The sequence below is a fragment of the Ciconia boyciana genome, chromosome 6 (genome assembly GCF_034638445.1).
Source record: "Ciconia boyciana chromosome 6, ASM3463844v1, whole genome shotgun sequence".
Taxonomy (NCBI): Eukaryota; Metazoa; Chordata; class Aves; order Ciconiiformes; family Ciconiidae; genus Ciconia; species Ciconia boyciana.
The window spans coordinates 45,667,687-45,803,757 of record NC_132939.1 but is presented as its reverse complement, the minus strand read 5'-3'; the positions used below and the strand labels follow the sequence as shown (position 1 = coordinate 45,803,757).

Sequence of the window (136,071 nt, the reverse complement as noted above, 5' to 3'; positions counted from 1 at the left end):
GAGCGGAGGGGATAGCCAAGGACTGCCGCAGCTCACGGCCCGCACCGCTCCCTGGGAAAGGACCCGTGGGGACCAGCACTGCCTCTCGCAAGCTCAGCACCAGTCCGTGGGCTAGCCCATCTTGGGGCAGGCGTCAGCCACCCAGCCACCCCAGGTCCCTGTGCTGCTGGGGGTCCTTGCCCTGGCCAGCATTATCCCCCATGCTGGCTGCCGAAGCAGTGGGGCGAGCATGGTCTCTTCAGCAGCCCCAGGCTGCGGGCAAGGAGGTCCCCCCTCAGCATTGCCCGGAGGAGGGATGTGCCAGCAAATTAGCAAAGCCACGACCCTGCCACCCCTGCCAGCAGCCAAGCGGCGGGCCAAACCTCTGCAGCCACGTCCCCAGCAGGGCCTGGGTTGATGCACTGGTGCCGAGCATGGGCAAGAGCCTCCAACACAGTTTCAAGTCCCAGACATTTGCCAGGCACATTTCAGAAAACCCCTGCTTAGCCCTTCTGCTGTCTGCAAACTGCCCCAGGGTTCCTCTAGCCAAACTGCCCACCCCAAAAGAAGCGTCTGGAAATCAGGGAGGGGGGCCCGCTTCACCAAAGCTCAAAATATTTTTGTGGCGCCCATGCAACTGTCTGTTGCCATCTCCGCTGGCGACAGAGCGTGCTCTGTTTGTACCAAACGGAAAGTGCACGGACGCTGCAGATTTCTAACACGTGGAGGCAAGGAAACAGAGAAAGCGAAAACACATGACGTGGGTTTGTTTTTTGCTCCAAACGCGGGGCACACATGTTTTACCGCAGCATGTGTGAGAAAAAAAAAAAGGAAGCAAGCGGTATCGCAGGGACAAAACAAAGTCAGAGCACAAACTCTCCTGCCCGGGTGACGGGGTTGCCCTCGCCAGCATGCCACCAGATCCTGACGAAGGCTCCTTGCCCCCTTCACCAGCCAGGAACGGGCAGAGGCGTTCAGCCCTTCCAAAACAGCATGATCTGAGGAACGGACCATGAGTCCATCAAGCACTACAACATTATTAAACCTGTACAACCAGGGCCAGCAGGGTTTTGCTGGGCTCCGGCAGTGCTCGGCTGGGCCTCAGCTGTAGGGATGCACCACTACAGTGGGACTGGGATTCTCCCCAGCCCAGGGGTAGGGGTCCCCCATCCCAGCATGACCCTTTCCCCCTGCTCCAGACAAGCCCACAGCACGGATAGGCCCTGTGCTGGTGAGGAGGAGGTGGCTGCTGACCACCACTGGCAGGGAGATGGCTCTTCCCAGATGCCTGGCCATGGCCATGGCCACTGCACTGCTTGGGCATTCCAACAGTGCTGGCAGGGCAGGAGAGCACCCATCCAACGAGGATCTTTTCCTGGGTACCAACGGGACCCCTCTACCTGCCTGGCCCTCGCTTTTCCTCCTGCCAAGCAGGGAGGTGGGAAAGCTTGCAGCTGCTGGGCTTACAAGGGAGCAGCAAGCTCCCTGGCCCCAGAGCACAGTATGGGAACTTGGCCCTGCTTTCACACCCCTCCTTCAGCTGAGCTTGCGACTGAGCCTGGGCTTGGAAAGCCACAGCAGAGAAGCGCCTGAGGTGTGTGGGCCGGTGCAACCCACACAGCCAAAACCCACTTCGGGGGCAGGAGATGGCTGTGCCTAAATTTGGCTGCTCACCAGGGGAAAGCTCGTGCCAGCAGCCTGGCCCTTTGGCAGCCACGTGACAGCCCCGACTCACCCTCTGTCAGCAGCACCAACTGCAGCATGGTTCCACATTCTCTCTCTGGGCACACACTGTGACAGACGTCTGCCTCCAGCTAACCAGGGGCTGCTAGGGTGGGTGGGAAGGAGACCTGGGGGCCAGAGTCCAGCAGCAGGGCTGGCATGCAGGGGACACTGCTGTGGGCACCAAAAAATAGCTCCTCACTGTAAAATACCCCTCTGCACTGAGAAGCCATCACTGCCTGGCCAAGTGTCCTGCCCATACCATCAGAGGATCCATGCAATAGCCTGAACACCCGTTGCGGTACAGACTTCATAGGCAGGCTCCAGGGGCATTAGTGCAATTCCCCCTGCACACACCTGCATACCCGCTGTTCCCAGTGTCCCCCGCCGCATGCATTCCCAGAACAGCATGAGGGACCCCCTCTGTCCACCTGGCCCCAGGGAGGCTTGTGGAGCTGGGCAGGGGCTGCAGGGCTCAGGAGCTAACGGGATGGAAAAGCAGGAAAGGGGGCTGATAAACCAGTGGTGGGGGCCTGCCCCCTCTCTTGATGTGGCTGGGGAGCAAGGGATGGAGGAAGGGCCCTTAGTACGATATCCAGGGGGCCTGAGTCCCCCCAAGACATGCTGCAGCTATCACCCTCCCACCTAGCCTGGGAGCCTCCAGGAGAGCAGGGTTCCCACCTCTGCTGGTCTTTAAAATGCAGCGCATACCCAAAGCAAAGTATAAACAGTAATTAATAATCACAGCAGCTGGGTGTGTGACAGGGACATCCTAAAGAATAAACACTATGAGCGGAGACATCCCGGCATCTCGTGGTCGCACTGCCACATGCCACGGGCCGCCAATTACTGTGGATGATGCCGTCGAGCCCTCCCACCTGTTCTCACCACTCTGCCTGCTGCTTTCGCCTGCACCATGGTGGATGCTGGCTCACCAGGCACAGCTGGACCTGGCTCCACACACTGACAAAACCGCGCACCACTCACAGCCGGCAGGTCCAAAAGGCAGCTTCGCCCATCGCAGCGCTTCCTCCGCACCCCATTGCCCCGGGGCCGGGCTGGCTACTGTTGCCCCACGAGTGAGGGTTCATAGCCCAGAGCAATTCAAGCGCAAAGTTCTCCAGCCGCAGCTCCTGCTGCTGCCGGCGTCATCCCTTCAAGCACCGCAGCCGGGCTGGCCTCTTATCTCCCCAATGGCTCCAGTGCCATAGGCCCGTCCCAGGGCATTGTGCATGCTCATGGTTATAATCCCAGGGCACCAACCAGCTGGGAGGAGAGGAGAGGAAAAAACCTGAAACAAAATGACCTGGACATTTGTAAAACTTCTTGATATTTAGAAGTGAAATCCCAGAAATGAAAGGCAATAAGCTCGTACTCGGTGAGAGGCAGCACGTTCAAACCCAGTGACAGACAGGCTGATGCAGGTCTTTTCTGCTAATCAAACAAGATCCAAACGAGGCAAGCACAGCTACACTTTCCTCGCTGGAACCCCGCAAGGAGTCTGTAATAAAACCCCACACAATCCAGAGAAAGCCTGGGCTTCTCGTTGTGCCCAAGAGCTTTCTGGAAGTGGCAGCTGGAGGGTCCCGTCGCACAAGCTGCCTCTTCCCCCATGGGGCCAGGCAGCCGCAGCAATGCTTATGCCATGTGCTGGGGTCTGCATAAAGGGGCTGGGGTCTGGGTAAAGGGATCTTGCTCCTCTGTCGGTGCAGTGGCTCTTGAAGAAAATGGGCCAAGGGTAGCAAAGGAGGAAGTGCTGAGATGAAGGAGGGAAAGGCCACTGTGCTTAGCTAAGGAGATTTTGTTGCGGGCGGAGAACAAAGCAGCCGAAGTGAAGGGAAGGGACAGGATGTTGAAGATTGTTTGGCTCAGGACAGAAAGAAACCCTGTAATTGTTGTGACTGGGGAGTGCGCTGGGGAAAGGCTCAAGGGGACTCAGGACAAACAAAGGATCACAAAGCTGAAGATAGCCTGGGAGGGAGGGGGACAGCCTGAGGCTTTGCCACTGCCTGGAGAAACAGCCTGCTTCACTGGAGGTAGTCCCCAAATCACCTTCCTCCTGTGCCATTTGGTGTCAGAGACCAGCACCCAGGCAGGCTGCCCTGGAGGACAGCCCCTAACACAAGCAAGGTCTCTATTTTTGAGTCCTCGGCTCTCATAGTGATGGAGCTGTTGCAGGGACTCACAGAGACTCAGCCTGCCCTGGTCTGGGGGGAGTCACATTCAGTCGCTGCTGCTGAAACGAAATGGCAAGGTTTGAAAGCAAGGTGTTTGCTGCCTGTTCTGGCTGAGCTGTACCTTGGGCTGGACAGTCAGGCTGCACACGAGGCAGAGGCGAAGGAAGCCCGTCGGCTCTGTGGAAAGACGCTGCCACTGCAGGAACAGAGAACCCAGTAACACAACAAGAGAATAAACGATGAGGCATGGCTACACAGAGAGTTGGCCTTCTCTGCCCTAGGAACAAACATTGGGAATACCCCAGGAAACTGAGGTTCCTTAGATGGTATTTAAGAAATGTAATAAATACGAAATTCAATGTTATTAAATGGTCTGGGGTTAACAGTGCCATGAATACACACATATGTAAACAGCATGGAGCGCTGCCAGCCTAGCCCCGAGGCTTTGATCCTCCCCAAGGATCCAGATCTGCCAAGCAATTTGGTTTGGCTGGGGGGAACTGCTGGGAGGGGGAAACATCTTTTGTGTTAACTCATCCCTAAGTATCTGCGCAACTGCAACAAGAGCTAAGCATATGCTTCCGCAGAGAGACCTGGGAGGAGTATGAGATTTGCAGATCATCTGGGGTGCTCTGCTCCATCTCTGCACGGTGAACAGGGTCTGGAGGAGAGCCTCTGTTGCTAACTGCTACCAGCCTGCAGCTCGTTCGAAGTTGAGGAAAGCACTTGCCATTATCCAGGCCCATACCAGCACCTGAAGAGACTGGCCATTTCCTTCCCTGTCAAGGTCAGATGGAAAACATGTAGACAATAAACAGGCAAGAGAGTACAGGCCTGGAAACTCAAGTACCTGCCCAAACAGAAGAGGCACAGCGATCCGCTTTGGGGCCGAGTTTGACTGGTGATGGCACATGGGTGGCCCGTCCTTCTCTGTACTCCCCTCCCTGGCTGCCAGGGGCACCACCGCCAAGCCAGCAGGGACAGGTCAACTTGCTTTCTCCCTGCTTGCTTTAGGATCTCAACGGGGCTCAGCGGGCTGTGAAAGTGGCACCTCTCTCCTGTGTGAGATACCCCTCGACCATGCTGGCCTCCCCGGGCACCGAGAGCGCCAGCGTGGGTGTGGGCAGGCACCGGCGCGGAGAAAAGCCGCCCTGTGCTGCAGCACAAAGCCCCAGTCAGCCGGCCTGGAGAGCTGCCCGCCACCACCCACCCCCGGTTCCTGTAAACAGGGATTCCCTCCTGCCTTCCCCAGCCAAACCCTGCCCCTCCAGGGGGCTGGAGGCAGCCTGGGGAGAGCGGCCCGGCCCTGGTGAGGAAGCGGAGGATGGACGCAAAGCGCGGGGCACAGGGGGAGCGATGCTCGGCCTCCCACGGCATGGGCAGCCCTCTCGGGGCCTGCCGCCTCCCTCCAGCCCACGCACGCTGGCCACTGGAGTTCTGGGGTGCTCGCTGAGGCCAATACCCCGGCCAGCCTCCGACACCCCTCGCCTCGGCTGCCTCCTCGGGCCCGGGGTGGGGGGCAGAGGGGGCCGTGGGGCCTGGCGACCACCCAGGGACGTAGCCCCCGCGGCTGGGCGCTCCGCGGAGCCGCCGCACCCCGTGCCCGAGGCCCGTGCACCTCACGCACCGGCACCCCTCGCACGGGCTCCCCGGAGGGGACGGGGGCGACCCCGGGGCTGGGGCGGGCCCGCGCCCGCGCCCCCGACCCTGCCGCGCGGGGGGGAGGGGCCGGCGGCCGCGGGCCCCGCCCCCCGGCCAATCCCGGCGCTGTTGCTGGGGCCGGGCCGACCGCCTGACGTTGCCCGGGAGACGGCGGAACGTTGAAAACACACAAACCTGTTGACGTCGGTGCGTGGTTTCCGTAGAAACGGGCCGGAACGTCATCGCCCTCCCCCTCCCTCCTCTCCCCGCCGGAGCTCGCGGGCGACGCAGGCGGCGGCGTCAGTCGCGGCGGGAGGGGTGGAGCCTCGTCGCCATGGCAGCGGCGGAGGGTGGGGCTCGGTCGCCACGGCAGCGGGAGCGGCTGTTGTTTGTTTAGGAGGCGGCGGCGGAAGAGGCCGGGCGGCAGTCTGCGCCGGCCCCGGCCCCGGCCCCGGCCCCGGCCCCGGCCCCGGCCCCGGCCCGCGCGGCTGCCGGCGCCCGGCCTGGCCCCGCCGGCGGGGCACCCCCACCCGGCCTGCCCCTCCGCCGCTGCCCCTGCTGCCCGCCCGGCCCGGGCAGCCCCTCAGCCCGCGGGGGAGCCGCTCAGCCCGGGTGTCCGGCCGCGTGGGAGCCCCCACGGGCAGAAGGCAGCAGTCTGGGGCGTGGGTTAGTAGAGATCCCATCAGCCGGCAGTCCCAGCTGAAGCGGCTGCCCCTCAGACCGCTGGTGGCTGCTGGGCAGCCCTGCCCGGCGCACCGGGAGGGCGGGTGTTTGGTAACCTGAGGGGGGAAACGGGCCCAGGGTTAAAAATAATCCCGCTGAAAAGGAGCATTTATTTTTACCCCGGATCAGCTGTGCGGCCTGCTGTGCTGGGGAGCCCGACGGGTGGTGGTAGCAGCCTGGCTGGAGGAAGAGCCTGGGGCTGGGACGGACGGATAGACGGACGGACAGATGGCCGCCGAAGGCCGCGCTGCAGGCACCGCTCTGAGAGGAGCGGGCATGAGCTGTTGCCCCGCTGCAGGCGCAGGCTGAGCACCCGCAGCACATGTGCGGGTCTGCTGTGCTCGTCACCTGGGGTGCCGAGTGGGGGCTGTGTGTGATGTGGACACGTGGGCAAACCTCAGAATTGTGGCCTAGAAGCAGAAAGAAACCAAAAAGTGAACCACAGATGTTGCAGCGTTTTCCGGTCTGTCTCTTGAAGAGCGGCCGGGTCTGTCCCTCCCCCCCGCCCCCGGCGGCATCCTCTGCAAAGCCTGCTCTGCCAAAACCGACGGGCAGACTTTGCCCGGTGCCTGCGCGTGGCATCGGTCCCGCGACCGGCGGCGGCGGTGCCTGGCAGAGGCCAGACAGACCAAACACTCCTCCCTGCGCCGGGGCGGCATGGGCCGCTCTGGAGAGCCCCGCTCCTGGCACGCTGCCTCCTCCGTGGCTGCCAGCCTTTGGGTGTGCTTCGGGTGTCTTTCCCTCTGACATCAGCTTCCTCCCCTACAAGGCCAGGCGGCCAAAGCCCTCCCGGGTGAGACGCCCGGCGAGCAGAGCTGGCTGGCGGGGGGACCCACTCACCCGCATTTCCCCCCCCCCATGTCGGGGCCAGGTGGGTGGGTCACACCTGCAGCGGGGGGCTCCCCTGAAACCCCAAACACTGTCATCGCACTGGGGGTTGCACAAGCGCCGCCGGCAGACGGGAGAGGAGGGAACCTCAGGGCCGCCCCGGCCTCAGCCACCGCGTCGGGTGCCTGCGGGGTGGGAACTCCCAGCCCTTCTTCCCACCGCCATCTGCTGAGGCCAGCAAACTGGAAACCAGCTGCTTGCCCAACCCTCGCCAGCAGCCAGGCTGTTGTCATTGCTGTTTGCGTTACATCAGCTCTGTTTGGTTTGGCAGGCTGAGGGCAGCAGGTTCAGTCCGGGTGATTTTACGAGGCCTGGTTCCTGTCCCACACCCCTCGTCAGTGAACACGGCGTGCGTTGAGGATACCCTCGCCCCGCAGCCCCAGGGCAGGAAAGGGTGTGGCTGAAAGGAGTGTTTGCTTCTCAAGGGCAAGCCTGAAGTGCCGGTGTTTGGGAAGGTAATCACCGGGCCTAAGAGAAGGCCTTCTGCATGGTCACGGCAGCCCCCCGCGTGCCGTGGGTGCCCGGTCACCCGCACCCAAGGACCGCTGGCCATGTGGGGAAGTGTCGGTAGATCGCCAAAGGCAGGGATCACGCCTGGGGTCTGGCTGTCTGCAACGCAGAGCATGTCCAAAGTCACCTGCCAGGGCGCCTGAGGCCAGCAGAGGGATGTCCCCCTGGGATGGGTGCCCTCCCACAGCCCCCACCCCAGGCAGCGCCTGCTGCTGACACCCGGCACATGGGGGGTGCTCCATTTCCATCTGAGCTGTGCCTTGTCCAGACAGCTGGTACCCGTGGTGAGGGGGGTGGTTTCTCCTCCACGTTTCACACTGAAGTGAGAAAGGAAAAACGCCAGTAGTTACCCCCGCTGCTCCCCTTTTCCCAGGACAGGCTGTCTGCCCTCTGTCCCCATCCCATCACAAGGCGCAGGCAACGGGGCTGCTGCATGGGCGCTCACAGCTCCTGGGCTGCAGGGAGCCACAGAGGCCAATTAGCTCAGTGTCCTCCTCCTCGATAGCTCCTGCCTCATCTCAGTCAACTGGGCAGCCCCGGTGCCCCATCCTGCTGGTCAGTGACCCCGCCAGGGCTGGGGTGCTCCCCTTGTTTGCTGCAGGACCTCACCTGTGGGGAAGGAGCAGTGGGGCGAAGGACGGAGTTTAACGTGTGGCAGCAGTTCAAGTCACCTCTGCCCAGCCCTGCCCTGGCTGCTCCTTCCCAAACCCCCCTTGCCCTGCAGCATGCCAGCCCAGCTGAGCAGTGACATGGGGTGAGAGCAAGCGGCTGGAGATTTGGTGGGGGGCAGCCATGCAGCCCTGTGTCGCTCCGGGTGCCCTCCTGCCTGAGCCATGTATTTCTTTCCCTTGTGCTGGCCATAGGGGCATGCAGCCATGTGGCAAGCCAGTTCAGAGAGCTGATCTGGCTGGAAATGGAGCACTTTATTTTAGCAGGTGGGAAGCAGCACTTGCTGCTCAGGCTTGCCGTGGGCTGAGCTGCTGCCAGGGTCCCCTCCCCACTGGGGGACCCCACTCCCGCTCCTTGCCAGGTCCAGCTCTCGGCCGTGGGGTGAGGAGCTGCCCTCTTTGCTGCCTTTTGTCAATCAGTCCTCCACCAGTTTAGCAAGGTGAAATGGCTGGGAGCAAAGTCAGGAGTCAGCAACCGGTGCAGGGAGAAAGCTGGGTCCCATGCCAGGAGGAGTGGGAAAGGCCAGCCTATGGCAGCTCGGCTCGGACTGCTGCGGAGCTGCAACCTGGGCAGCCAGGTACTCGGCTGTGCAGGCATGATGCAGGGTGCGGTGCTGGCCGCTGCCCAACTCCCTCTAAATCAGCTGACCCGAATCTGGGAGGAACAGCTGGCACCTCCAGAGCCGAGCTGGAGTGCATGGCGCTGCTCTGGAACCTTGCGGTGAGCTGCGCTGGCAGACGACTAACCCCTGGAAAACAGAGGATGATGATTTCTCTGCCAGATCAACTCCTGGTTCTGGTTTGCCCAGCAGCTGCGTATAGTGTTGCGCTGGCACAACAGAGAGGATGCGAGCGAGTGGCGAGGAGTTGGGATTGCTTAGGCCACTTCGAACAGCCCTGGCACCAAAAAAGTGTAACCATGGCCACACAGATGACCCGAGCTAATAGGACTCCAGTCATCTACAGAGCCTTTGTGAGTCCAAGCCTGGGACAAGTCTTTACTGAATTGCCTCACTAGGACAGGCTTTAGTGAGTGCTGGATCTGAGCTCTAGCAGGAGGGCTTGCGGGGGGGGGGGTTCACCTGCCCTTTTGCATAATATTTGAATGCATGCGCATGTCCCTGCAGAACTGAGGGGTGGGTGGTTGGCTGTTCTCCTGTTCCAGTTTATCACAAGTCCATAACATTTTCACTCCCTGAAGCATTTTCGTTTCTTTGTGTGTTTCTTGGTTGCTCTGGTGCCACTGCTGGCAGTTTTAGTGGCCTCTGCCCCCTGGGCGGCATTCACAGCGAGGTGCATCCACAGCAGCGTTGCAGGGGGCTGCATAATAGCACCACTCTTCTCGCTTCATCCCAAGCGTGCGCTGCCTGGCCAGCACTACAGGGGCTTACAGAGCTGCTGCACTCTCCGTGCAAATCCTCTCCCTCCACACATGCTGAATCCATCCACGTCATCTTCAGGATATTCCCTGTATCCCAGGCTGGGCTGCACTCATTTTCTTGGTGCTGATTGTCCTCTCCCTCCCCAGCAAGCAGGATCACTCTGGAGTGAGCTGCTCGCCGTGATCGTGACTGTTGTGAAACAGTTTAACTTCCTACGGGAGCAGCAGCCCTTGCCTGTCAGCCTGTGCCTGGCGCTCACAACGCCTCCAGCACTCACAGCCCTGCTTCCTTCTCCCTGACGTGTGCACATGCACGCTCCTGCACGCACACCCGTCCCTCCTCTGGCATGCCTTCTGCGCCCGCTGGTTTCCCAGGGGCCAGGACCTGCGGCCAGGACCTGCCCCCGGGAGCGTGCCAGCAGAAGGGACATGGTGGTGTGCCAGGGGGACCGTGGCTCCCAGCGCTGATGGGGGATGCATGAGGAAGATGGATACGGGTCCTGCCGGGAGGTCCCTGAGGAGGAAGCTCCACCACCTCAGCAGCAGCTCCTTGGGTGGGTGGGTGGTGGTTATATGTGGACCACAGCCCGCTCGCCCTGCGGGTTATCCCGCACCCAGCAGTGCCTCCTTGGGAGCGTCTGGGTGGCCGGCATGGGCTTTCAGGCAGGCACACACCCGAGCGGGGGGGACGTCGGATGCCGTGGCCGCCGTGGAGGCTTGGCGGTGTTCCCAGGAGGTGACTCTTTAGGAAGTGGGTGCGTCCCGCCAGTGCTGCCGCGGGAGGCCCAGTGGGAAGTGCGCGGGAGCGAGGAGAGCCACAGGGCGGGCTGGGCCCTGGCCTGACCCCCCGGTCATTAGGGAGAAGGCGGCTTTGACATGAGTCAGCAGCAGAGCTGGGTGCAGGGGAAGCAGGGCCTGGTGAGCGGAGGAACAGGGAGGTGCCAGTCGGCATCGTGACACGTCTTAATTACTTTAGCTTCCAAATCCACGTTGAGCTATTAAACTTGCTTGCTTGCACAAGAAACAAAAGCAAGAGGCATTCCCCAAAACTCCCTCCAGGCAGTGGGCTCCAGCACCTAACCCAGATGTTGGCAGACCCTGCCTGTGCAAGATAGAGGAGAAGGGAGTCCTGGTCACACCACCTCCTGCCAAAAATTCCCAAACCGGCAAGCCCAAGGCTTGCTCCCCTGCCTCGCCAGCCTGGGACCAGGCACCGGAGCATTGCTGATGAAGCCACCGCCCAGGAGGGCCAGGTGCGGAGGAGCCGCAGCCCCCATGGGCAAGGATCCCTGCGTAATGCCTCCGCTCCCCACAGTTGGGAAATAGCTATTGCGTGGAGACCGGGCGCTGCGGTCAGCTAGCACGGGACAGGATTGCCAACGGCCGCTTACTGCGTCGTGTCTTACGTGTGGGAGGTCAGCCCAGGGAGCAGCCCCTGGGGTTGCACAGGGGCTTGGCCACAGTGTCAGACCGTGGTACCCCAGAGCGCTAGGAAGCACAGGCAGCGAGGGCAGGAGCCCCCCACATCCCCTCTGCCCCATGGGGTCCCCCAGCACGCTGCCTGGCTCTGAGCGCTGGGTGCTGGGCTAGCCCTGCCAGGCTCCTCCGTGGTCCCACTGGCCTCCCACGCATCCGCAGAGGTCCCACGGGGAGAGCAGCCTCCTGCTGCTGCCGCTGCTCCTGCTGCTGCTGCTCCTGCTGTGGCTGCTGCCGCTGCGGCTGCTGCTGCTGCCACCTAACGGAGCTGCTCCTCCAGCCCGGGTGAGATGAAAGCAGCAGTGCTCTGCACCGGCAGACCAAAGCTTGCACACCCCGGGCAGCCTGCTGCCTGACTGTGCCTGTGCCCACGCTGGGAGGGAGCACGTGTGACACGCAGGTGCTGGAATGGGTGAAACCCTTGAGTGCATGTCACACCACACGGCAAGGAGGAGACCTGGTCTCCCCTGATAGATGGTCGCCCTCGAATCTTGCTGACACGTTCTCTCTCCGTATGCACGCATGTACGGCACACCTGGCCCATGCAGCCACCGCGCGCGTGGAGGTCTCGGCTGCCGGGAGCGAGCATCTGAGCCACCGGTTCGTGGTGGCTGAGACAGAGAAAGCGAAGCAGTTCCCAAGCGATACAGGTCATGGCAGGATGCTTTATATAACCCACAGCCACAGAGAAAACCAAAATAGCTGCCTCCCTGCTGCTCAGTTCGTCTCTTCCATCAAACACGAATAAAATTAGAGCAGGCGGTGACGTGCACCTACGTCTGCGCAGGGACTCCAGGGAGACGGAGGGAGTCGGCTCAGGGCTCTGCCATTAGCGGCACAGCCTGCCAGAGCTTTCAAGTAAAATCCGTCAGCGAGGCTGGTGTGCGGCCGCAGGGGATACATCTGTGGAAGAGGAGGCGGCGGAGGGGGGCACGGCTACCGAAGGCGCTCGGGGACCACTCCACACCTCGTCACTGCCTTTTGGGAACGTGGGCAGAGCACTCACATCCAAGCTGGGGTTCGCCGCTGCGCTGACCCTCGCCTTCCCGGTGCGGACACCGTGGGGGTCAGAGCAGGGCTGCTGCGAAGGCTGAGCTCTGGACTGACGCGTATCAGTGGGCCGAGCCCCCGAGTAAGGGAGTGCCGGAGCAGAAATACTTCTGCTAGAGCTTTTGAGCAAACATGCCTCCGTGGGCTGGGACCCAGAGCTGCCGGTGTCCCCTGGGAGGTGACCTGCAGAGCTGGCCAGCCCCACTCCGTCTCTGCTGACTTTGCAACCTGGTGGAGCCCCAGGCTATGTAGTACTGGAGGGTGGTGAAAAGCTGATTCAGAAAACACTGCATGGAGACTCAGACCCCTTTAAGAAAAAAATGAACAGGAAAAAAGAGCCAGGACAAAAGCCTAGGCTAGAAGCTGGCAAACAGTCACCTACATCCCTGTATAGACACCCAGATAAGGTCTGAGCCTTTCACTAATGATATGAGAAACTGCGATTGCTCAAAGCCTCTGAATACCAGGTAAAAAAAATAGTGCCATTGTCCAAAGCACATGCAGATGGAGGTGTCTAACTTCAGCTCTCTCTTTTGGATGCGGTGGCTTTGATTTTTATTGTCTGGTTTACTGGTCTGAACAGAGGAGAGGGAGCCAGGAATGTGGTTGTCTGCGATGCTGTGACATTGCCCCGGTCTGTGACCGTGGGCACATCTTTCCCAGATGACCATGTGTCTGCATGGGTGCTTTGGTGTCCCATCCTCTTCTCTGGGGCTATCGCTCTCCATTCTCATTCAGCTGACAGGGTAAGAGTTCAGGAAGGTGAGCGAGTTAATATTTGTCAAACACTGAAGATTACAAGAGCCCTAGAGAAAATATCTATGTTAATCTTTATTTATGGAAAAGCAACCAAAAAAAGAAAAAAAGGACAAATGGTTTAAAATGGCTTTCCTGGTGTGAGAGACATGTGCCCACTCATGAAGGTAATTTATGCCCCATCCTCTGGAGCTCTGCCACCTTCCCCCTCCACCTCTGTCGCACAACAGTGCTGGTACCTCTGCTCTTGGAGAGGTGGCTCAGATCCCAGCCAGTTCCTGGAGGCAGGAATCGCAGATATATATAGCAGCACGGCACGAGGCAAGCTAGGCAGCTCCTCACGCTGGACTCGAAAAAAAAACCCAAAACCATGCAGAGCAAATGAAATCTCTTCATCTCCCCCACAAGTTCCTGGAGTTGAATAGCTCAACAGGGGAGAAGTGGCCAGACCAGAGGAGGGGTGCCTGTGTCACGCCGCAAGGTCCCTCCCCACTCAATCCTGCCCTCAGCCTGCCAAGGCCACCTGGAAGTTGCTCGCATTTCCGTGGGGACATTGTTTGCTGAGTATCCATCACTGCCTGTTATCTTATCTCACCAATTTCTGAAGAATTGCCCTGCAATCCAAATGTCAACCACACGGTGCAGAACAACCGGCGTGTCCCTGCGTCCTCTGTTATCTTCTTCTCCTTTGGCCCACGACAAGGCCGAGGGACGTGTGTGCATGCACAGCACACCGGAGCGCCCAAAGTGGCACAGGTTGGTTTTGCATATTCAGTGAGGCAGTTCAGAAAGGGTGTTTGGGAACCAAAGGGCTTCATGTGACCGTACAGCAAAATCCAGCTCCTCTGGGTTAGTACTGAAGTTCGTGTGACTCCTCCTGGCCACAAACAGCTGCATCGGCATCCCCACGACCCAGCACAGCTTCGCACCCCTGCGATGCTGCTCCAAGCAGGCTCCTGCCCGGTGCTGCCCACGCCCCCGACTCTGCGTGCGGGCAGGGGTCCTGGTGCTGCCTGCCAGCTGGGCAGGGGGCATTCATCCCGTGGTTGCCCAGGTTACCAGGTTCCTTCCTTTCACTGAAATTGCTGGTTTATTAGTAGCAGAAAACCTCTGAGAGAGCAGAGAAGACAGAGGTGGAAGGGACCAGCAGGGATGGGACAGGCCAGAAGGGCCCACAAAACATGTCCTTTCCCCACAAGCCACAAATCACCCCTGCTCGGACCATGCTGGCTGTTGCTGAATACTTACGGGACACCAAAGGCAGGTGAGGCAGCCATGGACCAGCTGCAGGGAAAGCGGAGAGAGGGTCGTGCAGCTCAACGGCACAGAATATGGGAAGCCTTTGGTGCTTCCGCTGCACTCACACCTCGCCCGTGCCCTCTCCTGCACACCAGCTCTTGAGGGATGGAAAAAGTAACACATGAACATCTAATACCAGGCTCATTTGTTGCAGGCAAGGGCAGGAGAGCACTATGACACAGTCTAGGATTCCCCTGGGGCTGTTGGAGTACTGTTTTTTACTAGCGGGATCTCTGCTGGGATGAGATGAATGGGGAGCAGGATTAATTTGCAATCCCTCTTACGTCACTTGACGGAAGATTTAATGACTGGGATTTCCCTCCAGTTATCCTGGGGGAATTGGAGCTCATTTTACAAGCTCTCACCCGGCGTCAGGCAAGGAGCCATTCTCAGGCTGTTTGAGTCTCTTCAGAAGACGTCAGGAATAAAAATGGTTTCCCGTGAGCAGTAGTAAGGAGCAGCCTGGCACAACTGTGGTCTGAAAAGGATACTTACAACAGGAGCATCTTTTTCCTCAAACCCTCAGCACGTTGCTCTTTCATAACTGTTCTGTAGCCCAAAATAACCTGTCCTGGCAGCTGGTGTTACTTGCATAAAGAGGAAGCTGAGGCCCTCAGTGAGGTCAAAGGGAAGAGCACCCTGTCTAGACTAACATTCCTGGGGATTTCAGCCCCAGCCTCCTGGAAACCCCCCTCATCCAGAATTGCCCTGGTGAGTCAGAGCCACTTGCACAAAGCTGGCACCGAGACAAACTCCAGAGCTATCCCACCACTCTGACACCTCTCCTGTGACCTGCTCCTCTTGGGAAGGCTTCTGGAAGTTTCCACGTTCCTCTTACCACTTGATCTTCCCAGTCGTGCTGCAGGACAGATGAGAACCTGCGATTGCACATCCTATCCATCTTCGTGGCCTGGTTTTCCCTTCCCTCCAGCTGGAAGGGCTTTCTTGTGCTGCTCGCTAAAAGGCCTCTCTGTTACCACTCTCCATATCAGGCATTGCATGCAATGGCCAGCCACGTCTTTGGTACTCACTAATCCCGGTGCACCGACAAGGCTTGCAAGGCCCACCGGTCTTTGGTACGATGGTTAGGAGTGACTTCCTGCCTGTGGCCAGCAGTGAGAAAACCAGCATCCCTAAGATACCTCTTCCCTGGGCTTTGGGGTGCCTCCAGCAGCCCCACGCAGCCCGGCAGCTCAGTCTGCCCTTGCAGAAGGAACTCTGCAATGCAGAAGTTGCCCATCTGCACCGAGTGGCCACGGAGGCTGTGGTTTGGGTGAGCCATCCTGCCCTGCAGAAGTCTTGCTGTAAAGGAGTTATTAATATTCCTGTTGCCCACGTGCCATGCTGACTAGCTTCCAGGGATAAGTGCTCTCCTCACGTGCCTGTGGAGAGAGGGGACTTCCCAGGCCTAATTCAGTGCTTCCCATTCCTGCTTTCTTACACACCAATCTCTGCCGAGGCTATGAATATGTCCTGCTGAATCAGTGTTCATCCAGCCAACTTCCCCTATTCACAAGGGGAAATATTTATAATCTAACACTCAAGCCACCACACAGTGCAGCTGGTGGAAGACATCCAACAAACATCCCATCTAACTGCTGCCTTTGCTGCCAAGCCTCTTCCCAAGAGTTGGTGGCTTGAGTAGCATTCAACTGTGCTGCTGTTGATATATATGAGGTAATATTCATTAAGCCGTTCATTAGATGCTGACCACTCTGATGAGTTGGTTGAAGGAATGTTCTTCATGTAAATCTTCAAATAATCAGCAAGGGTGTTCTGAGCTGAAAAAAATCACGTCAGTGTGGAAGAATTCATTAAGAGTTATCTTCAGTGGAGAACCTGGCTTGGTACTCTCCATTGCATCTAGCATGAAGATATCTTTGAAATATGTAGGGTCCCTGGGCGTAAATGTCCTCTGTTTATTATTACCAGGTGATATGAGGATAATATCATTCAGAAATAGTGGCTTCATAGCTACAGCTGAGATTAATTTTGTGTTTAAAATAGGGATTTGAGCTCTCTCCTGTCCTGGTGTTCCCTTTCCAGTGTTCTTGCACTTACTTGCCACGTATAAGAAGGAAAGATCTGAGAACAGACAGATACAAATGTTAAATAGCTGAGAACTTAAAAATAATTAAAATTAGTCCTTGAAGAAATACAGCCTCTAGTAAGAAACCTTTTTGACGTTTAATCATCACCATAGTAGAATAATAAAAATAATTCAGGCTTCCTACACAGTAAAAGCTTCCTGCTATCGCGTGCAAAGCCTACACAATAATATTTATTTTTTAATTCCTGGGTATTGTGCACATTACTTTTGGCATGTGAAAGTTTCTCTGGATGGTTACATTAAGAATTCAGTTCAGAATTTTTATTTTAAAAACACAGCTGAAGTCACAACTCATCTTAACTGGGGAGCATTTGGAAGAGTTGCTTTTTAAACACAGTCATACACAAGCCTTTCCGCGTACCTGCTCATGTATTTCTCTGTCACTGTCTCTCCTCCAGCTTCCTGGAGAGCTGACTTGGCTACGTTCCCATCAGGAACAACTGGAGGACGAGTTTTGTGGCAGATAAGTTTTCAGTTACGAAAAACTGAAATTGATTTAAGGAAATACTTTTACAGACATTGGACAATGAGACTGGAAGGCATTTAAGTAAAGAATTCAGCAATATGAAAAAGCATTGAAAGGTATGTGGCTGGTAAGAACATCCAGATTTTTAAAAGTCAATGTATGTTTTAAAAAGGATAGTGAGTCTTCTTCTGAGGTCATCTGGCTAGCTCTAACTAGTAAAGATTTGATGCTGGAGTAAATATGTCGTGTCTCTCACTAGCCGTTATCAGAGAGGGGACAGTGGAGGAGCTGGTCTGGGGGTCTGGGAGCTGGTCTGGGTGTCCCCAGAGTTGACAGGGATGAGGTGAGTGAGGACTGCACCTGATCTGCAGGGAGGCGGACCTAGCATGGCCAACCACCTCTTATTTAAGGTGCTGTTCATTATAAATTAGCTTGCTTTCTTTGTTTCACTCATTTGTTTCATGGATGAGGAGACTGCTCAGTCAGACTTGTGCAGAGCAGCAATACACAATGTAACTGCTGATTAGATCTCGTTTTCAGTATAAATTGAGTTTGAAGAAACGTGGGGTGGGATTTACCTCACCAGATTTAGATGTCTGGTTCAGGATGAGATGACCTTCTCTCTAGAATAACCTTTCTCTCCATCGCTTGGAAAGAGGATGCAGCCCCCGTACCCCAGCAGATGCAGAGCTGGGCGTTTGATCAGGTGGATCTCAGCTCTAGTATTTTAAGAAAAAAGTAACCATAAAGTTATGCCCCCACCCTTGAAATGTACTCTCTTTTGTGTTGTCCTGAGCCTGCACTGAGTTTCACAACTGAAAGAAAAATAATGGTATGACTTAACATTGGAGAGTTTGCCTGTTAGGACACGACAGTACCCCAAGCCTCTATTTTTTTTAGAGTTGTGGCTTAGGTAATAAAATTGCATGCAATGTTTTGTAGAGCTTCTTGAAAGTCTAGGTAAACAGCAATTTCTTACCCTCCCTGAGCAGAGGCACGTTTATCGCAGAGACCAGAGGAGGACAGGACAGGGACTGGGGGGTTGAGAGGAGGTAACAGGCCAGCTGCTTCTTGCAGAGAGTGGAGGTTTCTGGGTGGACTCTTTATTGGTGTTTGCTGGGAAAGTTCATCCCGACGCAGCTGCTGGTGAGCAGGAGAGGCCAGCGGGCCTCTGCCGGCTGGGGAGCTTGCGTGATGCACGCTGCTGGGACCGTGGGAGAAGCAGGGCTTCGGCTGGAGCCACCGTTGGGAATGGAAAGGGGAACTGGCTCCCCTTGAGCTCCAGAAGGACAGTAGGTGAAAGCTGCTGGGAAGTGAAGCAGGAGATTTCCTCAAAAAGCTAGGAGGGAGCCTTGCGAGCCTGCCAGGCTATTGCTTGGAAGCCAGAAACCTGCCTGGCAGCAGGCAAAGCGCTGGGGAGAGACGAGAGAAGTATCGTGAACGCTCGCTTCCTCAAAGTGGTTTGTGTGTGATTGAACCTGGGCTATCTTTGATGAAGGACGTTTTGTTTCCATAAATGAACTCATGTTTTAGATCAAGCCCCATACACTTGATTTCAAGCAAAACCAATTCACATTTATGCAGGATTTTTAATTACTTTACGTAGAAATAACCTCAGTCACTGGGTGAAATGGAAACAGATATGTATAAATATATTGTAACGATAGTTTGTCTCCTCAAAGGAATTACCTTACATGCTTCTTGATGTCTAAAGGCTATTTTGTTCCATGCCTCTTATCCAAACACTATATATTTTAGCAATATGGCCAGCACACAGTACCTGGGGCCTCTGGGACAGATTAGAGGGGAGGCAGAGCAGCGCGATGCTGTTTTACGGCTGTTTAGCCACTGATTTATTTTTAGTTGATTGAATAACGTCCCTATCTGGATTGTGATCACGATGGTGACAGTGATGGTTATATCCCAGCAATGAGTTCAAATATAGCCCCTTAAAAGAAGAGGCCTTGCACTTTCCAGAAGAAGTGGATGAATAATTTTGCATGGTTAGTGAAAACAGCGATTAGCATCGTAAAGCATATGTAGTTTTTATAGAAGTTTCTCAGTAGCTTGTAGTGGATTGCCAGGTGCAAGGCAGAATGCAAAAGGATTAGCACACAAAAGTAAGTCTAGAATAGTTTTTAAGAAAATTGTTTCAACTTTTTATTGTCTAAAAGAAGAAAATGCAGAAATGCCACAGCAGCTGACGCAGAAACAGTAAAAAAAAGTCTAATTACATCATTCACACACATTCATACACATTGTTTCATGGAGACAGCAAATTAGTGTTGTTTTCTGCCATTTACTGTAGATAAAAGATACATTTTGGTATGGCAAAAATTAACTACTGCCAACACTCTGTGAACTTCTTTGCCAGCTGGGAAAAAATTAGAAATTTGGTGGGAAAGGGCATATTTTTCTCAGTGGCCATCGCTGCCTCAAACTAGAGAGATGCCCAAAGGTGTCCAGTGCTCCTTTGTTAACACAGGGCTGAAAGCTGAATAATTCATTGCTCTCTTCATTATTTTCAAGACAGCAATGAAACTGCATTAGGGATATTTGGAAATATAAAAAGTCTAGCTGACCAAAATGGTTTAAATGTTGGCTATGTATCGTGATTGGCAGATGCCAAGGTAATATGTACTTTGGGGATACACCCATCTGTCCACAGGTTGGTGGCAGTGAACGAGTACCTGCTTCCCAGGTAATTGCCCTGTTCCCACAAGGCGTTACATAGCAGATTAGGCTGAAATAGGTCATCGCTTCATCTCGATAGTTGTGTAACAAGTTACCAGTCTCTCCTCCTCTGTTAAGTGTTTCAGAATTACAGGAAGCATTTCATTTTGCCAGCCTTCACTATGTGGAAGCGTTAAGGCATGTCCCTGCAAGACTGTTATTTCTAAACCTGCAGCTGAAGGGATCTTAAAATGCTTTCCCTCTGCTAGAATTTACTTTGCACACTCAAGGAAGGTTGCCCCATTGCATGTTTAAGTGCTTTAAAAAGTGAAAAGCTGGGGATTGTGAAGAGACTGGCAGCAGCTCAGTACTACTCTCTTTCACCACACACTAAAGCACTAAAGCGTTTCTGATGGGGTTTTATAATTAGATCTGAACTTGCCTGCGCGGCAGTTTCTAGCATAACACATCCACATGAGAGAAGGCTACAACAGAAATTGGGGGATAAATTTGTCAGTCATAAATGTACTAAAAATGTACTGTGACAAAACAGCCACAATAGGAAGGGATTGTAGTCAGTTATATATTTGCTCTTCAATGGTTGACTTCACACTTTGATTTTAGAAAATGAGGCTACCTTAACATGAATGAGCCCCTTTCTCTGATATTTGCCCCAGAAAATAAGGCATTATTGAATGTTTTAAATGTGCTAGAAGGCTGGGTACATATCATTGCTATGAGGAATGTTCTGCACGGAGAGATTTGTCGTGCTGTGCGTGTTTCATCAGGAATTTTGTGGTACAACATTACAACATTTCATATCTTCAGATTCTAGGAATCTAGGTTTCTTAAAGCTTGTGAAATAGTATCTATTTCTGCCTTAAGTGCTGCAATGGAAATAATGTTTTCATTGTGCAAATATACTTTGACATATTGCAGAAAGAGCTACATATTTATTTTGTTAAGGTTAAGCTTCCAAATAATTTAATTGTTCAAGTAAAGAAAGGTTTGTGAACCGATTAGAAAAATAAAGATGTATTGAAATGTGCAACAAGTGACCATAAATCCAATTTCAAACAATAAACTGGAGCTTAAAGTGAAGTAACGGACTTAATATTTGAGCACAGTCGACCTTCACTTGAAAGATACATGCTCTGCTAAGGAAGATTGTGTTTCCCCAAAATGCCATTTAAATGAAGGGCAAAGGTCTAGTGTTGGGAGTTTTTTTGGTGAGGGTTCTCTTTATTTCCGTCCAAGCAAGGAGGTCACTCCATCACTGTACAGTTGGGCTTAGTTTCTGTTCCTTCGTGTGCCAGGCTTCACCGTATTGTCTCTGTAAATACGAGCACAAGGATGTGAAGGCACAAAGCTGTTCTTTGAACTGCTCTGGCCATAGCATGGCCTGTCTTGATCTCCACATGAACATCCAGGCATTAAGTTTGCTGGTTTAAGCCTCTCAAGATTGAAGTTTGTACCGATTCCTGATTCCTGCTTGTCATTAAAGACATGTTTTGCCAATGAGAGAGGACCGGGGATGTTTGAGAAATAAAAGTGAAACAATGGTGTAATTTTTTTTTTTTAACTCAAGCTAATAGAAATAAAGGAGCTTTTTTACTTTCTAGCAATGTTATTGTGCATTTCTTTCTCCCTACCTTTCCTTATGTCTCAACACACCCAAGCAAGTTGCTTCTCCCACTCGTGCACATTCTCGCCAGCAGTGCCGCTCCCTGCGGTCCCTGGGCAGGGCCAGCACCGCAGGCCGGGGGAGGCAGCTGAGAAGGGAGGGAAGCCGGTGGTGTGGTGCCAGGGGAAGCAGTGGTTCAAGGCTGGTTGGTGGGTTATTTAATGCTACTTTCCTAACGAGGAAAATAAAGCAAGAGGAAAAAAAGAAAGAGTAGATCTGAGCATATGCTGGAAAGGAAGAGAAAAACATAATCCTCCGAGTACCTTTGAAAATCATCATAATTGTATTTGCTGTCAAAACCACTTGCGTACCTCTGCTGCTATCGTATGCGCAGGATGCTGATCCAAAGAAGTGAGACATCCGATAAAACTAAATTGTCTTGGCTGAAGAAGACAGGAGGGAAAATACTCAGAAGTTTGAAAAAATAATAACTCAACAGCAAGTGCATCCCCCAGAGAAGGGCCTGGGAGGCACCCCGCGCTGCGGAAGGCTCCAGGGCATTCAGACTGCTTGTCTGTCCTCAGTACGCTCCTCCGCACTGGAGCACGGTTCGAGTTTTTTTAATTTTTCATTTCTTTAATGGATGAAATCATTATCAATCATTAGCATTCCGACTAATTAATTCACTCCGTTGATCGTTTATTTAAGGCCTAAATAGCCCACCCGAAGGGACAAGCTTCGGTCCCTAAGTCCAGCACATCTGCACCTCGAGGAGGAGGCGGCCGGGAGGACACCGAGCCCCCATTCCGCGTGGGACCCGGGGGGCGACGCCCCCACGCGCGCGGCAGCACGACCCACGGCAACACAACCCACGGCAGCGCCCCGCGCCGCCGGGCGCCTCGCGCAGCCCCGCCCCGGCCCCGGCCCCGCCCCTGCCGTGACGCAGGCGGCGGCGTTGGTCACGTGTGGCGGAGGCGGAGGCCCGGCCCGCCGCACCCGGAGCCGCCGCCATGCCGCTGCCGCTGCCCGGCCGCCCCCGCCTCGGGCAGGCCCCGCTCCTGGCGCTGCTGCTGCTGCTGGTGGTGGGCCCGGCGCGGCCCATCTCCTTCCAGCTGCCGGGCAAGGCGCGGAAGTGCCTGCGGGAGGAGATCCACCGCGACACGCTGGTCACGGGCGAGTACGAGATCACCGCCCCGCCGGGCTCCTCCACCGGACCCTCCGCCAACCTCAAGGTGCGGCCGCGGCGGCGGCGCCCGGGCAGGCGGAGGGGGGGCAGTGGGGGTAGGCCGGGGCGGGCGGCGTGGCCCCGCCCCCCGACCGCGCGGGGGCGGGGCGCGGGGATGGGTGACGTTTTCCACGCGTGACACCAGCCCGCGCGTGGGCTCCCGCCTGTGGCGCGCCGGGGGAGGGATGGGGCAGCACTCGCCTTGTGCCAGGGGCCGCCGGCTCGCCCAGGGCCTTTGCCATCTGGGTATTGGGTGGCACGGGGGCGGGGCAGGATTTTGGCTTGAGCCAAATACAAGCTTTTTCCCCTCGAAGATCTCGTCGCAGCGGCCCGTCCCGCCGGCCGCCGTACGATCCGCACGCCGAAGGCCTCCGAAGGCAGCGGCGGGATGGGCCGCTGCGGTAAGGCCGGCCTAGGGCCGCCGGCACCGTGTGAGGGCGGAAGAGTTCCGGTGACGTGGCTTTCCGAGGGCTCCCTCCCCGCGCACGGCCCGGCCCGGCCCGGCCCGGCCCGGCGGGATGGAGCAGCAGGCCGCAGGGAGAGGGCGAGGGCGAGGTGGGGGCTTAGAAACCAGGTTTTGGTGCACAACATGGCTGTTCCCATCTTACTGTGTCATGCCTCGCGCGGAGTCTGAGGCGGCAGGTGTTTGCTATGGGGAGAAAAGGATCCTGAAGGGTCTTTAGGGAGTATAGGGGAAGGGTCAGCAGAATATACGTAACACACCTATGTGACAAGCAGCTGTTGAAACTTCAACAGTTTCACTTTAATTCTGCCCACAACCGGCCTTCCCCAGGCTTTCTTCAAATTTCCCACCTAGCTGAGTAAGGTCCGTTGCTACGTAGTCAGTTCCTCACAGCTTTCTGCCTGTTTTGTATTTCTGTCTCAGCTCCCAAAGGCTTCAAAAGTAAGCATGCAAACAGGCAGAGACAGGGTGCTCTGCTCAGGAGTCTCTGAACTCAGTGTTACTGAGTGAGTATTTGAGATCTCCTGAAATCAAGTTGCCCTTCCAGCATCTGCCTACAGACGCCCAAAGGCCTTGGTTTGTTGGCAGCTGTGCTTGGTTATGGCTAGACAAGGCTGTTCCTGGAGTCTTGCTTTTTTAAAAATCTTGTTCTGCTGTTCTTACATCATTTGTAAGAGGAAACTTGCCTGTGTATAGGCAGAGCCAAGCAGCTTTAATGCTTTAAAATGTTGCTGTAGTATTTGCCTGGTAAGGTGCATGTATTTCAGATCGAGTGCCTGTTCCCATCTGTCTCTTACTGCTTGGTGGTCAAGCCTACTGGTTCCGTGGTTGCCCACTCTTAGGTCAGCTGACCCCACAGTCTCTTCCAAAACTCACTTTTATGACAGAGGACTTGTCTAGGGAGGTGGGGAAGCAATTAATCCCACGCTTTAGTCTTAGTCTGGCTTTGCTGCTGAAGCTGGTGTCCAGGTAGGACTGCTCATGGAAGTTCTAATTTTTTCTAACTGCAAAATAAAAATTAAAAAAAAAAAAAGTCCTGTACGTTTGAAAAGCTACAAAGGAGAAATCATAATTTATGCAATTCTTGCTTTCCTTCTTACTGTTCAGGTATGCTGTGGCCTCCCACCATGCTGGGCCTATTGTGAGTGCTGTAACCCCTCTGCTAGGTGCATACTTTCTCTTTGTGCCTTTGTGGGAAGGGTTAGTTCAGGACATCATGTCTGCAGGTGGTCTCTCTCCTTCTGGACTGGTGGTCTGCTTCAGTCCCCTGGATCGGGCCACCGAATGTAGGAGGTTGGTAGTTAATCCTGGCCAGACTCAGTTCGGTTCCTGCCGGTGAGCTAAGTTTTCTGTGTGTGATACCCCAGTGCTAACAGTGGCACCCTCTGTTTTGGAGGAATCCGCAGGCTCTGCCAGCTGGCTGCCAAGGGGCGGCGTTGGGGCGGCTGAGGTCTCGCTTGGGCCCGGCCACGTGCCTGTGCCCCATTGTCGAGGCTGGCGGTTTGGGGAACCGTCAGGCTGTTTGTCAAGGGCGAACAATGCCCTGTCTGTAGGGCATTGCGTTACCGTAAATAACGTTAGAATAGCATGAAAAATCCCTTTCAGGTCAACTCCCCCACAAACGTTCTGGCTGGGCTATTAGCAGCTTCTCCCGCCCCCGCATGCCCGGCTGAATGGGCAGTGTATTTGGCTGATTTGGGTAATGCTATTCAGTTTTGATGAAAGCGGATAGCAGAGCTTTTACTGTCCAGAGTCCTGTTCATGAGCAGGCTATTGCTAGAGCTGCAAAGGGCAAAAATGGATCGAGCTGCGTAATATCCTCTAGCTAAAGATTAGCTCCGGTGTCTACAAAGCCCTAAGGGAATAGTGCTCAAAATAATAGGGACATTTGAGAGCTTTCTTTACTGTGTTCTTGTCACCACTTCTTGGGATGGAGAACCCGGTGTGCCAATTATATGATATCATCCTGATGAGGCTAGCGTCTTGGTTAATCAGGACTGCTCCATTGAATAGTGTGCACCATATGGTGGCCAAAACACATGCTTTTACACCATGTCTGCGTGGTCAGATGCAGACGGTCCAGCACTCCAGCAGGGCCTGCTGACTTGAGCTGGGTGCTTCCGATAGTCTGGTGGCCTCCAGACAGGAGGTGGCTTGTGGCAGGGGGATGGTGACGCAGCTGCCTGTGCCTGACTGCGCAGGCGTGCTTTCGTCTGCTTGCCGCTTGAATACAGGTAGAGCTCTGAGCAGGAACTGCAGCACAGGAAGAGAGCGGTGCTCCTCATTGTTCTCGGATGCTGACAAATACCATATGGTGCAGGGGAAGCTACAACAAATCCCATAACAGACAACTACGGGGTAATCTGTATGTAGAGGAAGCTTGTTCCTAAAGTCTCGCCTGCTGTGGTTTATACCCTGAGGCATGGGGATCTATATACTTTATTTTTCCTGCCTTATGCAGCAACTCTCATTATCCTTGTGAAGGTCCGCACCTGTTCCGAGTCCAGCAGGCTGCTGGCATCAGTGGTATCCTGTGGCAGGGAGTTAATTAGGTCTTCTAATAAGAAGAAAGAAGAGTGTTTCCTTAGAATAATTTTGGGTACATAGCCCTTTTGTATGGCCTTTGTACAGGGAAATGAGGCTGTTTTTCTGTTGTAAGATGGAGTAAAGGAGAATGTCTGACTTACCTTCTCCATACCACAAATTATTTTGTGTACTTCTGTCTTGCATACCTTTAAAATTATTCCCGAGCTTTTTAGTCTCTTCACCTCTAAGACTTTCAAAGACCCCTAGTAACTTTAGCACCCATGCTTTTTCAGACATACCTGTTGAAGGACAGAGTTCAGGGAAACTGGGAAGCATTCCAGTGGAACACACACTGTTGATTTTCACGCATTATTGTAACGGCTGCAGTTTTTTCACCCCTCTCCATGGTCAGAGTATTTCAACTGGACAGAGCCTTTAATTGAGCACAATGATTCTCAAGTCTGCGTCATGAAATGTGTGTCCTTTTTTTTTGCTCTTTGTTGAAGCATTTTTGTAGACCTTCTACAGTTTTTGCCTATTCTTAGTAATTTCGTAGACTTAGCGCAAAGCAGTCATTATTCTGTCTGTGTAGTCTGAATTGTCCTCTGAAGTGGCTGCTTTTACAGATCTTGGCACCCACACCTTGTATAACTCGGGGCCATGCTGATGGTTCACTTCTAGAGGAATAGATGGGCTCTTCTCCATTTCATCTTCTGGGGATTGAGTCTTTTTTGTCCCATAATGCTTCTCCGTATCTCTGTTGCTATGGGAATTTATGAATTTTACTTGCAAAAAGAAGGCAATAAATAACAGTTTGTCTCAGCTAGAGTTCCCAAATGTAGTCTCTGTTCAGAGGTTATAGGAGGAAGAGGAATTGGTGTGGTTTTGGGGTTGGTTGGTTGTTTTTTGGTGGGGTTCTTTTTTCTTTAATCTAAGAGTCAATAATTACCTTAGGGACACTCTGACTTTGTCAGCTCCTGGAGTGGGGATGAGGAAGAGAGGAATTGATATAGTTGTGACAAAGGAGGGAAACTGTTGAAAGGAGAATGCAGCAGCTCCAAAGGGGATGCTATGAGAACTCTTCCTGCGTAGCACAGGCAGTGTGAGCCCATGGCAGCGAAGCACGGTGTTCCTCACCCTCGTTGTCTCTTTTACAGATAACTGACTCAGCTGGGCACATCCTGTATGCCAAGGAGGATGCCACTAAGGGCAAGTTTGCCTTCACCACTGAAGACTATGATATGTTTGAGGCCTGTTTTGAGAGTAAGCTTCCTGTGGGTAAGTGAAGTGAAAGGTCTGTTGGCTGCTTCTAGCTTCTGAACAAGTTCATCTAGATGTGTGGATTAGGGGTATGGGTAAAGTGATCCTGAGTGTGGTCCACAGAACACTGTTGACTTTTAAAGTTGATCTTCAGGAGACTGTGGGCAGTCTCACTGCAGAATATCTGCTGTCGGTGTTGCATTTGAAGTTAAGTAATCCTCTGTGGCTGTCGTATAGAGCGCTTGGGTTTCCTCTGAAAGGGGAATCGTGTGTTCCTCTCGCAGAGGTCACCGCAGCTGCAATGAGTGGCAGTACTGAGGAGGAAACCACAGCTCTTTTGCCCTTTTCATGCTTCTCCCCATCTTGCAGTTGAGCCAGGACAGAGCAGGATGCCATCATTTCCAGGACCCTGTCTTTCTCCCCAGCCAACCATCTCTCCCCATTTGGTGGAACGTGGTCTCTCCACAATGTGTACTTGGCAGCAATCCTGTATTAGGTTAGCAACCATTTTCTGGGGTTGGGGGGTGTGTGTGTATAGAGAACGTGGCCTTGGTTTGCACCCGCAATTGTTCTCTAAGTGGTCAATAAAGGGAAGGGGAAATGAGCAGGACGTCAGCCTTGCATTTGTGCTGCAGGGATGGTTGCCTAACGAGTGCTGAGGCTTGTTTCCCGTGAGTGTGACGTGTGTGCTGCTTTGAGTGGCTGGGCTCAACTTCAGGACAAATGTGCTGAAAACAGCTAACACATGGGCTCCAGTCTCATTTGCGGTGGTGTGAGCGCGTGCAAGTTCGTAGGTGCTCACGTCTTTTCACGGTCGCTGTCAGAGTTCTGCTCCCTGGACCCAGTTCTTCTTGAGTCTTACCCTAAAAGATCCCAGAGCATTTCACAGAGCAGTCACTAGCAGCATTCCTCATACCTGTTGAAAGGCAGCCTCTGTTTTGCTGTTCTGCTCCACGTATAAGATGCAAATAGTTGGCAAGTTGAAGAGAACTTTCCAGAAAGAGAAGGCTATCTTCTTTGCTGGGACTGGGAGGGATCTGGCTTGTAACACCTCTTCTACAGTATTTTACAGATAAGACAGTGACCCCAAACGCTCAGGATTTTGCTTTTATTTCACTCCAAAGGTAGGGCTTCCAAATGCTCCTTAACGCATCGAGACAGGCAGGCAATAGTGACTCATACTGTCCAACACCTGGGTATTTGGGAAGTCTCCAGACAGTCCCACAAATCCTTTCATAGCTGCCATGTGATCACACACTGAAGTGCGAAAGGCTTCTTTCTTTAGTTGTGTCTAGACTCTTATTTCAGTGCTTGTGACCAAATGTTTCTTGCCTAGACTGAGCTCCTTATAGCTCTTTTGATTGTAGCAAATGTTTGTTCCCTGGCTCCTTTGTATCGTTGCAAGTTTGTTTTAAAGCTTTTAGTACTGATGAGGACAAAATATTTCTAAATGCATCTTCTACCTGATGACCAGTGGGGCGTTGAGGTGCCAAAATCTAGAGCTGTTCAATTGAGCAGCTGGATCCTCTTCTGGAGGCTGTCTCTTTAGAGGCTTCCAAGCTGTCAGTTTCTTTTTGGACCCAGATGCCCCAAATTCCTTGCTAAAGAGAGATGCTGCATGGTGAGTATCTCCAGATTTCCCATGCCTGTGCTGGAAATCAAGGAAGTATTCAAGTAAAGGAGGTGTCACTGTGAGGCTTGATCATCTGCAGGACTTGATTAAGGTTCTGTGGAAGAAGTAACCACGTCACAAGGAAGTGCCTTGTTTCCTCTATAAGGTCAGCATGGGACTGGGGGAACTGACCAAGTGCTGTTGTATCCCCATGTTTCTCTTTAAAAGTTTTTTTTTTTCCACAGTTTCATCAAGTGAGGGGTCAGGACTTGTAACGTGGCAGCCAGGGGGGATGTTGGTGGAGTACTGGAAGAGAAAAACTGTTGGCAGAGGAAGCCCAGAGCCGTTAGGACCTGAGGGGCCTAAGCAACTGGGATTTCTCAATCCTTAACCACAGAAATGAGGAAGAGGAAGTGAGAAGGAGATCCTATTTAGAAGGTCCACCTTATCACAGTGGAGGAGTTCTTAGGGTGCTTCTTGGAGCTGTAGGTGTTTGCATGACAGGCTTTTTTCCCTCTTCTGGGGTGGAAGGGTCTTGTCTTCCTGACCAGTGCTCTGTTCCCAGGCACACTTACTCTTGCCACCATATGCTCATCTCTGAGATGAACAGCCTGGCCTGCACTACATGCTCCCCTGTAGGGCTCTTCCTGTGTGCTAATCTTTACCTCTTTGCTCCTTCTGTAATCTTTTTCCCGAACTTTCTTAAGAGTGTTATGGCTCATTTTTTCTGGAATTCCTGTGGGAAAATTTTTTGACATACAGTTCAACCATCCTGGTTTTTTTGACTTTGCAAATTAGGAGCTCCCCTAATCTCCCAGGAAACAGTTCTGTGCTCATATGAGATGACTTCTTGAAGACCTCCTGGGGGATGTAGGTATCAGTTTAGTTCAAGATCTCTGAGACTTAACTGGTTTTCTCTTTGCTGATGATCAGTCTGCTCTGGTGAACCCTGGCTGCAGGAGGAGCAGGGAGTTACTGAGGATCTGATGAGTGTGAAGAGAGCTGCCTAGTGCCTTGGGCTCAGTAAACTTGTAGAAGAGCAGCTTGAGTTTTTCCAGATCAGTCCCTGACAATGTTAACCTCTTGCAGAATGTCTGCTTTCCATCCCTTTGCACCCAGCAGCTCTAAGGTTTCTGCTTGCTTACTGCCTCTTGGCAGCTCTCCCTTCCAGCCTGACAAATTAATCCTTCCAGTTCTGTTCTCCTGTTCACTGGCCTTTTCATCATTCTCATCTCTTCCTGGAAGCTCCAGCTCTCCACCCAAGTTGCTGTAATTTAAACAACATTAAAAAAACCTCTCACTGAACTGTGTGCTTTGAATTTTCTTCTGCAGCTACTGTTGGCTGTCCTACCTGCCAGTCTCCAGGCATGCTGGTATATGTATGGTGTAAGTGGTCAAAACTTGTGGTTGGAGAAAGGAGCACTGGGTGGCTGTATACAACCTGTCTGTTAAAGAACAGTGCTGGGATTTTAGTTTGTTTTTACAGTAACTGGTCTTTTTATAAGAAAACCAAAAAATTCCATCCTAATCCTAATTTATCCATTGGGCTCTTACATAGCTGGGTTTGAATTTTGAGCTCCTGTATCCCTCAGGAAATTTAAGAAACCATTTGTAGTTGATATGGACCATTGCGTCAGTAGGTTATTCCATGTTCTGCTAACAGTAGAAGGTGGAGGTGATTCTACTCTGGTGTTGAAGTGCTGTTCAGTGGGTAGAGAGAAAATTTGGGGATGTTGTATTGAACATCTGGAGTATCTTCCTAGCTCTGACTGGAGTAACCCAGTGTAACCTGGACATTGAATTTGTTTGTGGACTGAAGGAATGTCCACCTGGCAGCCTCCTAAGGCAAAGTGTGAGTATTGGACATGCTCCTGGATAAAGACTCTGAAATTCATAGTACAAGTGAATTCAGACCTTGTGTTTTGCTGGCAGCCAGCTGAGGACAACTGGTATGCCCCAACGTGCTGGGATTTGGGAATGTGTTATGTACAGACATTTCCTTGGTGGGTGGTGTGGTGGAATATGATACTCGGGTCAGCTGATGTGCTACATTCTTTAGGGTATCTTATATGCCTATGCTATATATATATTTTTTTTTCCTCTTGTGAATGTTCTCAGATGTGACAGTTTGTAGCAGTTAAAAGAAGCTATGAGCCATAGGTGTCCTTAGCTTGAGGGCTACAGCCTTAAAAGATACCTACTGTGCTGTTGACCGCAGCCTTATCCTACTTGCTGTTTGTGTGGCTCCGGCTGGCAGTTCTCTGAAGTGGTGTCTTCCCGGCTTCAGAAGCCTCTTGCCATCTTGGGGTTTGCATTAGCAGTGTAGGTCTTGGACATCTGAGCTGTTCTTTCCCTGAAAAGATACGTTGGTAAAGGGATTGCCTTCATTTCTGCAGATACTGCAGCATGCAAGGGTCAGTAGTCCCCATATGCTGTATTCCTCAATTAGAGCAGTTTACCTTCTGCTCTTTTGAATGTAAAATCATTCACAACCCCAGTAACCTTGACAAGTTGCCGGTGCGCTTCCTGCTAGGAGGAACGTGGGCTTCCCAGTTGAATATTTGTCCCTCTGGTAACTTGTCTTTTGCCAGGCTGTCTCATAGCAGCTGGTATTCATCTTCTAATCCTCTGCAGTTTTTACAGTGATTTGCATCCTACACACACTTAGCGCTTTTAGTTACAGCTTGTTCTCATTATCTTTGGGAGGCTCTCCTTCAGCCAGGATTTATTGTGAAGTCTCTGTATTTTTAGGCTGGACTGTGCTGCCTCCGCAGTTAGCTGCAGACATGGAGGGAGGGGAGGGTTGTTGTGAGTTCTTCCTCAGTGGTGGGGAGAGCTGGTGATTTCCTGGCAGGCTGAATGTTTTGCACAATGAATCCTTTCATTATGGTTCCAGGAACAGGGAGGATGCCGGACCAGCTTGTGATTCTGGATATGAAACATGGAGTTGAAGCAAAGAACTACGAGGAGGTATGTCCCCTGGCTGCCTGTGCTGCAGGCTCCCCTTTCCCAGCACTCATGTGATGCCATTTGTAGATCTGGGGCTCACGATGGGAAGCTCTTTTCCCAGCGGTGATGAAAGCCTGTATGCAACCTACAATTCCAGTGAAGCTCTGTGTGTTAGGGGAGGAAAAAAAAAGAAAAACATCAACCAAAATTAATTCTGTACTCTGGGAACTGGAGCCTAGTGTGTGAGTTTCTTCGCTAGGACAGCATGACCCAGCTTCTGAGCATAGGTATTAGAGGCAACAGGAGACTGAGAAGTGAAGTTTCCCCAGCCCCAGCAATGGAGGGCATTTTAGGTTAATATCAGATCCTCCTAAAGGTCAAGTTGTGTTGTTAGTGTTCTTACCTTCCTGACTGTAAGATGTGCTGGCTCAACAGCCCTGAAATGGTGCTTGTGCATTTCTAAGAACTAGCAGTGTATCAATGTAAAGGTGTTTGGCAGAGTAGTAGCTGGTGTGAAATGGGTATTTGGTTTGAAGGCGTGACATTGCGAACAGGCATAAAGCCTAAACGTTTCCATCTTAGGAGGACATAGCTTGCTTAGACCCAAGAGCCAGCTGTGTGGAATAGCAGTTGCCTTGTGGCTGGGACAGTCCTGGCTGGTTTGGATGCTGAATTTTGATGGCTGGTACTATGCATTTGGCTCATGAGAATTTGGGGTCAACCAGCCCCCAGCACAGAACCTGTGCCTGAGAAAATGGAAGTTGTTGGCAGAGAAAAGTTCCTGCAAATGATTGCTGTGTCCACTGTGCACAACAGTGTGGGAGATGCCTTAGGGAGGAGAGTAGGTGGCAGAGGAGGCTGTGTGTGGTGCCATTTAGAAGACGAACAAATTTCTGAGACGAGCATGCTGGAGTTTTTATATCCTTTTGAGCTTCGGGCTAGCTGGTCCTGTGTGGCTTAAGTCAGTCTAAAGCACGTCCTACGTGGAGAATAAAAAAGTGCTTGGGGTCAGAGAAGAGCAGAGCAATCACTGGGCCAGCTCTCTGGCAGCCAGCTGCTGAAGGATTACAAGATGTTGAAATCTTATGGGATGACCCCTGAGAGCATAACTGGGAGGATTATGGTGACTACATTTGCAGAATTTCTTTAAATACAATCCCACAGCATACTCTGAGTTACATTACTGTAGTGCTACTTAGAAACATTGTCCCTATGCAGAAAGGTTCTCCTATGCCCATATATCTATGTACTCACTGGTTGTACTGATAAAACTGTCTTGGAATAAAAGTAAGTATCCATTATGCTCGTCAGTGTAGTTAGATTGATGGAAAAGGTCCATGGACAAACACGGGAAAAGAAGAATTTAGACTTGCAGTCCCACCTGATACCAAATGCAGATCTTGGCAGTGCTGGCAAGCATCCTTGACTTGTGAGGACCTCTCAAGAGTGGCAGACTGTATTGAGCCTTGTTGAGCAGTGTGTCTGCAAAGGACTCAAACTGGTTTACTGTTTGTACAGCTGCTACGGATATTTAGCCACACTGCTTTGCAGTGTGTTTTCTTTTTTTCATCCTCTCTCCACAGGTTGCTGTAGTATTTCTGGGTTTTGACTTGACAGGTTGCTATAAGGCGTTGGAGGGGAGGACTGTTGCTCAGGTTTCTCTCCTGGAATTGCTGCCTTTTTGAGCCTTTTGCTTGTGGTGTTCATCTGCTGTAAGGTACCAGTGACCTGTCTCTCCCCCACCTCAGTTCTTCTTGTTGAACTGCTGCAAGGAGACTTGATGCAGGGAGTTGAAGGAGGGTCACTGATACTGTCTTGCTTGTGCACGGATATATACAGTGAGAGGAGGGGTGATGTCCAAGTCTGGCTTCATAAGCTTTCATAGATCCAGACATCCTTGGAGCAAAGCAACTGGGAGAGTGAGCTGCGTTAGAAAACCTAACTGCATGGCAATGTCATACCTTAGTTCTCTGGGGTAGGGAGGAATAACTTTTTCCATTCAATAAGTAGAAATGAAGGTAGGGAAAAGTGAAAAGACTTTTCAGAGGGCACCAAGAAGGCTTGGTGATCTAGGTTCCTTTCCAGATCAGCTACTCCTCACCAGTTCTTGGCTATAGCGTGTCTCCTCCTATGCTAGGAAGAGAGTTAGGCTTTGATGAATCTTTGAGTGGCCCTGAGAAGTTCAGTGGAGTTGTTGCCTCAGTTGTTCTGGTGGTCCAGATGTTCCTTCTAGGATGATGGTGTTCCACCATCACAGATGCTTTGTTCCTTTTAGGATGATGGTGTTCCACCATCACAGATGCTTGGTGGGCTTTTTCCAAAATGTCTTGGAGCAGCTGTGCATATTGATTTCACTAAGAATGAAAGAGGTTCCAGGATGTGTGTCTTGGAGTACATGCAGGACTGAAAGTAGCTATCAGATATTTCTACCTACACCTATTAAGAGCAGCTGAAGGGATGCAGGATGGAGAAGACAAGCCTTGGTTTTTCTCAGTGGAACCTTTGTAGCCCTCTGTGAATGAGGAATAGTGCCCTCCAGGAAGATAATGGAGCTGGTCAATGCAAGGTTAGCTTGTCAGTAGAGCTGCCTGAGACCTTGTTTGTTTTGCAGACCTGCTGCTCTAGCTGTCAGCAGAGTCTGGGGCATAGGCACGCTTACACTGGTGCCAGTTTTTCAGCAAAGCTCTGCTGGCAGATATGTGTCCAGGCTACAGGGTTTTATCAGTACAGCCTATTGGCTAGAAAGTGGGAGGGGTTTAACCTCCTGTTTTCTACCCCTCCTCACAAACGCACTCCAAATTGACACTGCTGTGCTGGCAGAGCTGTAATATACAGCTCGCCTCAGCATAAAAATCCTCATATGACTCCTTGAGGGCCTGCTGCTTGCCAGGATGTGCGTGTCATGAGAAGACCCTTCAGTGAAATGGCTGATTAGCTAGCACTGGCCTAGTCACGAGCATCTCTTCAGATGGGCTCTGACACCCAGGCAGCTGCCTCTGGAAGCGGTGTTTTGGGGAAGCTGGAAGCTGTTTGGGGAAGCTGTTTCTGGAAGCTGCACACCTGGGTGCCCCTTTCTAATTGAATTTCCTGTGGATTTTTCTTTTTGGATACAAGTCTGTGACTTGTAGGACTGTGGGTTGCATGTTCTGCACAAAAATGATGTCCTATAAAACCAGCTTTGATAAGGGAAGTGTATTTTTCTTTTTCTTTCAAACTGGCTCAAAGGCAGCCCATCCCATAAGTATTCCAGCAGCGTCATCTGGTGGCTTGAGGCAGATAGAGCTCTTTGTAGCTGCGTGGTCCCTACCAAGAGCATATACTGCCCTTGAGGTTATCAGTCTAAGTGATAAAAGCCCTGAGCTCTTGTGGGTGTAATCAAACCACTACTACTGGGAATCAGGCTGCCCAGGCTTTCTGGGGCGCGTGGCAACAGTTAGGAAAGTGAGTCTCGCTGCTAATATCCTGTGTGCCTATAGAACAATATCGTATGCGTATGCAAGTTAGTCACCTGTATCTCAGTCTGTGACTTCTATTCACTGGAGGTTTAGTCATGTGGCAGGCTCTTCTACCCACTCCTCAGAAGCCAACTGTGAATAAGCTAACATTAGGCCGAATAAGGAAGAAATGTGCTTGTATGCATACTGTGCTCCTCCGTTGTGTAGGAGGGGTAGTAGGAAAGTGTGTTTCAGAGAACAGGTGGGAGAAGTGATAGTGTTTTATGCAACGGTAGTTTCTGGCTTGTAGAGGTGTTTCCCTAGGGGAAGGATGCCCCAGATCTGTAGTATGTGAGGAGGAGTGGTTCAAACTGTCAGTAAAAGCCCATGTGGGAGCTTTTGGTTTTGGCTCAGTGATTGCCTGACTCTTCTGTTTTCTAGATTGCTAAAGTGGAGAAGTTGAAGCCTCTGGAAGTAGAATTGAGGCGCCTGGAAGATCTTTCAGAGTCCATTGTTAACGACTTTGCCTATATGAAGAAACGAGAAGAGGAGATGAGGGACACAAATGGTAAGAGACTGTGTGCTCCTTCAGAGGGATGGAGCTCTAAGACCCCTTACTTCTGCTGAATGTGTTATTAGAACAGCATTTGGAGATCAAGCAATTATAGTGGTCTCTGCCTGTTCCCTTCCTAGTAAGGGAAGCTTGCTGGTATTTCTCTCCTTCTGAAGCAGTCACTGAGTCTTGTGTGTCCCATCTCTAGAAATCATTTCCTTCTGTCTCCATTCCTAATGTGAATTACTCTGTACTATTTAACGTTGCCCATTAACCACAGTTTTGCCTTGTTCCCTCTCATCCTTCTCGTTATTCCCTCTGCTTTTATTGAGTGTTCCCACTGCTGGTGCTTGGGTGCCCTTGCCTTCCTGCTGTATGATATCTTGCCTTTGAAGTTTCGCACGGGTGGGGAGAGAAAATCCTGGGAACTTAGCCCTCTTGAGCCACATCCTGTGATGTCAGACTCCCGTGCAATGGTTTGTTGTCTGTTTCAGAGTCGACAAACACCCGGGTTCTGTACTTCAGCATTTTCTCCATGTGCTGTCTCATCGGACTGGCCACCTGGCAGGTTTTCTACCTGCGTCGCTTCTTCAAGGCCAAGAAACTGATTGAGTAAAGGAGCAAGTCCTCCTCCCCCTCCTCTCAGACCCAGCTGGACACCGCTGGGACCCAGCCATGGCCCCCTGGAGCCATCTCACAGATGATACCCACTGACTGGAGCTTTTTTGCAGATACTTGGACCCTAAAGGGGGAGGGGAGCCTAAACATTGGAGGCAACGGGGGACTTCTGAAATCCTGTTGGATGTTGAGGGTGGGGGAGGTTGTGATGGGTTTGGGGATTCCTGGGGCAGCGATTAAATAAAAAAAAAAGATGTTTCCATGACAGCTGCAGCAAGTTTTTGCGCTGTCTCTTCTCCTTTTATAATCTTGGCTTGATGATGTCTCCCATCTGTCTGTGACTGTAGCGTTACTCTGAGCCACTTGACCCTGCTGAGCTCTTTAGGTGCCATGCAGCTAGCACTGGGGCAGAGCGGGGGATTCCCTGTTCTCACCAGCTGGGATCTAAGCCTCGTGCAAACGGAGGTGAGTGTAAAGCAATAGGATTCATCATTCCAGCAGGGCCTGAGGATAGAGGGAGGTCCAAGGTTTGGTCCCTGTCGTGGACCTCTGTGTTTCTCCCTGTGGGAGCTGGTGTCTTTATGCTGACAGGTCAGGGCACTTGAGCATATGGTGGTTCAGCCTGGAGGAAGGGGAGCCTTGGAAGGAGGGCTTGGGAATGTGTTTGAGCTTGGAAAGGAGAAGCCTGCTTTGCTCAAATAAGCTGTCCAGCCTTGGTCCTGCCCTTGCTCCACGTTTTTTTCTTGGATTTGCCTCTCTTGTTCTGAAATGATGCAGCAGCTGTCCTGAAAGCCTTGGTCAGGGACGGCCTTTTGTGCAGACAGGAGGCCTCAGTCAGATACAGTCACAGAGCAAATAGGAGCAGGTTATGCTAGGGAACTTGGTCTTACATTGAGCAGGAGACTTTTCTCATCTAACAGGGTAGCATTTATCCAGTAGGCAGCTGGCTGAATCTCATTTTCTGAGACCTTAAAGCAAGGTGGGCTGCTGCTCATGTGAAGCATGAGGGCCTGTACCGTGCATTGAGGTCTGAGGGTGCAAGGGTGCTTTGCAGGTTGGCAGAGGAGTTGGAAGAATGTGGATGAACTCAAAAAAGCAGTACAGGGTAGTAATAGGCTAATCCTGTGTCTGGGGCGTGTCTGAACTGTGCCCTCAACAGAATTGTTGTTCTCCTACGCGGTACTACAGAGAAAGCAAGCAGCTTCTCATCATTTCTCAGCCGTCCAGATGGCATGATGTTAAATAAGCCGGGCTGGGAAAAAACAGGCAGGTTAACTTCCTGGACTTACCTGCTGCAGTTTTTAAAACTGCAGTGATTAAAATTCTTTCACCTTCTCTGCATTCCTTCAGAGCAAATGGTTCAGCAGCACAGCATTCTGGTATCATGTGCCTAGACACTGCTGACTAGGGAAGGGGTTGTCATGGCCCTGGGCCTGGGCTACCATTTTGAAAAAAGCATGGTTTTACAATTTCTGACCTGAATCTGATCTGTTGCTGGGAAGGAAACGGTTGTTCAGGGTGAGGCAATGGGAAAGAGGATGAAAAGATGATCTCCTGTCATCTAAATACATTAGTACTTTGCTTCCCCTTTGCCATTGCCAAGTTCCTGGAGTTGTTAGTTCCACTGGCAAGTGCTTAGATTGCTTTTAATTTGTTTCTTTTTTGATAAAGCCATATTGAGAACCCAAGTCCACTCCTCTGCCCTTGCATCCATTTTATCCTTGTATGTTTTTGAAAGCTGTTACAGTGGAGAACAGCAGAGATGCCACAGGACTGAATTACAGAAGTCATTTGAAGGTAATTTTAGGTCCTACAGTTTGAAGCCTGTAGATCTGTAAAGGTTTTGCTTTTGTTTTTATATAACTTGAAAAGACAGTACAAGAAAGGGTCTTTTCCAGTCTTGTCTGTTTTGATATCCTCTCCCTCTCCTTATCGGAGTACAAAGGTATCTTTATCTTAAAAATGGTGGCGAGGCCTTAAGTTCCCCAGGTGACTGTTACACTATCATCGTTCTGGTGTTGCATTTTGATCTTCCTTGTACTGGTATGGTTACTGGGGAGCAGGTGTGGGGGACTGGTGTGGATTTACCTGTAATGACTGGTTGGGGGATTTTTGTCAACTTTCTCAAATAAAATTTCTTTGGGGAAAAACAACCCGCCTCAGTTGTCCGTGTGAGTCTTGTCCTCTTTGTGCACATTCCTACCGAATGCTGTTTCCTGCAAGCTGACCTGTCGCAGGAAGCAGCAAGTACACAGCCCCCCTGCAAGCCTTTGGGTTTCTCTAGCAACAGTTAATTTCTAAGGAATTTGAGAGTTCCAGACTTGGGAAAGATAACGGCTGCACAGGCTTCTCTGTGGAGTGGGACCAGCACGGCAAGCGAGGTGTCTCTAATACAGGTTACTGTTTGTTGCCTTTCTTCCCCCCCTTCCTAATTATATCCCTCTATGTGGAGGAATTTGGGGGGGCTGATAGTGAAACAGGGCTGGTGCTCTATAGAGTACAAGATCCAGTTTTTCACTGTTGGCTCCCATGTAAAGCTCAGTTCATTAAGACAAATGGAATTGCTTTCTGTTTTGTGCTTTAGAGGAAACAGAAATTGTTGCAAAGATGAGTCGGTCCTATGTGAGTGGCAGATGCTTGCTGAAGAGAGTGGCTAGGTATTTACTGAACTGCTGTCAGACCTCTGCTGAGCCTGTGAGCCTTTTGTCGCGTAGTAGCCAAGTGAGATATGCCATGTAACAGGACTGGGGGCATGTAAGTGCTACATAACTAGTTAGTATTATCAGGGAGAATTTCAAGAAGGGAAATTCCCAGATCTTTGGATAAGGATTAGCCTCTGCAAGTTCTTGCCTGGATGAATATTTGAGTATGTGAAATCATACAGCTGTTCTCATGCGGTAGGTTGGCAGTGGGTCTATGCTGTTTTACAGCACTGCAGATGTAGAGCTGGTGTCTTCATTCCATTTTACTTCTGGGAAATGGGCTAAAGTTGAGCTGTTGCAGATACTTGGGTCTGAGCCCATCTTTGTGTGTGACAGATGCATCATTGGTAAATCTATAATTGCCTGTAGCAAACTGCATCAGACGTTTCCAGCCTCTTCCACCCACTTGTCAATGTGACTAACGATTTAATTATCACACTACTTATCACAGTGCGTGAGTGTTCTTAAGTAAGGTCTATCTTTGTGTAGTCCCCCTCCTGCTATGCCAACGTAGGCTGCACCCTCTACAAAGTGCCTGCTGCAGCTGCTGTGTGCGTGCATGGGTGAAGGAATGAGCATTTTAGACACTCTGTTGCTCATTTCTTACAAGCTGCTCAGGTATGAGAGAAATAATACAAGTGTACAACACCTGTGTTGTTTCCTAACTGGCAGATCAGGGACCTTCGACTCAAACTAGTTTGGCAACTGGTTGGCGAGATCATTAGGGGATTCCTGCCTGTGCATTTCACGGGGTCCTGCAGCAGAGGTTTGGAAAGTAGCTTGGCGTCTCTTCACCCCTGCCAGTTCATGTGACGTATTTCTGTCTCTCTCATACCCTTAGTTGTGTTCCTCCGCTGTACTTGTCTTTCAGATGCCTGAGATGGCCTTGCCCTTAGTGAACAGTGTCTCTGGGAAACGAACTTCCTGTATGTTGAAGGTGGCTTGTTGGGAAGGAGAGAGCACAAACCTGACATGGATACATCTTTCTCAGGAGAAAAAAAGTTGGGTCTTGTGAAGACTGCAGGAGTTCAGGGCTGGTAGTTTTGCCTGTTGTCCCTTCTCCACCTGAAAAACTTGTCAGGCTTGTGCTTGTTCTGTTGTTCCTCCCCCAAACCACCACTGGTAGTGGTGTGGTGGCTCTGGCAGACCTGCCGTTCTCTGAGGAAGGTGGAAGGAGCAGAGTATTTAGGAAAAACTGCCTGTTGGCATTTCTTGGACCTTTTTGTAAACTGAAGCAGGTGAGCCCAACCTTTTGCTGCAATACTAAAATACTTGTATTTGCTCAGCAGTGTTTGTAGGAAGCCTGTTTTGCTTTGCACTGGCAGGAGTTGGGAGCTGCTCTTTCAGCTGCAGCTGAAGTGACTTAAATTTTCTGCAAAATGGCAATAATTGATGCTTCATTACTCCTTCTGTTGCCAGAGGTCTATGTGGTTTATCACCTCAAACTCAATGCATTAGCTTCTGCACTTCCAGCTTGCTGACACAGCCTGCCAGAGGACCTGTGGTCTCCAGGTATCTGTCCCAGTGATCATAGCTCTGAGGATCATTTGTTTAGCTCATGTTTGCACAAAGCTGCTGTGTCCTGAAGGGCCCCTCTGACTTGTTCTGTTTCAGTTTTTGCAAAAAGATGTACATGTTCCCACTTCCTTTGGGGGCACATTACTCAAAAAAAGGCAACGACAGAACCATGCTCACATTGCTCAGTCTCACTTCTGCGGTTTCCTCTGTCACTTAATTTCCCTTCATAGCTGATATTCCTGAGGTACCTTTTCCCTGAGCTTTTAAATCGGTTGCATTATGTGATCTTTGCATAAGTTGCACCAGGAAGTTCTGTTGGAATTGTAATGAGATGAACTTGGTTTTTCTTGGTTATATGGGGGATGCTGTTCCTACAGCTGCCACACAGCCCAGGCAGGCAGAGGAGAGGGCGTGCTTATGTTTTCCAGCTATATCCCATTGCAGCTCTGGTCTGATCTGCTACAGAGCTTCACACTCTAGGGTTTTCTCACACATACCAGCTGCTTAGTCTTTTACTTCCCCCTGATTATACTTTGTTTGGATAATCTTCCCCCAGGTGTAAGATATTTGCTATACATATGTAACTGGAATCTTATGGTGTTGTCGTCTTAATATAATTAACCATGTAGATGCCTTGTCATTTCTGCCTTCTCAATGTGGGCTGCTCTTTCTGTGTGTTACTAACATAATCAATGTACTGCCTTGACTCTGAAAACCATGAATGAGATCTTTGAACTGAGGCTTGATACTTGCTATGATTTGGTTTACATGACAGTGTTCCTATCCCTATCCAAATTAATCCTTCAGTAATGATTTTGCAAGAGGCAGAATGGCACATTGTCTCTAGGTAGTGTGATTTCTTTAAATGCTTGAGTAAAAAATTCAGTAGGAAGTCAGGTGTATATTCTTCAGTCATATTCCAATAAACCTGAGTGGGCAGCGGCTGCTACTTCCCTTAGGGACATCCTGCTGTGAGAATTACTGCCCTGCTTTTTAAAGCGTAGTAAAGACAACACTGTGGGGTGGCTAAACCTGATTGCAGCTACTACTGTGATCATTTTATGGAAGAATTTGTATGATACTGTAGATAATAATAGGCAAGATAACTCTACTTGTCAAATCAGAAAAATGAAGTTTGACTTTTCCAATTAGTCTTCTGGTTTTCTACAGCTGTTCAGATTCCTTAATCCCATTTCTGTGAGATTTTGCCATCTAGATTTTTTTTTTAAATTATTATTATTTGTCAGCTGAGATTTTGCCAGGTACTCCCCTTGCAGTGGAGGGAGTGAATGATCCTTAGCAGAACATGTCTGAGGTTTTTCATGCATTCCTGCAAGCTCCTTTATTCTAAAACTGACATGCTGTCTTTGCTGCTTGGAAGGACAACATCTCTGTATGGAATTAGTTATGATGCACAGCAAATAAACTTTGATGGATAAGTTACTCACTTTTAAAATAGGCACGTATAATGCTGAACAGCTCTTTAACCCTCACCACATTGCAAGGAACCCCGCTCATTGTTTCATGCTCTGAGCAATAAAGCATATTCCCAAGGTAGTGGGATAAGAGCTAACAAGGCTTTGTCGTACCTGGTTTTAGGGATTTGTGCTTCAGCTCCTGACATCTTCTGTAAGTGTAGGATCACGTGTCCTGAAGTCAACATTCCCCATCGTCCAACTCCGCTTTCCCATCTGTGGTTGTGACTGCTGAACTTTGAAAACAAAATACTGAAATGATGATGGTGTGCATTATCTATGAAGAAAATAAATCACTTACCTAAGATTAAGGTTGCTAATACTTCCTTATGACAGAGAAATTATTGTGGGTCCAGATCTAAAATATTATTTATGAAGCTTTCTGTTTATTTCCTCTTGGTTAGAGAGAAATGTAATGAATCATGAGTGGCATGGTATGGGACACTGCTACGTTTTATTAATGGTGTGAAATGTGTATCCGCCAGAGATGCCCTAATCTTTCCAGCAGATCTTTGAGCTTGGGATACAGTTGTGGTGTTTACTGGTGCATTCTCCCTTGTAGCAATTATTTTTCAATAATGTATATTATGTGTAGTATAGTTAAGAATAACATCTGTGTGCTAAGAAACAGTAACGGCTTTTTTGATATAAATCGGTTACTTCAGACAGTTTTTTATTACCAAAATGTAATTGGAAAGCTTTTTAGGAAAATAACCTTGCACTCTGGACTTCTTGGGAAGTACAGTAACTTCTCCATCAAGCGTTGCGGCAGCTTCTGCTTCGCACAGGTTTTGTTAGGCAAGGGCTCGGAGGAAGAGGTGGAAGATGGACGGCTTCGGCAGCCCGCGCTCCATCCCAAGCGTCACGTTGCTTAAAGCGCTGGTTTTGGCACACCTCGACTCCGGGCCGGGCCCAGGGGCGGCGGCCGAGGCCGACGCCGGGCCGCGGCGGCGGCGCGGGCCCCGTCGGGAGGCGGGAGCGCGGAGGTCGTCGCGGCGGCGGCAGGAAGCGGTTCCGGGTCGTCGGCGGGAGGCAACATGGAGCCCGTCGGGCTCGCGGGGCCTCGCTGAGGGAGAGCGGGGCCGCAGCGGGGCCGCGCCGCCGCCATGTCGCTGGGCGAGTACGAGCGGCACTGCGACTCCATCAGCTCCGACTTCGGCAGCGAGTCCTCGGGCAGGGGCGGCTCCCGCGGCGGCGGCAGCCTGCCCGGCGAGCAGGAGGAGCTGCACTACATCCCCATCCGCACCCTGGGCCGCGGCGCCTTCGGCGAGGCCACCCTCTACCGCCGCACCGAGGTAGGCTGCCCCGGCGGCGGGGCGGGCCGGGCCGGGCCCCCGCCGGACAGGGAGAGGGGCCCCTCTCCTCCTTCTCCTCCTCCCCCGAGGAAGGGGGCCCCGGGGGCTGCTCCGAGAAGGGCCGAGGGCCGCTGTCAGGGCGAGCGGGGCGGTTTCCAGCGCCTGGGTGCTTGGAGGCCCCAGTGCCCGAAGAGTCGCAGCGGGGCTAGCCCCCTGGCCTGACTGACAGCCCCCTGGCCTGACTGACTGACAGCCCCCTCTGTGACCGCCCCCAGCGGGAACAGCCCAGGTGCGAAGCGACAACTTCGGCCCTCGGTGTCGAGGGGCACAGGGTTTGGCTTTCGGCGCGTTTGAGTGCCACCGGTCTCTCGGTCCCCTAAAATTTCGTAGGGATACGTGGAGACTTTTCTGATGCTAGTAGATTCCTCATTTTTCTATGTTTTAGTCTAGTCACAGGGGACATGGGGGCATCTCATACAGGTAACTTTCCCGCGTGATCAGCATTTCAGCATAATCAGGGGAAACTGGCTGAAAAGCCAGTCCTCCTGTTGCTCCCAAGTCGTTTAATCCCATCCAGTTCAATCGTAGTTGTGCTTTTTAGCAGCTGTCAAAGAAAAGCACTTGAGTTGGTTCCCAAGGGAAGTTCTTCATTTTTTTTCTGGGGAAAGGCCACCCTGAGGCATCACGGCCCGAACAGTTGTAAGTGAATGCTGTTCACTTAACAGATCACGCATAGCGTGTCTGGCAACATGGGTGGGCCAGACAAGGGCAAACTAAATTTGTTCTTGTTTCCTTGATTTTTATTTTTTTTTAAGAAGTACCTGGGTATTTGTAATGGCTTATGGTCTTGTACAATATCGTACAGTTATGGGACTGGAAAGACATTCTCCCTTTATTGAACCGGAATATGTTTAGTCTTTATTGAAACAAAACAAACTCTGTGTCTTTCCCTGAAAACCTTGTAGTATGTTTTTTGGTTGGGTATTTTTTTTTTTTTCCCCAAAGCGAGTGCTGGCCAACTAGAAAGATGGCTTCAGACCATTGCTATTCCTAGCGACAAACAGAAAACCTCAAAACTTGTTGTGAAGAATCTTTGTCTGAAATCTGTAAGAGGCAGGGAAGTCTTTCCCTTTCCTGAAATTTTAATTTTCTGCTATAAAGGTACATACTGTTCTCTTCACAGTTGTGTGTTTTTAATCAGAACATGTTTTTGTGTTTCAGGATGACTCACTTGTAGTGTGGAAGGAGGTGGACCTGACCCGGCTGTCAGAAAAGGAGCGTCGTGATGCTTTGAACGAAATTGTTATCCTTGCCCTGTTGCAGCATGAGAACATCATTGCATACTACAATCACTTCATGGATAACACCACGCTGCTGATTGAGCTGGAGTACTGTAATGGTGAGATCCCTATTCCCACTTACAAACAGGCAGCTGCCATGTTGCTGAGTCACCCTCCTGCAGAACCTCCAGGGAGTATTCCTGGGGTGTCCCCTGGGGAGCGGGGGAGTGGAGGTGAATTCTACTGCGTAGCTCCTGAAGAAGAGATTGAGAACCCTTCTGATTGATTTGTGTCTCAGGTGCCAAAGAAAGAAGCCCAGTAGTTAGTGCAGGCAGTTCAGGCAGCAGATGATTTCTTGAGTCTTTTGTGTAGCTGGTGCAGTGGAAGAAGTAGGTTATTGGTAATGTTCACTTCTAATGTGCATTGCTGTGTTCTTTTAGGAGGACAGTGGGAAAAGACCATGAGGATATTCGGGCCTCTCTGCCAGTACAGACGAGGGCTGTTTTTCAGTACCGTTACTTAAATAGACCCTTCCATTCGGCAATTATGAATCAAAGCTTAAAAATCTACTGGCACACTGCAATCAGGACTTTTTCCTGCCTTGTGCTATCAGCTTCTACATTTACCATTTAAAAAAAAAAATCTGGTCCTTCTGGTGGTGGAGAAAACTTTAAAATTCCATCCAAGAGTAGATCAGATGGTATTGTTTGGAGTTTGCAGGGAAACAGTCCCAGCTGGGATGGAGAGGTAGAAGGATTTGATATGGGGGTCTGAGTTGCAGCTGCTCTTAGACAGCTGGAAGAGGAGGTCTTATACAACTAATACTGCTGGGATCGGATACCTACCTAGGACAGCAGTATGGTTCCTATTTGGATGAGTGGGACAGCTCCCCTGGCTAGGTGTCCTCTCTGTGTTTGGGGGTTACGTTATGGCTCATCAGCAAAAACTTTTTTTGGTGGAAAAGGCTATCATCATGTTGTTATCATCTTAGACAGATTGCTTTAACTGGGACAGGTTGGGGAGGACAACAGAGTTGTGCAAAGTATTTTTGAAGGGTGTCAAACACCCTGGTTGGCAGGTTGGCCAAAGCTGGTTTTGCTTCTCTGCTTTTTATTCTTATGCAGGGTGGAGTCCAGTGCAAGAGTAAGGGAATGTTAGCTCTTTGATGCATCGTTTATTTTAGGAGTACTCTATGTGAGTTATTTAGCTGCCCTGAAAAGACTGCATGCTTGGGGCCATTATAAATTCATTGGAGGGCATAGAGAGAAGCTGCATGGCACTGATGTCTGTACATGTTTGTTAATGTCTCTAAACTGTTTGTTTTACTTTGGGACAATAACCAAGAGACGAGTATATAGCCTGCGTTGCCTGAATATGTCTGAGTGGTACAGAACTAGGGACATGAGAAAGAGGAAATCTCATTTAGACTTATGGATATTGGTTTTGCTAATGTGTTAATCGTTGTTTCTGTGGCTTTTTTTACAGAGTACAAGTCCAAGATAATTTGTGAGTAATTTTTAAAGTAAGGCTGGAGTAGTCTCTATCAGACACTCCTCAGAATCCAAAGTTTTTACTCTTTAATTGGCATGTCTCTTCTGGAGATCTAGGAAAGACTTTCAAATTTGAGTAAATATTGTCCCCATTTTAAAGGGGAGGAAGCCAAGTTACTGATTTATTTGCCTATAATTCCGTATGTATATCATGGTACCATAAGACTTGGATTTATCATGGGGTAACATCAGTGAATACATCTGAAATAGATTTGGGAAGAAATATCCTATAAACTACATTTGTTGAAGAGAGAATAGAGTGTCAGAATGTTAGATGTGATTAGATGAAACAAAGAAGAAAGTAATTTGTTTTTCTTTTTAGTATGTGTGCATAGAAGTATTGGTTATCTGAGTCAAGAGCTAATTTGTCTCCTTGTGTAGGATTTTGGTGATATAGTACCTGTCATGCTGCTCCAGAATGCTGGAGCATTCATGTCATGCTGGTTCAGAAAAGCTGTAAAAAAGGTGGCAAAAAATCAGAGGTGAGGAACAGAATTCACTAACAGCCTGCATACTCTGAATCGTTAGGAAGGAGGTTCATAAGAAGAGGCAGAAGTTAATACTTCGGTTAAATTGTGAATGTGAAGAGTGATTTGTAGATAATTTGCAAATGGGAACATAAGGCAGAAAAAATAAATGTTGAGAGGTTATAGCAAGGCTGAATGAGAAGAAATTAAGCAAACAAATCTTAATTAGAATATCAGAAAAATCTTCCTAACATGGAAGTCTGAAATAAGTCCTTCAAGGAGGCAAAAGAGCCATTGCGACCTGCTTTGGACATCTACAACTTGACAGGCCTATGGAAATCATACAGCAGAAAGCTGTCTTGCACCAAACCCGTGGGAATGGGAAAGGGCCTGGTGTACCGTTACTATTAGGACATAATGTATGATAATTGGGAAATGGAATAGCAACAGGATGCGATCAGAGATTTGGGATTTACTGGTAGGATGCTAATCTGACAGGGAGTCTCACTGCCGGTAGCCCTCAGCATCATTTCTTTTAGCTCTCCTTGGTTTTCAGTCTGCCATCTTGAAATTGTGAGATGCCTTGAAGAGTCTGCTGATTTCAGGCTTCTGTTGGTGGTGCTGCTGGTGTCAATGCTTTGTGAATTCTGCATCAATGTATTTGGCAGGGCAGATGAAGGAGAGAGGCAGGTCAGAGCTGGGCAGTATGTGGGGGAAGGCAGTAACTTGTGCTTTCAGGGACTACTCTGAACTTATAATTGCTTTCTTTTTTTACTGTATTATTTATTTATATATAATGCTGAGTAGGACAATCTCACGTTTGGTGTACAGGTTATAAATCTTTACATATCCCAAGAAGTGCTTACAGGTAACAAAGTAGGGACTGCTAGCCTGTCTTACTGATTCACTTTTCAGAGAGTATTAAATGGTGGTGTTTAAAAAAGAATAATCTCTGCTTAAGCTTAGATATGTCAGTGAAGTTCTTAGATGGAAGAAGAACTTGATTTTTTGAGTGCCTGACCAGTTTAAGTGAAGAGTGCTGAGGGAGAGCTGTAGTGATTCATCAGATCTCTTAGGGGATTTGAGTATTCCCAGCAGTACCTGTGCAGAGTAACTGCTGCCATTAACTAAGATGCACCTCTCTGTCTTTCTCACTCACTTATAATTACAGGAGGGAACCTCTACGATAAGATTCTGCGGCAGAAAGACAAGTTATTTGAAGAAGAGGTAATTTGCACTGGTTTGAAGGAGTAGTGGGGCTGGCTAATGTTCTGGGGATCTGTCTGGTTATCTAAGTATTTATACAACATTTTTTCTGTAGTGCTGGTGGGGAATTTCTGCATATATCTGGGGACTGACATCCTTCCTCTCCTGTTGAATATTGCAAGCATTTATGGACTATCAGAAACTTTTCATTTTCCTTTTTGGCTGTCTATAAGCAGTATAAATTTCCAAGGGAGGAATAATGAAAGAGAGCGCTCAACTGACTTTGGTCACCTTATCATCTTGGCTAACATTTAACTTTAAAACCTCTTTCTGTGTTTCTTCCTGGTTAGTACTCAATTTCTCTCTCTTCTTAACCATTTTGTAGGCTCTTTTCTGAGTAATTACCTTGAATCTGTCTCACCATAGATTTTTTTCTTGTTCCTTTTTCTTTTATTTTTCTTTTTCTTTATTTTTTTTTAAACTTATTTTCAGTTGTCTCCTTCCACCTCATGCTGAGGTGGTTAATGATTACATTTATTTATCTTATATAATGACTTCTAAGGCCTTTGTGCTCATGGTGAACATTCAGTGGTCACAGTTCTTATTCCAGAGAGCCCAACTGTAGCTCTTTCCCAGGTGGTCATTAGCTGTCATTCCTAAGTCTTTTCACTCATTGAATTCTATGACGCTTGTCAGGACAGACACTATGAACAGCACTAGAACAATCTACCTTTTGGAATATCTTTTCAGATATTTCCAAAACAGGAATTTCTAAATTTTCATACTCCTGAAAGAGCATCTAAATGGTTTGGTCAGGCCCTCTTGCTGTGCCTCCGTGTGACAGGGACATACGGGGTTTTGGGGTTTTTGGTTTTTTTTTTTTGAGCCTCACATAAGGCTTTTATTCCTACCTTTGCAGGTGGTGGTTTGGTATCTCTTTCAAATTGCATCAGCTGTGAGCTGCATTCATCGAGCAGGAATTCTTCACAGGTAAGTGTGGCATGCAGTAAAGCTAAGGTAACCAGCGCGGTTCACAGATGTGAGTGCAGAACTCCTTTGACTAGCCTTTGCTTCTGTGTTTAAAGCAAGCACTGAGATTCTCTCCAAAGCGTAGCTGGACCGCCTAGATGTTAAGTATCACTTCTGCAAAGAATTTTTATTGGGCTAGAAACCATCTTGTGATAAATGTGCAAGGAATTTTGTAAATGAAAATGGAATTGCTGTCTTTGATGATGCAGCTTTGTGACCAGAGTTAATCCATGTAGGAAGGAAGTAGATTGGCCCTTTATTGCCATAGCACATAATGATGTTTACTAAAGTGGGTAGGAAGAGCAGTTACCACAGGCCAAAGGTACTTCCTACTTGCTCCACAATTCATAGCTTCAAACCAACATGTACATCCTTCTCTAATTCCTGGAGGCTAACAGTGGTGACGACTTTGCATTGGTGCATTGCTGTAATATAACCCATGCGAAGATTTGTCCTCCATTTGGCTGAATCTCCTTTCTTCGGCCTGTTATTTAAGGAAGTAATATGGCTTGTTAGCTGGTAGTGGTAATTTTGACATTGAGATTTTAATGAGTAGCTAATTACCTTTTTCTGTTGCCCTTTTCTGTTTGGGAGGAGTAAATTTCATGGCTTATGTGTGCTTCAGGGAGGCCATGATGTTCTGGGAAGTACCGCACACATAGACAGCTGTTTCCAGCATGGTTGGATCGTGTGCTGCGCAACATCCGTCTCTAATGAGCATATAGCTGTGTGAGGATGTTTTCTGTGGAGTAGCATCCTGGTTGCCGCCATTCTAAATCTTTGGTAATTGGCAAGCCTTGCTAATGAAGGGTTGGTAACCTACACTCAACAAAGTAGTGCCTAAGTTTTTGACCTAAAGCAGGTGCCATATCTGTCCTGCTTTGCAGTGATTTCCTGCTTCCCAGCTCTGTTGCCCATCTTCACAGCAGGGTTCACAGTCTAGGAACATGTGTGGCCCCACATCCTTCCATAATAATGAATTGAACAGTTATTTAAATGTTTGCAGTGATTTCCTTCTGCTGCAGACATTGTCAGAGTGACCCAGGACTTTGCGATGCCCCAAGTGGATGAATGCAAAGTGCTGCTTTACTTGGTGTTGTCCTGATCTACACTGGGAAGTTGTTGATGGTACGTTAGGAAAAGGGGGTGTTACGAAGTGTTGGCCATGGGAAGCATATCATACTGTGGGGGCTTCCTCTCTGTATTTACAGCCTCTTATACTGATCTGTGAAACTACATGTAAATTATTCTGTCTGGGAGAAAGTGTTTTCAATGAGTTTCGGAATTCATCATTTCTGTGGCCATTAGCCTTTTGATCTTCTGGGCATAGTACGTCGTGTTATAAAGAGTTGTTCTTGAGGTGTAAGGTAGAGGGATGTTATGCTTGACTTCTAGAGTGGCATCTGTTTCACACCCTCTGTGTGAGTTTATATTTGCATACATATTCATGCATACATTTATGTTTTTAGTGAGCTCAGTGACTCCTGGCTTGGGTCTATTTATAAAACCAGGAAAAATAAGACCTGCTCAATGACCTTCATACGAGAAGAGACTGAGAGGGGGAAAAGAACTATCTTTGATCTGTGGCCTTTACATAGGTGTCTGGAGCCTGAGCTTTTTTAGACTGTGTTGTGTTTGTGTGGGGATGTGATAAAACATGGATAACTGCAGTTACTGCCCCAGTACTTGGTGTCAAACTGCCTTTGGAGAGCTCTGTGTGTGTGTGAGAAAGTGCTGGCAGAGTAGCAAGTACCTCATTTTTGGGGGAAGGTATAGTAGTGTGTGGAAAACTGTGAAATCTGGAAACATATTTGAGTGTCTGCATTTCTTTTTCTCCTTTCAGAGACATAAAGACATTAAATATCTTTCTAACCAAGGCAAACCTGATTAAATTGGGAGACTATGGGTTGGCAAAGAAGCTGAACTCTGAGTACTCTATGGCTGAGACTGTGAGTATCTGCCGCCTTTGTGTGCAAACTGAGGTGTGTTTTTCTTTCATTTTGGCATGCCTTGCAGAAGACCAGGGATGCTGTACATTCTTGCTGCTTGTTTTCTGTGGTTTTCCTTTCCCTCTCCCCTCAACTTCCCTCAATGTTCTCTCACTAACGTTGGCATATTTGCTGGTGTGTTGCAGCTTGCAGTTATCCTTCCTCCCAGGTTACGTTTTGGAGGTCTGTCTCTCTGCAAAACAGCAGTAGACTAAAGATAAGTGCTACTGTGGGTGTGGAATTGTGCCAGAGCCAGTACAGCTGTGCTAGAGAGCACTGCTCTTCTTTCCTTGGTACCTAGGCATGGTACTTCCAAAGGTGAATCTATGTAACATGAAGGCAGTGCTATCCGAAGGTAGAGAGACAGCAGTATAGTCACATCAATACAGCACTCTCCCTCTGGACTAGTTAAGCCCAGCTTACCAAGTTAATTTAATTTGGGCATGCTGCTGCGCTAACAGGGGCGTTTTGCCTCAGCTGGATCTGAGATAGCTTGGATGTGCTTGCCTGACATTGCACCATGCCATAGATACATGTCTTTTATCTCTTTAATGCTCAGGCTCTGAACTGAATTACAAAGAAGCAAAAAAGGCTTCTTATGGTAACCAGGTGTATGGTTTATTGGTAATGCTCTTGGAGGGGGGCAAAGCTTTGTAGGAGAGATTAATTCTACCAGAAGGCTGTCAAGCTTGGCTTTGTTCCAGACCCTTCCAGAAAACAGTTTCACAGCCAGAGTTAAGACACAGGGTAAGCTGTATTGCAGGTACCTGAAAGGCTCAGCCTGGATTTCCCAGCTGCATTAATTTCTGTGGTGAGCACTAGGCTTGGAAAGGGAGACATTGTCTGGAGCTCCTATCTGCTAAAGGCCTTTATTACAGTTTGGGATGCAAGCCAGCTTGCACTTCCCCTTACTAGGCCGTATTATTAGATTTAATGCAAGCTATTGGTGTTCTGTTAGGATGTGTAGTTAAATACTTGCCAACCTCCTTCCAGAACACGAGAGCTATTATGCAGTTGCACGTAAGTGGGAACTGAAGGCTACTGCATAAAGCCCTCGCTAAGCTGGGCTGCAGCAAAACCAGTTCTATTTTGTCATACTTTTCATAGCCTTCTGGCTTTCAGAGAAAGTGTAGTCTGTGCTATGAATTTCCAGGTTTGTTTTTGCCTGTGTTGTGTGTGTTCATCTGTAGCTGCGAGCTTTTTTTTTTTCCCTTTTTCACTTCTGAAAAATTTTGAACTGCATACCTTCAACTGTATTTAATTCTGTATATGCTTACTGTGCTCTGGGGTAGTGGCTCAGATAGATCTAATGACCAGTGGCGGTCTGGAAGTCATTTTTTTTGTGAAATGAGTGCACAACATGTTATTGTCAGTATTCATAATTGTAACAGTCAAATTACGATTATGTAAAATGTTTATGTCTTGCTTACTAAACGCTGATTTCTTAATTTATCATTCTTTTTCCCATTTACCAAGGAAGATACAGAAAATATGTCTGTGTCTTTCTTACAGAAAGCTTACATTATCCTTTGCTTAAAAAAGGTTTATGTGCAGTGTCCTAGTTCTCCATATGATACTCCAACTAGGTGGGCTTCTAAACCTTCGCATGGCTAGTACTCATGTAGCTCTGTAGCTGTCACGCTCTTTCACGGGAAATGGAAGGGAGATGGCAGATTCTGAATGTGCCCATTAGGTATCTAGTGTACTAGCAAAGTCTAATGAAAGGCAAGCTTTGTAGTCCTTGGAGCTTTGCTGAGAGAGTTAAAAAGAGGGCAACTATAAATATTTCTCCTTCTCCTAAATTCTGTCTTTCTCATTTTATTTCGCTATTTCCTTGCTAGGGAATGAGCTTCATTAATCTGGAAGCTTCATTCTTACACCTTTTACCATGTTTGTTCTGTGTCTCCTTGTTGTGACTTTGAGCTATTACACTATTTCTGTTGTATGTGGGAGGGCTTCTGTATTTAAGTGCTGGGTTTTGGGATTTTTGTGTGTGGTGGAGTGTTTGTTTTAAACCAATTGTTCAGGAAAGCCCACTTCTGAAGTGAAAGCCTTTCAGGTGGGACTCATGCCAGCTTTCTACTTACTGACCCAAAAGTAACCCCTCTTTCGTCGGAGACAGAGTAGCCTTTGTCCTGGCAGTACGTTGTGATCAGACAGTGGCTCCATAGCCATGGGCTGGCATCTGTGTTTGGAAGCTTTGCTAGATCCCTTTTCCTTTACCCTCTTATGAGGACTTCCATATGCCTGGTCAGTACGTAAGCCCCTGATTACCTCTAAATGTAGTATATTTAAGAGAGGGGCAAGTCCTTGCTGTGTTCTCATGACTACTACTCTATTGAGAAGTGTATACCATATCAGGATCTGAGCAGAGAGTTGTCTAGGACCTTCTAAGAAACTCAGGCACAGGCTTGTGGATGGGAAGGGAAGAAGCGTGCTTGTTGTTCCTATCCCTCCAGCACGTTGGTGGGTTGTGTCATCTGTGTCACCTCAGTGCTGTGTCAGAGCTGCGTCTAGCTCTGATGCTTATGGGCCTGTGTGAACATGATGGATGCAGAGCTCCTGAACTGAAGGCTGCTGGATCATTTCTGATTTTTAAATGTTCTTTTTTCCTAGCTGGTGGGAACTCCATATTACATGTCCCCAGAACTCTGCCAGGGTGTGAAATACAACTTCAAATCAGATATTTGGGCTGTGGGCTGTGTCATCTTTGAGCTGCTTACTCTGAAGAGGACCTTTGATGCTACTGTAAGTCTGCAAACCAGGATGGACTGAGTAACCTTATTTTTTTATCACCCTGAGATTTACACTTGGCTCATAGCTTTCTTAACTCATGTTTTTCTTTCATTGTTGTTTAAATTTGCTGATTAAGAAAACAGTGGCCTGGAAGTGCCAACTATAGCCAGAGAAAATGTCTGCATGATTTCCCCTACCCTGCACTGTGGGAGCCTCTCTGGCTTCTGCCAAACCCACCCTTGTCTGCAGCACTGGGTTTACCAGATGCAGAATACAAGCTGTGCTAATTTGTATTGTGGTTGTGAATGAAACATCCTTTTCTCTACAAGGAGGAAGTTTGTGATTGTGTAATCTTTTTGTTTTTTTCAGCATTACTAGCTGTGAATTTTCTGTGCACCATTCTGTAGGAAAAACTTCCAGCCTTTGAATTTCATAGGATTTAATCCTATTACCTTTTCTCAAAGTTTGAATGCAAGAGAAATGTGGTCAAGCTGGCATGGGGAGAGTGAAAGGGAGTATTGCTGCCTGGCATGTGTGATTTGCCAGCTTGTGCCACGAGATGGGAAAAGCTGCTAGCTGCCATGGTGCAAGATTTTGTAACCCTTAAAGAGACAAAGTGAAAATACCATCCTTTCCTGACTTCCTCTTATCATGGCTACTGAGTCTCCTGCAGAAAAGGAGGCTGAGGGGAGACCTTCTTGCTCTCTACAACTACCTGAAAGGAGGTTGTAGAGAGGTGGGGGTCGGTCTCTTCTCCCAGGTAACAAGTGATAGGACAAGAGGAAATGGCCTCAAGTTGCGCCAGGGGAGGTTTAGACTGGATATTAGGAAATTTTACTTCACTGAAAGGGTTATCAAGCATTGGAACAGGCTGCCTAGGGAAGTGGTGGAGTCACCATCCCTGGAGGTAGACACATAGATGTGGTGCTTAGGGACATGGTTTAGTGGTGGACTTGGCAGTGCTAGGTTAATGGTTGGACTTGATGATCTTAAAGGTCTTTTCCAACCTATACGATTCTGTGATTCTGAGTCCCCAGTAACTTTGCTGCTGTGCGGTGTTTCAATGGCAATATGCTGCGCAGGAGGTTCCATGCAGAGAGAAACCTATCCTCCCTCCACTGCTAGGGAATTCTACTGTTAAGGAATTCGGTGAAAAGCTGGATGTTGCCTCCAAGTCCTAGCTATCAGAAATACCATTTCTGCAGGAATTATTTTTAGGTTTCTGGAGAACCTGCTAGACAGGGAAGAAGGAGGATGTGTTCTGATCAGAGAAGGAGGGAGAAAATAATGGTGGCCTGTAGCATCTCTCCCCATTGGATACATTGTCCAGTTCAGTTTCCTTACAGGTGGTTTCTGGTTTCTGCCTAGAATCCCCTGAACCTCTGCGTGAAGATTGTACAGGGAAATCGTGCCATGGAGGTTGATTCCACTGTCTATTCCCGGGAGCTGATCCAGATGGTGAATTCCTGCCTTGATCAGGTTGGTGAAATACTTTTTTAGTTTTCAGACACCCCTTCCCAGCTGCCTAAGCCATGGAATTCAGGGGTGAAGGGGAATGACATGCCTGTTTCAGCATGAGGGCTGTTTTTTGGGTAATTTGTGAGGCCTGAGGCATCACTAAGGCTGGGCTTCCTCCAGTCCTCTAAAAGCATTGTCTCAAGATGCCATTCAGTCCTGCAGGCTCTGGAGTGGTGCTGGATTTACTCTGACAACAATTATTTAATGGGCTGGCAGAAGCAATTATTTTCTAATGCAGTGCTGCAGAGATGGGATCTCAGTACAGTCTCTTAAGGTTCTGGCTTTCTGACCGTGACTCTGGCTTTCTGTAGGGAATTAATTTATTGAAAGCAAACATAGTATTGATACCTTCAGAGCGTGGAATTCCCTCCTGTACATCCCTGGCATTTATCCCTACTAATTCCAAATATCTTAATTAAATCCTTTTCCTTCTGAAGGGAGTCAGGGAAGGAGGTCCATGCAGGCTTGAATGAGATCTTCTGGACCAAGATTTTGTTGTAGATGATGCATTTCACAGAGAATTACTTGTTGCTCACTTCTTTCAGGATCCAGAGAAGAGACCCACTGCAGATGAATTGCTTGAACATCCCCTTCTCAGCAAACGCAGGAGGTAATCAGATGGTCTTGCCTGAAACCTGGACAGGTGTCAGGGAGAACAGGAGGGTTTGTGCAGACTAGTGATGTTTATGCTTTTGTAGCAAAGTCCTTAAGTTAATTTGGCCAACTGATGTGAGGCAGTAGTTGAAGTACACTTCATCCTCTTTAGGAGAGAAGTGCATTCTTGCTGTCTTGTCTTCTGATCAGTCCCTGTGTTCTGTTGGTGCATGGGTATGGTGAGAAAGGTCTCTGCATCCTTTGTCTTAGAAGCTCTTGTATTGAGAACCTTGAGGCATCCCTTTCTGAGGCTCCTTTGAGGAATGCTGGTTCCCACTCTTCAAATCTCTGTGAATGAAGGGTGACAGAGATCTTCCTATGGTCGTTGGAAAAAGCCCTTCAATATGTACATATCATGCAATAAATATAGAGACCCTCGCTTTCTCCCTTTGTTGCCTCCATCTTCTGGAGAGAGTTGCATTGAAAGTGGCCCATTTTAGCTTAGTTTGACCATCAGCCTGCACACACTGTCTTTTTATGAAAGGTGGACCATAATTCTGGAGTGTTTGTATCCTACATTGGTTGCTTTGGGGACAGCAGACTTAGTCCTTTATACCAAGATTCTTTTACTTGGTGGTCAGCAAAGTTTGAGTTTTGTCTTACTGTATGCACTGGTAAAAGCCCAAATCCTGATAATATTTAAGGTCATTCTTGTGCAATATGGGTATTGGTTGGCCACATTCTGGTATATATGTAGTTTGTTGTCCTCAGCTGTCCTGGAAGTTTGTTAGCTATATGGTACTTTACTTCTGTCCTACTTACTGTGTGTATTGCTGTGAGCTGGTAAACAGCTGCCACATTTCCTCCAAGATGGAGCAGCATTTTATTGGAAAGGAAAGCAGTCTGTGTGTGCTGCTTGTCAGTAAATTGCTTTGGGCAATGTTACTGTTTCCTAAAATGCTTTTTCTCCTTTGGCAGGGAGATGGAAGAGAAAGTCACACTGCTTAATGGGCCAAATAAGCGACCAAGGTAATTATTTGGGCATGTGTTTGAAAGGAGGTCTGGAGAGAACAGCTCCCCAGAGAGGAACTTTACTGAGAGTGTTAGTCTGTAACAACCCTAATGGAATAGTGTAGCGTAGAAGATCCCTAAATGCTGGGAATTTGACATAGTTGTTACATGGTTATTGTCCCATGTTTTACTCTGCCTTTTATATCCTGCTTATATGTATGGCTGGAGCCTTACCTCAGCAGGTCCCATACAGCTCTAATCTGTCCTACTAAGGATGTAGTCTTTATAGCGTACATATCTGAGGATGTAATGTAATCCCTCCTTTCACACGGATTCCTTTCAGCAGGAAGAATATGACTGTCTGAATGTTCAATATTAAATAAATATAAATATCTTTCCTAGAACTGGATATATGCAGAGGTTCTCCACAGTCCCCAGCAAGCCTGTAAGCAGGGTTGCTCCGTGAAGCAGATAGCTTCCGTGACATGTATGGCTGTTTTTCTGTTGAATTGTCAGATAGAATTTGATCTTTTTTTCCTCATAAACTTGGAAGTACTATCTGAGCACTTTATGTGAAGTTGTTCCAGTTCATGAGTTGCTCGCAAACCGTTTGCTTTGATTACAACTTCCATTTTGCAATCTGCTTGTGAATTGGTTCTTACCTGCATCAAAGAGTTATATTTTTGCCCTCAGATGGAAACCTGTAATTTAAATAAAGAGGAGAGAGGGAAGTTAGAAGCTTTTGGAGGTTTCTGTATTTTGAGCAAGAAAGGCTTTCATTTTTCACAAACGGAGAACAGCTCCATGGCCATTCAGTGAAAGCCCGGTCTTTTAAAATGATATAAAATTGGATTGTAGGCTTTTTAAAATGCTTCCTGGAGGCTACTTTCTCTGCTGCTCTGAGACAGGTTTGATCCTGAGTCTCTCTATAGCAGTTGAGGCCTCACAAGCACTCAACAGAGAGAACAGTTTGTGAAAATAAAAACCATGAATGGTTGTGAAGGGGAAACTGATAGACAACAGTAGGAAAATGAGTGATGACAGTGAAAGCAAACTCATTATTAAAAGCATGTGTGTTTTGTGGGGGGGTCTTGTGCAGGTCAAGTACCATGAACGAGGCTCCCATTGCAGTGGTGACTTCGCGCACTAGTGAGGTGTATGTCTGGGGAGGCGGGAAGTCCACCCCCCAGAAGCTGGATGCCATCAAAAGTGGCTGCAGTGCACGCCAGGTGTGTGCTGGTAATACTCACTTTGCTGTGGTGACAGTGGAGAAGGAGCTCTACACCTGGGTGGTAAGTGAGAGAAACTGCAGGAAGAGGGTAAGGGTGGGAGAGGAGAGTCCAGATACACTGTTCTCCATTCACGAGCCTGGTAGAATCAGATGGGCAAGCAGCTTGGAAAGGAGAAATCTGATTGCAGTGGACGCTGTGAGGCCATCTGCTTTGGGGCTGACCCAAGGCAAGTGTGTTTTTGGGAGAAATGTTCCATCGTGACAGGAAGTGTATTGGAGGCTTGCTGCGCACTTGAGGATTGTAGGTGGTGGACTTGTAGGCCCAGACTGAGTCAAACATCTCTTCCTCCCCTTCCTGACTACTAGAAATGCACTGGAGGCTTTGTGATGCTCTGTTGGCTTGCGTACTTTTGAGGAAGGTTTTCTGGGATCAGAATGGGTGGGATGAATGACCTCGTTGTAATACAGATGTCATCTGTGAGGCAACTTGTGGGTGAAACCAGAGATATCTTATACTGAACAACTCTGCTTTTTATGAGTGGAAATTCTGTAGTAGTTTAAAGTGAATAAAAAAATGTTGGTATGTAATGCATTTAAAACAATTGAATCCAGTCTTCTCAGGCTTAGATGGTCAGTGACACGGAGGTATTCTGCATCTCCAGGCTTCCACAGGCTTTTGTATTGATGATACAGAATCTGTTAAGACAGATTAGAAAATACTGGTAGGTGTGTGAGAGAAGAAAGAGATCCAAATGGGAGGAGAGCAACTTGAAGTAATTTGCTGGATGTTCCTGCAAGAATGGCCACTGAAAACTTTCAGCTGGCTATTAACATTTTAGTTTTAGCTTCAACACTACTCAGAGTTGTTTTGTTTTTCCTGTAGAATTGATAGGTCTGGCCACTTCAGTGACATTTGTTTCATGTTATGGGTTTCTTTGCAGCCACTAGGATTTAGAAAACTAGGTCAAAAAGCTGAAGGATGAATTTCAGTCCTGCAGCAGGGAGCGGGTTCTGTAGGCTGGCAGATGAGAAAGGAGCAGGGATTCCTCACCAGCTGGTGGCCTGAGACTGGATCACTCCTTGTTAGCGCATAACTGCCTGAAAGCCTGTGCTGCCATTTAGAATGTTGCCTGCTGTTATGCGACATAGCAGATAGCAGTCTCTTCCCTAAGGTAGCTAACGCACTTTCTCTTGCTCTTTGCTGTCTTCTGTTGTTCATTTGAGGTGCTGTAATTATTGGCATCATCTCTGGAGTTATGGATACATAACCTTACCAGATGTTTCTGTCTTGCAGAATATGCAAGGGGGCACCAAGTTGCACGGGCAGCTGGGACATGGAGACAGAGCCTCTTACCGGCAACCAAAGCATGTTGAGAAGCTTCAGGGAAAAGCCATTCGCCAGGTGTCCTGTGGAGATGATTTCACAGTGTGCATCACAGGTGAGAGCTGGAAGGGGACCACCGTCCCTCACTTTGCTGTGCTGTGGAGATGTTTGCCTTCACAATAAGATTAGCAGAGCAGCTTTGTGCACAAAGGAGAAAGTCTCATATGTTGCTCACCCCTCAGTTTTGAGGATAGTAGGTGCAGTAGTGGAGATAGATCAACATTATTTTACAGAGGAAGATACTGACTCCCAAGAAGGCTGGGTGTTTTGCTAAGGATGTGCTCCTTTTTGGTGTTGAAGCTGAGTGTTGAGTACAGCTCCTTGTGGCTTGCAGAGTCCCTGCTCTTACCAGTGCATGTGTTGCCTCCATACATGCCCGTCTTAAAGACAGAGGAGCCTGAAGCCAAGAATGTAGATGTGTTTGAAACTCTTTCTGGACTGTGTGGGGAAAGAGTCACCCAATGTTAAAAGAAGATGTGTATCTGAGATTTGCTATTTAATTCAGAAAGCTTGAGACCTGGTAGCTGTCTCTAAAAGAATGAGCAGGGTTAGAACTAGAGATATGTTAACTGTGGTGGTGTCTGTTATGGAAGAATTTGAATCTCGCTTTACCCATGAAAACATAATTCTCAACAAGGTAGTTTCCAGCTGATTTTGCCAGTGCTGGAAAAGCAGAGGTTTGACAGAGAGAAGCTCAGGTGCTCAGTGTGCTGGAGGAGTGACTTAGGGAGCCACAGGGTCAATTTGTGGGTTTCTGTTACAGAAAGTGGCAGGTTCAACCCAAGATTTTTTGACACTGGTGGTCTGAAAAAGCTGCAGGTTGTGATGTAAGGTCATCCATCTTAATGCGAACAAGAAAGGACACTGTATTCTCCTGATGGCATTCTTCTGCAGTAAAGAGGAGGATGATTACAGAAAAGAGGTTGCTCTGTCCGTGTCCTAAGAGGTTAATATGCAGCCTAATACAAGCTCTGTGTGCTGACTGAGCTTCCCTTGTGTCCTTCAGATGAGGGCCAGGTGTATGCCTTTGGCTCGGACTATTATGGATGCATTGGCATTGACAAGGCTTATGGCTCTGAAGTGCTCGAGCCCCTGCAGCTGGATTTCTTTCTTACCAACCCTGTGGAGCAGGTCTCATGTGGAGATAACCACGTGGCAGTGCTGACCAGGAACAGAGAAGTTTACACGTGGGGCTGTGGAGAGTATGGTAGGTAGAGTCTCCCTGGAACCTAAAGGCACTGGGGTGTGCCTGCTCCAGAAAGCAGCTTGGTGCAGGTGTGTAATGCAGAGTCTGGGTGAGGGCTGTCTGCTATGTTCTGGGGGCAAAGAACATTGTTTCTTTGGGGCTTTCTTTCCTTGTAGGAATGGGGAACTGGGGACTGAGCCCTTGGGACTTTGCTCTGGGAAGCTCTAGGGTGCCACTTGGCTTCCTTGGGGGTGGGGTAGTTCTGTGAGTGGGTTTGGATTACCTTTAGGATCGGCAGGCAATGATGCATGTAGGGGAGCAGGTTTCTAGTTCTGTAGGGAGATTCCTTTGGAACTATGGAGAGGCAATACCATTTGTTAGGGGTGGGCACCTTGTGAGGCTATTTCTAACTGCATTATTTTCACTGATGCAGGGCGCTTGGGCTTGGATTCAGAAGAAGATCACTACACCCCTCAGAAGGTAGGGCCGTGACTACTACTTCTCCAAAAAATAAATCCAAATTAACTGCTGTTTGGAAATATTAACTCTCTGAGGCTCAGGTGTTTTTTCTGAGGTATCATAAAGTTTGTGAGGGTTTTAATTTTACTTCCTCACTTTATTTTGCTTCATTTGTCCATAGAGATCATGGCAGAGGGACATGCCACTCCCAAACCAGCCAGCATCACGACTTAGAGCTTCATTGCTCTGATCTCCAAGCTGGAACTGGAAATGCCAAACTTAATGTTGTAGAAATCATAGTAGGAAATGCCAAATTGCATACCTCGGGTCTGTAGAGGAAACTCACAGCAGTGCAAATAACTGGGAGTCTTTGAATTTGACATAATGAGTTAAAGATTAGTTGAAAGTAAAACCTTCTTGAAATATAGTGCTAGGGGTAAGTGAGGTAATCTAACCCATTGTGGGTTAGAAACCAACAAGGATGTGCCTGGAAGCCAAATATTTGTGATCACACAGTATCACACCCACACAGCACAGACCCAGCCCTGCTTGGCTAACTGGGTCTGGTGCATAGACTCCAGCTGGCCAGGATGCCTGTGCACCACATTTCTGGTTCCTGTGCTGGCTCACCAGTGTCTGCACGCAAGGTCTAGAATGCCTTGAATTTCTGCATTGTGACCGGAGTTTCAGTATGCTATAGACTTTATGATATTCTTGCACCTTCATTCAAAATAACTGCATTGGGTATTGTCAGTGCCCAGACAAACTGAACCACTGTTCTAACCCCATATGTTTTCCATGTGCCAGCTTCTATGTAGTAGGTGTTGGGATTTTGATTTTCTTGGGATATATTTCTTCCACATAGGTGGATGTTCCAAAGACCTTAAACATTGTGTCTGTTCACTGTGGCTGTGATGGGACTTTCCTGCTCACCCAGACAGGCAAAGTGTTGGCATGTGGACTCAACGAGTTCAACAAGCTGGGCCTGAATCAGTGCACATCAGGGATAATCAACCATGATGTAAGTGCATTTGGGTCCCTGGCTCCCAGCCGTCAGTAGTATATGGGGAAATGGAGGTCCTGTGATAGTGACAAAGCGTTCATTAGCTTTGTGCCAATTTGTTAGTTCCAGTCCAAGACAATGGATACTGGGATTGTGGGAAGAGGCAATTTGTTCCTTAGTTTCCTGTCTGCCCTATGGGCTTATGTCAGATCTGAGGCAGTGAAACAGGTAGCAAGCTGCTCCAGGGTGGCTTAGCCAGTGACATGGATTCTGGCAGTTCTTTACCATACCCATGTTGGGACTGTCTAGGTTAATGTTGTGGTCTGCCAAGACCTGCTTGAGTAGGTCTTAGCTGATGAACGTGTGGTTTTTCACTCTATGCTTACCCACATGTCTTTTCTCAGACGTACTGTGAGGTGCCATACGCCACTTCCCTTACTTTGGCCAAGCAGCTGTCCTTCTACAAGATCCGTACCATTTCTCCAGGGAAGACACACACAGCTTCCATTGATGGTGAGCCCTGTGTATTAAGAAGTGAATGCTGATTGCTGGATTACTTTACATCAGCTTTGCCCTTTCAGCCTGGCCCTTGACATTGAGGGTTGTGCTCTTGGTAGCAGGGCTCATGCCTGCTCCAGGAACCCAGGATTCCTGTTCCTCAGCAGTGTTGCCTCCTGGCCAGCTGAAGCAGCAACATCAGCTTCTGGGTCAGCCTTCCTTTTAAAGGAAGCTTCTTTTAAACATCAGCTTCTGGGTCAGCTTTCCTTTTAAAGGAAAAAAAAAAAGTTTGGGGAAGAATCATGCTCTGGGATAGCGGAGGAATCATTTATGACTGAGTTAGGCTTTGCCCAAGTGACACCAGTCAGAGGGCTGTGAGGGGTCCTAGCCCCCAGCATCAGAAAAAGGGAGCAATGGGAGAAGGAACTGGGGGGTGTTCCCAGGCTGAAGCCATTCCTCTTGGCTGGCACTGTCCCCTCCCAGCCTGACTGGCTTCTCAGCAGAGTCCTTCCTGGTCATGGGCTGTTGCTGCTAGTTCTCTGCATGCATGGCTGCTTCCAGAGTTGGGTCCTCACTGTGACTGTCTCCTCGTTCCTCCTCTCAGAGCGAGGCCGCCTGCTGACCTTTGGCTCCAACAAGTGCGGACAGCTTGGTGTTGGGGACTATAAGAAGCACCTGGGAATTAACCTGCTGGGAGGCCCCTTGGGGGGTAAGCAGGTGATCAGGGTTTCATGTGGAGATGAATTCACCATAGCTGCTACTGACGGTGAGTGGGTCTTTGCGAAGTTGTGGTGGGTTCCTTTGAACTAGATCTGCAGGGTGGTTAACTGGCTCCCACTGATCATTTCCTAGACCACCCCCACAGCACTGCACTGAAGTAAAGAAATCCTCCTAGACTGGGGCTGTCTGGCCCTGTTAGTTGTCCCAGTGCAGCACCAAGCATTTGCTGTGCTTGGGCTGCAGAGTGCCAGCTTGGTGGCTGCCTGTTAGACTCGTTACCGGTTTGTTCTCCCACTGGCAAAATGGAGCTGGTGGATTAGATACTTTGGAATAGCAGTTACAGCAAAGAGGCTGCGATCATTGTAGCAATTACAGGCCGAGAGGGAGGGAAGGAATTGAGGCTCCTGAATCTCTTCTTTCCTCAGACAACCATATCTTTGCCTGGGGTAATGGAGGGAATGGGCGTCTGGCAATGACATCGACTGAGAGAGCTCATGGCTCGGATATTTGTACCTCGTGGCCTCGGCCAATATTCGGATCGTTGCATCATGTTCCAGATCTGTCATGCCGTGGCTGGCACACCATCATAATTGTTGGTAAGTGTAAGTTTAAGATGAAATTTTGGGATCTTGGTTATGATGAAGTATTGCTTGCCAGGACCTAGACTATAAATCCTGCCTGGGAACAGGCCAGGTTGCTGTGGGGGAATGTGGCAAGCTGCTCTGAACTCTAGGCCTGCAACATAGGCTTTGTTGTGTGCCTTTGTAGGAGTTGCCTTGCTTTACTAGCTGCACTCTAACTGAACGCATGCTTCTCTCCTTGCAGAAAAGGTGTTGAACTCTAAAACAATCCGATCCAACAGCAGTGGCCTCTCCATCGGTACTGGTGAGTAACCTGCCCTGGGGAGCTGTGGTTTAAGTCCATTCAGTGGTTAGTTTGAGTGGGTGCAGTTTGGTCCTGCAGCATGGTTTCTCTGTGTTTGAAAGGCGGCCTCACAGAAGAGCTCAAAGGGAGGAAATCTTAGTTGGTGCCGTGCATGGGAAGGGATGGCCCAAAGCTGGGAAAGAGAGAACTGAAACGGGAGGAAGAACATGGATGCAGCAAGACCTTTGTAGTTAAGGAACTTCAATTTGACAAGGAAAAGCTGAGAGGAATTCACTGAAGGGAGCTGATAAGGGAAGGGGGGCTATGGGGCAGCTGCTGGAGAGATGAAGTCCAGTTTCTTGGACCCGTGGGAGGGCTGGGGCCAAGAAGCTACAAAAGACTGCTGCACACAAGCCCTTTTAGGGAGGCCTGCAGGGAGTGCTAGGAGATAAGCTGTTGAGGGAGATGCTGACAGCGTGTGCTGTCACTGTGGCCATACAGCCCAAATTTCTGCATCTTCTCTGCTCCAGCTGGGGTTTGGCAACAGGAATAGCAGAGGTGGGGAAAGTATAAAGTTTTCACTCTTGCTTGCTAGTGGCTCAGAGCTGCACAACTGGAGGAGGAGAGGAAGAGGATAATGAACAGGAAGCGGAGACCCCCAATCCTAGTGGAGGCTTTCGGGGAACAATGGAAGCAGATCGTGAGTTGGGGGGCTGGATCAGCACCACAGAAGCTAAGGGAGGCAACAGTGCTGACAGCAGCTCCTGCCCTGGCTGGCTGCGGAAGGTAATGTGGTGTCTCAGAAATGCCTTAAAATGGAGATCTAGGCTGGGGAAAAGTGGGGAAAAGCGAGTGGCCCCTTCCACCTTTAAGGGATGCTCTGAAAGGTTCTCCAAGCTGTGCTGCGCAGGGAGCCCTTTAGGCCTCGCTGCCTTTTTTACCACAAGAGGGTGTTGGTGCATTGGTTGAGGAGATGAAGTCAGCTGCAGGAAGGCAGGCAGGCCTGACAGTGCTGCTTTTGTGTATCCAGGAGCTGGAGAATGCTGAATTCATCCCCATGCCTGACAGCCCCTTTCCTCTGAGCATGGCATCTTCAGAGCCCGAGAAGGAGACTCTCCCTTACCAGAAACTTCAAGGACTCAAAGTGGCCTCTGAGGAACCTGTTGGATTAAACAAGCCCAAAACAGAGCCCTGGGTAAAGTGAATGCTTGGCCAAAAGCTCTTGGGGACCATAAATGGCAATGTTGGAGTTATGGGGAGAGCTGAGAAAAGGGTGTTGGATTGGTGTAGTTCCTCTGGATGAGGAAAAGAGGGCTGTTGATAATCAGAGATGATGCTGCAAAGAGAACAATTCACAGGAATCTAGAACACAAAGCTGGGGCTTGGTCAGAGTGAAAATAATGAGATCAGTTCTGTGGAAAAATGTGGTTAATGCAATTGGAAAAAAAAGAGAAGCCTAGGGCCCAGAAGCCTAGCAGAAGAAATTTAGAAAATGAATTGCTGTGAGATACGAAGAACTGAGAAGTTACAACCTGTGAGACTACCTTATTCCAGGAGTTTTCTGTCCCAAGAGGAGGCACGGATCCCAGGCTTAGGGAAAGGGGGGTAAACCAGATGGATTTTGGTGATAGGAGGACAGGATCAGCTTTCCCAGAAAAAGGAAGAAGTTAGTGGCTTTGTACTGAAGATGTAATGACTAGTAGCTTGCTGACCTTGGCTGCCAGAAGTTTGGGAAGTCGGGGAAACAAGCTGAGGTGACACTTTCTATGCACGGTTTCTTCTTGTGGCATATACAACTACTGGCCTTGCACTCAAACCTCACCTGACTTCCCTCCATGTGTCTGCAGCCTACTTGCCTGAGTCCAACCTTGCCGTGCAGTGAAGGGAAGGCTGCATCTCCTGTTGCGGGCTGCATGTGTAGTGCTCTGCAAGTGGAGGTGACACACCTCCGAGGCCTGGTTTTACAGTGTCTGGATGATCAGAAGAAGCTGCAGCAGGAAACCGTTCGTCTGAGTGCCCAACTCCAGCGGTTCTGCAGGGGGACGGAGGGAATGCAGCAGGTGAGGACCCATCACCTGGGTGAATATCCATGCTCAGGGCTCACTACGTTGATCCTGGCTCCTGCGTAGATTGTGGAGGCTGCGCAGAAGGAAGCAGCTCTTGACAGACGTCTCTCTTGGAGCAGAATGGAGGGACTGAGCATGGTGCCTGTCTCTTGTTTGAGCTGCTGATGCAGGCTCTGGTAGTAGCAACAGGAATGAAGCCAAGAAGAGTTTCCTGTGAGGACAGCCCAGTCCTTGAGGGACCTGGGATTCCTCTTTATTTCTCCTGGTGAGAAGGAATGGGCAGTCAGATGTCACAGAGCATCCCAGATGGCTGTGGAGAATAGGAACTGTGCCTTGTGCAGCTCCTAGCTTCTTTGCAGCTAGTCCTAGAGCTGTTTGGGTAACTGCTGTGTGTTTTGGCAGGTGGAGGTTCATTCCAAAGGAACACAGACAGCCAAAGAGGAGATGGAAGTGGATCCGAAACCTGACTTGGATTCAGATTCCTGGTGTCTCCTGGGAACGGACTCGTGCCGCTCCAGCCTCTAGTCTCCTGAGCCCACTGGGATCCATCTAACTTCACAGCACACTAACCGAATGCAGAGAGCGGCTTTCCTGGCTTCAGGTCACTCGCAGACAAGGAGCGAGGCCGGAGGCTCCAGAGCAGCACCCATGTACGTTTGATATGAACTAGGAGTGAGTTTGAGAGGGGAAGGGCCCCTGAGCTCTAGGCCAGCTCAGTGATTGAAGCAGCAGCAGCTCCTCTTTACCTTATCTGTCAATTCTGCACGTGAGGCAGAACGGCCCCATTATGGCGATGGCTCCAATAGCGGCTTGTGGCCCTTTCATTGTTTCACTGCTTCTTGGGAGCTGCCTTTGGGACCTCAGTATTCATCACTGCATCTCTAGATGAGAGGAGGAGACATGTTTTGTACTGAAGCTGGCTGAACCCTAAGACTCGCCACCTTCACTTCAGAGGGGTGAAGGACTGGGATCCTCTCCCTACCACATGGTAAGGCCCAGCCGGTGAGGCTGCTCCCCTCTGCTCAGGGGCAGAGGGAGCAGAGAATGTCTCATTCTGGAGGCAGTGGAGATCTTCCTGTTAGGGAGATAATGGTAGACAGCATGTCCCTGGCCTTGAGGCACAGCTTCTGGCCATATGGCTGTGTCCAGTGGCCTGTATAGACAGAGTTTAAAGGCTTTATTCTGGGTGCCTAGAGCTTTCCAACTTCCAGGCAATGCACCAAGATGAGTGAATCGGGTGTTTCCAATAGCAGTAGCGGGGACTGTCTGAGATGAGATCTCTGGTTCTCAGTTTCAGACCACCTGCTTCCCAACCAGATGACAAGCATTTGGGCCTCAGACTAAGTCACCCATTTCTTGCTCCAGCTGTTCAACTTGGTTTGGGTGCCAGAGCTTCTGGTTTCTTGGCATAAGCCTGTAGCTGCTCCCTGCTTGGCTTCTGTTCTGCTCAGCCCCTGGTGCCCACGCTCTGTGTGGGTGTGGGAAGAATCAGTGTTTTTCCACTCAGTGTTTTGATGAAGCTGAAATGCAGTTTCCTACCCAGAATAGGTCATTAATGCCGTGGTCACAGGATGCAGCCTCCCCCAATGACCATGAATGATAAAGTCTCTGACCGGAATTCACCTTCTTTCTAGAAGTGAGAGGCTTTCCCAAGAAATTTGGAGATGGGAAGAGGCATGGTCTGATGCTCGAGATTTTCTCATTTCCTGTTAGAGAATGAGGTTAGTTTTATTCCCCTTAAATTTATTAGCAAACTGACTTTGAACTAAGCTTTTGGGATTGGTAGGATCCCTAGGAGCAGCTAGCCTCCCTTGCCTTACGTGAAGCCTCTAAGGAGTCCTGAGTCCCTCTCACCTTTGCTGTGAGAGTGGGGTTGTGATTTCATTAGGCTTAAACCATCTCTGTTGATGGCATGTCACTAGAATTGCCTTAGGTGTATTGGAGCTGGATATCCTATCACCTCTCCTAGGCTTCTTCTTTTGAGAGACTGTTCCGAGGGAGCCAGCATTCCCCATTTGTCTCTAGACATGGATGCCAAACCATTTTGCTTGTAACTTGTGCTCCTTAAATACTTCTTTCATGTCTGTTGCTAGTATCTTGGAGCTGAATCAAGTGCAGTCTCTCCAGTGCAGTGCCCAGGGCAAGGATCGTACTGGTGTGTCCATCCATCATTACCAAAGGAAGGCTAGGAGGACAGCCCTCCTGGGAGGTGGTGAGCATCAGGCACCCAGGCGTGGCCACGTCGCTTGGTTGCCCTTGTGACTCTGCTCTCCTTTCCCCCATGTGTGTTGGAGCCAGTTCTCAGGTTAGGGTCCCGGCTTGAGGGTTGTTGTTGCCGTTGGAAATGATTGAGTTGGCCACGTTGCGGCAGTGCCTTTGAGGAGTGAAGAGTTGAGCCTGAGCCATGTCCAATAAGCAAGCACCAAGCTGATGGGAGTCGCTCTCCTGCAGTGCACTGCTATCCTCATTTCTCAATGCTCTGCAGTTGGGAAGCTAGGTGCACAGACTGGATTCCCCTTGGATCTAGTGGAGGATTAGGGTCCCTGACAGAGGATGCCCTGTGCTCCGCAATCTCATATGTGCCTTAGAGGATTCACGCTATCCACGTTGTGCCTGTTACAGACCACAGATTTCACACCAGCCAGCTATGCAACCAAAAAGCAGTTTAAAGCCAGCACCTTCATCTTGGGCTGAAAACAGAAGGGCAAGTGGGCAGAAGTGCCTTTGAGCAGTTTTAAACCCTTTTTACTTCTCCCCTTCTTGCAGTGCTAGCTCCGTACGTGTTGGTCTCCTGCTAGTATTGCTACTGAGTTCTTATAGTGGAACACAACTTATGCCTGCTCTGACACTCTGGCTGAAAACTAGTTTGTCGTTGTCTTTTTTTGAAAGGTTAAAGGGTGTAGTGGTTTGGAGTTTCTGTTTAAATAAATGTTTAAACTCATTCTCCTGTGTTTGGAGTTTTGTGTTTTGTGGTGGGTTGGTTTTTTTTTTTCCCCCAAGAGAGGAAGGGAAATATGCATACAGTCAGCTGGCTTCATGGTATTCTGTTTGATTTTTTTTTTTTTTTTTTTTTGCTTATAGAAAGAGGGCCAAGGGGCTTGCAGGTTATTTGCTATGGGGGAAAAAAAAAGACAAGTTCTGTGTCCCTTCATTAAAAAAAAACCCAAACAGAACAACTCTTTTCTCTTGCTGCATCTCCTCCTACTGACGTCAGGGGGCTTTTGTGTGTGTATTTATTTCAACAGTTTGAGTGCCAAGTGGGAAATGAGTAATGGGAAGAGAGAGGCTCAAAGGGAAGAAGTACCTGTTTCTCTCAGAACAGCTTCTACTGAGCATTAAGGCTTACAGAAGCGAGAACCCACCTACCTGCTCAGCTAACTGTTCCTGCACACTGTACTTAATGCCTGTCACTTCTCACTTGTTATCAGGGTTTTTAGTAAATTGTGAAATGTCTTGAGAGGCAGAGCTGGGTTAAAGACTTAAAATTCACCAGAGATTTGGATACTGAATATGCAGCATGTCTCTGAGAAGGGGATTGTACTGCAGTAGCAGAAGAGGAAGCTGAGCTGGCGTGAATAACATAGCCTGAGTAGGGCCAGGGCCACACTAACCCTGATAGCAAAGCAGCAGGGTAAATCTCTGTGCTGAGCCTGATGCTTTGGCTAAACTTGCTAAGTTTTAAACCAGTTATCAGAGACTTTCTGGATATTGCTGTCTGTCTTGACCTGAAACAATAGCTCAGCAAAGAGGGGTGAATTGCCCAGGGTTAGCTCCAAAACAAAGATAACAAATGAAGCCTGGTGATTTCATTTCAATAACTTCTGTTTAATCTACAGTTTCAATCTCAGCATTAGCTGTTTGCCTGTCACTTTTTATCTTTTTCTAGGTTCCCATAAGCTGCTGCTACGTTACTGAAGGACTTGCAGAGGGAGCTGCTGGAATTTTTTTGTTCCTTGTTTGCTTCCTGTTGCAACTTCCTCGTACAAAGTAGTCATTCTTACTTTGAGAACACAAACCACTCTGCGACCATTTAAAACAACTTTTACACAACAGAACTAGTCTAATACATTAAAAATCAGAATCTGAAAAAATAACTGGCTTAGAAATGTGCAGGAACTGTCACCAATTATAAGCAGATGATTCTCTAAAAGGGTCTGTAGGACACCTATTTCCCCCAAAAGACCCTTTAACAGTATGTGACAAACAAAGACCTTTAGCATGAGGCCAAAATCACCAAAAACTACCTTACAACTCAAGAAGAAAGCAAAAGAAGGGGTATATTTTTGTCATAGTTCCCTACTATTACAGCAACTAAGATGAAAATAAGCAGATGACTCAAGGAAGGGCACAAGCCCTGTGTTTTAGAGGTCCCTAGCAACTTGGCCTGCAGGAAAATTACAGCTTTTTATATTAAATCTAGTTGTTGATTTAACCCTGAACATACGAGTGAAACAGCTAACAGGTTTTCTGATGTGAAGTTCCTCAGTGTACTGTCTGGGGACAGGCAGGTGTTTGACCTTTTTTAGCTGTAGCAGTTCTTAAACATTCTGGATGGAAATTAAAAAAAAAAATTAAAAATAAATCAGAAGCCAAGTTAGGAATTGAGGGAAGGTTGCTGTGGGAAGGAAATTCCTTCTCAGCTCCTGAAGGCGATACACTGAGGAACAGAACTGTCACTGATCTGTTCTTCACACTTTATACAAGAAGCCTGGAGATTGGAACAAATGCTCTGTATCACGATTCTTAATTTCCAACTCCTGCCACATGCTCCCTTCCATGATCTTCTCCAAGTCCATCTTGAAACAATGTAGGTTCCTTGCCTGTGCTAATCTGTTTGGAAGGTTTTTCCATGATCTCACTGCTCTCCTGGTTAGAAACCTAATTTCCAGTCTGAGCTTATTCATGACCTATTTTTGATCTTGTGTGGCATTATTCTTTAATTAAGTATTTCTTCTTCCGCCCTTTGCCAACTCTGAGTCCCAGCTATTGTGCGTGGTAAGTAACACATGGGGACAGTTGTTCTGTTGCCTCAAGAGCCTGGCCGGTTCAGGGTATCTCTGCTGTTCTATGCACATGAATTGGTAGATGGACTCAAACAGTAAGTGCCTGCTACTGCTAGCTTTTCTAACTCCCTGAATTTCTGATCCTGGGCTTCTTGTGTTGAGGAAGCATTTAATAATACTCCTCCCAGTTCTCCTTTTCTAATTCAAACAATGTCACACTGGATTTCTAAATGGTCACGTTACAGATCTGCAGTTGGTAAGACATAGCCCCAGGATTGTCACCAGCATTCTAGAAAAGCATCTAAATAAACTCTTGGGGCTGCTGCAGAACAAGTGTGGAATAAACCTACCTACACAGCTTTCATTATTCAGCTGAGCATGAGCAATGACCAAGCAGCAGCTCTGGATCCTGTCATGTAGCGCAGATACCAAGGATGGAAGAACACAGCAGTCTGTGTGCTGCAAAGAAGTTAACTGCTTGCATAGCTTCCTCCCCTCCCTCTGACTTCCAAATGCCTCATCTAAATGCTAAACAGTTTTGAAGAATGTAGAGTCCTTCCTATGGCAAAAAAAAAAAGAGGAACCCCTCACACCCCAATCTTTTGTAGGTAGCTACAGTAAGAATGCTACGCCAGCCAGAACCACTGTCACTGTTAGCATGTTCAGGGGTGAACATCTGCACCTACAGAGCAGTACAGCAAACAAGAGGCAGGTGCTCTGTTTGGCCCAGCTCTTCTTCTCATGAACAGCACTACTCTGCTTTTGGAGAAGGAAAAAAACTGAGTCTGCAGCCACTGATGAGCTAAAGGAGAGCAGCTCTCTTCACATCAGACACCACTAGTTTAAAAAAAAAAAAAAAGCCCAAGCCTGCCTAACCTACAGGCAAAGTATGATTCCGAAGAACAGCCCCTTTCTGATGGCTGGTTTCCTCCTCGCTGCTGTCCCACTGACAGCCTGTAGCAACAGCCTTTCTTCCCTGCTCAGCTGACTGAACAGTGACAGCCTTACACCTACACTGGGACTCCACATTGAGCTCACTGGATGGGAGAAGCGGCCCCCAGAGGGGCATCCTGCATGGGGCGGCCCAGGGCACAGGTCAAAGTACACAAGTTCTAGTATTCTGTGTGTATGTCCTGAGCTGTTCACTTGCTGTACACACAAGCTCAACACTCACAGCCAGTGTTGAGACTAGGGAAAGCGCAAGTGTCTGTGGCTGGAAACCTGGCAGAAAACAGGCAGGGAATGACAGCAGCAGGTAGGGTTGGACACCGCCTCAGCAGCGCCGCCTCTGTGGTGGGGGTGAGGGCCTATTCTTGATGGTTTTGCATTTGGGAATATGTCTCTCAGCTGCTTGGGGAGCAAATCGGCGTCTGCAGTAGGGGCAGGCAACGTAGTCTGGGTTTTCGATGGGAGGCAATGGAGGTAGGTCAGACACCTTCCCTCCCTTGGAGAGGACTTGCTGCACCTGGCGGGCCTGGCGCAGGGTCTGGATGAAAACCTCGTGCTTCTGTCTCCAGTTGTTCCTTCTGGGTGGCTTATTCTGCAGAAGGGAAAGGCAGTCAGAGCAACTGGCACCACCATCAGCCTCCATTCTCAATCTTATGCTCAGGATCCAACTTGGGTCACCTGTCCCTGGGCATTCCCTGTTGATGTTAAACCCTCCCTGAGAAGCCGAGTCCCACAAAGGGGATCAAAAAGACCAGCACCAAGGCGGATTTGAAGGAAATACTGATGGAGACATCAATACTTAGGAAGAGCTTGAGAATAACCAGAAAAGGAAGCAGTAGAGCCAAGGAACTGGAGAGGGTTGCTACAGCTGCTTTGCAGGAACAAAGCTGCATGTTTCCACTGCCTTCATTTTAATAGCCTGTGTTATTACCTGGATTTTCAGCCAGTCCCCTGCAGCCCCTATTGTCACAGAGCTTTACTGCAGCAGACCCAGTCTGCATCCTGAGCATCCTGACTACAGCAAGGAGTGAGCTTTCTCCAGGAGTACTCCCTTGAGACATTACAAAGACAAGTCAGTTAGGACCCCCGCCCCCCATCTATTAGATTTTAAATGGATCTATTTATCCATTTGGCAAGAGCCTTTCAGAGGCAATAGCTGGACTGTATCCCCTAGCCCCATGTACACACGAAGGCGCTCACGTCTCAGTCAGAATTAGATGTCAAGGTGGAAGGAACCTGAGCAGTAGATGTGGATCGAGGGAGGCAAAGGGACTGCACATTACCTGAGGCCTCTCTGAGCTCTTCAACTGCTGATACCGTTCCAGTTCTGTGCCCCTAGCTCTGGCCCTGCTGGAGTCAAACACTTTCCTCTTGGAGCTTTGGCTCTTGCCACAGATACTCATGTGCTTCTCAAGCCTGGTGCAGAGAAACTTACGTCTGCAGAAGCTGCACTGTCCAAGCTCCCCCTGCTCCACAACACTGGCAGCCTGCATGTATGGCACCTCTGCGGACGGGTGGTCACCAGAATTGCAGTCTGAGAGGGCAGAGGGAGAAGGGCTGCGCTTTAGGGCCATCTCTGAACAAGAGGCTAAACGCTCCATGGGTATGCGGTCTCGAATTTTGCTGTTGCTGGCCACCAGCCGCTCCTTCTTGAGTTTCCCCATAGCCAGCTCTTGGGGGCGGAGGATGGTGCCAGGCTTGGGGATAGTGGCCTCTGCAGACTGCACCCCACCAAAGGCCTCCCCACCGTCACCTGGCCTGACTGCAACTCTGAAAGTTTTCTCTTCAGGGTGCCTTGTGGCCTTTTGCTCATGGGTCCTCTCCACTTCTCTGTCTCTTCTCTCCTCTGCCTCAACAAGCTCCTTCTCTCTTTGAATCCTCCGAAGCTCCTCCTTTGTTCTCCGCAGCTTCTCTCTGAGGAGGGCCTCTTTCTTTCGAATTTCCTCTTCCAGGTCCCGTCCATCTGCCTCCAACTTTAGGATGTAGGCCAGCTCTCTCCTGTATAGATGGGAGGCTGCCTGTTTAGGCTCTGCTGTCCAAGGAGAAAGCACTGCAGCTAGCTGAGACCTCCCTGCTGAACGCTTCCCTTTGCTCATTGAGCTAGGCCTACTATTTGGAGCTTCTTCCATGTATGGGGAACTTCCGAGCTGTGCTGTGTTGACCACTGGAACACTCACACCCTTGTGGTGAAAAATTGGTTTCAGGGGATATGCACGGTCCACTCCTTCTTTACGTCTGGCTACCGATTTAGGTGGCAGAGTCTTGGTCTGGCTGGTGAGATACTTGCTCTGCAGCCCAGCTGAACAGAAGCAGAAGCCTCCGTGCTTGGAGCTGTGTTGACTGCTTTCTGCACAAACAGAATATGAATAGCTTCGGCTCTTTCGGGCATAGAGCTCCTTTAAACTTTCCTCTTTGTCAGGTATGAGTTCATGCTGAAAGTTGTTCTTCTGGGGTTCCAGCTGGGAACTGGGAACAAGCTTAGTAGCTGCCACCACAGAATCCACCGGTGGAAACAAAGCCATTCAGTGCCTGAGAAAGAGCCTGATGTTAGAAGCAAAGTCATTACAGACTATCTTATCCAAAACTGGACAGATTTTCTCGTAACAATCTACACCTGGAGGCTACAACGAGAGGCTACAATAAATATTAGCAAAGGTTTTGTAACTTTTCTGCGTTTTGTAAATCTTTACATTCCTTCCATCTAGGGAGCTCCCATGCTGCCTCTTCCAGTCCCAATCGCTTATGCAGCCAGAAGTAAGATATGCTTTTATTTTGCTTTCTGTCTGAGCCCTGTCTTATCATGGTAGCAGCAGAAATACGCTGTACTGCCAGAGAAATTGTTACACTCCCCCAGGGTGTTTCCCATAACGTGCCCCTTCACTTTTGGCATTGTAGATCCACCAGCGCGGCACACAGGTCTGACACGCAGGCGTCCGGTAAAGCTCAGTACAATCTTCCCGTGGCTCGTTCTACCACATCCCCCGAAGCGTGTCAGGTACCCAGGCCGCGGGGTGAGCGGCGTTACCTGCGGGGCTGCGGCCGGCGCTCCGCCCGGCCTCCTCGGCAAGCTGCGTCGCCTCCCGTTTCGCTCACCGGTCTCCCATCGCCCGAGAGACCCGACACCACCTCCACCTCCCCTCCCGCCCGCCCCGGCGCAGCGCGGAGCTCTGCCCGCCGCTCCGCGCCGTGTTGACGGCTGTTGCCTGGAGACAGGCACGCGAGCGCCAGTTCCTGCGCCGCTCTCGCCGGTGAGCGACCTCTCGATGGTTTCTCCGCAGCGCTCCCGTTCCACTCCGCTCTCTGGAGGACCCCACCTCTATGGCCAGGTAGGGGCGATTGCGGCGCGGGCGAGGCAATATGCATTATTCATGAGGCGGTTAAGGAGGGACCAGCCCCTCCCCGGCCGCTCGCGGGTCCTGGCTCTTCATTGGCCCCAGGAGCGGGCGAGGCCACGCCCCCTGCACCAGCCGTGCCGCGCAGGCGCGGCGGGGTGTGCGGCGGCGGCAGGAGGAGGCGGGCGGCGGCGCCATGGCGGAGGGCGAGGGTCTGGTCTCCGTGGACTACGAGGTGTCCGGCAAGGTGCAGGGCGTTTTCTTCCGCAAGTACACCCAGGTGCGGGGCGTGGCGGGGCGGGGTCCCGTGGCGCGCCCCTTCCTGAGGGGCGGCCTGCCTGCTGGGGTGCGCGGTGCCCTCTGTCAGCGCTGCCGGGGCTGCGGCGGCTCCTGCGGGCGCCTCGGTGGGGCTGAGCCACGGATGGGCTGGACCACGGCCACGGCCCGGGCTCGGCCGCTTCTGAACGGGGGCTGTTGTTTCTCAATGCTGCCTGGCGGCCTGTGCTGCGTTATGTAAGCACGACTGAAAAGTGCGTTTCAGCCCCAGTTTTTCATGTGAAGGAATATAATGAGTAGTCGGGTGCATCCTCGGCTGCTTTCCTGCTGCCTGAGCCATAGGAGCTTCCTTGGAGGTCTGTGTCTTACCTATAAAATGGGCTTCTGTATGTGAATGTCATTCTGTCGCTCTCTTACAGTTCAGATTAATCTCATTTTGCTCTGCATTGTCTTCCCAGGGGGAGGCTAAAAGGCTAGGACTCGTTGGTTGGGTCCAAAATACTAGCCATGGGACTGTGCAAGGACAAATTCAGGGTCCAACTGCCAGGGTACAGGAGCTGCAGGAGTGGCTCAGGAAGGTAGGAAGTCCCCAGTCCCGCATCAGCCGAGCCGAGTTCAGCAATGAGAAGAAGATCCCGGCGCTGGAGCACAAGGACTTCCAGATTTTGAAATAACTTTGTCCAGGGAGAAGCAAAAGCTGGAGCATGAGCTGCCCTCACAGAACATTTCCCCTCTTCGCCGTTTGTTCAGTCAGCCAATATTCAGCTCTAGAGAACTTTATTTTATTACATTCCTAATTTATTGGTTTGTTGTACTGTTTAGTCTAACCCTCAGCTTTTCACAAGATTTTGGCAGGCAGGGGAAGAGCTGTGCTGTCGATACTAAAGGGGCTGTTAGGGACACAGCCTCTTTATTTCTGAGCATATGTGCAGGATGGGGCTCGCGTAGTTGCGCATGAGTAAAATTTTTAATTTGTATAGTGTTGCACTCGTGTGAAGGAAATCACAGAATCAGTGCCAGTACTAAATATTGCTAAAAACATTATTTCTGTGCTCTGAATGCCTCAAAGAATTTATTTTGTTCCAGAACTTTGGTTTTTCTTTAGAATAAAATTGGTTGGAGCTTCTTGTGTGGAATGGGTATGTCATACAGGGGTTGAGTGGATTGGGCCCTTCGAGCGTGATCCTGTTGCTGATACCTGACCCTGCGGGACCGTGTGGTGTTACGAGCAGCCCCTGGTGCCGCTCGGAGGGAAAAGGCCCGGGGGAAGGTGTGCTTCCCGCCGCCGTTCCTCCCTCTGGTCCCTCTCTGGCCGCCTTAGGCCCGGCTGCGGCCTGGCCTGGGACGGGAACTACAGCTCCCACCATGCACTGCCCGCGGGCGCCGGGCGTGCTGGGAGCCGTAGTCCCCCTGCCGCTTCCCCGTCCGCCGCTGCGCAGGCGCCGTGCGCTCCCTGCCCGGGCCATCGCTCGCCGTTGCCCTCTTGCAGGAGCCGCGTGCGCGCTCGGCAGCCCACGACGGTTGGTCTCGCGCCGCGGCCGTTGTGGGGCCGCCCCGCCCCCAGGCCAGCGGGTACGGGGGGGGGGTTGAGAGCGGGGGGAACGCCCCCGCGCTGCCGGTGGAGCGGGGCCGCCTCTCCTGTCAGCGCCCCGTCCCGGCGGTCGCCTGCCTGCGGACGCCGCTTCTCTCGGGAGCGGGCAGAGGCCCGGGCGGTGAGGGGAGGGCGCGCCTGCCCCCTGCTCCTGCGCGCCGCGGGGACGGCGTGTGGTAGCGAGCCTGGGCGCGGGTCTCGGCTGCCCTCCTCTGCCCCTGGGGCCAGGGAGTCCCCCGATGCCTGTCACGCAGCGGGGCACCGGATCCCCGGAGGGGGCGATTAGCGCTTGCGGAGCTGCACGGGGAGCTCTGCGTTGCGGGGTGCAGAGGTGTCCCCTCGAATACCAGTGAGACACCAGTAGTCATCAAGGACAGGACTGGAAAATAGTGGGTTCTCTTTCACATAAACAGTTTACTCGGTATCCCACACCCATTCCCAAGTCCGCTTTATTCCTTTCTTGGACGAATAACAGCAGGTGCTCTTTGGCCAGAATGAGGCATTGTGAATTTATGTGAGGAGACTGAGCTAAAAATGAGAGGAAAGCAGCTCTGTGCCTGCTTCGTGGTGATACCTTCTGTCTATTTCTGATACAAATGGAAGCAGCAGCCTTTTGCTTGCAGGTCATTTGGGTTTAGCCTTATCATGTTTGGAGTTTGGTTTAGGTATGTGAAGTCTGAGAATCAGGTATGTTGTTAGTAAGGAGCATAGACTCAGATTCTGGCCGTTTACCCTGAAGGCACTGACAATGTGTAGTCAAAGCCTGAGCAGGAAAGTAATCGCAGAAGAAGCCTCTGAATACCAGGAAGACTAACAAAAGTATATTTATGAGGGTGAATGCAATAAATGAAAGTTTTTTCAGGCCTTTAATTTGTATTTCTTCTCTTTTTTTTTTTTTGTCTCCACCCAGGGAGTTTTAAGGAACATGGAGGAGTGAGCTCCCTGCAGTTTCTTGAGTTTCTCATCTATCTGATTTTGACATGATCAAATGTTTGGTAGAAGATGTGCGAGCTAGGCTGCGTTCTGGAGTGACTATCAGCTCACTGGGGCAGTGTGTTGAGGAGCTTGTCCTCAATAGCATTGATGCCAAAGCAACATGTGTAGCTATCAGGGTGGATTTGGAAGCTTTTAAGATCCAGGTGGTGGACAACGGCTCCGGGATGGGGAGAGAGGACTTAAATGCAATGGGAAAGCGGTACTTCACCAGCAAGTGCAGCTCACTGGGAGACTTGGAAAACCTGATGTTCTACGGCTTTAGAGGGGAGGCTGTGGCAAGCATAGCCAACATGGCCAGCATAGTGGAAGTTTCATCTAAGACCAGCAGGACAGCAAAAACATTTGTGAAACTATTTCACAATGGGCAAGCACTGGAAGTCTGCGAAGCTGAATTGAGCAGACCAAGTGGCGGAACTACAGTAACTGTGTGTAATCTGTTCCATCAGTTACCAGTGAGGAGAAAGTGTATGGATCCTGTGTTGGAATTTGAGAGAGTGAGACAGAAAGTAGAGGCTATTTCGCTGATGCATCCCTCTGTTTCACTTTCTTTAAGGAACGATGCTTCTAGTTCTATGGTGCTTCAGCTCCCTAAGACAAGAGATGTATACTCTCGGTTTTGTCAAATTTATGGACTGGGAAAATCGCAGAAGTTACGAGAAATAAATCATAAGTCTGGGGGATTTGAGCTAAGTGGTTATATCAGTATTGAAGGACATTACAACAAGAATATGCAGTTCTTGTATGTGAATAGAAGGCTTGTTTTAAAGACAAGACTACATAAACTAATCGATTTTTTATTAAGAAAAGAAAGTGTCATTTGCAAGGCAAAAAGTGGCTATGCGAGCAGACAGGCTAGTTCAAGTCCTGGTCACCATCGTTGTGGCCCAGAGTTGTACGGGATCTTTATTCTCAATGTGACCTGTGCGTACAGTGACTATGATGTGTGTCTGGAACCTGCAAAAACTCTAATTGAGTTCCAGAACTGGGATGTTCTTCTAACTTGCATAGAGGAAGGAGTAAAAATATTTTTGAAACGAGAACATTTATTTATTGAACCGTGTAGTGAGGACATCAGAGAATTTAATGAAGATAATAACTTTTGTTTGTATAATGCTCCAGTTCTGAAGCCCTTACTCTCTGACGAGAAGAGCATCCGAGACAGTTTTAAGAAGGCATGTGATGAAATTGTGGATTCCTATGAAATGTGTAACTTGCAATCAAAAGATGTCAAAAGGAAATCCGTGACTGGAAAAAAATCTTCAAATCTTATAGAGTCAAATAAAAATCTACAGGAAGCTGAAACTGCCCCAAATCAGAAGATTGCGGAACCATCTGATCCATGTAGAAACAACAAAGTGAAGATTCCACTGCCCAGCAAAGATGACACATCTTCTGATTTCATTATATCAAATATCTCAGAGCAGGAGCCAAAAGACACCAACAGTTCCCAAAAAGCGTTTGATACTCATCTGAAACCTTCAGAAAATCTTAATTCCTCTTTTAGTGGAGGGGCCAGATCAGAAACAAGAAAAATAGACAGTTGTGGTGACCTGCAGCATTGTGCAGAGCATTACATAAAAGATGTGGGAAGCCAGCAAGGCAAAGTAGTGCAGAAAAGCAATACGGTCCATGTCTTAAATAATGATGTTACTCAGTCGCCGTCTGAGAGAGAAGACCCTACTGAAACAGCAATGGGACTGGAAACTGTCTCTGGAAGTTCATTGATGAGACTGAGCAATGCAAAAAGAGGAGACAGGGAAACAGCTGACGTGATAGATGATGCGGGAAGAGGGGCTGTTAGTTCAATACCATTAAAATTGTGCTCTACAGGCCTCATAACACGTGTTATGCAAAATGAGCCCCCACATGAATGTGAACAAAGAGAAACAAATCTTGCATTAGACATGCAGTGTAGACCTGGTCGTGTCAGCGCCAAGGATATTTTTGGCCACAAAGTGAATTTTCCAATTCAGTCTTCAAATGCTAAGGATATTTGCAGTAATGCAAATAAAGAATATACACCTCCTTACACCAGAGAATTATGCATGGCTGATGGTAACGAGTGGTTGGAGAACAAAACTTTGTCAAATCAGGTGCGTGAGGGGATAGCCATGCCTGTTGCCACCAGTAAAAGACATTATGAGACATCGAATGTTACAGTATTGCCGCTGGAAACTTCTTCAGGTATTCCTCACAAGGAAGTTATAAAAAGCACTAGAAGACAAATAGCTGTGCCAAGATCTCAGCCCTCTAAGAAGCTGAGCTTGTCCACACAGCTGGGTTCGTTAGAAAAGTTCAGGAGATATTATGGGAGAGTCAAGTGTACGTTACCAACACCGTTGTCAGAGCAGAGTGAATTTGGTCTCCCGGCTTTTAATTCACAAGCTAATTGTGACTTTTCAAAGAATGAGAATGACAACCATGGTAGTGTGAGCACTTGTGAAACTCCAACATTGGAAGATACAGATTCTAATAATGGAAGCCAAGTTTTTGGTTCTTTGGAAGAGACTTTATTCTGCAGTGGAGAAACTTCACAGGACAAGCGAGCCGTTTGTCAGAGTCCTTTGACATTGTCTGATTACTCTCAGGTTAGTAAAAAAAATATAAGTTGTAAAAGATCTCCAGGATCATTATCATCCAAACTGTCCAGAATGAAAAGTGACCACAAAGAAGTAGAACAACTTGGTGAACAATTCCAAACAGATTCGAGTAGAAAAGAGGACTACCGTTTTGATCTTGAATCTTCAAATAATGATTTTTCGTACAATGCTTGTCAAATGTATAAATCCTCAGTAGAAAAAATGAGGGAATGTAATTACAGCATTTCTAAGGGGGATGCATGCTTGCAATCAAATGGTACGAGAGCAGAGTCCATGAAAAGTACTGTCAGCCCATCACCACTCAGCAGCATAGAAGGGGAGTACACAGTCTCTTCAAGCAGTGTTTTATCATTACCTGCTAAAAAGGATTGTACTAACATCATCGGTAAAGATAAAAGTAAGTTAGATGAATCCTCAGAACAAAATTTGAAAGATACTGAGGTTCCCCATATGACCTTCCCAAGTAACTTGGAATTCTCTGCAGACAACACAAGCACAGGCGATCCCAGGAATGATTTCTGTTGTTCTGACTGGCTGCAAGATTTTGATGTTTCGTCGGGTAAGACAATATACATCAATAAAGCGACTGGACTGAGCACCTACAGCACTCCTCCTACTGAAGGATTTCAAGCTGCCTGCATTCAAGATATAACAACAATGGCTGTGAATGTTGTCTCAGAGAATGGTAAGAGGGGTGGTGGTTGTTGTTGTACAAATGGGATGAGGAAAACTTTGTGTTCTGCTAGGTGCATAAAATATCTTGCTGACAGCACCTGACAGTTTATACTGAAATAGCCACTGCCTTCCTTGTAATAGCTGTATGAAAAACAGGAAGGTGTTGGAGACTATGGAGACAGTAACACATTAACATTCAAGATATTAAAAGATAGTTTTTAATGAGACAGTAAAAAGAAATGTCAACACCTTGTCAATTAACAGGCAGCTGCCTGCACTTCATGACATTTACTGTGATCACAGTTACATATCATTGTTGTCATATATAAAATGAGGGACACACTTTAAAGTAAGTGTACTAGAAAAATTTTGTGGTTTTTAACATTTTGTCCTAACTGCATACAAAATTTAAAACAACCCTTGAAAAATGAACAAAAATCTGACTTTTTAATTGAGAATGTGTAATCTCCTTTCCACAGATTTTGGAAGGCTGTTCCTTCATACTTAGCTTTGTAGAACATGTTGTACAGCACTGTTAGTGATTTGATGATGGAGCTTTTCCAGGGGTGACAGGACACTACATTGTATTGGGTTTTCAGCTAGTGTGGTGTTCATGAGTCTTCATTAATCTATCTGTCGGGTTTGGCTTTCTGTGTCCTCCTGATCTGGCTCGGCAGAATAGTGTCTTTGATAATTTTCCCTTCCATGGATATATCTTTGTTCAAAGGTGTTCCTCAGTCTGTCTACAGGCAGATTTTATGAGTGAAGAAGCAGGCATTCGTCATGTAGATCATATTTTCTACTGTATAATTTGTTTTGAAAAAGTAGTTTAGACTTCTTTCTAGATAGTTCTCCTGTGAAATATTTGTCTAATAAATCATGATAGCTGCTGGTTTGTTCCATTTTTGTCTGTTACTTCCTTCTTTATTACCAGCATAGAAACACTGGTGCAATAGGTGTTTCGGTTGTTAAGCTGTTCCCTTTTAACTATAATAATTGATGCTAATAATTCTTAATATCTGTTGTGTTCCACTGAAGTAAATTTGTTACAAGGAGAAGAAAATCTCTGTTTTTATTAGGTCAAATTACTTGCAAACACAAATGTACTCTCCTTGACCAACACTTTGAATTTCTGTGGTTTATCAATTTCATGAGGTTGCCCACAGTGCTGTTTAGTAGCCAGCCAAAGCACTGCGATGTGGAGCTTGACCTTCTACCCAAAATATTTGGACAGTGCATTCATGTTTATGAAGAGAATACCTCACATACCCTTATGCTTTCAGGTTATGTACAATCTGTAGTCTTTGAAGACGTATATTGTGTTGCGTCTTTTTACCTACAGTGGCATTGCTCTTTCCTAGCCTTACCATTGATGTTACTCTCCATCGCATCAAAGGTGCCACTCTTTCTTAACTCTGTCAATGGTGTTGTTCTTTGATGAGGTGTCTACTGCAGCTTTTCTGCTTTTCTTAGGTTGAAGGTCGGACCTCCCAAACCTTCACAAGGTGTCTGGACTCTGACTAGACCCTATAGATCTTAGATTTTCGAAGTTCAACTAACATGTTCTTTCACACGTTTTTCAAGCAAAGGATGTTCATTCTTTTTAGTCATAGGGATAAACATAACAGTGTCCTAACACAGCATTCATGTCTCTTGATGTTGAGTACTGTTTTGGACTGCTGTTAAGTCCCAGGAGTCGAATAATTTCTTCACTTGCTATGTATGCTTTCATTTTGCTTTTTAGAGTAGTGTCAGTAACCCCGTGGTGTTGACTTAGAATTTCATAACCCCATGATTTACTAAGAACAGCATCTCATACATAAATTTAGGGAAATTACACTGGTTGGTGGCAGGTGGAAGGGGGTAGGAATAATCCATAGCCTCTTTTCCATGACAGCAGTGGCCATCTGCTATTTTTTCCAGTCACATGCCATGTGCACAACAGAAATGCTAGATTTTTTAGGTTAGACTCAGGCATCTTTGTACTGATTAAACTGATTGCTACAGGAAAATTTACCAAGCTTCATTTCACCATCAGATGCCTTTTTGAATAATCTAATGCTATGCATTTGCAGTAGGTTGACATCGCAGTTCAACTTGGTCTTCGTTGTTATGCCAGCTGTGTTTGCATTTTTTGTTACTTTTATTACATTATTGACTGAGATGTCATTACAGCAGTATGTTTTAATGATCTAATCGAGGCAGCTGAAAATGAATACTCAAGTATGGTAATTGTATGTGGTTTGCATGTATAAAGTAGATACATTGTTATGCTCAGCACCTTTTCTGATGTTACTTGTCAAAAAAATCATATTAATAATATCTCTGCCAGCTCTGAATTCTCACTGGCCTTTGGGCAAGAAAATCCTAGCTTTATGAAAAATGTATGTCCCGAAAAAGGATTTTCCCTGCAGCAAGAAGCAGGGAAATGAATCTTTGTTTATGATTCTAGTATAAAATACTGGATTTCTGTTCACATAGATGATAGATGCTTCTGTGAACTTGAGGGATAATATCTTTCAATGATAATAGCTATAAAAATTCTGTCGAAGTCTGAATTAGGTAGCTTTCTTCAACTTGCCACAGTTTACCAGGAACCACATCAGGCCATCTTGTCCTCTGTTCTGGGTTTTGTGACAATGGGATGCTGAGTTACTCTCCCATGCTGGGCTGCCAGTTTGGAGTCGTGAAAGGGTTCTTGGTCCCCAGGGTAGGACTATCATTGGTCCTTACTGGAATGGAGCCAACAGTCAGGAGTCTACGGACTGGCCTAGGATCTCATACAACCTTTTCATACGAAGCTTATCAGCACACAGCTGGTTTTCTTTGGCGTTATCACTCTGCCACTTTTCCTGAATGCACACCCTTAATTTCTTAGAAGAAAGGAACTTTATTAATTCATTATTATTTCACAAAGAATAGAAGTCTGAAATGTACCAAAGGAAGGGTGAAATGTTTACCACTGTGCTGGAGATCTGAGCCACTTTTCTTAATAATCTTGATAACAGTGCTGGTTTGTAATATCATTAAATCATTTCTGGGTGGGTAGGAACATGTTGTTAGGCTTACTCTGATATCTCATGTGGTCTCACTGACTTGTAGTTTTCAGCTTTACAAGTTCCTGATAACTGTATTAAGTATTGATAGGAGTGGTGATAAACTGACAGTTTTGCCACACCGTAACAGAGGGAAGTCAAAAGTGTTTTGATATCTGACAGACTTTACTATATGTCTCCTCTTTCCTTGGGGGATAACACTTCTGAATGCACTAATTCTGGAAATAATTCTTATGTGATTAAAGCAGCAGCCAATTTTTAAGAAGGACAGTCTTGCAGAAGCCGTGGTAATATTTTCAAATAATACATTTCCTGATGCAAGTGTGTCTGATAATTCTCAGCTTTTTACATACATGCTGTTATTTCTCTGTGTTAGATTGCAAAATCTGTGGGATACTCTAATTTGTACAAGGCTAAGCACATGCTGATTTATGAAACTATAGTAATTGTATAGCTTTTTGTAATTTTGCATGCTGTTGAATCTGCAGCAGTAAATTTATATTGTGTTTAGGGATTCAGTTCAGGTGCCATCCCTTTAGAAGTGAGATTGTGCTACCCTTCCTTCCTAGACCTCGAAAAGAGAAGACTCTAGCAAGCCAGGATCTGAGAGGTAGGGCCAGCTTTCCAGGACATAGTGTTCTGTGGTAAAAAAAAAAATAATAATCAAAGAATTCTCCCAGATGTCCCAACAGGAACCCAGAATTACTCAAGGTCTGTTAACAATGGGACCATGTGAGTCATCTCAAATCTAGAACTGGAAAAAAAAATCGTTTAGGGTTGAAGGCAGGTTAGGGGATACTTATTTACAGGATGAAATAACCAGTTCTTTGTTGAATTATGTCAGTAGTTTAAAGAATAATTACCTGCTCCTGTCTTTGTACTCGTTCCAACCTTGGAATGTGAAAAATAGCTTCAATCCGCACAATTTTTTTTGCAGTGGAAAGGATGAAATAATCTTTTTGGTATGTGGCTTTGTCCAGAGGCAGTGGGTAGCTAAACAGGTCTTTATTCCCCTGCCCCCCCATTTCCAGGGCCTGTTGAATTGTGCTGCAGAATGTTTAGGGGTCAGAAAGCTGCACAGTGTCCTTCCTGGTTAAAGCAGACAATAGAGAAGCCCAGTCTCATGTTCCATTATTTATTTCTACATTCTCCCCTTTTTATGATGGAAAAAAATAAAATAATACTTGTGTGAGGTAGAGGTACCCAATGCACCTTCTATTGACAGATGGTCGTAGTCCCTGTATTATCTATGTGTTCTTTCCTAGATGCTGAAGGGGAGTCTCTCCAGTCATTGCTTTCAGAATGGGATAATCCTGTTTTTGTTCCCTGCCCAGAGGTAAGTATTATCTCGCATCTCATGCTAAAATAGGAGTCAGTTTAGCCTTCTGTTATTTTCTGACATGGGGACCAAAATTGCAAATATTGTAACCATTGCATGTAAGTTATTTCGTGATATATTAGACTATAGACCTGGCAGTTACGTGTTTTTATAGACAGTTTATATGTAAGTCATTGTTGTGGATTTATTCAAAGTCAGAGAAGCAGATATCAGGCTAATCTTTTGCCTTATGTTATTTCAAAAGCAAAACTTTATTGTAAGCTGTCTTTCCCTCTACAGAGATAGTAATCTTAAAATTAAAAGTTAAAGGATGGCAAAATTGTAATACAGTGTCTGTCCTCTTTGTGGACAGAGTTAAAATAACCCAGCTTTCTTCTCTGGGATGCAATGCGTCTTAAAAGCGTATTTTACTATACTTGTTTTTATAGCCTGGCAGGATTATAGCATGTGAGAGGGAAACAATGTTGGAGCTTTTAGAAAAACTTCCTTTGTTGTCATGAGGTAGCATTATCTTTAATCATCATGTTGTGTGTGTGTGTAAACATATGTGTGTAACCATTTCCACCTGCAAACAATAGAGACGGAGTAGCAAACCACCTGCTGGTGAGTTTCCGAAAAGGAACAGTTCTGTTCAGGTGTTGCTGTGACCTGTACGCTGACTCATTTCAGGGTAATACATCTTTTGTAATGCAATCCATCGAGAGCTCATGTAGGCTGATAATTAACTTCAGATTTTCTGATAGGTACTTGAAGTCAACTGAATGCATTGAAATTAGCAGGTAGTATCCAGATGGGAAAGTATATGAGGATAGAAGCAAAGGGATTGCCGGATGGTATCTTTAGCTAGTGCTATTCTTGTGTAGAAAGCTTGGTTTGTCAAAATACAGAGTTATTTCCAGTTTTTCTTAAAGCTGGTTTGTTGGGGGTATTTTGTGTGCATTTGTGGTTTTTGCCATATCCTTTATAGCCTGCTTGATCTGTAATTCTGTTTTTATAGATTGCCATTGATGTGACCAGCAGTCAGGCTGACAATCTGGCTGTGAAAATTCACAATATCTTGTATCCCTATCGTTTCACCAAAGACATGGTTCATTCAATGCAGGTACAATATGATCCATTACTAGTTTTCACCCCCAAATTCCCACTCAGCTGATGGGATTTGCTGATGTTTCTGCCTGGTAGGAGAGAGGTATCCAGGGAAATAGTTCATATCCCTAATTTTCACAAGCAGAAACAGAATTCTTGGTTGCTCTGTGATACCGGCAGACACATATGTCAGGCCAGATCTTAGTATCATCTCATGGTTAATCAGCTATCTGCAAGTGACTTTAAAATTTCTTGACTGTATGGTTAAATCAAATCAAGAGGCAGCCCTGTTACTGCTGCTTAGAAACACTGTTAACTAAATGATATTTCAATGGACAGTTTTTTATATTTATAGTAGGTATCTGCTTAGTTCATATTCCTCTGAAATCTGTGTCCTGTATCTTCCATTTTTATTGACCTTAGAAATGTAATTCTTCAGCAGAGTGATTTCAAAAGCAAATCCCAGATTTCATGGAAAGACTTGAAATTTCACTTTAAGATTTATGTCTGCTCTGAAAAGTGATTCTTAAAAATGGCATCATAACATCAAGTTTAACTGTTTTAGTGCTTCTTTATCAAATGTTTTGAGTGTTAGCTCAAAAGCTAATGTAAATGTATGGCTTCAACTTAGATTCTTTGATGGTTTGCCTGGATAGAAATGCCGAAGTGGATTCTCTCCCTCTCTTGCATCCCCATGACAAAAGGCTTACAGGCCCAGTTCACGTTATTTTCATACAATCAGGTTGCTGACTTTGAGATTGCAGGTTCTGACTGTGTGGGGCATGGTAATGTTGATCTCCAGGGTGGACAAGGATCCAAACGATTCCCTTACTTATGTTGTGTGTGCAAGAATAATGGGAGTGAATAGTTATTACAGTAAACAGATTATGTTTCAAAAAGACACGAGAGGAAAGCTGGAAAATGAAAGGTACAATTTTTCTGTTCAATCCTCATAAGAACTGTTCTTTAAAACTTACTGAGTGGTTCTGTGATTAACTTTACCTGCGTAATGTTTTCCTTTGTATGTTTTTAAGAAGGTAAAGCTAGAAGAAATTACCACTTCCCATCTCTAAAGAAGCTAAATACTGCCTTCAGTACCCTATAGCAATTTGGAGAATCTCTGTAGAAAAGACCAAAACCACAAAACATTGCATCGTGCCACAGGAAAAGAATAAAAAGAATCATTAATGTCTTGCATCCCTGCAAAGAAATAGGATCATCTATTCATTTTTACCTAGGAGGTGAACAATGTTGTGAGACAGAGAATTCAGTGAGCTCTGTCTACGTGACTTGGGGAGAAATTCCTCCCTAACACCACATCTGTTAATTTAAATCTAACAATAAGATACTGAAAGCATTGTGCATCCCTGCTCAGCATTCCCTGCAGCTCTGGTTGATTTCTGATGCTTGAGGGGAAGGTGGAATTGAGTCACAGAGGCAAATTCTACATCAGAAAATGAGGGGGGGAAAAATGCTTCCTGGCTCCTACAGATGATCAACACAAGTCATTAAACACAGGGCAGGTTAAAAAAGGTTGTTTATATTCTCTTTTGATGATATCAGCAAATCAAATACTCAGAGTTGCCGTGCATAGCTTTAATGCCCAACTCAAGGAGGCTTCTACATGAGCATTTAATCCATTCTGTAAATTTCCAGCTCTACCTTAGAACAATTAGAGCTCTTGCCCTTATGACTCTCTGAAGAAATTGATCCACAATTATTTTCTTGGATATTTTGAAACTTTCTCTTAGTTCCAGACTAAACTGTTTCATGACCGATTTATGGTCATTTGACCTTCTGCCAGTATTGTCTTTTAGCTTAAATAATTGCTGCCTTTTCCATATTTAACTTCCCACTGTATTTATAAAGAATAATTATATACCTTCTCAGTCTCAGTTTTGCTAGGCCAAATTCTTTAAGCCTTTGGGATTAGAAAAGATGTGGTTTCCACTCCCCTAATCATGCTACTAGCTGTTTGTCATGCTTGATCCATTTTGATTGTTGTCTTCTTTTGTTTACCTTCATTTTTAAAATAATTTTACCACTGAGTAATGATTATTCTGAGTATCTTACAGGTTCTTCAGCAAGTGGACAATAAATTTATCGCTTGTTTAATCAACACTAGGAATGAAATGGATAAAAAGGCAGGTAAGAGTGGTTATTAACATGAAGTTGAGGTGGCTGTCAAGTGCAGTTAGACTGCAGAGGGAACACTGCCCTGTTTGTATTTTCATCTTGTCTTGGGATGATATTGTGAGTAGAGGAAAATGTTAGTCTTCACTTGAAATTTCCTGGATCTTCTTTATCTTTATTTTGGATGTTGTTGAATGTTCCTAGTGCCTTCAGATTAGTGTTATAAAAATAGATTGTACTCAAATTACTAACATCTTTCAGACTCTGTTCACAGTGTCTGGACATATTCATTGTTGAAGCTTGCTGAAGCTGTACAAAAAAGGCATTCAAAACCAGTAGTTTTCGTAACATTTTTAAAGACCCTATTAAACAGAACAGTTTGTGGGTGACCTCAGCTCTCATTCTGAAGTTAGATGAAGATGTCAATAGACAAGAGTTTCTGATTCAATCTGATTACCTTAATTTAAATGCCAATTTGGATCACTAAATTTCTGTTCTGTAATGACTTTATGTTCTGCCAACACAGCCTCTTCCTCACTTTGTTTCTGTAAAACTGGCTGATAGTTATCTTCTACATGTGGCCTCTAGAGAGTGGTCATTCTTCCCAACCTGTGCAGTTGTCTGGTACAAAGTTGCCTATTTCTCATCTCTTGTGGTACATTTTCAGATGGAAACCTCTTGATTTTGGTGGACCAACATGCAGCTCATGAACGGATCCGCTTGGAGCAGCTTATTGCAGGTGAGGATTCAGATGGTCTTAGGAAGAAAGATAATCAGTGCACAGAAAGGTACAAACAAGCTGTCTGAAAGGGAAAGCTTGCTAACTAACTTATTGGAAGGATAAATCTGACATGTATGGAACCAATAGGATATTCATTTGTCATTTTTATCCTGATCCCTAGGAGAGTGCAGACATTCAGTATCTGTAGCAGTCATAGTATTGGCAGCTGAAAATTGTTACAACGTTTCCAAAAATAGAAGATATACTCCCTACCCACAGAACTATCGAACTAAAATAGTCCTGACATAATGAGAGGGCAGGAAGACTGATAGGAAAAACAATGAAGAGGAAATAGAGCAACATCAATAAGATTATGTGGTTATGCTGTGAAGAATAAGACATGGGATGCAGAGTAAAGAGCATAGTTCATTTGGTTCCTTTTTAGCTGAATACTGTGCTTAAAGCCTAAAATTTCCACAATCCAAAACTGTTTGCAAAGGGATAATGGTCTTCTCTGTAAGCTCATTAGCCATTGGTTTCAGTGTTAAAAAGCACAATAGCCATCCATCAAGTACTTAAAAATCATTGACCTTCTCTTTCATCAATAAATACTGTGCAGTTCCTGCAGAGAGGGTTCCAGGAACTCTGCTCCTTTTGGTCAGGTACTGAAAAAAGTTAAAGACTGAAGGGAGAAATGCTTAGTGAATAGTATTTAAATGCCATTTATATCAGACTTTTCTGTGGAAAAATTGCTCTCTGTGAGTTGGACTAAATATATCAGTACGTTTTTTTGCTATTTAGGGTGACTCTGTTTTGGAACTGGTGGGAAAAAACAAAGTGGCATTAACCAACCCTTCCCCAGAGACTAGATGTCTGGTTTGTGACATTCCCAGTCCTCCACAAGTTTCAGGAGAAGGCATTCTGTGGTCACTTTTTAATCCAAACAGAGGATTACATGCCAAACCATAGGGTCATTAAGGGTAATGCCTGCGTAGATATTCTAAGAGAGGATACTTATAAACGATTCATTCACAGATTCCTATGAGAAGGAAGCTGCAGCATGTGGCAAGAAGAAATTACTGTCCTCCTCCATCTCTCCCCCTTTGGAGATTGAAGTTTCAGAAGAACAAAGAAGATTTCTACGGTTAGTAATGGCCAATAGCTCTAAACTTTTGGGGACAGCTCTGTTGACCAGGAAGATCTCTGTATATTGCTAGGTTACCATGAAGCTCAGGGCAGAAGCTGTTAATTCTTTCCTGAGCCAAGACCAATTGGCTCTCTCTGTGCTGAGGAAAATAGGTGTGCTTCTCAGGCACGTCGTTACATCTCAAGACAAAACCCTGTGGTGTGCCATCTCTGTGCCTCTGCAGTGTGTTCTGGTTTCCCTGGGAAAGTAAACCTTCATGTGTGGGCCAGGAGAGTGCCAAAGCAGTCTCCAACAGGTCCTACTGTCTGGGGTTCAGGACTTGGGAGTGCAGTGCCCATAGTGTCGATGTAGTCGCTGATTTAACAGGCACTGTTTGAGAAGAGCAGGATGGGGTACGGAAAGTTTGTATTGTGAATCCTTCAAAAATGCATTCCTTAATCCTAGGTGCCTGCCAAGAGTAACTAATGAACACTGTTTCCCAAATGTTTCAGAATGGTGGCCTAGCTACTATTAGGATATTTTTGTACTGCAAGAGTTTAGATACAGATTTGTTGTTGGACTATTGCAGACCTATTGGACACTAATTAAACTTTTTTCCCCAAAATCCCTGTCTGTCACCTGCCACATGCATTTGTGGGTTTTTTTCCCTGTGTTGTTCTTAATTTTCAGGTGAAGTTCTATCTTAATATTCACAGGACTACCTCATTATTCTCAAACTGCTCTTTTTTGTGATGCCTGTGGCAAACTCTACAGCTTTTAAATCACTCCTTGTTAAGATTGTTGCCTATTATGGGGATACACTTGTTCTGTGTAAAGCCCTTTTTGGGTGTATTCCAGTCATAACAGTATCACTGCTATATCCTTTTGCTAGTAACTCTTTTTGTGTGACAGTGGCCAATACCAGAACTTCCAAAGGAAAGTGTAAAGCTCTATTATGCTCCACCTGCCTTCAGGAAAAATGTGAGAACGTAACCATTGCTGTTCATAGTTCAGTCATATTTGGATGCCTTTGTTGTTCCCACCTCTTAATGGTGTTCTTGCTAACATCACAATATTTGTAATGTCTCTTGTTCAACTTTGAATTATTTTTGCACTCATCTTTGAATGGCTTCTACTCAAAAGTAGATATATCTACTTTTGAGACTGGATGGCCAAAATTGAATACAGTATACCAAGTGAGGGTATCCCATTGATTTGTACAGTAGCTTTGCAGTTGCACCTATATTTTCTGTCTACTATACCCACACTTGATATTTTGTCTGCTTTTTTGGCTACTGCTGCTTGCATGAACTGCTTGTTTATTGAATGGTCATGACAATGAAACACAGAATTGTGGGTTGTTTTTTTTTATTATTTTTGATATTTATGTAGAAGCCAACAAAATGTACAAATAGATCAAATTATTCCTGATAATTTGCATTTATTTGTCTTTAGGAGCAGTGAATTCACTTCTTCTGTCCATTTTTATTAGACCTTTTTCATTCATCCTACTGATTTCATTCATCATTTTTCTACTTAAGTTCTGATTGAGTTCAACATCATCTTTAGTCTCAGCTAACCTAAATACTTTTGTGTTTTCTACAAATTTGCCTGCTTGACCATGCCCCTTCTTTTCCACATCATTAATAAACAATTATGAAGATACAGATCAGGTCTCATGTCATGTTGGACACTGACCAACTGTTGCCAGCATACCTTTTTTCCATAGTCTCTAAATCATGACAGATGTTACTTCTCTATCCATGACAACTTTTTGCATTTGCATTTCTAGCCACTTTTAAGAGACAGCATTAAAGGCTTTTTGAAAGACCAAATAAATTGTGAGCTACTTTTCTTCATCAGCTATATCATAAACATACTACAAAAATCAGTAATATAAAGTTAATCAGAGAGGCATGGTTTTCTTTTAAGGCCACTGGTTAAATTATTCAGCACAGTAGGATGCCAGTTGTGATTTTCAGTTATCACTTAAGATCACCTAAGATAATTGATTCAAGAAGCTTACTGGTGCTGGCTTACTGGTGCTTTTATTGTGTTGCTCTTTATCGGTATTTATTGGCAGTTCATCTCTTTACAATCACTCTGTAAGACTATCCTTACAAAAAAGTTATGAATTAAAAGTATTATGTAAAAATCTAAATTCTGTTGTTATTGTTGCTGGCAGAGTATGACTGTATTTTGCGGTAAAGTTTGATGTAATTAAATAAATTAACTTCCCTAAAAGACCTTTCTCTTCAGCTATGCTTGCTATTTAATAGTTCAGCTGGACCTCTGGTTCACCTGCAGCTTTGATTCTGTTATTTGTCTACTAAGCATTGTAGTAATGCATTGTTCTGTTGACTCTCTTGAACTTCCCTTTTTCTTTTTTCCCCCTTAAAAAAAAAAAAAAAGGCCTGATTGACTTAAATAGTTGCTTGGGTTCTGTCATTTCACTACAATGGGCTTTTTCTGTCATTCTCTGCTCTTGCTGGAGGCTATACATGTCTTCTTTTTTTGGGTAGTATTACACAAGTCATTTCCATATGGAGGCTAATAATTGTATTATACTCGTGACTGATTTTAGTAAGTTTAGATTAGCTTATTTTTTATTCAAAAAATCTCTTTTCTAAAATTGGCCTTCACTACCTTTTGTTTTAAGTGAATATTCCATGAGTTAATAAAATAAACTATATATTGTTACAGTTGTTTTCATTTTGAAGACAAGTTCTCAGCTAACTATGAAGTCCTGTTTTTGTGTGTATTTTTCTATCCACAGGGTGACATATGTCAGATTAACTAAAGGTTGTTTCTCTTTGCTTAATGGGATATAAAGTTCATTAAACCAGCATAAATTTCTTACAATATTTTTTTCCACTGTAAGTATTTGCTATTATGTGTCAATTGAAATCACAATTTTTTAGGTTAGACTTAAAGGAGTTGTTATGCTGCGTAATTTCAGTATATGGAGTGTTTGTGTGTTGAACCAGACACCTCGTGCATCTTTAGAAAAGATAGATTTATAAATTTAGACATAAAGCTTCTCTCTGCATAATACCGGAACTCTTCGATCTTGTTGTGGAACATGAAATATGCACTGTTGATTGGAGTTAAAAAACATGGCTGAATGTAGGCCAAAAGGGCAAAATTACTTAGAATCTCATGATGCATGGATTTTGAGATTGGAAACTGTTGCGGGAAGAAACATATATGGGGACTACAGAAATATTTACATATGCTGTGGAGACATAGCTACTGTGGTTTATGTCTTATTTCTGGTATTTTTTTTCCTCAGATGCTGCTACAAAAATTTGGAGGACTTGGGTCTTGAATTATCATTTCCTGAGACCAACAGCTCCTTGATTCTAGTGAGGAAAGTGCCACTGTGTTTTATAGAAAGAGAAGCCAATGAATTACGACGGAAAAGACAACCTGTCACTAAAAGCATTGTGGAGGTCAGCTGTGGATATGGGTGAAATTGTGACACTGGTCTTGTTTTGTGTTAATAGCCCAAGGTATTAGAGTATCTCTATTATGAGGGAGACAATGAAGTCCCTTGGCAAATGTGGGTGCCATCCCTTTTAATAGCTAAATAGTCCCACAACTGAAATCCCTGAACTATAACAGAAACAACAGGAGACTGTTTCAGACTTGGACCAGTGGAGAAGCTAAGAAAAATAGTATATAGTGCAGATGTTTCAACAGTTTACTGTTCATGAATGCTTGAATGAACATTAAAATGATTAATATTGCTGATACAGAAATATTATTTGTTAGGATTTAAAGTTGTTTTCATGAAATCTCTACATGGGCAGTGCAGCTTTCTAAAAGCTGCTGTTCCAGATGTTCTGCAGTTTGAGGAAGAAATTGCTGAACTGATAACTTGCAGTTTCCATTGTAAACAATCCTCCACAATCATAACGGCTTCAAGGACTCATTGGAAATTGTTTCTGGAGTACCATATTCAGCCACTGGGCTGAGCCATTGTGAATCAGTCCAGTCTTGCCATACATCTCTTTTGATATGGAAAGAAGAAACAGAGAAGATGATTACTCTGATTAAGTTTTCTTTTCCAACCTTGCTATAATCGGGAAGAACTCAAAATGCACTCTCCTGGTGTGATTTGGGAGCCAAGAGCGCTAAAAGTGGCGGAGGAGGGGATCAGGTCTGTGCCTCATGAGCACTCATTCCTAGCTGACACCTCAAGATCTCATGAGCATTTTGGCAGATCTATTCTGCAGTCCTTTTTATTTTAATTAGGACTGGTAGCACCTATTCATGATTGATTATGAATTTATTGCATTTTAGACATCAGAAATTAAATCCACATGGACTATTATCCAAAGAAGAAAGGGCAGCTATTCAAAGATAACACGCATTCATTGCACTCTGAGGTATAAGAGTTCCATTATACCCATTCTACTGATAGGAAACTGATGCAGAGAGAAACCAAGTGATTAGTCTAAAGTCTGATAAGATACTTGTGAGGGTTCAGGACTTGCACCTAGATCTTTCACACTGTGGTCAGTGTACTAGCAACAGCATCATTTTTCCTGGTTCTGGCAGTTACCCAGTAAATTATACACAGATGGGGACAAAGCAGGGTATGGGCAATGAAAGGGAGAAGTAGCAACTGATGATATTACCTTTCTCTTTCCAGGAGCTTATGCAAGAACAAGTTGAGGTGAGTTGCTGTCTGCTTCTAAGGTTGACTATAATAATACAAAGCTTACTGCATGAACCAAAGGGAGTGTGTTAAGCCTCAAATGAGAGAGGTGGACTAGATAATCCACTAGCTTTTCCTCATTTTTAGTTTCCTTTGTGTTACAGTTCTTCCTTTTTCTCATATTAAATGAAAAGTAAGATGATGTTCCCTTACTACTTTTAGCTAGTGCAGACCACAGGAGGAGGAGCACGAGGGACACTGCCTCTGACGTTTCTGAAGGTGTTAGCTTCCCAGGCCTGTCATGGTAGGGAAACTGTACTTTTCTTTCATTCTTTCTTTTTTTTTTTTTTTCTTTTTTTTTTTTTTTAAACCTTTCTGCCTTACACAACATCCTCCCTGGGACAGTGGTTTCAGAATGTGTTTGCAGGAATTCCAGGATTACAGACTGTATGTTTCATAGGGATGAGGAGGTAATGGTCTTTTCATGGACAGCACTGTGAGGGACAAGCAATACTGCTCTGATTTATTCATGTATGGGCCTAATGTACTTTCCAACCCTCACATGAAACACAGATAGAATACAGTTCTGAGATGCACTCATCCATGTGAGCTCTAAACCATTCAAATAACAACTCTGTGAGGGGGCAAGGAGAGGTGCTAGAATCTGTTTGAAAGCAAGCAGGAAAGACAACTTAGACACTTTTCCCAAAAAGCATTTTTTATTTCACGGAAGTATCAAAAGTGCTAGTTTAAGTGTGCCTGTGACCTTTCAGGTATTTTTGGAAGGAGTGCAGTAAGAATTTACATCTTCTAAGGAATTGATGCCTGTCAGTGGCAGGCACACAAAACTGATAAAGCCTATGGAACCGATATTAGCTGTCATCTTGGTTTAATACTTTTCGATTTGTGAACTGGTTGCATCTTCACACACACAAAAAAAGAAAAGCAAAAAAAGCAAAAAAAAAAAAAGCGCCCATTTGCCTCTTGCAACGTCATCTGAAAAGCCGAAAACTAATAATCTTACCATCCATCCGACTTGCATTAGGTGAAAGTTTAGGCCACGGAAAGCTGATCCTTATGCAGCAGGCTGGTTAACTGAGCTAAGCCTTAAGTCTGCCGTACTGCAGCCTTTGGGCTGCCTTTGCAGCCTCCCAGCTAATCTTTGGGAGCCGCCTTGTTTTCTGTGAAAACCACAGCTGTAGAGGGAAGTCTGCTGGGTGGTTTGAATTCTCTTTGGCAGCGCATACAAGAATTTGTATCTTTTTTTCAGGAGCTATTAAGTTTAATGAGCGTTTGACTTTGGAGGAGAGCTGCAGGCTTATTGAAGCTTTGTCATCTTGCCAGCTGCCCTTCCAGTGTGCTCATGGAAGACCTTCCATGATGCCTCTTGCAGACATAGACCATCTACAGCAGGAAAAGCAGGTACTGTGTGGAACACAGATATGCTTCTGATAATCCACACTCTGGATTATCAGAGGCATGTCATGTATGTGTGTGTTAGAACTAGAATGGGCCAGTTTGAAACCATCACCACTGGCTGTATCTTACTTGAATTTTTACATAGCTGTTACGAACAAAATAAAATTTTAGAACATTAAATCTCTGTCCTGCAAACACTTTAGCAAGGATCCTACCATATTTCATTTGAATGGTCACATTGACTTGAATGGGGTCCACTAGTCCTTAAAGTTAAGCATATATTTAAAGTGTTTGCAGTTTTTAAGTGTAAAACTTGGAAAACATGTACATTCTGATATTCTACTAGTGGCAGAGATGCTAATTAAACAAATGCCTACTTCCCCAACGTTTAAGATGCTATAAAATGGGGGAAAAAAGCAAATAGCAACATTTAATAAAAAAAAAATAATCAGTACTCATTCCCTTTTGCTATTACTGTGCTACATTAAGTTACGAAATTGGATTCTGTTGAAAGTCAGATGGGACTTTGAATTAGGTATTAAAAAAACCTTAAGAATGACTGTATTAGGGCAAAGCTCATTTACTTAGTTATGATTTAGTGCTGCTTAATTTTTCTTCCTCCAGCCTAAACCTAATTTGGCTAGACTGCAGAAGATGGCACGAGCATGGCACCTATTTGGAAAAAAAAAGACCCTAATCAAAAAAAGTTAAGACTGTAAGCTGCAACCACCAGAAGCGTTGGTATGATCCAGGTCCCCCTTTTGTTAGATAACAGTACCCTGTGTGGAGCCAAGTCTCTGAGCCAGTGCGGTCACTGAAGTTCTGCTCTGACTACTGACCTAAGAAGCAGAGACCAGCCAGGAGAACAAGGCAGGAGGAGCCCACCCTTGTAGCCTGGAGAAGCGTCTTCAACGTTAAGGAATTACATTGTAAGTCTGGGCCTTATGTCAGTGCTTGACTATTGGAGGCAAGAAGTTGCAGCCACTCGCAGTTAACTGAAGTGCTTTTTCCTCTGCAAGCACAGCACGATTCTGCGTAATAGAGAGGAGACTATTAATTAAGGTATTTTATAGTGCTTTGAAAATGGGGAAGTATTTATTAATAAAATACTAAACTCTTTCCTTGGGCTCATGGCAGTGGTTGGAATCAGGGCCGACCAGCTTCATAGTATACGTAGGCCATCTTAGGATCAAAAAACATTCTTTTTATTTAACTAGGCAATGAATGACACACCCAGCTGTTTTCTCCAGCTCCATGCAGTTCGCATTCTTGAGCGAGAGATTTCTAAATCCTAGCATAGCCCCATGTTCTCAGGGTACAGAAACTTACCCCCACAGAAATAACTAAATAGCCCACAGCATTTTTTACAATAGGCAGACTTTTTTTTTTACAGGCTCCAGTTCTATTTTGTGTCTCAGTCTAAGGTAGAGGAGTAGAGTTTATTTCAGAACAGTAAAAGATGACGTCTTTGTTTAATCACAGACATCCAACTTAAAACCAAATAAGAGAGATATTGACATCTGCTGAATCAAAAGCAAAACAAGGAGTAGAAATTACTTTCATTTGATGCCTTAACTGTGGTGAAGTGTATTGCCATATATTGATAAAAGGGACTAAGGAAAAGTGGCCTGACTGACCTGCAAGAGCCTGAAACTTCTAAGACATTCCATGCTGCTCCTCACACAAATCAAGAACTTCCCAAATGAGACAAGATGTCCACCCAAGAAGAATAATCACAGTCACTCAATTAGTACAGGAGATGAAAGACCCTCAGACGACAATAAGTGAAGCAAGAGCTTGAGCTCTGCCTCACACAGAGGTGAACAAGCTAGCTGATGGGACTTCTGAAGGTCTGGCTTTCATCAAGAATGGAATTTCCATTCCAGCATGGTACAAAAAGCTGGTTTGTATTTCAGCAACTCACCAAAAATTGTCAGAAAATTCTACCAAAAAAATCCATTTTGAAGACAATTGCCAATGGGTTCCTATCGCATTCATATGTGAAAGCGCACCTTAAAGTCTGCTACTGCATCATAGGTGCAGGCAACTCACTACACTGGTAAAACTCCTGCTAGTTAAAGAAACAAAATAACTGTATATGGAAAACGTGCTTAACAGTGAGATCACTGTAAACAGCCTTTATTGCAGCACACTTTGAAGTAACATCTTAGCTGCCCCAGAGAGTTACATGTACGCCTTGCTGTTTCAAAATCAAAGTGGGTTAGCAGCTCCGTGTGGCTTCTAACACAGCACAGAGATCAATACCTGTACAAGAGCTCTGACTTCTGGTGCTTTTGGGTAGGAAAGACATTGCTGAGCAAATTCCCCACTGATTCCCCACAGCAACCTGTCTTTGCAACGTACACTTTAGTTAGCTGTTGTATTTTTCTAAAGAGAAAGATAGGAAGAGTCTGGAGAGCAACGTGCTTCATGGCATTAGAGTTCATAGTCATCTGGATGGTAGAGCTCACTCATGAGGCGGTAGATGTAGGAAGGGGCATTACCCCCAATGTTAGAAATGAAGAGAGTAATGAGCTCTGGAGGGACGTAGTCAAACACTGGGCAGTGAACGTTGATCTTTGCCAGGATCTCCCCTGTAAAGTGAACAGCAGCAATATTAGACATAGCAATTCAAAAGTACATTTAGCCTTCTGCACATCTTCCTGAGCCCCTGAAGAAACTGCCTATGCACATGCCGCCCTGAAGTCAGTACTAGAACATCCTAAATACTTTCCAACTTCCTCACTGATGTCATTGAATTGCAGGTATACAGCAATCTTGGATGAATGGCAGCACTCTCTTTTGCTAATTTTTAACTGATAAAAACCCCAGATCCCCTCTGATGTAGATTTACTAATTGCCAAAAAAACTGCCAGTGTGTAATTAGAATACAAGAATCCTGATGCTGCCGAAGTTATTATTTAAAGAAAAGCTCAGAACGCCAAACCAAAAACCTGTGCCAAACTGGATATCTTAATTTCAAAAGTCTTTGTCACATAGAAACGGGGCTTTGACTTTGCTATCTGAAAATGGGCTTGGGAGCTTATGCCTTTGTGGTGTGTGTGCTTTATGTGCTTGTGTGGGAAACCCACTGCAGAAATACTGGGTTTCAACAGGTGGATCACGTAACAAAGTTTCAAGAAGTTAACATAAGTTGTAGGAAGGAAAGGAAGCTGCCCTCTGTTTTGGGCATCTGCTCAGTCCTGCAGGGAATTGCCACCTGCCTGGCACCATGATCACAATCCTGTAGTAAAACAGTGACTATTTGAGAGCAGAAGCAAAAGTGCAAAGACAGTGTTCAAAGGAAATCCTTTTTCTGTACTTTCTGTAATAGAAAGTTATGTATAAAACAGGATGGTTCCCAGCACTTTTTTCTACTTAAGACAACAGGAAAGGATTTTCTGTCTTGGGTTACAGGACAGTCTTTGTTTACATTTTATGTGATCTGTTAAAAAAAAAATTAAATTATAGCCTGAACCAGCTTGACCAGCCTGTATAAAGAAGAACCAGTACCTTCTGTGAATGGCAGCACTTCCTGTGGTGACACAAACTTGTGGAATGAATCTTCTTCATTAGGGAACTGAATGAGAAAGAGTACAGGGAGGTCAGGAAAAGAAGAGACTGCCTCATTCTCCTAGTGAAAACAGATCCTGGGTGCTGGAAGGAACTAAAGCAGAGGAAGACGACTTGCCAGGTGATACTACATCTGTTTACAATAATTACATAGTGCCTGTGTCTAGAACTTCTGTAACATCTACAGGTGAAAGGTTTTTCCTCAGAGCTTTTAGAGCCTTCCATGACCTGGCTGCCCTTCTGCAAAGCCTAGGGAACTGGAGCAGAGAAGTGACTTCCTCAGTCCGCAACTTCATCTGACGATGCTGAAAAAGTACTGAGTGTAAGAAACAGTTTAGAGCATCTCCATCTACCTCCTCTGTCAGTACAGAGGGTCTTTCAACACTAAAGATATAAACTGAAATCCACTGTGGCTGAAGAAAAGTAAGTATGGTGATGTCAGTCTCCAGTAAGCAGTGGTCTACATCCTTATACCCAATGCACTGCTTACTCAGCACAGGTGGCAGAGGAGGGTGCTTCAAGGAGATCCTGAGGTGTGCCAGATTTGGGCGAGCATCTCCTATCTGAAGTAACAGCGCTAGATGGGGGAGGTGGCTCATTTACCAAGCTCGCCTTGGGACAGACAGTGCTCTCCACCCTAAGCTTCCACAAGCATAAAATCACCCCCAACTCTATGTAGAGCAGGTGCAGTCCTGAAGAGCTGCTGTACTTACCTGCGGTGAAAGCTTGAACATGGGGGCACACACGATGAGCGGAGTGGAGTGGTGTTTAGCTGCCAGTGCCAGAGTGTGAGTCCCACTCACTGCAATCAGGGCGCCGTTGGCCAGGATTGTCTTTGTACCAATGATGACCTTAAAAGGCAAATCAGCATTAGATAGCATGTTCCACCGCAAACCGGGGAAGGAACGCTTCCTGGCTTGGACCCTGCTGGATGAGCTGGAGGAGTTTGTCAGAACAACCAGCCAGCCAAAGGCTGGAATTACAGGGCAGCTGGATGCCTGATCTGTTTCATCTGGCACTGGCTTCGCACACAGACATTCCTCTCTAAAAGAGCATGACTACAGCATGGTGAGGCCAGCACAGAGAACTTCAGAGGACAAATGTGTGTTCTACTGCAGGGAACACCGAGCTGTGTTCCCTGTTGTTCTACAAGCCTGCAAAGTAAGCTTTGTACAAGTAACTTGACTGCTGGCTGCAAAAATTCCCTTGCTGTAAAAGGGGAATAATGTAAAGCAGCTTAAAATATATAGATAAGAAGTGGTGTGGCTGGATTTTACTATGTTACAAGTATTTTTTTCTTTTTAGTTTGGGGTGCCAAGTCTTCATCTCTATAAAAGTACACAACAGGTCCGTTTGAAAAGACACACCTTGGTGATTCCCTTCACCACCCATCTTGTGTTCTGGGCAAGGCGAGTTTCTTCCCTTTGGAAATGCTGCTTTTTGTTCTATCTTCCTTAAGAACTGAGATTAATCTTTGGAGGCTCTCCTGGCTTGGCTTCTTGTAACTGTTCCACCTGTTAGCCACTAAGGCAGAAAAACCTATCACAGTGCAGTTAGTCATCATACTGACTTGGGGTTCCACACTGAATCTCCACCCCAGCTGTAAATAGGGACTATTACAATTTTGAGTCTTCAGTGAAGAAATGCATCCATCACTGCTGGGACCTGCAGCTGGTTTGGGAGGCCTAAGCATCCAACCTGCTGTGAACTCCCTCCTCCAGTGGAGCCCTCCTTACCTTGTTGACTCGAGACATGACAGCAAAAATAGCTGCATCACTCATGACAGTAGTTTCAATGTTCTCTTTGGATAGTCGGACAGCCATTTCGTGACCCTAAAAGAGGGAGAATCCAATTGGTCCCCTGGGACATAGCTCCTGCAGAGCAGTTGTAGAGATATTAGCATTCCATTCTTGTCTGAACTGCAAAATGACCAAGCGATGGAGCACAAATACAGCCCTTCAACTGAAGGACACAGGGTAGGATAACGAGCTGTCTTTAATCTCTCAACTGCCAAGGAACTTCTGTAATGTTCAGCTTGCCTCCAGAGACAAGAGTTCAGTAAGAATGCGCAGGACAACACGGCAACTGGAGAAGACATCCAGCCCAGGCCTTACCTGGCAGAAGGGCGCACACTCCGCCACGATGACCTGGAACTTCCGCTTGCGGGCAGCTTCCTTCAGGAAAGCCTCAACGGTGCGCGAGTAGCCAATGGTCATGATCACCTCATTGGAGTGGATGTGCTCCAGCGCCTGCATAGCAATGTTATCGGTGGTGCCCTCTGTAACAGAAGGAAGCCATGGGTGGAAAAGCAGCCAGGAAAAGCAACACTTGTGCTGCTAGGGCTGTCCTCCAAGATAATTTTTTTACTACAGCGATGCTATGAGCACTGGTAGAGCAGGAGCAGCTTTTCTCCCCTTTATTTTTACCAGTGGAGAGGGACCAAGAAGCTGGCCCTTGAATGCCCCATACTCCCTATCTACTCATAGAAATAGCTGTATTGAAAACTCCATCATGAGGGGAGTGAGTAGATTGTGTCAGCACTACTCCAGATGCCCACGCAACAACTAGTGACAGAAATTCAATGGTTTTACAGTTCAATAGCACTAGGACCAGGTGGAATGGAGAGGCAGGGCAACCTGGGCCTCAGAAGGAGAGTCCGGTGCCTGATCTGTCACAAGATCGCAGAAAAATAAAAATGTATCACAGTGCTTTGTGCACAAGGGTCAGGTTATATGTGCATAGGGATTAAGTCCAGCCTTGGCATATTTTTGATGCTCTTCTTCAGAGGACTCAACTCAAGACTTCCCAGAAGACCAAGAGCACAGACCAACAGCCCCCCATGCTGTTCCCTCCACAATGTTCCACCTGTCTCCCTGTAAGCCAAAGAGGACTTAAACTAAGTCCTGGGAGCAGCAGGACTTCAGCTCCTTCATTCCTTCAGATCAACCCTCCCAGATCCTTGCTGTTTTCTTTCCGCCCAAGAGGAGGGGGAAGCATCAGTCCCATCCTATAAGGAGCTCCACTCATGGGGCAGTTCAGACCCATCCGTACCTAGCTCTATTAGCAGCTCGTTAATGGCTTCAATAACGTTAGCTCTGAGGGGAGGATAAGGGGTGCTGAAATCCTCGCTCAGTCCTCCGGAAGTCAGGAGTTTGTGCAGGGATTCTTGCTGGTCGCTTTCCTCACTGCGCCCATGAAGCCTGCGGAGAGCAGCAGCCCTTCAGCTTCGGGAGAGAGCACAGGGGCACGGCCAGGCTGAGTACCGTCCCCACAGTGCAGCACACCTGGATGCGAACAGAGAGGAAGGAAAACCACACGCAGGAGGCATGCCGTGCCACACCAAAGAGTTTCCCTAGCTGTCTCTGGCAGAAAGACACCCGAAGCTCTGCCAGGAAGCGCCTTCCTAAGTCGTGTGCAAATGCTACGGCCCACAGATGAGGAGCAGGCTCAAGGCTCCAGTGGGATGGACCTTCCTGGGAATGCAAGGAGAGAACAGCCCGAGGTCAGGGCACAGACTGTTCTCACACACCCACAACACACATGCCAAGTGGAGTTTCACTAGAGGAAATGTCATCAGCTACACTGAAGGTTTCCTCTGATGCTAAACTCGCTGAATCCCTCTGTAGCAGAGGTGGGAAAAGGGGGAGATGGAAACCAAAGGGGTCTCATAGACGCAGCAGAAGACACCGCATGGGAGGGCTGTTCTGGGCTCCTGAGAGGGGAACAGGCAGCAAGAGAGGGGCGCTTCACCTGCCATACTCTTCCCGAATGACCTTCAGCACTCGCCGCACCATGTTGCCCACGGTCGTCTCAGACGGCTGGGCTGCCGTCATCCTCTGGCCCTCTGTCCGGATCAGATCCATGAGCTCCCCTGCAAGAGGGGAGGGCCTTGGTTATCGCTGCCCAGAGCGAGCCCGCGCGAGCCGCACACCAACACACCCACCCCGCAGCAGCCCTGCGGCCGGGGGCTGGCTCTGGCACCAGTAACGCAACACTGGGAATGAGTACGGAGGCGTGAGCAGAGAGCCACTCGCAGAGCAGCTGGTTCCGTGGGGCTGTCTGCAGTACCATCACCCGGGCGCAGCGCAGACTCGAAGCCTGGGGCAGCAGGGCCGTAAGCAGTGAGTTTAGCCAAAGGGGAAACACCCGCTGCTGGAACGGCCAGCGCTCGGGCTGCGGCCGCTGAGGAAAGCGCGTGGCTGAAGCCGGGGACGCTCGGGCAACCCCTCACGCAACGACACCGGTAGGGACGGCAGCCTGTAAAGGGCCGAGGTGCGGCCGGACGAGCACTGGGAACCCAGAGCCACCGGCAGCCGCGACAGAGGCTCCCAGTTCCGCCGGGCCGCAGCCGCAGCGCCAGCGGCACCGCGCCGGGCCTGCCCCGGCCCTGCTGCTCCCCCCGCACCCGATGACCCAGCAGCAGCGCGGCCCGACGGCCTCGAGGGGCCCCCCGCCGCCGCCCTCCCACGGTTCCCCCCGCCGCTGGGCGCTGCCGCCGCCTTGCTCCCGGCGCCACACGGGGCCCTGCCCGCCGCCGCCCGGCCCTCACCGGCGCGGCTCCATCGCCCGTGCGCGATGATCTTCCGCAGCAGCGACAGCGTCTGCCGCGCCGTGTCTTCGGAGCGCGGCCGCTCCCCGCCGCCCCGCAGCCGCGCCACGAAGGCCTCGATCTGCTCCGACAGCTCCGAGCCGCGCTCGGCGGCGCCCGGCATGGCGGCGGCGCTCCGGACCGGCTGGGCGCCGCAGTTGCACGCACCGCTTCCACTTCCGCCGTCGCGCTTCCCCATTGGCGGAGACTGCCAAAGTGCTCCCACCCCCCGGCGGCGGCGCAGCCAATGAGAAGTGCGGCCGGCGGGTGGGCTGCGGCTCGCGGGGGCGGGGCGGGGGAGGCCGCCGGGGGCCTCTCTCGTAACCCGGGAGACGGGCGGTGACCCCTGACCCCGCCGGACGCTGCCCGCCCCGCGGGGGCTTGTGGGAGGGCGGCGGGCCGGGCCCGGGGGAAGGAGCGGAGCGGGGCGGGGCGGGGCGGCGGTGGCCGGGCCTCGCTGCAGCCTCGGGGCCGGGGGGGCGAGGTCTGGTGCGGGTACGAAGGTGTTGGAGCCGGGCGGGCGAGAGGGAGGCGCGGGCAGCCTCCCTGGGGCGGTGCCCCCTGAGGTGGGCGCCGGGCCTGGCGTCGCCCTCCCCGGCCCGGCACAGCTCGGGAGGTGTGCGCTGGCCGGGTCCCTCGGGCCGGCACGGACGGAGCGGCAAGGTCACCTCCGCACGGGGAAGCGCCTGGCCCGCACGCCGCCGTTGACGCCTCTGTGGAGGGGAATGCAGCGGGCCGGCGTCAGGAAGGCCCCGTGTGAGGGAACGCAGCGTCTGTACTGCAGGGCCGGAGGGAGGGAGCCGAGTCTGTTCCGAGCAGCAGGGAGAGCCCATATGCAGGGATTTACTTTGGACCGTGTGGTGTTCTAGCCGCAAAGAGCCAAAGCAAATGGGGTGGGAAAGGCGCGGTTCCTGGCAGTCCAATTGTTCTTGCTGGCAGAGCCAGAACCGGCTCTGGATAAGGCAGGAATGTAGCTCCTTTGTGTCTAGTTCCTGGAGCTCTGTGTCCAGGGAGCAGGCAGGAGCCACGGTGTAATTCTCATTGCGGCACTGCTTTATTCCGTGGCTCTGCTCTGTGTCCTGTTGTTTCAGATTAGGAAACCAAAGCAAACTGGTTTATGCTGGAAGCTTTCAGCGGGTGCTTCCTGCAGGGGCCTGTAGGGCCTTGGTGCTCATCGCATCTTTTTTGTGCTTGTCTGATTCTCTTAGGACTCACCCTACAGCCAGCTGCCATCCAGGGACTGTTGGGTTCCCAGCAAGATACCAACAGTTTGTGCGCTGGGTCTTGAGGAAGTATTGCAGGTGATTTATCACTCAAAGCCTGGGCTCGGCTGAGAGTCCTTCCACCTCTCTCTCTTCCTGCCGCTTCCCCAAGTGTGCCTGGAAGCCAGCGCACCTGCCAACCTGGGGAAGGAAGCTCACCGCATCCCTTGAATGCCTGGTGAAAGGCCACACATCTGGGTTTGCCTGGATGTGCTTGGAGGGTGCTGCTGCCCTGGCTGGAGGTCAGAGTTTCCCTCCTCGATGAGCTTGTCTCATCCTTTGTCCCTGGAGAGAGTCAGTAGAGGGTAACAGGGTTTGTCCTGCTGTTGGCTCAGCTGTGCTGGGCCCTACTGTGCTTACCAGGCACATCCTTGTTTCCTGCTGCCTTCTCTCCCCTTTCTTCCCAGCTTTAGATGTCTGTTTTCTTCCATCTTGCATAAATTGGAGGCTCCCTGGAGTAGGGCCTCCCTGGCTGCGCATTTGCACAGGGTAACGCAGTTCCCCCTTTTGCCCCTCTGCGCAGCTACGTTGCAGGCCAGGCAGGGGAGGGCTGCCCATGCCCATCGGCTGCCTGCCTCTGCTGCTGGCCATCCCCTTGCGTTGCTGTGTGCCAGCTGCCATGGCACGCAGAGACGGCTCCCACGCGTGCACCCTGGGACCAGGGCACGCAGTGAATTGGCCAAAAAAAAAATCCTTTGTTTGTTTACTTATCTCGCTAGTAAACAGAGCAGCTCTTGGAGATTAGTCAGGAAGGAGAAGAGGAAGGGAAACCGGACTCTGAGGTTATGACCTCCTTGTGGATGCTGGGCTGTTTACATTCCCTGCTCCAGTCCCAATAACTATTGCAGGGCAGTTTCTTCTCAGCACCTTGCCAGGCTGCAGAGGTTTTCCCGGCTCATGCTGTTCCTGCCCTGTTGCCTGCAGCACTTCCCGCCAGGCACTGCTGCCACAGCTGGCCAAAGACGGCCAGCAGTCCGGTGTCCCTTGAGGGGCAGAGTCCTGCGCTTGGTCTGCTGCCTTGTATTTCATGAATGAAAGCCTCTGAATGGGGATTTCGGGAGCTGTTAGCCCTATGTAGCAAAGCTGAGCCAGAACCTGCGGCTCTCTGGAGACCTGAAAGGCAAACCCTGAGCTCTGGCTGCTCAGAAGGACCGTGGCTACGAGACATCTGGTTGTCATTAGCCATCAGCTGCTGCCAGGACCCAGTGAGTTAAGCAAGGAGTGCCCGGGAGGACTGAAAAGGAGGGAGCGGGGAAGAGCAGTAGCAATGACAGCAGCACAGGGAGCGTGGGGCATGTGGGGAAGGTAGCTGGAAAGACACATCTTGGTGTACTTAGCTAAAATCTCGCTGCCTTGCAGGCTGTGCTGGCCGAAGCAATGTAGTGGGAGGTGCACGTGTGCATCCCTGGGCAGCTGGAAGGAGACTCACCTGGTGTTCCACAACTGCTGGGTGTTAGGGAGCGGGAACCCCCTCTCCTGCCGCAGCCACAGACAGCTGCCTCCTGCACAGCACACCCTCCTTCCCTTCCCAGGTGTATTCAGGTCCCCTGGGGCAGAGTTGGCCACTGCAGCTTCTCATCTGGTGCATGAGCAAGCGAGGAGGCTGACATGACTGCAGACAGTGCTGGTGCTGTGGGCAAAAGAGCTGAGTGGGGGATGAGCTGGCTGGCCGAGCAAGGCAGCACGTTTTCTGGGCCTGCAGAGGAGCTGAAATCTGGCTCGTCTCAGAGAGCTGCCAGCCTGCCCAGGATGGCGTCCTGCTCTGTACCGTCAGGGATTGCTGCTGGAGACGCTGCTTCCCCTGCATCCCCGGGGGCTGAATGTCATTCCCCAAGTGCTCGTGCGAGGGAGGAGAAGGCAGGACGGAGGCTGGGTAGAGCCTGGGAGCGCTGGAACATGGTGTGCTGGGAGGCTGTTTGGATTAGAAACTCTCGGCGGGTAAGTGGGCTGGATGAAATGCCAGGGAGGGGAATCAGAGTTTGCTGAACTGTAGTAATTGCACTCATCTGCAACACCCGGGTAAGCAAAGTGAGCCGCTCGCCCTCAGCGCGGGCGAAAGGAAGGAACCAGCAGGCGAGAGCCAGCAGAGCCACAGCCCAGCAGGAACAACAGGGCAGGCTGTTAGCACAGCACAGACTGTGAAGACTGAATAGGTGACACGGGAAGAAGCAGCGTAGGGTCATCACTGTTGCCTAAGCCACCCGCTGAGCACGAGTGAGCAGCTAAGGATGGCGTGGCACGTGGGAGTGGGGGGAACACGAAGCAGTCTAAGGAGAAGAATGCACCAAAGGTGTCTTTGTTGTGGCATGATTGCTCATTGCAAGGTCCATGCTCAAAGGCCTGAGATAAAAACGGGGGACGACTCAAGCCCGAAGCTCTTACAGCCACAGATGTGGAGGCAGGGCTGTAAGGAGGCAGGAGTGAATCTGCTGAAGGGCTGAGGGAGCCCAAACCGATGTTTTCTTTGTCCTACAAGGGAGAAAGTAGGTCACTTAGTAGGTGAAAGGGATGGAAATGATGGGCTGAACTGAGTGCTGAATGCATGTTTAAAACTCGAGCTTCCAGGGAAAGAAGACAAAAAGACCCAAACAAACAGCCGGTGATCAAAAGCAGGTACGTGAATAGCTGGAAAGCTCAGCTCTGTGGGTCTGGAGGCGCACGCACGCGTTGCCTGAGTCATCGGCAGTTTTAGCATGCTTGAAATTCACAGCTGACTCTGCAGGTACCAGGGCACATGTTCTGCTGGTCTTCACTGATGACTCTGGTAACAACTGTCCCCTAAACCGGTTATCCACAGGAAAACATGGCTGCTGTAACCGCCTGGGTGGCCAAGGAGAAACAGGCAGGGCTTGCTATGGGGAGTAACAGGACGGATTCAGCACCTCAGGTTAGCAAAGGATTCGATGCAGCTCCTCGCTTGGCAGCCTGCGTGTATGTGCATCTGTCTCTGCCTAGAAAATGGCTGCTGGCTCATCCTGACGTGAGCGCAGCACCCACGGGCAGGCCGAGCCCATAGCCAGACCCTGGCAGTACCGATGCAGTCCACGATCCCTACGGGAAACGAGTAGGCGGTTCTGAATCTGGCCCAGGGACTGTCTCTCCTGCCAGCAAGTTTGCCATTCGCCCCCTTCCTTTTTGGAGCCTTAAAAATAGAGACCGAGGCCGGGAAGCGGGAGGGTTTTTCTAGGGCTCGTTGTGGAAGCAGCCCAGGCTGGGCTGCCCCTCGCCCTTCCCGGCCTCTGGGAAAGGCATGGGAAGCTGGCGTCCAAATGCCCGCCCTGGATGTGGAGCCTCACTCGTCAGCTCCTTCATTTGTGGCGGCTTCCCAGGTCTCCTCTTGGGATGCAGGCAGCTGGAGGCAGTCAGTTCAAAGGCCAGGCTGGTCAGGAAGAGGTGAGGGAAGTGCAGGAAGTTGCTGCATGTCATGTAGGAAAACAAGCCCCAGCGAGGGACAAGGGAATGTGGTGCAAGGCTGGGCAGGAGGTGCCGGCCCCAGCATTGCTAACGGTGTGCCGGGCCTCCGTACCCAGAAAAGGCGTTGGCTTTGCGCGGTGTCACCAAAGGCACAAGTGGCTCAGGAATCTCAGTGGCACCATGCAGGTGTTGGCCGCAGCCCTGTCCCCGCTCGGAGGGCGTGCGGCTGGCTGGGCTGGGGAGGAGGTGATGCCGGGGGCCCGTCCCTCCAGGCTGGCTTCGGAGAAGCTCCCGAGCAAACTTGGTGCGGCTGCAGGAAGCCAGGCCTTTGGGGTGAGACAAAGCACGGCCTGGCTGCTTTGTGGTCACCGAGGGGTCCGTGACACCAGCAGTCTGGGCTGCTTCCTGGTCACCGGCCAGCTCCCCGCAGTTCCTCCGCTCACGCGCTTCCAGCGCTGCAGCTGGCCCCAGGCTCGCTTTGCTCATTGTCTGCTGCGGGTGATGGCAGCTATTCAGCGGCTGCCAGGTTTCAGGGAAAGGGAGAGATGAGCCACTCCTCCGCCCACGTTCTGGGAAAGCCTCCGGGATGAAGCCCTGCCGATGCACACGTTCACTCCTCGACGGGGAGAGCGTGCTGTGGAGCCTGCATCCCCCCTCTGCCTGCATCCCACGTCCCCCCCCTTATCAGCAGGCGTGATGCCGGGGAGCAGAGCTTGGAAGCAGCCCAGGCTGCTGCCCCGTCCTGCACAATAGCGGAGCCTGCTGCTCCCCGTCTCCTTGCCTGTTTGCTTCCAGAGCCAGGCAGAGTCTCGCCGTCACTATTATTTTGCTTTGTGTCAATATTATGACAGCTAAAAGCAGGAGAACTGCATCCACACGATAAGCGGCCAGAAGCTCTGGGCTGGGCGTGGATCGGGTTTGAGTTTGGCAGGGGAGAACAGTGCCTGGCAGCCCCTGCCCACCAGCTGGCTGGGCCGGGAGAGCTGGGAGGCGAGGGGCAGCGGCAGAGCAGTGGGCGATTTGTGCCTGTGTGCTTCTCGCTGTTCAGTGCTCGCTGCCCTTTTCCCAGGGGAGATGAAACACGATAGATGTGCAGGATATGCTTGGTTCTCTGGTGGAAAAGTAACCTCTGTCTCTTTCCTGGGGAGAGGGGCTTGCTCCCCTCCCACTGGGAGAGTCCTGTCCCTCCTGCCCTGTGTGGGCCTGGGGTGTTCCATCCCTGCCAGTGGTGGAGGGTCACGCACACGCTGCTGCACCAGTCCTGGTCGCAGCCTGTTTGGGCTTTCCCAAGTGCGGTGCTCTGCAGCTGCCAAAGGGAAATCCCTGCAGGGTTTCTGGGGTTTGGGGGCTCTGCTCCCACCCAGGGCTTCAGGAGAGGAGCTCAGGCAGAGCAGGGCGAGCTGTGCCATGGGTGCTGTGTCTCTGCTTCCCGCTCCGGACTCTTGGCTCCTCATGTGCAAAGGGGCAGTTGTTTTGGCGCAGTAACTGCACGCCCTGCGGAGGCTGCTGACAGAACGCTTACCTGTAGGCACCCACGTATGCTTGGGGCTGTGGTTTGGCTCTCCAGTGCCTCGCCCTGCTCCAGGGCTGTGCTCTCCTGCAAACACCCATGGCCCGGCCAGTCCCTGCCGTGCGGGGCTGCCCAGCCGGCCAGCCACCGAGCGCTGCGCCTGGTGGTGTGTGCCCTTTGTCACCTCCCCACCGGGCACAGCTGACTGATGGCTCTGCTGGGAGACGGCTGGTCATCATTAACCCTCCTGTCCGCTGCCGGCATTGCCTTCCCGCAGCTTTGCCCTGGTGGGAAGGCGACTCTGTCCCGTGCCCTGGGCTCAGTCTTGGCACTAAACTAGGCCTGCGCTGAAAGACGAAGCGTTAAGCTGAGCAGCACTGGGTCTGCCAGCCACCGATCCGCTCCTGAAACACTGGCTGGCTGAGGGCCACGGCTTCCCAGGGCTTGGGTCTGGCGGTCTCAGGGACCATCATCCCAGCCCCGTGGTGAATTTAAGCCATGCCTGGGAGCAGCAGCCAGGCTTGCCGCGGGTTCCCCTTGCCCAGTCTCCTGCCTTGAGCGCTTTCGGGCAGCCCTTGTGCCCGTCCCGTGCCCCTCCGAAACCCGCATCTGACCTGGGCCGGCCCCGGTGCCTGCAACCCGGGGGGGCCAGACCCTGCTTTCCCCAGGCGCAGGGCTGGGCCGTCAGGTGCCTGCGGTGTCGGTCGCGGTTCCCCAGGGAAGCCGAACTCCCCTCCCGAGAAACCAAAACAAACAGCAGAGTTCCTGCCACGTGCGGCCGGGGCTGACTAAGGCCGGACGCTTCCGCCTGCTGCGGGCAGCAGTGGCCGGGGCTGCGAGCCACCACCATCGGGGTGCGCGGCACGGCCCATTTCCCCCTATTGTCAGCCTCCCCCTCGGCAAACACATCCCCCTGCGCACCTGGGCTGGGAGGAGGCACTGACACCACAGCAACCAGCCGCCAGGAGCGAGGGATGTGCCGCCGCCGGTGTCTCTCGGAGTCGGAGCCGCCGTGGCATGGCTCTGGGGAGTCCTTCAGGGCTCGGGTGCCCAGGCAGGTTGTTTGCAGGTTGTTTCCTTGAGGAGCAATGCTGACCATCTGGGGTCACTGGTGCAGCCCTGCTTGCCTGCAAGGACACTGGAGAGCCCCGTGTTTCCCGGAAGAAATCAGCAGCAATCTCCTGGCGGAGAGGCCTGGGTTTCCCCATGCGGAGAGGCTGGTACCGGGGAAGCCCCTGCCAGACCATGCCCATCCCCGTTCCCACTCTCACATGCAGGTACGTGCAGCTCCAACCAGCCAGTCTCCAGCCCTCTGCCTTTTGTCTTCAACCCCCACTGCGGAGACACAACCTACAGAAGATTGAGCTGGTTTATCTCGGCGTTAGCTGTGAACCAAGTCCTCCGCGCTCACTGATAGGGGAGCTTAGAACTGAGTCTAAGAGCCGGATCCAGGGCTGGGGAAAGTAATCGAATGAAACACCGAGGGTGAAACATGGGCACTCTGGGATGAAGGGCGGGTGCGAGGAGCCCAGCACCTTACGTCTTCAGGCTGCTTTGACCTTGGGAGTCCCATCACAGTGCCGGACATAGGCAGCTGCTGGGGGGACTCTTGCCCCCTGGGCAGGAACGGCAGCAGCAGCCTGAGGGGGTGGCTGTGCCAGGCGCTGGAGCACGGGGGGTTTGGCACTTCCCCCAGCAGAAGCCTCCAGCCCTGATCAGATGGACTGTGGTGTCCTAAATAGCAGCATCACAAAAATAATGCCCTGAGGATTTCAGGGGTGTTCTCCAAGGGCTTCAGGGGTGACGCAGGAGGTCCTGGCTATGGCCAGCTTAAGAGCGATGCAGGGACGAGTTTTTGTTGGGCTCTTTTCATCTGAGATGACAAAGGTGGGATTTTGCAAGGGAGAAGATGCCCATGAGGGGATTTTGATGCTCAAATGGGGCTCTTTTATGGAAAAGGGGACTTAGAGGGACCTCGCCTGCGGTGAGCAGGCTGAGGTTTCGCGGGGTAGAGCCTGCGCTGGGCTCCTTCAGTGCTCCTGGGCAGCCCGGGCCCCTGCTCTTGCCCCTCACCCAGAAGGTGTAAGAGGCACGGAGGTGAGCCCATTCCCCGGCAGGGCTGTGCCGCAGCGTCCTTGCAGCCGGGTGCCAGGGTTGCCCATCCCCGCCGGACTGCCAGGGCTCACCCGCAACAGGGATGCACCATTGTTCCCCCCCCACCCCATCTCCCTCCCCAGCTGCAAGCAGGGCAGGGGGGTGGCACAGGCAGGCGGTGGCATATTGAAGGCGATGCTCTCAGCCCGCAGCCGCCGCATGGGGCTCACTGCGGGGGAGGCATCTGCCCTTTAAGGAAATGTCTCTATTTGCCTTATGTCCCTGGCCGGTCCCTTGAGCCTCCTCTGTCCCTTGTTCCCAAAGTGCGTAGCTCTGCTCTCCAGAGCCCGGTGGGAGGCGGTGCGAGGGACACACCGATGCATTTATAGCATCGACCTCCAGCCCTGTCCTGCAGCTGGGGAAGGGTAGGCTCAGCCCCTGGGGAAGGAGCGCGGCAGAGGGGAAAGCGAGCGGCCATGGCCCCAGCCAGCTGCATGTTTCTCCCATTTGCAGGGGGATGTTGCTGGTCACAGGTTACCAGTTTCCAAATATTGTTTCTCTGCTCCTGTCTCTGCTCCATGCCGCCTAGAAAGGGGATGCTCATCCCAGGAATGTAAACTCTGCCCAAGGCCTCTGAGGAAATAGCTTCAGAGCAGGAACAGGATTGCACTCGGCAATTAAGGGCTGGTCTCCCCAGCCACACAGCTCCTGGGGGAGAGCCCTTTGCTCCAGCGCCAGAGGCTGGCCTTGTGTCTGAGAGGTGGCCCCGAGGGACCTTCCTGCAAGGACAGGCGTGAGGCCCCGTGTGGTCACGGTCTTTGCAATAACAGGATTCTGTCTGTCCAGCGAGTTGGCAGCAGCTGCTGCTCAGGGCGGCCTCTGGTCTGGGCTCTTTGGTGGGAGAAACGCTCCCTTTGGCCCCCACCTCAAAATCATCCCTGGGGAGGTGGGGGGGTCCACTTGGCCCAGGAGGGTCCGTGGGGTGGCAGAGGGAGAGCACAGGCATGCTCCAGCCATCGCAGCGGGGACGTTGCCTGCTCCTTGCTGCCCAGCCAGGGGCGAGAGCATGAACAGGCGCTGAACTCCGCAGCGGCAGCCCCCGGGCAGCCGTCCTGTGCAGCGGAGTGATGAACTGCAGCGCACCCAGCCCCCCCGGAGGGGCCGGGATTTCTGTGCGCTTATCTCTGCAGCATCTCCCTGCTAATTTGCCAGGCCCCGCTCCAGCAGCTTTCTCGCACACTCAGCGGTACCAATGCCTGGAAACTCCAGACAGAGCCCAGCTCCTGCTGACGCCTGAGCCACTGCCACCTGCATGGCCTGGCGGGGCTGGGCACAGGCAGCTGGAGTGTCCTGCATCCCCTGGGGACAGACTCCACAGGGCTGGGGACAAGCCACTGGCGTCCTCATGCCGCAGGGATGGACCTCACGCAGAGACGGGCAGGGAAGCCCTGGAGCAGCCTCCCCGCTCTCCCAGGAGGACAGATCATGAATCCTGGCAGGGACACAGAGCCCGTTATTTCCCTGGGACCTGCGGCCCACAGGGGATCATGTTGTCCCCTGGCATCTCTTCCCTTCCCACCTCCCATAGCTCCAACTTCCCTGGCCGCTGGGGCTTAAAAATAGAACAGAAAAGGCCACAGAGCTCCTTTGGGTTTACCCTTGGCCACAGGGTTTGGCCCCAGACCTGCTCCAGGGAACCGCTGTGCCCCCTTCCCTCCCAAGCTGGAGGGACCCCCCATGGTGGGCAGGACCGGAACGCGGTCCCTGGGGCTGAGGGGGCTGGAAACCCTTGGCAGGGGCTGGCTGGGCAGGCCCGGGGCAGCGCGGGGGGAATGGGGTGGGTGAATGGGCGTGGGGTGCCCGGGTGGGGACAGGGCAACAGCAGGACAACGGGGCGGATGGATGGACAGGAAAGGGGCTGCGGGGTGGGCACAGGGCAACGGGTGGGCACGGGGTGGCCGGACGGGCACGGCGCAGCGCACGCCGGCCCTGGGAGAGGTGGACAGGACCCGGGGGAGCCCAGCGAGCCGAGGAGCCCCGACACAGCCCCGCTGCTTCCCGCCCCCGGGGATGCACCGGGCACGGGCCGGTCCCTAGAAGCCCCGGGGCAGCCCCGTGGGGAAACGGCCGGTGCCGGTGCGGGGGGCTGGAGGCGGGGGGTCTCCGCCGCGCGCGGGGACACCGGCCGTCCCCGGGGCCGGGCACCTGCTCCCGCCCCGCGGCGGAGCCGGGGCGGGCGGGGCCGGGGCGGGGCGGCGGCGGTGAAATACGGCGGCGGAGCGGGGCGCGCTCCCATGGCCCGGCGGCGGCGGAGGCGGCACGGCGGGGCCGGTGGCCCGGCGGCATGCCGGGGGCGGCGGGGCGGTAGCGGCGGCGCTGAGTCGGTGCCGGGGCGGCGGGAGCGGCGATGCGGCTGCTCGGCGCCTTCCTGCGGCTGCTGGTGGCCGGGGCGCTGGGGGCGCCGCCCGCCCCGGTGAGAGCCGGTGGGGCGCGAGGGGGGCCGGAGCGGGGGCAGCCCGGCCCCGCCGGTGCCGCTGCCGCTGCCCGGGGTGGCGGCGGCCGCCGGGGCAGCTCCTCCCGGCGCTGGGTGGGGGGACGGCGGCGGGTCCCCTCGCGTCGCCCCCGCCAGCGCCCGCCTTTCCCTCCCTGCAGGCCCCGGAGGCGCGGGGGACCGCCAGCGCGGAGCCGCCCGGTGAGTTGGCAGCGGGCGGCCGCCGGTGCCCCGGGCTGGGAGGGGGCGGCAGCCCCGGGAGGGCTGCGCGCAGGGCCGGGAGGGGGGGCTCGGTACCCCCGGGGCCGTTATCCCCTCCGGAGCCCCGCGGCGATGCCCGGGGGGGGTGGGGCAGCGGGGAGCTGTGCCGGGGCTCGGAGCAGCCTGTTCCCCACAGCCCGCCCCGGGCGCTTGCGGCACCGGGCACCGCCGCGGGCCGGAGCGCAGCGCAGCCCTGCCCCGGGCTTGCCGCTCCTCCGGTGCCGGGATGCGGGTCCCGGGCAGGAGCACTCCGCTGCGGCTCCCCTCTGCTCTCCCCGCTGGGAAACTCGAGGGGACGGACGGTTGTCTGCTGCGCTGCGGGGCTGGGCTTCTGCGCCCGCCGAGGGAGGGCAGGGCAGACGGGGGAGCCCCGCCGCGGCGGGGTGCGGGGGGAAGCGGGGTGCCTGGGAAGGAGGAGACGGAGCTGGCGGGCAGGTGGAGAAAGAGCCCATCGGGGTGGACGTGGTGGCTGTGTGAGCCCCCGCACCAGTGCAGTGATGGACTTACTGGGGGCACAAGGGGTCCTCTGCATCCCTGTGCCCCCGTGATGGATGCAGGACCCCACTGCGGCTGCTGCACCTGCCCCGGCGGTGGGTCGGCTGGGCTCAGCCTCTCCGGGGCACCTCCTTATAGCCCCCCGCCCCGGTCTCTTGCAGTCCTGACCTTTCGGGAGATCTGGAATCGTAGTTTCTGCCGGCCTCTGGAGCAGCTGGTGGACATCATTACCGAGTTCCCCAACGAGGTGGAGTACATTTTCAGACCCTCCTGCGTCTCCCTGCAGCGCTGCGGAGGCTGCTGTGGGGACGAGGGTCTCCGCTGTGTCCCCGTGGAGACAAGCACGGTCACCATGCAGGTAAGCACTACTGCTGCGGGCCCGTGGCTGTGCCGGGGAGGTGGTGGGCTCCTTGCCAAGCACCGACAGGGTGAACTTGCAGCTTCACATCCTCCAGACGTCGTGGCAGTATGGATAACGGGGAGCGGGCTTACTCACAACTGCCCAAATGCATGCCAAACCAGGAGGGTCCCTCTGCCTGCTCTTTGGGCTTGTCCCTGAGGCCAGGTGACACCCCTGGTGGTACTGGCCTTGCTCCCTGCTTCCCTGCCCTCTCCTCTCTGCATGGTCCATCTGCCATCGCCTTTCCAGACCTTCCCTGTCCTGCGGTGGGGCTGGGGGTGTCCCAGTTGCCTGTGACTCTGCCTGCTGGGGCAAAGCAGGCGCTGCCCCTGAACTGCAGGGAGAAGCGAGGCTCTCGTGTGTCAGGAGATGCCTGCGGTGGTGCTGACAGTAAATGCGTGCTGGGGGCATGGTGAGCATGAAGGGCCGCGCCAGCTGTGTTTCCAGTCCCTGCTGTGGGAGCTGTGTGAAGTGGGGTGGGAGATCCCGGGCTGCGAACAAGCTCCTGGTCGGCTCTTCCCTGTGCGCCAGGCAGCTGCTGTCCTCCTGCTGCAGCCCTTGCACCGTGCTGCTGGAGATCAACCCGCTGCTGCTGCAGGGAGCAGGGAAAGGCTCTGTTTTGCCATGGGTGATGGACTAGAGAGTGCCTGCAATAAATCACCAGTGATTTTGGTCTCTTGGGGGGTTGCAAGTGTGTTGGAAGGCAGGGTGGGAGTCTCCAAAAAATCTTGACTGAGGTGGAGCAAGATCCTGACATGAATGGGAGGCAACTCTCCAAGCACAGGTCTCCCTCCCCAGGAGGGATCCTGCTGCTGTGCACGGGGTGGCAACGCCAGGCACTTCTGCGGCGGCTAGTGTGGATCACACCGATGATGAACATGCCCTGTGAAACCCCTGGATGTCCAATCTGAACTCCAGGCTGGGCTGTAGGCTGACATGTGACAGGGCAAATCCTGCACCCCTGGACTCGGGAGGCACCATGGTACTGACTCCAAGCTCGGTGCTTTGGGAAGGGCGGCCAAGAGGAGGCAGCAGCAACAGGAATGGTCTGGAAGACACGACTAGGGGGATAATTCCATCAGAGAAGGGAGATGTGCAAAGTGGTCAAATATGTGAAAGCTCTCCACAAAGGCAGAGACAAAAAAATCTCCACTAAGGCTGGGAAATCCCAAGACCATGGGACTTAAATTACAGCCCTGAAGACACGGGGCGGCTCTAGCAGAGCCTCCCAAGCTGCCGGGGCAGCCGGGCCTGGCCTGCGCTGCCTGCGTGCGGAGGTGGAGTCTCTGCTGCTGGAGGTCCCGAGGAACAGGTTAGACACGCGTCTGCCCGAGAGGCTGGGGTGGCCAGGCAGTGCTGCGGGAGCCCTTCCAGCCCCCTCCTGCCGCCGGCCGGGAAGTAACCTTTGCTCCTCTTTCAGCTCCTGAAGATAAAGCCAAATGGGGAGGCACCCTACGTGGAGATGGCGTTCACCGAGCACAAGCAGTGCGAGTGCAGGTAGGGACCCCCGGGCTCGTTTTGCACCCCTGTGCCCCTCCAGCAAGAGCGACCCTGCCAGCTCACCCTGCGTGTGGGACAAGGATGCCCTGGGGCCACCCCAGCTGTGCTGGGACACCCCCACTGTCTGCACGCTGGGGTTTGCCGGTGCTTATGGCCCTCGCTCAGCTGCAGGCTGCCCCGTGCCTCTGCAGCCTGCTCCCCGCAGCCAAGGGGGTGCGTAGCGTTGTGCGGCCAGGTCAGGCACCATGCACTGTCTGCAGGGCTGGAGCTGCTGTGGCACCCTGGCTCTGTGAGCAGGGATGTCTGTGCCCCCTGTCCCTGCGGCTGCCTTGGCGTGCCTGGTGTGTGCTCTTCTGGCCAGAGAAGCTGCCTGTGGGTAATGGAGCAAGGCTGGTGGCTCTGAGGCCCGTATTCGGTGTGGGGCAGTGTGCCCAAGGTGGTACCCTCAGGTGGTACCCTCAGCAGGGAGCTCTGTGGCTTGGCATACCTGAGCATGACCGTGGCCCAAAGAAAAAGCTGAAGGGCTGGGCCTTGGGCCTCCATTTAAGGGAGGCTGCCCCATCCAGGGCTGGGGAGCAGGGATTTACATCCAAGCCAACAAATGAAAGCTTAAAACCTACAGCGCCAACCTGGCATGGACACACAGCGCTGGCCCGGGATGGATGCGCAGCACCAACCTGCCACAGACTCCTGGCATGTAGTTAACCCCTTGGGGTGCTCTCTGTGTCCCAGAAGTGGTGAGAGCTTGGGCAGGACAGGGCCTCTGCCCGGGGGCTGCAGTGCTGTGGGAGCAGGGAGCGGCTCCGGTGCTGCCCGCAGCCGGTCCCCGCTGCGGAGCCTCTCCGGCACTGCCTGCATGGGGGTCCTGGCATTCGCTCTCCACCATGACCCCAGGGTGATTTAGTATTGCGAAAACTGGGGACTGAGTCCTGCTGGGCAGCTGTTAGATGTGATCCTTGCCTGGAAGAAGAGCCTGAGGATCCCCGGGTCGGTATTCCCCTGCAGTTGTAAGAGCGGCTGTGCTGGAGCAGACCCAAGGCCCAGCCAGCTCCATGCTGTCTCTGGAGCATCTGTCGGTGGATGCAGAAGAGGGAGTGGGAAGGAGCACATGTGTTACTCCCCCCCCCCGCTTCCAGCTATTTTCCGTGCAGGGAATTTCCTGAGCCTGTTGTAGTTTTCCTACCTAAGGTAACTCCCAGGGGATCTCCTACAAGTGCAGGCTGCCTTTGAATCTGTGTAAACTTCTTGCTTCTGCAGCACCTTTTGGCTTCTCCCTAAGCTTCTTTCCACACCTTTACATCGCTCCCCTTTGAAGTTTAGCATAGGTGTGGTGGATGTCCTGGCCTTGGCCCTTATAGGGAATGCTTAAGCCAAGTATGTCGTGGCTGTTGTCTGAGAACCACTGGTGAGACTTTGCAGCAAATCCCACGAGTTACTCAGGATGTTGCATCTTGTTTAACCAGCTGAGCTATGAAAGCTGTCACTGAGAGCAGCTGAAACTGAACCTATGCTTCCTGGCCTCATGGGCAAAATGTCACATCCCCAGGGGAGTCACCAAAGCTGGCCATCCCCTGCCCCTTTGCTGTCTCTGCCTTCTCTCTGCCTGCTGCAGTCAGCTCCTGGCTGAGGAGTTGTTAAGGTGGAGAGAAGACATATTGGGTCTATTTTAAGAATGAATGATAACAGGTAGGTTGTGCTGTGTGCTGGGGCATCTCAATAAACCACCTCCAGCAGCTCAACAGACAGCATTGCCCGATTGCCCGAGTAACCACTTCACTCTGTCCTTTTCCTGCCCCGCAGGCCCCGGCAGGACCTGATGAGGCTGGGAAGGTAAGCGACATCAGGGACAGTGTCACTGGCTCGGGTTGTGGGTCTCACCTCCCACACATCAGCCTCTCCTGTGGTACTTGTCTTTCGAAGGAGGAGGTCCAAGGGCCGAGGTAAGAGAAGACAAGACAAGAAGAGACGTAAAGACTGTGAACTGTAAGTGAGCAGGGACAGGTATGGGTGGTGTCTTCTGGGTTCATTTCTTTGGGATGAGCAGCTTTGTTAAGCCTTTGGGTCTTTACTGACTCTGTGAGCAGTGAGGGGTTTGTGGGGCAGTGGGTGGCTATGGGGAAATGGGCCTTTTACTGAGGGCTCAATATGTGCTTGGTAGTCTCCAGGCTCAGCTGCTCAAAGCTGGCCAGTCCCACCCAGGGTGGGGATGGATGGGCTGGGTGACTTGATGGTGTGTAGCTCTATCACCGTCACAGACCACGCTGGGTTTCCTGGATCCATGAATTTCCAGTTTCAGCCTCATCTTGCTGCCAGCTGTCCTTCCTCCAGTCCTTGGCTAGTCATTGTTTGGGTTACTCTACCCTTTCCCTCCTTACATTTAGCTGACTGTCCCGAACCGCTTGCTGTAACAGCACAGGCTGGACTCTTACTGCAGACACTTCTGGGGTATGGTGCCTGTGGCTGGCACTTTCCTGTTTTGTCTGAAGCTTGCTGCCTGGGGCTCAGCCAGCACCTACAGCCCCATTGCTCTCGCTCCTCCCCGTGAAGAGGCTGCCTGCGGTCCCTACCCTTCGGTTCGGTGCTGGAGAGGCCGGGCACAGGGAGGGGGGTAGAGCGGGTGAGCCTGGAGGTCCTGGTGTCCCCCCCCATCCTGGCAGCACTCACCCTGTGCCGTGCTCCCTTTGCAGATGTGGCATGCCACGCAGGTAGCCTCTGCTCTGCCCCGGCCTCACTCCTGCTGCCTGGGTTTGAGCCAGCTGTGTTCCTCCCCGGTGCGGGGGACTTGCGGAGCCATGCCCCTCCAAGCAGCGGTGAGGAGCAGGACTCTGGCAGGGAAGAGCTGACTGGACTCTTGCTTGGCCCTGGTGGGAACACAGCCTGGAACCGAGGACTCCCTTGCCCAGTCGGCACCGTCGGCAGCAGGACCAAAGGACCCATGACCAGGCCTGGGGCTGAAGATGAGGAGCTCAAGCAGCGTGTTGGTGTTCAAGGGCATCCTGGAGGTGACGAGGAGCAGAGCTGTTGGACTTCCTGCTGGAGCTGGCTGGGGACAGCATGATGTGGGGGGCAAGCAGAGGCGGCTTGGAGGGCTGCAGCTGCAAAACCGCTCTGTCCTGCCAGCACCCTGCAGCTGGGGAGGAAGGAAACCTGGTGCAGGCAAGGCTGCAGGGCTGTGTCTGTTGCAGTCTTGGCACGGGACAGCCCAGGAGGGTGCCAGGGAGCTTGCCTGGGAAGCCCTCCTGGTGAGGAAGGGGAGGGAACGGGGATTGCAAGGGTTTCTCACATACTCACAGCCACATCCCAGCCTTGCCCTGCTCAATAAAACCTGATGGTCAGACACAGGAGCTGGCAGTGTGAGTGCTCCTGTCTGCTTTCCAGCAGCTGCAGGCAGTGCTCTTCCCCATGGGCACCCACCCAGCCTGGAGGAGGGCAGTCCCGTGGTGGCCTAGGGCTTGTCCCCAGCACCAACTCCTGCAGCACGCAAGGGGCTGCCCTTGGTGTGATGCTGGAGATGGGCAACCAGGAGGTCAGGACCAAGCTGCTCCCCAGGCTGGGTGCTACCCATGTGCTGGAGCTCAGGTGGGTACTGGGAGACCCTTGGGGGAACTGCCCTTCTCCTCCGCACCATGCTGTGGGGCTGGTACCTCTCCCTCTTCACCATCCCCATCCTGTTCTCACCCCACTCCAAATGTCTGGCTCACTGTCCTGTGGCTTTCCTTCTCCCTAGTTGGGCTGATGCAAGGTTAGGGCAGCGGGGGACAGGCTGCCCGTGGGCCTTCCCACCCAAGAAACACCCCACCAAGGCTCATTTGCCTGGCATGGGGGCAGGCTGGCCTGGGGGCCCCGTCTCTTACTGGGAGCATCCTGGGGTGTGTGTGGGGCTGGTGGCCCTCATTGAGGTGGCTGTGGGTGCTGCTGTTTCCTGCTTTCCCCACTCAGCCGGGTCCATGCCCATGTCCTTCTGCGTCCCTTAAGCAGTGCCCCTGGGGCTCTTCCTCTCCCCTTTCCTGCCCCCACTGCAGGGGGGCTGGGGCTGGCTGCCAAATGCATCCCGTGCTCCTCCATGCAAGCCGTACCCTGGAGCAGTGCACATAGCTGGAAACCCTAAGGGTGAGTTGGGCACCAGCATGCTCATGGGGCACCCCTGGCACAGGGCTGAAACAAAATCAAGGGTTATTCTTGAAAGCTTCAAGTAAAAGGCTGGAGGGCAAGATGTGTAAAGTCTTCAACATTACTATCAAATGAGGTGACCTGCAGTTTATCCTGCACTGAGGAAGAGGAGTGGAGCCTAACGTAGCAGGGGTTGGGGTCCAAGGCAGCTCCTCCTCACATCTGATATGGCAGCCCATAGCCGGGGCAGGCTCCCTCAGAGCTGTAACACTGGTGCCGCCTGGGGCTGGCACGAGGACATGGGGACAGGGCAGGTCCTCCGGCAGCAGTACCCTGGCAGGGAAAGTCGGTGGTGGGTGCTGAGGCGATTTGAACCTCCATGCTGCCACTGTGCAGCATGGTATGGACCAGGCGAGTTGCACCTGTGCAGCTGGGCATATCCTCCAGGACTTGCTGGATCCCTTTTGGACCCCATTGCTACTTCTGGCATCCACAGTGTCCTGCGGCACAGCCTATGTGGGCTCTGCCTCAACAACGGCTCATGAAGCTCCTCCTTGGCTGCCTCATGGATGAGGGGCACTTGCTGCTCCCCTTCCCACGCCGCTCAGGGTCTGCGTGGGCCACGTGGCACCCGAGCTCCGGTGGCCTGTCCTGGCCTGTGCAGGCTCTCCCCATCCCTGCGTGCCGTTTCAGCCTGGCTGGTTGCGCTTTGAGGCTAAGGAGAACTACTTGCAACGCTTGAGGGACATATGTGATGGTTTCTGTATTGTATTTAACAGTAAAAGTTTCACTGCAGTAGTATTAAACCTTTAAAAAGGAGGTTATATAAACCCAATTATGTTAATAAAAATAAGTTTGTCAAGAGTGGTGATCAGGATTAAAAAAAATTCAAACAAACTCCCGCCCAGTGGCTTTTCCTAACAGTTCCTGGTGTCTGGCATCACCTCTTTGGCTGCTGCTTGGCACTGAGAGTTTTCAGGCAGCTCTGCCCAGAGCTGGCAAGGCCAGGCGCCTGCCTTGCACGGCCACCCTGTGTCGCTTCTCCCCCTGCGTCACCTGAGCCCCCTGGGTGCTGTGTGCAGTGTCATCCCCTGCTTCTCCCATGGCATGGGGTGTTGGGGTGGACAACAAGGACGTGGGTGCCTGGGAGGGATGTGGCTGTCCTGCTGCGGCAGCGACGAGGATCAGCTGGGGCAGGAGCAGGGGCAGGCACCACCAGCATGGGAGGTTTGGGAGCTGCGTCTCCAGGTGTTGGGGCTCCCTCCAGCTCTGGGGGTGTTTCACTGAAGCTTCATCGGCAAGGGGAACTCAATGAGCCCTAGCAGCTCCCTGACGCTCCCGAGGCTGCTGCGGGAATCATGCGCCCAGGGGAGGACTGGCTCCCTTCCCTGGCTCTGCGTGTCCTGGGACCCCCGGGACCCTCCTCATCCCAGGGTGGCAGGGACGTCCAGCAGGACATCGCACCCAATGGTGACATGAGGGTCAGGGTGGGGGCCTGCTGCCCCGAGGGGGAGAGCGGGGCTCCTGGCCTCAGGGCTTGCAGCCACCACCCATGCTCCCTCCCAAGGGGACCAGCTACTGTCTGCCTGTCCCCCTTCTGCGTTGCTCCCAGTTGTGCCTTTTTTGGAGGTTTACATCAGTAGCTCCTGTCAGCCCTCCCTGGGCACAGTGGATGTGTCCCCTGAGCACCCTGACAAGGTCAGCTACATCTACAGACCCCCATGTCCCCCACGCACTGCAGAGCGGGGCTGTAGGAGGGGACTGGTTCCCTTGTAAAGGGACCGGGACAGACCCCAGTTCCAAAGCCAGTGGGGAGCAGAACAACCCCATGCTGGTCCTCCATGGACAGGCAGCAAACATGCCCCAGCCCTGGTGCTCCCAAATCCCCCATTCTTCTCCTGCCTACATACCCCTTGCAGACGGGCAGCTGTCTCACAGGAGCAGCACGCCAGTGGGTTATCAGCGTCCCTGGGCTCCCCGTGTCTCCCAGCCTTACAGAGCAAAGGTTTGTTTAATAAAGGTTTAGGAGCCAGAGCTGCAGCAAGATGGTTTAGAAGGAGAGTTATAAGGGAGACAAAATATAAGCTGGGCTCCAGGCTCCACTAGGAACAAAACATCACATATTTTTGGGGAAGTACCTGAAAAGGCAATGTGGAGATCAGCCCAGAGATGTAGCATCATAGCTGATGAAGCCCTGACATTAAAGCTTTGCTGGTAACCTCCAGCCTCCCCGACCCTGGGATGCCAGTGGAGCGCTGCCTCCCAGCAGCTTCTCCCTTCACATGGCGGCGCAGGTCTCCCGCATGTCTCTGTGCAAATAAAGATGTGCTGAGGTCCTAACCTCTCACTTGTGATTTGCAAGATTTTGCATCCTCACAAAGTTGGGCATAATCTTTCTGCTTGTTGCAGCCAGCAATTTTTGCAGTCTCAGCATGTTTTAGGCTTTTGCCAGCTCTCATGCATCTATTTTAGGCTGTGAGAAAAAGGGCAGCTCTCACTCCCCTCCCTGTTATTTGTCGGTGCTGGTCTTGCTTTGGAAGTTCCCACTTCCCGACAAGGGCCACAAGCTCTTCAGCAGGTTAATCTAAAAATAATCCCCCAAATTTAACATCCTCCAGGCAGCACTGATGGGAAACTGGAAGCCCACAGGTAAGGGCCACTGTGCCTCAGGGCTGGCAGACGTCTTCTCCCCTTGCAAGTCTCCTCCTCGCAGGCCAGTCCTTGGGGCCCTTCGGCTCGCTCTCTTCTGTGCTGCCCCTTGGCCCCTCCACCTTGCTGGCCCTGCAGCGTGACTGCTCAGGGCTGAGCGACCCCAGCATTGCCCAAACTTGGCCCCGCTCAGCTCTGCAAAGCTCCGCTGCCAGCTCCCAAAAGGAGGTCAAACCACCGTCTTCCAGCTCCTCCCTTCCCGTCCAGAGGGGACACAGCTTTAACTGTGTGAAGCAATAAAATGCTTTAAATACAGTCCTGATGTGACTTTGGGTAACAGCTGGTTTATCTCTGTGAGGGCTAAAGGACGTGTTTGGCGATGAACTCACCGGGGTTTTGCTCCCCTCCCGGCGACTCCTCTTCACACATCTCTCTGTCACCATCACCCCCATATCCAAACCCCTTTACAGATATCTTACACTGGGTTTTGTAGTTTCCCTGTGCTCTCTGTCCACTGCAAGCCTATGTAGATCTGCTGAAGTCAGGCAGGTGAGTCGTGCTGGCAGAGTCCCTGCTCCCATCGCAGGCCCTGCTTCACTTCTTGCCTGCTCAGACTCTTCTCTTGAAGGAGGAGCCCCCAGACTCTGGTGGGAATTAAAAGGCCCTAGAGACTGGGGGGATAAACAGGCTGGGCAGAAAAAATTGGTCTCTGTCAGGTAGAGATTGGTGGGAAAAAAGAACCTGGAGGTGTTTTGAGAAGAAACCAAAGAACCAAGCACACAGATCGTGTTTGGGCAGCAGGTTGTCTTACAAAGCAGACTCCTTTGCACGCTACCAGAACTACCCTCTGAGGCACAGCATTAGCCTTTCGCACTCCCAAGCAAATGGTCTTTGTAAGAACGAGAACGTTTGAATGCTGAGCTGAGACGCTGGCAAGGGCTTTACTTTTCCTCTTCTGTTGTTAACAGGCTGGGCTGCACAAAAGAGCTGCCCGGGGGAGCTGAGCCAGGGGAGATCCCCCACCATCAGTGTGCGCAGGGTATGAAGTAACGGGTCAGCCACAAACGGGTGCCCCCGTGGGCATCCTGGCCTGGCTCCGGGGCCTTCACTCTGCTCCGGGTTCAGGTGCCATCTGGTCACTCCCTGGGAAAGGCTGGGGCCAGCCCCATAGCAAGTACCGGCTCCAGCAGGGGCTGAACGCAGTGACCGTCCAGGCTGGCGTGGCTGCGATGGCACGGCACGGGGCCACCTCCTGTTGAAGCAAAACCGCCTTTTTAGAAATGTTTCCTGTTGCAATGGGACATGCCCATAGGTTAGCAAGGGATGGACAAAGATGCAGATGCCTCCCTCTTCCCAACCGACCTTAGCGCAGTCTTTCTTAGGGTGTCACTGGGATTTCATTCCAGCTTTCCTCCCTTTGCGGGTTCCCTGCCACCCCTCCAGAAAGGCGATTATTTGGACCTGGACCGACATCCCACAGGTGCAGCAAACCAATTGGCCTGAGCCACAACTGGTTGAGCACTCCTGATTCAGCAAATCTCCTTTGCTAATAACTGCGGTGATCTAGTGGGCCCTGCAGACCTGGCCTTCCAAGAAAAAGCCAGGCCAGGAGGCCAGGAATGCGTCCTCCTGGGTTAAGCCAAAGACCAGTATTTTCCACGTACAAAGCATTTGCTGACCACCAGCTGGGATCTCAACTATGCTGCCATTTTGCTGCACCTTAATGCACTTGTGCTGACGTTCCCTGCTCTGAATATTTGAAATAAGTTTGCAAAAACGAAACGAGTCTGCAAGAGTCGGTAAAAGGGCCAGCCGAGCGCCCAGGGCCGGGGGGCGACGACACCCGCTCGCACGATGCAGATCAGAAAGAATCATCGGTGCCCTGGGACGGGGCCTTGCGGGAGAGGCAGGCACGCAGCGGCGGCCCCGGGTGCAGCCTTCGGGAGGGAGGTAGAGGCGAAGGCTAATTGCGTGTGACGGGAGGAAGGAAATACGGCGGCGAAGGCAGCACTTAACGACGGGGAGCTTACTGATTAGGGACAGTGGCCGGCGACTGACGGTGCCCGTGACAAAGCAGGCAGAGCAACGGCGCTCCCCGCACGGTACTGGAGCGATGAAGACCCTGCCCGGGGCGGCGGCGGCGGGACCCCCCAGCCGGGCCGGGACCGGCGGTGGGGGCCGATGACCTCATCCGCAGCCAATCAGCGCCGCCCCGGCAGCCCCGCCGCCCCGGGGGCGCGCGGCGGCGGCGGCACGCGGGCCCGGCCCCGCCGCGCCCCGCCCCGCCCGCCCCGCCCGGCGGCGGAGGATGCTGCCGGCGGCGCCGGCCCAGGTGCGTGCCCGCGGGGACCGGCGGGGGACGGGGCGGGGAGCGCGGCCGGGGGCCGGTGCCGGTGCCGGTGAGCGGCGCCGGTCAGCGGCCGGCGGAAGGGCCGGGGCGTGCGGCGCGCCTCACCCGCGCGTCCCCGCTCCCCGTCTCCCGGCGGCGCAGGGCGGCGGTGCGGGGCCATGAGCCGGCCGGAGGCCGAGCCCTGCTCCCGGGCGCTGGCGCAGGCCCGCGTCTACCTGGGGCAGCTGCGGAGCCGCGTCTCCCCGGCGGGCCCCGAGGGCGGCGGGCGGCGGGACTACCTGGTGGAGGCGGCGCGGCAGCTGCGGCTGGCGCTGGAGCGGGACGTCAGCGAGGACTACGAGGAGGCCTTCAACCACTACCAGAACGGCGTGGACGTGCTGCTCCGCGGCGTGCAGGGTGCGCGGGGCCGCCTCGGCGGGCGGGGGGCCGGGGCATCCCTCCGGGGGAACCAGCGAGGGGACCGGGGCATCCGTCCCGGGAGCGCGGCCAGGGGGCTGGGGCATCCCTCCGGGGAAACCAGCGAGGGGACCGGGGCACCCCTCCGGGCAGCACAGCAGGCCCCTCACACCCACCCTCTGTGCCCGCAGTTGACCCCAACAAGGAGCGTCGGGAGGCCGTGAAGCGGAAGATCACGCAGTACCTGAGGCGTGCGGAGGAGATCTTCAACTGCCACCTCCAGCGGGCTGCAGGGGGTGGCAGCCCCACCGCCACGGTGAGGGGCTGGCGTGGGGCGGCACGGGTGGGATGGCAGTGGATACATGGCACTGGGAAACCTGGGGGGGGACATACAGAGCAGCCCCGCTGAGCCTCCTCAACTGCCTCTGCCAGATGTCACAGTAAGGTGGCGTAGAGAAAATGGCAGACACATCAGCTGCAGAGTGTCCCAGCGTGCCGGTGGCTGTGAGGGAGCTGGCAGCCCTTTGCCCTGCCTGGGGCAAAGAGCTGAGGTGGCCCCAGCTTGCCTGGGGCGCTCCCAGGACAGCCCCCCACCCCCCGAGGTGTGTATGTTTCAGCTTGCAGCCATTGTAGTGAAAATGGCCATTTTCGGTGGGACTGAAGCCACTGGGGGGAACCACCTTGTCAGCTGTGAAAAATGTCGTCTTCCCTGTCATCGTTCCCATCCAGATGGAAACCAAAGATTATGGCTGCTTGCTGCGTTGTGGGAAGGAGGTGGTTAATGAATGAAGGGAGAGGGGAGTGAGGCAGGGCACGGTCAGGGTGTAACACAGACCCCCTTAGTGTTGAGGTGGTCCAGATCCAGGTGTAAATTTTGGAGTGATTTTACATCTGCCGCAGGTGCAGGCTTTCCCTGAAAACTTCAGAAATCGAGGAGCTGGCCAAGAAAACGGTCCAGCTGATGTTAGGAATCAACCACGGTGGTTGACGAGTTGTCTCTGGATGTTGGTCAGCCTGGCAGTATTGCTGCCTGCTCTGGAAAATGTGGGGACTTCTCCCACCCGCTCTCATGGACAGTAGCATCTCTAGGTCCCTCATCCTCTTCTTCACCACCTCGCAGGGTTACAGCAGCCTGCGCTTCCGGCCGATCAGGACGCTGAGCTCGGCAGTGGAGAACCTGAGACGGTGTAAGGTTGTGGGAGTGATCGATAAGGTAATGACTCGACCTGGAACTGGGGGGGTGAAGCTGGGGCTGGACCAAGGGGAGTGTAACCTGGAGGGTCCTGGCAGCTGAGATGGAGGTGCCGGCCCCCAGCGCACCCACCAAGGAACGTGAGAGTTACCATCCACACCATTCCCACCAAGGAAAATTCGCAGGCAAGGATGCAAGACCCTTTAGGGGTTAGTTGGGAGATCTGTTAATGTCCCCATTCCTTTTGCTTACAAGATCTCCCAAGATATTTACAAGGAGGTTGATGCATCCGGTTCTTTCCCATGCATGGAATCATGCTTGATGCCTAGGTACCATGATGGTGGACTCCTATGGATAATCTAGACTTCAGGAGAAGATAACCTAAATGGATGAATCAACTAATTAGTAGTTCATGATCTTGGAGTGAAGATGGCTTACCGTCTCCATACACACACTGGCACGTTGCTCTCTGCCGTTCATGCATCTTGGTTTGTCAGGACTGATGTGGTCCTCCTGTCCTGCCGAGGCCCAGGCGGGCAGCCCAGCGCACCCCACAGAGCCCAGAAGCAGCAGTGCGAAATGCTTTGTTGTGAAGGAAGCGAAAATAGTGTGGGAGTCACCTCTTTAACGAAATCTCTACTCCCTGGCTCTGTGGCTATCTCACTGCTCATAACCTGTGTTTTGTCTTTCAAGAGTAGGGGTTTGAGCACCACCAAACTCCTCTAGTTGGGTGGGAGTTTGTTGTTCCAGAGTTGAGTCCCCGGGTCATTCCTGTAGGCTGTGTGTTGGGGGGGGAGCAGTCACCGCTTCTGACTGGTACTGTATATACTGCTCCCAGGTGCAGATCGTCCAGGATCCGGCCACTGGTGGGACCTTTATACTTAAGGTGGGTGTCTTCAGTTTAATCTGCCTGCTTCTCCCTGTCATGCCAGAGCCTCCTTGTCCAAGCAGGTGGCTGGGGCAGGTGAGAGGACCAAAAAATAGCAGATCATAGAAGTGTTACAGGAAGCTCGTTGTTCATAAAGCTTCTTTTGGCTGCCTCAGAAGGGAAGTGGTTCTTCTCAGTCATCCATTCCTCTGCCTTGTAATGCTGCAAGCCAAGCCTTAATGCCCATGTTAATCTGGGTCAACCCCTGAAACAGGTGGTGGGTGAGATGTGGTCAGTACAAGTCCTAGGGCATTTTCCAGTGCCCTTGGAACCAAAAATAAAGGACTTTAATAATTGGACAAGGAGGCTCTGGCATGACAGGGAGAAGCATCAGTTCCAGAGGGGAGAGTAGAGAGGGCTGGGATGACGGGTTCCCATCTGAAGGAAGCAGGGGCAGTTGTGGGGGAAGGCCACTGCTCTGGACCAGCAGTGTCCTCTGGGTCCCTCAGTGCAGGTGGGGAGCGCTCTGCCTTGGCAGAGCTTTGCAGAGTCCTGCCTTGTCACAGCTTGGTGCTTGGGGCTGACAGGGAGCTCCACTGCAGGCGACGCAGGCGGGAGGCATGGGGCTTAGGAGATGGCATGCTACCTTTCTGGCTGGCCTCCTGCCCTGCCAGGTGCTAGGTTGCAGGAAGTCCAAGCCTCCACTGTGTTGTAATGTCCATCTACCTGTACCTCCTCAGAGCCTCCCCAAATCCCATGTTGAGACCCGTGAGCGACAGACCATCATCCCTCATGGGGTCCCCTTCATGGTCCAGCTGCTGTGCTACTATGTGAGTGAGGACTCCATCTTCCTCCACCTGGAGCACGTGAAGGGTGAGTAGGGACGGCATTGCCTCCCATCTGTGGAGCATCCTGCTCTTATCCCCAGCCTCCCTTTCTTTAAAGTTTCAAATATGTTTCTTCTGCTGGTTTGGGACTGTTTTTTATAGTGACAGCACAAGCTGTCTTCTTCATAGAAGGGTGATGGGTACCAGGGCTTGGAGACTTTGTGGAAGGAGCTGCTCAGCTGTACTGGGGATTCTGGAGGTTTGGTAAGAGCTGACTGGGGAAGTAACCTAGAAATGGGCCTGTGGAGACCTACAAGGAGTAAGAGGTTGTGTGTGTAGGGGTGTTACATGGAAACTAGTCTTAGGGACCACTGAGTCCCATGGGAGGGAACGGTCGTGCCTTGAGGCAAAGAGGTTGATGTTGTCCAGTGTCTTGAAAAGAAAAACCTCTTCATTTTACTGGCATTGTTTGTCCATGACAGGAAAGCAATGGAGAAGGAGAACCAAGTGAGGTAGTTCACCTGGATGTTGTAGAACAAAACAATCTTTTGATAAGACCTTTATACATCATTTTTTGGTTACAAAAGAAGAGGCCACACTGGATTTTGAGATCAGACCAAAGAGAGAAGATGGAGAATCAGGGCATAAAGGGAAGGGAGCACACTGGGGTTCGGGTACAACAAGGAGGCAAGCTTGGGGCTTGTCCCAGATCCTGGTGAACAAGTGTGACAAGGTGGGGGCTTGTCCCAGGGAGCTTCTTTGCTCTCTGCTGGTTGCATGGATGTGTAGGGAGCAGCAGCTGGAGTCCAGCAATGACAAATGAAGGCTGACGTGTGTTGGAGAACAGCCTCAGCTCCTCATGCATTGCTGTAGGATGAATTTGCAGAAAGCAGCCAGCAGCTGAATGTGGTGAGGCTGGGAAGCCCCGGCAGTGTGCTGTGGGCTCCAGGGCTCACTGCTCTGGCTCATTGCTGACCCACAGGCTCTGTGCCATGCTGTGGGAGCTCTCTAGCATTGCCGTCGCGTGTGGGGGAAAGGCTTTCAGGGGAAAGCGGGGATGGCAGTGGGATCGGGGCATGCGTGAAGGTTTGGCTGGCCTGTGACATGGAAGTGGCAGAGCTGGGATCAAGGAGACCGTGCAGAAGGGGGAGCAGGGCTGCTAAAGGAGGGGGGAATGGGCCTTTGGTGTGCCAGGTCCCGGGGAAGGTGTGGCGTTGAGCATGGTGTGCTTGTAGGGCTGGGGAGTATTCTGCATGGACTTGAGCTTTGCCGCGGAGATTGACAATGCCCAGTCACGTCCCCAGCGCGTGGGCCTTGGCCGGTGCCTGAATGGGCTGTGTCTGCAGCGGGGGAACCAGGGATGCTTTCTGCCCCATCACTTGTTCTTCTCTCCGCTTTCCAGGGGAGACGCTGTGGTCTCACCTCTGCTCCAAGTACTGTGTCCAGCAGGGTTCTGCCGATTCAAACACCATTCAAGCCCTGAGGGACCGTGGCAGAGAGGACGGCGTGGGAAGCTCCCAGGGCAGCAGCCAAGTCTCCATCTTCTCTGCTCGGACAGGCAGTGGCCTCCCAGGGTCTGTGACCCACCGAATATTGGGAAACACTGATGCCTTGCCCCCTTGGGAGCAGTCCCCCGACTCCACGGACCCCGGCTTGGGGAACCAGTGCCAGCTTCACCTGGCTCCCACTGGTGGCACGAGGGCTGCACCTGGAGGGCGGAATCTAAGCATGACCCAGGCTATGTCTGGCGTCATGGACCATGTTGCAGCAGCATCGGCCAAAGGCCCCGGCCACCTTACTAACCAGGGCCTGGTCATCTACCCCTGGGACACTCCAACCAGTGGCACGGGCTGTGTATCAGAGAGAGCAGCCTCCCACCAAGACCCTGGGCCACGTGCCGGTGAAAGGCTTCCTCAGACGCCCGGCCCCGTACCGAAGACTGTGAGAGGGGGCCAGCCAGGGGCAGGGGAGCTGCTGTCTCAGCAAGCGTCTGAGGTCCCCTGGGCTCGGCCTCTCCTGACCTCCTCGGCTCAGAGGCAGCTTCGTGCAGGAGTTGCCCCGTCCAGCTCTGGCAAGCCCTGTGGGCCTGACCCAGCAGTGCGGGAGCCCTCGTGGGGAGCAAGCCAGGCCTGTGGCCGGCTCGGAGAGCAGCCGCTCTCAGGACAGTGCCGGTCTCTGGCTTCCCGTGGGCATGGCTGGAGAGCGTGGGCTGTGAAGGAGGAGCAGGTGCAGCTGTGGGCAGCAGAAATCCTCCTGGCCTTAGAGGGACTTCACCAACAGGGTGTATTGTGCCGGGACCTCAACCCCAGGAACCTGCTGCTTGATGCAGCCGGTAGGTACTGCCCCAGGCTGCTGCCCTGAGGAGAAGGAGGTTGGCCTCTCGGCTGGGAGACTGCCGTTTGCCCCATTTCCAGGGACACAGACTTTCTTGAGTTTGCTTTGGGGGAGGGCGGGAGTTTGGGGAGGTTTGGATGTTTCTGAACCTGGAAGTGTGGTCTCAGTTGGGATTTTGAAGCAGTTATTACAAGAGCTGTCTCTGCAGTGGGAGAGTCAGGGGCCGCAGCCACAGGAATGCATTGCCGCTGCTCCCACGTGGGGGCTGGCTGCTTGGGAAATCCCAGCGCGGGGAAGCTGAGACCAGCTGAACTGTGCCTGAGGTTAGTGGGACTGCAGCTTTCCCCTGCTTGTAGTTACTGCTCACTGGGGTATTCTGGAGCCTGCCCATGCCCTCAAGCCATGGGTACCACTGTCAGTGCAAGCCGATTGCACGTCCCTGCTCAGCTAGCAACAGCTGGGGCAAACTGGAGAGCTACAAATTGCTTAGGAGAAGAAAAATAGAGAGAGCTTTGCAAGGGGAAAGCTAACCTTCCTCCCTTTGGCACTGCTTCTTTCCTCACTACAGCCTGCCCTGAGTTCTGCGAGCTTGGAGCCCACCTAACCAGTCTCACCAGCTGCACAGGCCTGCTGGGCACCTGGGGCAAGCACTGGGAGGCCAGGGGATGCGCAGTGCCTCTGGGTTCAGGGCATGGCAGGGACCCAGTACCCTGGCTGTTCCCAGTTGCGGGGATATGGCTTGGCTTTGTGCTCCGACCAAAGTCCCTAGCTTTGTCCTAACGTCCCTGCTTTTGGCTCTGGTGTCTGCTCTGCAGGTCACGTCCGTCTCACCTTCTTTGGCCAGTGGACAGAGGTGGAGCCCCAGTGCTGCAGCCAGGCACGGGAAGAGCTCTACAGTGCCCCAGGTAAGGGACGCGTCCCCTGCCTTCTGCCCTGCACCCAGTGCTGCCAGCCGGGAGAGAGGGGACTTCTGCAGGCAGGGAGATGTGCTTGGTGTGGCACAGCCACTGGCACTCCCTGCCTCCAGCTCTAATGCCTCTCTGGCTCTTTCTGCAGAAGTGGGGGGGATCGTGGAGCCCACCGAAGCAGCTGACTGCTGGAGCTTTGGCTCTCTCTTGTACGAGTTGCTGACAGGAGTGGTAAGAGGCAGAGGAGCTGTGTGAGGAGCGGGGAGGAGGAGGTGACACTGTAGCACAAGGGCTCCCTGCCGCGCAGGGCTGGGAGGGTGCCTTGCCTTGCTGGCACCTCAGCACTGTGCCAGGTTACTTCAGGCACGTGGTTCCTAGTGCCTGTGCATGGTCTCCAGGTGTTCCGGGCCCTGGGTTTTAAATCCTGCTGTGTAGAGCTGGGGTTGTGCGGTGATGAAGGCTCAGCAGGGTGCTGCTACCCTCCTCAGTGCGCCTGCTCACCATCACCCTCTGCCTCCTGCAGCCACTGTCCCAAAACCACCCTTCAGGGATTCAACCTCACACCCAGCTGCATCTGCCAGAGGGGCTCAGCGTGGCCGCTATGTCGCTGCTCACTGAGGTGAGGGGCTTGGGTGGATGGGAGGGAGGATGGGGCTAGAGGGTACAGCCTGGGTAGCTTTTCCAGTGTCCCCATCTCTGCGTCCTGCTGTCCCATCCCCTTTCTCTGCAGCTCCTACAGTACAACCCAAAGCGGCGTTTGGGATCTGGAGGAGGTGGCATGGCGAAGCTGAAGTCCCACTCCTTCTTCAGCACCATCCCGTGGAACAAGATGGTGGGCTAGGCAGCTGTCCTCCCTGCGGGGAGCTGGGCACAGAGCCACCGTCCCTGGCACTTGTGACCACAGGTGGCACTGGCAGCTCTGCCTGCTGGGGGCGGTTTGCCTGCAAGGGCTGCCCTGGGGTGGGGTATGCATGAGGTTTTGCAGCCTTACGTGTTCTTCTGTCTCTGCTTGTGGTTGTTGGAGAGGAGGCTGTGGTCTAGGCCAGGCTGTCTTCTCCTTTAGGTCCTCCCTGGTGAGAAAGCAGCCCAGGTACCCACCCCTGGCGCCAGGCCATGCTCCCCTTCTGGGTCATCCCTTCCTCAGCTTAGCACCGTGCCCTAGGACTCCCTCCCTATCATTTTTATCTCCACTGCTACCACAGTGACCCCCTGCCCTGTTATTTTTTGTGGCTTCCAAGTGCATCTCCTCTGGGCCCCGCTGGCTGGTGCCCAAGCCTGGGGTCTGCACCCAGCCCTGGCTGCATGTATGTGGGTAATGCCTGCTGGAGTGGCGAGATGGGAGGGAGCCCTCCGCTCTTCTCCCCCCAGCCTGCTGAAAAGAATAAACCACTTGTTATTGCGTGCAGAAGTGTCCTTTTGTTTCTGAGCTGGACCAGGGAGGCCTGGGCTGCCCCAAATCTGTCTCAAACCTGCGTCGGAGCCCTGGGTTGGTGTTGCCCACTGGCTGTCAGCACCCTGCAGGCAAAACCTGGAAGGTGGCACTGAGTGCCTGGCCATCTCCCCTTGTGCCCCACCTGCCTCATGGCCTCTTGGATCTGCACAGCCATGCAGCTGCAGCTCAGAGTTGGGAAAATACACAGAGTGCTTGCGTTTTCTTCCAGCCTTGGCTGTTCTCGTCATTACCCGTTCTGGCTCCAGCCTCCTGTGCCTGGGTGCTCCTTTCTGCTGGCAGGACAGCAGCCCTGCTGCCCTCAAAGCGCAGTCATTTCTGGTAGAACAAAGAGCGAGGGTTTAAAGGGATGAGAACCAGCACTGACGGAAGGAGGAGAAGAGCAAATACAAACCAGGATGGAAGAAAAAGAAGCATGAACAAAGGGTGTCTGCTAACAGCCCAAGGCAGAAGCTGCTGCTGTGCTCATTTGTGCAAGTCAAAGGCACAGGCTGAAGGACAAGCTAGCAACGCAGCAGTGTAGTTTTGGCCCTCCTCTCCCAGCACTCCCTCCCATCATCGCTCACTTGTCCCTGATAGTAAGGAATTACTGGCACCAGTGAAACTTTTCTGGGGCTAGCTGGTTCCAGCTCCTGCTTGCCACCAGCAGTAACACACTGCTCTTGCTGACGCAGCCTGGCTCTCGGGCAGCAGCAGGAGCGCTTGTCCACCAGAGGGAAGCAGAGCCCGGGAGAAACTCATCTCCTACCCCAGCAAAGGCAGGGGATGCCACAAAGGCTGTGCAGAAGCAAAAGGACTAACCAAGGAGCTGACCACTAATGCCAGAGCAGGCCAGATGCTGGGAGCAGCTAAGCCTGGGGCTTTTCCTCTCT

At 50.5% G+C, this 136,071-nt stretch overlaps 8 protein-coding genes and 1 long non-coding RNA gene across 16 annotated transcripts; 6 read left to right on the top strand and 3 right to left on the bottom strand.

Moving 5' to 3' along the window:
* Window positions 1-19,046: 19,046 nt before the first annotated feature.
* LOC140653479 (uncharacterized) lies at window positions 19,047-42,717 on the bottom strand. 3 transcript variants are annotated; one of them, XR_012043125.1, is made up of 6 exons: window positions 42,194-42,717; window positions 41,593-41,714; window positions 30,431-31,342; window positions 21,515-29,496; window positions 21,172-21,375; window positions 19,047-20,852 (listed from the first exon to the last, which is right to left on the bottom strand). It is a non-coding gene; the product is annotated as an uncharacterized lncRNA (long non-coding RNA). The 3 variants fall into 3 exon arrangements; XR_012043124.1 differs by having other exon boundaries at window positions 21,515-31,342; XR_012043126.1 differs by having other exon boundaries at window positions 21,515-31,342; window positions 41,593-41,709.
* TMED10 (transmembrane p24 trafficking protein 10) lies at window positions 22,154-37,951 on the top strand. Its single transcript, XM_072865591.1, has 5 exons — window positions 22,154-22,375; window positions 26,515-26,635; window positions 31,126-31,199; window positions 35,054-35,180; window positions 35,660-37,951. The coding sequence occupies exons 1-5, from the start codon at window positions 22,154-22,156 to the stop codon at window positions 35,779-35,781; spliced, it is 666 nt and encodes a 221-aa protein (XP_072721692.1). The 3' UTR covers window positions 35,782-37,951.
* NEK9 (NIMA related kinase 9) lies at window positions 42,488-68,505 on the top strand. Its single transcript, XM_072865590.1, has 22 exons — window positions 42,488-42,773; window positions 43,995-44,172; window positions 47,242-47,297; window positions 48,196-48,266; window positions 50,149-50,254; window positions 52,910-53,041; window positions 54,398-54,508; window positions 55,093-55,157; window positions 56,120-56,170; window positions 57,252-57,444; window positions 58,678-58,822; window positions 59,774-59,974; window positions 60,387-60,433; window positions 61,278-61,433; window positions 61,820-61,928; window positions 62,518-62,679; window positions 63,059-63,229; window positions 63,459-63,518; window positions 64,093-64,283; window positions 64,528-64,692; window positions 65,345-65,557; window positions 65,966-68,505. Exons 1-22 carry the CDS (start codon window positions 42,585-42,587, stop codon window positions 66,086-66,088), a joined length of 2,895 nt encoding a protein of 964 aa, XP_072721691.1. The 5' UTR covers window positions 42,488-42,584; the 3' UTR covers window positions 66,089-68,505.
* A 3,334-nt stretch (window positions 68,506-71,839) lies between these two features.
* ZC2HC1C (zinc finger C2HC-type containing 1C) lies at window positions 71,840-74,626 on the bottom strand. Its single transcript, XM_072865456.1, has 3 exons — window positions 74,540-74,626; window positions 72,798-74,043; window positions 71,840-72,106 (listed from the first exon to the last, which is right to left on the bottom strand). The coding sequence occupies exons 2-3, from the start codon at window positions 74,034-74,036 to the stop codon at window positions 71,840-71,842; spliced, it is 1,506 nt and encodes a 501-aa protein (XP_072721557.1). The 5' UTR covers window positions 74,037-74,043; window positions 74,540-74,626.
* Window positions 74,627-74,991: 365 nt separating this feature from the next.
* On the top strand, window positions 74,992-76,248 carry ACYP1 (acylphosphatase 1). The gene is made up of 2 exons (XM_072864538.1): window positions 74,992-75,126; window positions 75,581-76,248. The coding sequence occupies exons 1-2, from the start codon at window positions 75,043-75,045 to the stop codon at window positions 75,794-75,796; spliced, it is 300 nt and encodes a 99-aa protein (XP_072720639.1). The 5' UTR covers window positions 74,992-75,042; the 3' UTR covers window positions 75,797-76,248.
* Window positions 76,249-76,577: 329 nt separating this feature from the next.
* Window positions 76,578-98,506, top strand: MLH3 (mutL homolog 3). Of its 5 annotated transcripts, XM_072863659.1 has the most exons (13): window positions 76,580-76,642; window positions 77,624-80,706; window positions 80,794-80,994; window positions 85,306-85,376; window positions 86,377-86,481; window positions 88,541-88,613; window positions 89,266-89,337; window positions 90,355-90,463; window positions 93,738-93,897; window positions 95,103-95,126; window positions 95,331-95,412; window positions 96,379-96,530; window positions 97,152-98,506. In XM_072863659.1, the coding sequence occupies exons 2-13, from the start codon at window positions 77,694-77,696 to the stop codon at window positions 97,236-97,238; spliced, it is 4,149 nt and encodes a 1,382-aa protein (XP_072719760.1). In that variant the 5' UTR covers window positions 76,580-76,642; window positions 77,624-77,693; the 3' UTR covers window positions 97,239-98,506. The 5 variants fall into 5 exon arrangements, with proteins under 5 accessions (XP_072719758.1, XP_072719760.1, XP_072719757.1 ...); XM_072863657.1 differs by having other exon boundaries at window positions 76,578-76,694; window positions 77,624-80,994; XM_072863656.1 differs by having other exon boundaries at window positions 77,624-80,994.
* Window positions 98,507-98,638: 132 nt separating this feature from the next.
* On the bottom strand, window positions 98,639-104,874 carry EIF2B2 (eukaryotic translation initiation factor 2B subunit beta). The gene is made up of 8 exons (XM_072863662.1): window positions 104,650-104,874; window positions 103,851-103,971; window positions 103,152-103,300; window positions 102,215-102,378; window positions 101,837-101,932; window positions 100,814-100,951; window positions 100,041-100,107; window positions 98,639-99,121 (listed from the first exon to the last, which is right to left on the bottom strand). The coding sequence occupies exons 1-8, from the start codon at window positions 104,810-104,812 to the stop codon at window positions 98,964-98,966; spliced, it is 1,056 nt and encodes a 351-aa protein (XP_072719763.1). The 5' UTR covers window positions 104,813-104,874; the 3' UTR covers window positions 98,639-98,963.
* A 10,420-nt stretch (window positions 104,875-115,294) lies between these two features.
* PGF (placental growth factor) lies at window positions 115,295-123,018 on the top strand. The gene is made up of 7 exons (XM_072863663.1): window positions 115,295-115,441; window positions 115,621-115,660; window positions 116,377-116,573; window positions 118,036-118,112; window positions 119,916-119,945; window positions 120,036-120,098; window positions 120,803-123,018. The coding sequence occupies exons 1-7, from the start codon at window positions 115,376-115,378 to the stop codon at window positions 120,822-120,824; spliced, it is 495 nt and encodes a 164-aa protein (XP_072719764.1). The 5' UTR covers window positions 115,295-115,375; the 3' UTR covers window positions 120,825-123,018.
* Window positions 123,019-127,172: 4,154 nt separating this feature from the next.
* Window positions 127,173-135,144, top strand: RPS6KL1 (ribosomal protein S6 kinase like 1). Of its 2 annotated transcripts, none has more exons than XM_072865859.1 (10): window positions 127,173-127,620; window positions 127,812-127,936; window positions 128,741-128,833; window positions 129,651-129,698; window positions 130,421-130,553; window positions 131,910-132,839; window positions 133,657-133,746; window positions 133,898-133,980; window positions 134,273-134,368; window positions 134,480-135,144. In XM_072865859.1, exons 1-10 carry the CDS (start codon window positions 127,383-127,385, stop codon window positions 134,588-134,590), a joined length of 1,947 nt encoding a protein of 648 aa, XP_072721960.1. In that variant the 5' UTR covers window positions 127,173-127,382; the 3' UTR covers window positions 134,591-135,144. The 2 variants fall into 2 exon arrangements, with proteins under 2 accessions (XP_072721960.1, XP_072721959.1); XM_072865858.1 differs by having other exon boundaries at window positions 134,435-135,144.
* Window positions 135,145-136,071: the final 927 nt, after the last annotated feature.

Excerpts from the sequence above, each read along its gene's own strand:
- TMED10 (XM_072865591.1), top strand. The coding sequence starts at position 22,154 with ATGCCGCTGCCGCTGCCCGGCCGCCCCCGCCTCGGGCAGGCCCCGCTC. Across the intron at positions 26,636-31,125 it reads TGAGAGTAAGCTTCCTGTGG|GAACAGGGAGGATGCCGGAC; the intron begins GTAAGTGAAGTG and ends TTATGGTTCCAG. Across the intron at positions 31,200-35,053 it reads AAGCAAAGAACTACGAGGAG|ATTGCTAAAGTGGAGAAGTT; the intron begins GTATGTCCCCTG and ends TCTGTTTTCTAG.
- NEK9 (XM_072865590.1), top strand. The coding sequence starts at position 42,585 with ATGTCGCTGGGCGAGTACGAGCGGCACTGCGACTCCATCAGCTCCGAC. Across the intron at positions 60,434-61,277 it reads ATCACTACACCCCTCAGAAG|GTGGATGTTCCAAAGACCTT; the intron begins GTAGGGCCGTGA and ends TCTTCCACATAG. Across the intron at positions 61,434-61,819 it reads CAGGGATAATCAACCATGAT|ACGTACTGTGAGGTGCCATA; the intron begins GTAAGTGCATTT and ends GTCTTTTCTCAG.
- ZC2HC1C (XM_072865456.1), bottom strand. The coding sequence starts at position 74,036 with ATGGCTTTGTTTCCACCGGTGGATTCTGTGGTGGCAGCTACTAAGCTT. Across the intron at positions 72,107-72,797 it reads AGAGCTCAGAGAGGCCTCAG|AATAAGCCACCCAGAAGGAA; the intron begins GTAATGTGCAGT and ends TCCCTTCTGCAG.
- ACYP1 (XM_072864538.1), top strand. The coding sequence starts at position 75,043 with ATGGCGGAGGGCGAGGGTCTGGTCTCCGTGGACTACGAGGTGTCCGGC. Across the intron at positions 75,127-75,580 it reads TCTTCCGCAAGTACACCCAG|GGGGAGGCTAAAAGGCTAGG; the intron begins GTGCGGGGCGTG and ends TTGTCTTCCCAG.
- MLH3 (XM_072863657.1), top strand. The coding sequence starts at position 77,694 with ATGATCAAATGTTTGGTAGAAGATGTGCGAGCTAGGCTGCGTTCTGGA. Across the intron at positions 85,377-86,376 it reads TTTTTGTTCCCTGCCCAGAG|ATTGCCATTGATGTGACCAG; the intron begins GTAAGTATTATC and ends CTGTTTTTATAG. Across the intron at positions 95,127-95,330 it reads TTATGCAAGAACAAGTTGAG|CTAGTGCAGACCACAGGAGG; the intron begins GTGAGTTGCTGT and ends TACTACTTTTAG.
- EIF2B2 (XM_072863662.1), bottom strand. The coding sequence starts at position 104,812 with ATGCCGGGCGCCGCCGAGCGCGGCTCGGAGCTGTCGGAGCAGATCGAG. Across the intron at positions 102,379-103,151 it reads CGAGCTGCTAATAGAGCTAG|AGGGCACCACCGATAACATT; the intron begins GTACGGATGGGT and ends CTTCTGTTACAG. Across the intron at positions 99,122-100,040 it reads AGTGCTGCCATTCACAGAAG|GGGAGATCCTGGCAAAGATC; the intron begins GTACTGGTTCTT and ends TTCACTTTACAG.
- PGF (XM_072863663.1), top strand. The coding sequence starts at position 115,376 with ATGCGGCTGCTCGGCGCCTTCCTGCGGCTGCTGGTGGCCGGGGCGCTG. Across the intron at positions 116,574-118,035 it reads CAAGCACGGTCACCATGCAG|CTCCTGAAGATAAAGCCAAA; the intron begins GTAAGCACTACT and ends CTCCTCTTTCAG. Across the intron at positions 118,113-119,915 it reads CACAAGCAGTGCGAGTGCAG|GCCCCGGCAGGACCTGATGA; the intron begins GTAGGGACCCCC and ends CCTGCCCCGCAG.
- RPS6KL1 (XM_072865858.1), top strand. The coding sequence starts at position 127,383 with ATGAGCCGGCCGGAGGCCGAGCCCTGCTCCCGGGCGCTGGCGCAGGCC. Across the intron at positions 129,699-130,420 it reads GTGGGACCTTTATACTTAAG|AGCCTCCCCAAATCCCATGT; the intron begins GTGGGTGTCTTC and ends GTACCTCCTCAG. Across the intron at positions 132,840-133,656 it reads CCTGCTGCTTGATGCAGCCG|GTCACGTCCGTCTCACCTTC; the intron begins GTAGGTACTGCC and ends TCTGCTCTGCAG.